The sequence below is a fragment of the Elephas maximus genome, chromosome 25 (assembly GCF_024166365.1).
Source record: "Elephas maximus indicus isolate mEleMax1 chromosome 25, mEleMax1 primary haplotype, whole genome shotgun sequence".
NCBI classification, from domain to species: domain Eukaryota; kingdom Metazoa; phylum Chordata; class Mammalia; order Proboscidea; family Elephantidae; genus Elephas; species Elephas maximus.
In genome coordinates, this window is record NC_064843.1 from 43,684,816 (window position 1) to 43,828,498 (window position 143,683).

General features: G+C 43.9%; 4 protein-coding genes across 6 annotated transcripts; 2 read left to right on the forward strand and 2 right to left on the reverse strand.

Moving 5' to 3' along the window:
- Positions 1–12,780: 12,780 nt before the first annotated feature.
- On the reverse strand, positions 12,781–27,114 carry TMEM230 (transmembrane protein 230). Of its 3 annotated transcripts, none has more exons than XM_049868824.1 (4): positions 26,972–27,114; positions 24,566–24,686; positions 22,828–22,950; positions 12,781–14,566 (listed from the first exon to the last, which is right to left on the reverse strand). In XM_049868824.1, exons 2-4 carry the CDS (start codon positions 24,662–24,664, stop codon positions 14,426–14,428), a joined length of 363 nt encoding a protein of 120 aa, XP_049724781.1. In that variant the 5' UTR covers positions 24,665–24,686; positions 26,972–27,114; the 3' UTR covers positions 12,781–14,425. The 3 variants fall into 3 exon arrangements, with proteins under 3 accessions (XP_049724781.1, XP_049724780.1, XP_049724782.1); XM_049868823.1 differs by lacking the exon at positions 26,972–27,114 and adding an exon at positions 24,099–24,177 and having other exon boundaries at positions 24,566–24,645; XM_049868825.1 differs by lacking the exon at positions 26,972–27,114 and having other exon boundaries at positions 24,566–26,965.
- Positions 27,115–28,623: 1,509 nt separating this feature from the next.
- Positions 28,624–34,250, reverse strand: PCNA (proliferating cell nuclear antigen). The gene is made up of 6 exons (XM_049868821.1): positions 33,865–34,250; positions 32,458–32,555; positions 32,281–32,348; positions 31,328–31,522; positions 29,118–29,241; positions 28,624–29,030 (listed from the first exon to the last, which is right to left on the reverse strand). The coding sequence occupies exons 1-6, from the start codon at positions 34,083–34,085 to the stop codon at positions 28,951–28,953; spliced, it is 786 nt and encodes a 261-aa protein (XP_049724778.1). The 5' UTR covers positions 34,086–34,250; the 3' UTR covers positions 28,624–28,950.
- Positions 34,251–46,221: 11,971 nt separating this feature from the next.
- CDS2 (CDP-diacylglycerol synthase 2) lies at positions 46,222–118,639 on the forward strand. The gene is made up of 13 exons (XM_049868815.1): positions 46,222–46,456; positions 97,199–97,335; positions 98,623–98,719; positions 99,900–99,997; positions 102,239–102,378; positions 104,878–104,936; positions 106,229–106,311; positions 108,581–108,668; positions 109,192–109,260; positions 110,179–110,331; positions 111,798–111,917; positions 112,370–112,473; positions 112,732–118,639. The coding sequence occupies exons 1-13, from the start codon at positions 46,400–46,402 to the stop codon at positions 112,859–112,861; spliced, it is 1,335 nt and encodes a 444-aa protein (XP_049724772.1). The 5' UTR covers positions 46,222–46,399; the 3' UTR covers positions 112,862–118,639.
- On the forward strand, positions 66,379–75,877 carry LOC126067180 (ATP synthase subunit ATP5MJ, mitochondrial-like). Its single transcript, XM_049868826.1, has one exon. The coding sequence runs from the start codon at positions 68,707–68,709 to the stop codon at positions 68,887–68,889; it is 183 nt and encodes a 60-aa protein (XP_049724783.1). The 5' UTR covers positions 66,379–68,706; the 3' UTR covers positions 68,890–75,877.
- Positions 118,640–143,683: the final 25,044 nt, after the last annotated feature.

Here is a 143,683-nt window from a genome sequence, read left to right on the forward strand (position 1 = left end):
ATTTTATTTTTTTGTTATTTTTGAGAACATAAACAGCAAAAATATACATTGATTCAAGTCTCTACATGTACAATTTGGTGACGTTGGTTACATCCTTCGAGCGGTGCAACCATTCTCACCCTCCTTCTCTGAGTTGTTCCTCCCCTATTAACATAAACTTACTGCCCCCTAAAAAAAAAAAAAAAAAGGTTCCTATTAAATCTTTCAAGTTGCTGTTGTCACTTTGATCCCTATAGGTAGCTCTTAAACAAGCTTAATGCTCAAGGCAGACATTCTTTACTAGTTAAGCTAAACTATTGTTTGGTTTTAAGAAGACTTTAGGGGATATTTTTGGTTTAGGGTTTAAAGATTATCTCAGGGCAATAGTTTCAGGGGTTCATCTAGCCTTCATGGCTCCAGAAATTCTGAAGTCAATGAAAACTTTAAATTCTGTTCTGTGCTTTTCCCCCTTTGATCAAGATTCTTCTATGAATATTTGATCAAAATGTTCAGCAGTGGCAGCCTGGCACCATCTAGTCCTTCTGGTCTCATGGCAAATTGGGCACTTGTTCATGGAGGCAATCAGCTGCAGGGGCTAACAAACCCAAGTTTGGCAGGTGAGATGGCAGACTTCTGGCTCATAGGCTGCAGAGTCTGACAAATCCCAAGATCAGCAGACAATAGGGTAGGTCACAGTCTCAAGTCCCAAGAGCCGGAGGCCTGATGATGATGAGCTGGATATAGGATCCAGAGCAAGCAAAAGCCAGAAGTTTGTGAGAACGTCCATAGGCTTTGGATGCAGGCTCACTCCCGAGGAAACTCCACTTACAACTGAATGGCTAATGACAACAGATCACATCGTGGAGGTGATTACATTCTATCACAAAATGGAGACTAATGACATCATTACATAACTGCCAAATTACATCTTTATGTAATTGCCAAACTACATCATTACATAACTGTCAAACTACTGAGAATCATGGTCCAACCAAGTTGAAACACAACCTTAACTGTCACACATGAGAAAACAGGACAATGAATAAGGAAGACCGAAGAAGAACCGATGCACTCTTATTATGGAGTTGGCAAGGAATACTGACTATACCTTGGACTGCTAGAAGAATGAACAAATGTGTCTTGGAGGAGGTACAGCCAGAATGCTGCTTAGAAGCAAGGATGGTGAGACTTTGTCTCACATACTCTGAACATGTTATCAGGAGGGACCAGTCCTTGGAGAAGGACATCATGCTTGGTAAAGTAGAGAGTCAGCAAAAAAGAGGAAGACCCTCAACGAGATGGACTGACACAGTAGCTGCAACAATGTGCTCAAACATAGCAACAATTGTGAGGAAGGTGCAGGACCAGGTAGTGTTTCATTCTGTTGTACGCAGGGTCCCTATGAGTTGGAACCCACTCAAGGGCACCTAACAACAACAATATCAAAGGTGGTAAGTGCTCGCACATTATTCTCCTTTAAAATTTTTTCTGGCTATTGTTAGTTCATTAGTTGTTGAGTCAGCTCCAGCTCATGATGACCCCATGTACAACAGAACAAAGTGTTGTCTGGTCCTGTGCCATCTTCACCATCTTTGGTATGTTTGAGTCCATTGTTGCAGCCACGGTGTATTTTAAGTGCTTTCCGAACTAGGGGGCTCATCTTCTAGGAATATATTAGACAATATTCTGTTGTGATCCATAGGGTTTTCATTGGCTAATTTTCAGATGTAGATTGCCAGGCCTTTCTTCCTGGCCTTAGCCTGGAAGCTCCTCTGAAACCTGCCCACCAAGGGCAACTCTGCTGGTATTTGAAATACCAGTGACATAGTTTCCAGCATCATAGCAACACACAAACCACCATAGTACAACAAACTGAGAGACAGGCGGTATTTGCTGGTTATTATCATACCTTTATGTTTTAGATAGATTTGAGAATCACTTTGTCAGGTCCCCACACCGCTCGTGAATTTGATTAGAATGGAATTATGTTTGTAGACAAATTTACATCTTGACAATATTGAGAGTTACTAGTTAATAAAGTCTTCTTTAAGTATCTCATTATGGTTTTATCATTGTCTTCAAATATATTCAGTAACTTCCTAATAATTTAATCCTCGGGTATTTTGTTTTATGGTTCTTATGAATAAGACTCTAATTTTGTTTTCAAAATGACATTCTAATATAGCAGAAGGGCTCTTGATTCTAATTTTCTTTGTAACCGTCTCCTCTGCTGAACTCTTACCAGTGCTAATAGCTTTTCATTAAATTCCCTCGGTATTTATAAGCTGCAATCAATTTATTCACGAATTGCGATCTGTTTCTCTCTCTGTCTTTTTACTGATTTTATACTGCTCATTTCTGTAGCAAGAGCGGAACTTACGGTGTTACCCAATGCAATTTGCATTTCCACTCTTTTCTGTGACCCCATGACCACGTCTCTTCAGCCCGGCTGCAGCCAGGGTGTCTATGTCTACTGGCTCAGGGAAGAGATGACACAGCAGAATGCAGGACAAGGAAGCCAAGTTCTTAGAATTTTCAGGGTATAAATGATGGATCCGGGATGGCAGATGAGAAGGCCACCCAGCCACGCTACCGAATGTGGTCCACGAGCTGTTTGTTACTGGTCTATGATGATAGAAGTACAGAAATTGAGAGCAGGCATTTAGACACTTTTATAGCAATTTGAAGGAGCCCTGGTGTCACAGTGGTTAAGCACCCAGCTGTTACCCACCAGCCCCTCCATGGGAGAAAGATGTGGCAGTCTGCTTTCATAAAGATTACAGCCGAGGAAACCCTATGGGATAGTTCTACTCTGTCCTATAGGTCGCTATGAGTTGGCATTGACTCGAGGGCAGTGGGCTTGGGGTTTGCACAGCAATTTGTTGTTGCCACAACATCCAAGGGCATGATCTGCAGACTCATCTCTTTGAACAAGTGTATAAAAAAAAGTATATAGGCCACAAATATTAATCCATGACAACTAGAAATAAAAAACAGGTCCTTCATCACAGATAGTGCTTCTTAAGAAACTAGAAGTCTGTGGATTCAGGGAGAGGAGAAAAGAAAGAGGGAAACAAATGAGTTAGAAACTGCTATGTGTTCCTGCCCCGTGCCCCCGCCCCCAGAAGCCCAAGCATTGCCATAGTGGTGGGTGGGTGCCATGATGGGAGAGCTGCCAGTAGGAGAACAAAAGATATCTGGAATCCGAAGGGACTCATGCCCTCTTTCTAAATAGAGCCTAGTAAGCAGCAAGAGTCTATGATTTCTTTGAGAAATGAAAAGGCTGTGTGCAGAGCTTAGCAGCTGGGCCTGAGACGGCCCACACAGTTCCCACGCGCCCCACCACAGGGCCGGGAGCAGCAGAATAATTTGACATGAGTCCAGAAGGAGCCCAAAGGCAGTGAAGAAACTTGGACTCCCCCACCAGTGGCACAAAGGCTTCCAGCCACTCTCACATGCCCAAACGGAGTGCAGAAAGAGCTGAGAAGGCAGACCTGGGGAAAAGTCAGAGCTGAGAACTAGGGACGACGTAGCAGCTGCCTGTATGGACTGACACCCAAGTTTCAGACAAGACTAAGTACACCCTCCTGCCCTCCCCCCAACTCCTCCCGTCATCCCTCAGACGATAAACCTGGCAGGAGGGGGAAACTCCAATCACAACCAAGATGAAATTTCTATCATTTAGCAGAATAGTGACTCATGACTCATTTTCAATTGGATTATAAAAAAAAGAAGCAGAAACAAATGGGGAGGTCTTATTTCTTGCAACTATCAGTCTATGGACTGAGACACATGGCTGCTTTTGCTATGTTTAACCAGAATGATGTTAGAGGGCACCTTTACCTTCTGATTTTAACTGGAATGCATCTGGTATTTGACTGTTGGGATGGTATTTGATATTGGGCTTTCATATTCTTTGTTTCATATTCGTTATGATGTTTTTGGAAGTAAATAGCCAGGCCTTTCTTCTGAGGTGCCTCTGGGTATACTCAAACTTGTAAACTTTCAGTTAGCTGTGGATCGTGTTAGCTATTTCCACCACCCAGGGACTTCAAATTGCTAATACTAATTCAATATTTTATTTCAATTCCTAAACCCACTTATAGGGTGGAAAGTACTTTTGCTGTCGTGGATAATCTAAAGGCTGATGCCATGTTTGAAACTGACTAGAGTTTTTGTTGTCTTATTAAATCAAAAATTGATGCTGAATTTTATTGAATGCGGTTTTGGCATCTATCAAGAGGGTCACATGATTTTTCTCCTTTAATTTATTAAGATATTGAAGTATACAGCAGAGTTCTGAACATCTGTTGTGGATTAAATGGTGTCTCCCCAGAGTTTGTGTTAGAATCCTAACCCCAATACCTGTGGGTGTAATTCTGTCTGGAAATAGGGCTCTCTTTATCGTATTAATTAGGTCAGACTCGAGTAGGGTGAGTCTTCAGTCTAATCACTTCTGAGTTAAAAAAAGAACAGATTAGACACAGAAATACGCACTCACATAAGACAGATATCACGTGAGGATTATCTATAAGCAAAGGAAACCCAACGATAGCTGCCAGACACGGGAAACAAGCAGAGACACTCAGAGAAGGCAATTGACACACTTGAGGCCCTGGCTGGGACGTTTAGCCTCCAGAATTGTGAGGGTAAAAAAAATTCTGTTCTGTTCTCCCGCATCTTCTCCCAAGGCCCCTTCTATTGCAGCCCGGAAGAAGTCAGATGGCTCTCAGGCCAGGTCGGAGGTGCTGCCTCTTGCCAAGCCCCGGTGCTGCTCTGTCTGCCTGGGAGGCCCACGTTGTGTTTCCGTGACTTGGGTGTGCTCAAGTTTTCACAATTATTTAAGCTATACATATTTATGTTTTGTGTTCTTCTCTATATATGTTATATTTCACTATGAACAGGGTTTAAAAGTCTCTCTCTCTCTCTCTCTCTCTCTCTGTGTGTATTCAAACCAAAACCAAAACTGTTGCTGTCAAGTCGATTCTGACTCATAGTGAACCTGTAGGACAGAGTAGAACTGCCCCATAGGGTTTCCAGGAGTGCCTGGTGGATTAGAACTGCTGACCTTTTGGTTAGCAGCTGTGGCACTTAACCACTACACCACCACAGTTTCCATGTGTGCCAATATATGTGTATATATATATACCCATTGCTGTGGAGTTGATTCCGACTCATAGCGGCCCTGTAGGACAGAGTAGAACTCTGCTATAGGGTTTCCAAGGAGTGGCTGGTAGATCTGAACTGCCAATCTTTTGGTTAGCAGCCAAGCTCTTTAACCACTGTGCCACCAGGTCTCCATATATGTGTGTGTGTATATATATATATATATAGTGTATTCAAAGTAAAATATAAAATACACACACATATATATATATTCAAAAACCAAACCAGTTGCCGTTGAGTCAATTCCAACTCATAGTGACCTTGTAGGACAGAGTAGAACTGCCCCATAGGGTTTGCAAGGAGCACCTGGTGGATTTGAACTGCCTCTTAGTTAGCGCCATGGCTCTTAACCACTATGCCACCAGGGTTTCCACAAACATATTAGATATATATAAAATATATATAAAGATTCTGAAAACCCGGTCCTCTGCTTTATTTCTAGAGAAGGGTATAAGGAGAAGAGAAAGTATTCACTTAAATTTGAGGGGCAGCTAAATTGGAAGCAATAGTAGCAATGATTTCAGGCTTCTAAGGTTCCTCTGTACCAAAAGGGAATGCTGTCTGTACATATTTTTATAGATGCATTTTTCCTCCAGAAAAATTCAATGGAAAACTGTTAATGGGAGGTCTTCAGTCTTTTACTTAATACAGTTGTGTATTAAAATAGTTATTTTTGAAAGCCTGGATAATGACACAGGTAGCAGGAAAACCCAGGACTGACCCCAGATGACCAGAGACACACCAACACCTGGGCTGTGTCCAGAGAGATTGCAACACATAACTGTCTCCTTCCTGGATAACAACCATGCCTTTGACCTGCTGCCTGCTACCCTCACTCCAGACTGTCAATTACTCACAGGGTTTTAACCTCAGGACCTAGTCTTTGACAGGTTTGGCTGTGCACACCCCAGGGGTTTTCTAAGGATCTCAGGAAGTGACAGAAAATTCCTGCAGCAAGTGGAATGACACCATTCACAAAGCCAAGTCCATCTGAATGTTAGTGGTAGGAACTCAGCAGAACTCCAGGCCATTGGAGGGCTTGGGGTGAGAAGGGAAATTCCCCTGGGAGGGCTTGGGGTGAGAAGCGAATTTGGGTAGCAGCGATGAGATCCTGGTGGAGTTCACAAAGGAGGGGAGGGAGGGATAAGAAAATGGGGTTGAAACACAAGAACTGCATAAGTCAGGAAGAACAAGGTCAGGGCTCAGATACTGGAACTATGACATATTTTTCTTCCCCTTCCTGGCACAGAAATCAAAAAGTGCTTGTGTGTTGCTTTGCTGTCACGTTGACAATGTCACCTGGGATCCTTTAGTCCCAGGGCCAGTACAGACCTTCCAGAGGACCTTGGAGAGCCTTCCAAGAGAGTGCATCTGTTCGGTGCCAAGTACACTGGGAAGAGCCTCCCACTGTGACCTTACTCCCTGATCACTAAAGATGAACCCTAAGAGCAGGGAAGAAAGCCGATAAGCAACATGATTTTACAATACAGAACTCAGGAACTAGTCAGGCCAGGTATCTCTAAGAGTGGCTGAAAGTCTGTTTAAGAATTAGACCTTATGTGTTTATGAAAATTCATCCAACCTAGTTGAAGGGAAAGACAGCACACAATACAGGGGAGGTCAGCACAATTGGACTAAACCAAAAGCAAAGAAGTTTCCTGAATAAACTGAATGCTTTGAAGGCCAGTGTAGCAGGGGCGGGGGTCTGGGGATCATGGTTTCAGGGAACATCTAAGTCAATTGGCATAATAAAATCTATTAGGAAAACATTCTGCAACCCACTTTGAAGAGTGGAGTCTGGGGTCTTAAAGGCTAGCAAGCAGCCATCTAAGATGCATCAATTGGTCTCAACCCACCTGGGTCAAGTCAAAGAAGAATGAAGAACACCAAGGACACAAGGTGATTACGAACCCAAGAGACAGAAAGGGCCACATGAGCCAGCGACTACATCATCCTGAGACCAGAAGAACTAGACGGTGCCTGGCTACAACCGATGACTGTCCTGACAGGGAACACAACAGAGAACCCCTGAGGGAGCAGGAGAGCAGTGGGATGCAGACCCCAAATTCTCATAAGACCAGACTTAATGGTCTGACTGAGACTGGAAGGACCCTGGTGGTCATGACCCCCAGACCTTCTGTTGCCCCAGGACAGGAACCATTCCCAAAGCCAATTCTTCAGACATGGATTGGACTGGACAATGGGTTGGAGAGGGATACTGATGAGGAGTGAGCTTCTTGGATCAGGTGGACACTTGAGACTATGTTGGCATCTCCTGCCTGGAGGGGAGATGAGAGAGTGGAAGGGATTAGAAGCTGGCGAAAAGGACATGAAGAGAGAGAGTGGAGGGAGACAGCAGGCTGTCTCATTAAAAAAAGTGAGCTTCTTGGATCAGGTGGACACTTGAGACTATGTTGGCATCTCCTGCCTGGAGGGGAGATGAGAGAGTGGAAGGGATTAGAAGCTGGCGAAAAGGACATGAAGAGAGAGAGTGGAGGGAGACAGCAGGCTGTCTCATTAAAAAAAGTGTATAGTAAGGTGTATATGGGTTTTTATGTGAGAGACTGACTTGATTTGTAAACTTTCACTTAAAGCACAACAAAAATCATTTTAAAAAATTCATCAAACCTTTGATTTATGCACTTCTCTGTATGTATATTATACTTTAATAAAAAAAAAAAAAATGTTAGACCCTACCTCTTCTCCCCAGCTCTGAGCAGCAGGGAAATAATCTTTCCCAGCCCTGGCAGAAGACTGGAAGTTTCTCCAGATCCCACCTCTCACTGGGTCTGTAGGTCTCTGGACAGAACGGAACTGAGGGTTTTTGACCTAAGTATGTTGCAGACTTCTGGGCGTGGGAATGGTGAACCACTCCTTTTCGATGCCTGGCCAAGGCTAGGTCCATAGTAGGTGCCCAAGAAATATTTCACAAATAAATTTAAAGGTAGGATTCAAGGTGAATTAAGGGGCAAATATAAATCCAAGTCTGGAGATTAGACCAAGGTTAGATTAAAGCTGTGACTGATAATATTTAAGAGATGAGGAGGACTTAATTATATCAAGATAGAGCGATTTTCAAAGCTCTGAGGTCTACTCTTTTAGTTAATGTTTAAATTGAGTTGTTTTAATAAAGAGATATTTTTGCCTCCAAAGTACTTTCAAGTTTCAGTGACTCAGGACTTCGTAAGTAAAGGCGGCCCACCCTGCCAAAACCCTCCATATTGACTTGACAAATTTTGTGCCTGCCTCCTTTGTTTTTCTAGATTGTAAAATCCTAATCTTTAAAAAAAAAAAAAAATCCTAATCTTTGCCACTTGAGAGGTTAACTACTTTTTACAGCCAATCCGGTCAGATAAGACCAGCCCCTTGCTGGGGGAGGGGAGATGGACACACCAGGGAATGCAACACAGTGGGAGTTCATCTTGAACTCATGCTCTGAAGGAGCAGGAGTCCTTGATCTTGGGCCAGCATCCTTCCCTGGATCTTTTGGTTGGGCTGTAATGTCACTTCCCCATTAAATGAGGAAATTATCTGGCATTTTCTGAATCCCTGTTGTTGTTGTTAGCTGCTATTGAGTAGGCGTTTGAACCCCATGAGCAACGGAGTGAAATGCCGCCTGGTCCTGTGCCATACTCATGATCGGCTGGATGGATTGGACCATTGTGATCCAGTTTTCACTGGCTGATTTTCAGAAGTAACTTAGTCTGGAAGCCTCCGCAGACAGATGGGTGGTGGCTGCACATGAGGTCCACTGGAGGGGAATCTAACCCAGGTCTCCTACCACTGCCCTCTCTGGCATCCCTAGGATGGGGAAACTTGGAGTTCCCAGCAAGTGCCCTCTCAGTAAGCTTCTAAGTCTTAAAATTTTCAGGGCATGGCCATAGGAACAGACAACCTGACTCACCCCCAGGCTCCTCAGGGTTGCTCCTCTCTTCCAATCCATTTCCTTGCCCCTGCATGATCCTGGGCATTACCCCCGCCTCCACCAGGTCACAACCCTCCTAGGCTGTGTCAGTAGGTCTGCTGCCATCTTATTTTAGGCTCAACTGTGATGGGACACTGGAAACGTGGGTGGTGGTCTCAGGGCAAACCCAGCAGGTTTATTAATCCTAGAAGAAACCCTCTTGAAGATTAGCATCTTGGCCAAGAAACTTTATCCCTCAGACTGGAATTTTCTAGTTGACTCTTCTCAAGTTAGAGAGAAAAGAGAGAATGGAAGCATCAGAGGCCCTCAGAGACATGGAGGAAGGCCAGAGCTCCCAGTGTTCAGGGTAGACTCCTGAGCCACCAGGCCTGCCTCCCACGGAACTCTGAGAAAACACACCCCGCCTCTCACTGGGTCATAAATTACACACTGTTCCTCTCCCCTGGCCTTCAGAGCACCAAACTGTGCTTCCAAGGACCTTCCCCATCTGTGGGCTTTCTGTTTTCTTTTTTTTTAAGATAATTTTATTTATCATTGTATTTTACATGAAGGTTTACAGAACTAGCTTCGAGTACACATTATTTTGTGACATTGGTTACCAACCCTACAGCATGTCAAGTCTCTCCTTCTTGACCTTGGGTTCCCAATTACCAGCTTTCCTGTCCCTTCCTACCTTCTTGTCCTTGCCCCTAGACTGGTGTGCCCATTTAGCCTTGTTTTACAGGCTTGTCTAATCTTTGACTGAAGGGTGAACCTCATGAATGACTTCATTACTGAGCTAAAAGTCTGTCCGGGGGTCACACTCTTGGGCTTTCTCCAGTCTCTGCCAAACTAGTAAGTCTTTTTTTTTTTTTTTTTGAGTTAGGATTTTGTTCTACATTTTTCTCAAGCTATGTTCAGGATGCTCTGTTGTGATCCCTGTCGAAGCAGTCAGTGGTGGTAGCCAGGCACCATCTAGTTGTGCTGGACTGTCTAGTGGAGGCCACGGTAGATGTGGTCCATCTCCTATTTTCTCAATGCTCACAACATGCATCTTCACAAAGACTTGCTGCCTGAGACCCTGGAGTTACGTGTTTTGGCCAGAAAATAATGGTGGAGCAAGGAGGGTATATACGTTCTGGGTGACCCCGGCCCCCCAGACACACCCATTGGTGTTGTCCTTTGGGCTCTATGAGGACATCCAGCCCCAAAGCACAGAAATGAGCCAGGAGCAGGTGTTGCAGACTAGCCTTCTCACTGAAGTGCCAACAACACCCCCAGGGGCCTTTTAAAATGCAAGTTCTGATTTAGCAGGTCTGGGATGGGCCCCAGATTCTGCATTTCTTAACAAGCTCCCAGGTGCTGCTGCTGCTCCTCCACAAACCACACCTTGAGTAACCTGAGGGGAAGGGCAGAGGGAGAAGCAAACCTGGGGACCGTGGGGAGAAAGCTGGAAAAGTCTGATGATGTCCCAGCTGCACCACCTCTTCAGGGACTTCTGGGCCAGTGGCCTCTCTGGCCCACCTGATGGCTACAAGGGAGTGCTTTGGTCCTTCCTTCACCCCTTCCCTTCCCGTCTGGTTTCAGAGAACTGGAGCACAGCCTCCCAGACCCAGCTGCTTAGAAGAATCGAATCGGGCCAGGGACAGGAGGCTGGCTCAGGATAGAGTCCCACCCATGAGGCAGCAGGTCCCTCAGGAGGGCGCCAGGGATAACAGATGGCTTCTCTCCCTGCCTCCCCTGCTTCACCCAGGAATCACTCCCTTAAGCCAATGGAGTGATCTTCACTTTCTCATACAACAGCCTCCATTCACTGGGTGCTATGTGCGCGCCTCTGTGCGAAACATTCTCCCCAATTGTATTTAATCTTATGAAGGATAAGGAAACTGAGGCTCCAAGAAGTAATTTGCCCAATATCTTGTAGCCAATAAGCCTGTGCCCTTCCCTTCTCACCCCTGGCACTAAATCTTGACTAACCACACACCTGTGAGGTCAATCCTGGCAGTGAGCAGAAGCCTTTAGGATGGAAGCCAGGAGAGAAGCCTCACGATAGGAATTTAGATGACATATCAAGGCAACTCAGGTGGCTTGATTTGTCACATGCCCTTTCAAAAAAGGTCACATCCCTCCACTTGGCTCCCTCACCACATACCAGTACCAGGTGCCCCCTGTGCCGGCTGGCAGGGATGATGGAAGACCCCAGAGAAGGAAGGGACTTGCAGGCAGCTGTCACCTGGGCTCACTGCCCCAAGCAGAGAGGATGCTAGGCGGAGGCGTGACTCACCAGGTAGCACCAACTCTGCTGAAGAGCAGCTGGCCTGCCAGGCAGCTGATAAAACACCACGTCTCACTGGGGGTGGAAAGGCACTCTGTTTTGTGGTTCTTCATTCAACAAATATCAAGTGGCCAAAAGCACTGTGGGAGACTTTGTGGGCTGGTGAGCCACTCTTGGCCCTTAATGAGGTACATTAAACACGCTGTGTAAAAAGCAACCAGGGTGGCAGGGCCTGTGGTGATCTGCAGACTCGTGCTCAGCTCAAGCTGGCCACTACCTTGATGCAGCTGGTTGTACCCTCTCAGTAACAAAGTCACAACTTCCCAAGAAAAACAAAAAATGAAGATCACATGATCCTTTTCATCTGTAAAAACAAAATGCGAGTCAACTTCTGTGACTAGTTTGCAACTTCTGCGCCTTACCGACCAAGCCACATCTTTTCCTGTGTAGCGCCAGGACCTAGAAGAAGCCCTGACATAAAGGAAATCGTCTGTATACATCTGGCCAGGGGAAGTGCATCCAAAGGAGGCCCACCAGAGTGGCAAGAGATCTGGAACCACCAACCCACAAACAGGTGAAGCACCTTGGGAGAATTTTTAGCTTTGGAAACTACTGAAGAAAATTCTTATAAAGCTATGGCACATGGTTTGGCTAACACTTAAGAAAAGGGGAGGGGACTGCTTTTAGGTAAAATATACATTTCATAATTGCCCATGCCCCCCCAACCCCATTATTTTTACTTGTCCAGATTCTAAAGACCTTTGGCTTTCACACCTGGCAAGGGAAATCCAAGCTTTGCCCGAATTTGAATCCCAAATACTCCCCTTCTATTAGCTAAGAATCTTACCTAACTCAGGATTTTTCCAAGGATTAAATGAAATAGAATAGGTAATGAAAACACCTGGCATGCTGTCTTGGCCAAGGGTTCAGAAACGCTCACCATTATTATGGAGGTTTAGATCTTTTCTATAGCACCAGAGGATACAATTATGGTCAACACATAAAGGTTACAGGGAGTAAATTTTAATAAAAGATGGTTTCATAACAATCCCAACTGGAATGAGCACTGAATGTTCAAACAGAACAGCAAGGGCCATTTCTCAGGAACACCTGAGAAGGAATTCCTGCTCTAGGTAGAAGTTAGCTGGAATCTGACTCCTGTGGCCTCTTCTCTTAGGATCCTGTGATTGTGTACACAAAATGGAAAACTATAATGCACCAATCACAGGGTCCTAAAAGAATATAAATTATACTGTACACTAAAAAGAATGTGGCTGATGCCCGTGAGTGGACACGGAAAGATGTACAAAATAGAGCTAAGTGGGGGAAAAAAAAAATGATATATATGTTAACGTGCTTAGAGCATTTCTGGAAGGGTACACTGTACAAGAAACTTAATTGGACAACATTGGGGAATGGGGCTGGAGATGTTTTCACATTATAGCCTTCTGGTCTATTTTTCTTACCAGCAGCGTCATGACCATATAAAAAGGACCAAATAATCTGGTTTGACCAAAACCTTCCAGTCTGAGCTTTGCAAACAATGCCCAAAATTAAGTTTTATACATCTCCTCACACCTTCACTGTCATGGCCCAAGGGCTTTAGAAGACTGGACTCCCATTACCCAATGTGCCCAAGCTTGGAAGCTACCTCAGGTCACCCTTTCCTTGTCCCTCATTTCTTGAGTGCTCTTCTTGTCTCCATGTACACTCACTCCCTTGGTGATCTCATCCAGTCCCATGGCTTTTAGGTACTGTCCAAACAGGGACTCCCAAGTTTCTGTCTCCAGCCCAGACTCCTTCCTGAACTCCAGATGCGTACATCGGAGCTGCTACTCGACAGCTCCACCTGGTTGTCAAATAGGCACCTTAAATTTAAGACGTCCAAAATTGGACTCATCTTCCCCCCGATACTTGCTCTCCCCACAGACCTCTAAGTCTCAGTTACTGGCACTGCCCAGTCTTCTACTTGTCCAGGCTGAAAACCCTGGAGTAAAGGAATGACTGAGATGCAGTCTGACCGACGGTGCCGGTTACCTAAGAGCCACAGGGGTCTTGAGTACTGGAATCAGAGATACCACAGCATCATTCTGAGCTTTTCTGAAACATGTTTAAAGTCAACTCATTTTAAGACTGGGCTTTGGATTCTGACATTTTAATTGTTTGGAATATGTCACTTTTGCAAGCTAGGAAACAGAATCGAACTAAACTGTTTAGTTCTCTAGTGATCCAGGCCATCTTTGGAGGTTCAGTAAAACGATGTAATACAAGGTGCTAATGACGAGACTGCACAAATCTAGATAATTACCACTTATTTACATTTTCCATTAGGGAACAGCCAAGAATCCAGTCCTTACAGGCATGATATAAGGAACCCCTTGATCTGCGAAGGGCAGAACAATCCCAGTTACATGCCGGCCAACCTTTCAGTGAACCAGATTAGAACTGACCAAAGACTGGTGAATGAAGAAAATTTTTACGTTTTGAAAACCTGCTCTGAGGTTTCAAAAAGTTCTGGGTGCCGTCATAGGCAAGTAAAAAAATATTACAGATGTGGTCACGCTGATACCTGATTTTTACCAATCACTGGGTTCCGCCAGAAGGCAAAGTCAGAGATTAAGTGTAGGGGATAAGATACTTAGATATCTATTTTCGAAATAAATTAGTTTAAAAAAAAAAAAAAAAGAATAAGAATTAGACATACTGCATTTTTCCATTTGCCACAAGAACAAATTAGCAACGAAGCCTGTTTAAAAGAGATGTTCAACTCTAAAAAGTGTGGTGGTGCAACACTTCCCACTACAGAGGAACTTCCTGTTTCCCCATGCAATCAGCATCACTATTCTTCTATGATACGGCCTCGTGGAAAAACTCATCACAAGTTTTCGCCAGGCCCAGGAGATGAAAAACAAAGCATGTCCTAATTAGCCACTTGTAAGCTCAGTTAACATCTTTGGGATAGACCCACAAAATCTGGCCACAGTTTTGTTAAACATCTGCAAACTACAGAATTCCTTGGCCCTTAGCTATAGCTCCTGCCCAGTGTCTTAAACAGGGGTCTGTCCCATCGATGACTCTTCTTCTCTGCCATGAGGTGGGTGCTAGTCATCAAAGTCTGGGATGTCATCATAGGAGTATCCCCGGTAGCCTTTGGACGCATAGTAGGCGATGCGCAGGTGGTAGAATCCTGGCAGAAACACCAGGATGCCAATGATCAAGACGGGAACAGCTCGGTCTGCCCCCTGGTGGCAAAAGGAGGCAAACACATTAGTTCCATTAAAAAAAAAAAAAAAAACAAACCCAGCTGCCAGTGTAGTGGACTGACTGAGGGTGACTCCATGTGCACCAGAGCAAAACTGTGCTCCCTAAGTTTTCAAGGGCTGATTTTTGGAAGCAGATCACCAGGCCTTTCTTCCAGTGTACCTCTGGATGGATCTGAATCTCCAACCTTTCGGTCGGGCACATTAACCCTCTGCATCATCCAGGGACTCCATACACGCTTTAAATTTTAAAACAAAGCCACAGGCCCAATCAGTTGATCAGTACCTTATGCTTTTCAAAGCATTTTTCTTTGGGCAGTACACTTCCAAGGGAGAAGGTTTACAGCTTTTCCCCCTCCTGATTATAACTGTAGAAACATAGCAAAGCACTAAAAATTGTAAGGAAGAAAAACCATCCATTCTAGTTAGCTTATTTCTTTCTGCTCCTTCCTCTTGAGTTTTTTATTTGTGAACGCACCAAATTCTGTATCCTTTTTTTTTTTTTTTTGCCTCTTAGTAAAACAAGCAACTGAGTGATATTATTAAAAGCTGTTCACATATTTCAACCATAACGAATGTTGTCAAAAATTTTACTTACCTACCCTTCCTCCCCACTGCTGGCACTTTAGTTGTTTCCTACTCTTTTCTTAGTGTGGATTCAAATAAACATTCACAGGTCAGGGGGAGGAACCATGTTCAGGCTCTTTATCAACAGGGCTTCAAATTTTGTGGGAGTTCTTTGAGGACAGGGACTTGGTTCATCCTTCTATCTTCAGCTGTGCCCAGCATGTAATAAATGTTCAAAAACACATGCTAAATAGATTCAGCGTCATAAAATTGTTCTGTCTGCTTCGTTTTTCCTTAGGTGCAGTTTTAAATGTCTGCACAGTTTATTTTATCCCCCCACTGTTTTTAAGCTTAGGAAGACTTCCCTCATCTAAAGATCTAAGCCCAGTATAAAAATCTCCTTTTAACAGGGATAATAGACTGATCAGGTTATTGACACAGTTTTGAATGCCTCACCCACCAACAGAAATAAACAGTATTTGCCTGACACAGTTCCTGTGAAAAGTAAATGAAGTAAAATCCAAACAAGTCGCCCCACCTGGCACAAAAGGACTCAGTAAATGTAACGTTAAGGCGGATGGTAGAGAATATGCAGATCCCGCTCTCTATTCATTTTAGCTCAGGCCAAAGATAGGACAATCTGAGCATTAAAAAGAATGAAGACGGCAGCCGTCACAATTGAGTATTTGGTACCATTTCTGTTAACTTATTTTACATTTTCTGTTTTTCTGCTTCTTTTAACTTGTGTAGTGACTTTGGCTGTACATCCCTAATGACATATATCCTAAGGATAAAAAGAATTACAAAGAAAGCTTATACTTTGAAGTTATTTGCGTAATATAGTATGAGGCAAGTAATTACTCAGTATTATTAGTAGAGATATACGCATACAAAATTAAAGAAATTAAGTTCAAACCCTATAACCCTGAACTTGTACTACAAATAGCAACATGAGATCATTTTTCCCATTTTCTAAAAGATAATCTATTTCCTGATTCTGTCACTGAAAAGGCCCAGGAATAATTAATTACAACCCAATAGCAATGAGCACCATCAATGCCCAGACTGTGATCTTTAATTCTCACTAAAGAAACCAGGGCTCCAAGAGACAGAAAGGGCCACATGAACCAGCGACTACATCAGCCTGAGACCAGAAGAACTAGATGGTACCTGGCTACAACCAGTGACTGCCCTGACAGGGAACACAACAGAGAACCCCTGAGGGAGCAGGAGAGCAGCGGGACGCAGATCCCAAATTCTCGTAAAAAGACCAGACTTAATGGTCTGACTGAAACTAGAAGGACCCTGGTGGCCATGGCCCCCAGACCTTCTGTTGCCCCAGGACAGGAACAATTCCCAAAGCCAACTCTTCAGATAGGGATTAGACTGGACAATGGGTTGGAGAGGGATGCTGGTAAGGAGTGAGCTTCTTAGATCAGGTGGACACTTGAGACTATGTTGGCATCTCACGCCTGGAGGGGAGATGAGAGGGTAGAGGGGGTTAGAAGCTAGCGAAATGGACATGAAAAGAGAGAGTTGAGGGAGGGAACGGGTTGTCTCATTAGGGGGAGAGCAACTGGGAGTATGCAGCAAGGTGTATATAAGTTTTTGTGTGAGAGACTGACTTGATTTGTAAACTTTCACTTAAAGCACAATAAAAATTAAAAAAGAGTAAGAAAAGAAACCAGGGCTTCTTGAAGAACTGGCTGTTTACAGGTAGGGGGCAGGAAATGCATCAGATGGGCCTGGAATAACTCCCTGCACAAGAAAACAAGGAATCTATTAAAGGCTACTAAGATCAGGTGTAAAAGACGCTGGAGTAATTTGGTGGGGCTCCTACTGACCAGATATGGGATAATTTATATGTGAAAAAGAATAAAGACTGCCAACAGCCTGCAACACAAATATGTACATATGATGTGTTCACAGTACCAACAATTCTTTGGTCACCTCTGGAGGTTGCTAGGTGTAGTTTTATAAAAATTGATAAAAGAGAAATAAACAAGCATCTTTCCTACCTACACTATATATATTATTTCAGGGCAATCAAACGGCAGATTTGAAAAATTTCTTCTTTGTAGAATTTCAGCTAATAAACACAGAGAGGAATGATAGAACTGAATTCATTAGGGAAAAGGTGATGGGGAAGCTTATAATATGCACGTGTATTAAGCTGGTGACATGTGGACCCAGCGATCGATCTTAGTATTACTAAAAACTAGGACATTCATTACACGTGCCTCCTAGTGTGATGGGACCCTGAGTAGTGCAAACAGTTAATGAGCTCAGCTGCGAAACCGAAAGGCTGGAGCTTCAAGTCCACCTGAGGTGCCTTAGAAGAAAGGCCTGGCAATCTACTTTGGATCAGTCAGTCACTGAAAACCCTAGGGAACATAGCTCTACTCTAATGCGCAAGGGGTCACCATGAGTCAACAGACTTGAAGGCAACTGGTTTAATGTGACAGGACAGCAATGGTTCTCAGAACGTGGCCCTTGGACCATCAGCATTGCCTGGGAACTTGTTAGAAATGCAAATCATCAAGCCCCCCCCCCGCCCCCGGCAGATCTACTGAATGGGACTCTCTGGGGGTGGGGGCAAGTCAACTTGTGGCTTAACAAGTCCCAAAGGTGATGCTAATTAGCACTGAAGTTTGAGAACCAACGTGCTATAACAAATATATAGCACCTCTTATGAAATATTCTACCTAAAATGAAACGGAACTAAATGTGAATGTAAACAAGCCCCTAAATCTAACAAACTATTTGTAAGAAATATGAGGAATAGAGGAACAATAAAGTAAATGATATGAAGAAGACAGTGGCTCTAGGGTTACACAGAAACTAGCAGAGACACATACTGAAGACCCATGCCAGAATTTGCCAGAAGCCAGCATAACCCTGATACCAAAACTAGGTAAAGACATCACAAAAAAAGAAAATTACAGACGAATATCCTTCATGAACACAGACACAAAAATCCGCAACAAAATTATAGCCAGTAGAATTCAACAACACATCAAAAAAATAATTCACTGTGACCAAGTGGGATGGTATGCAGGGATGGTTCAACATTAGAAAAATAATTAATGTAATCCATCGTATAAATAAAAGAACCACATGACCTTATCAATGGATGCAGAAAAGACACATGACAAAGTCCAACGCCCATTCATGATAAAAGCTCTCAGCAAAATAAGAATAGAAGGGAAACTCCTCAACATAAGAAAGGGCATTTATACAAAGCCAACAGCCAACATCACTCTAAATGGAAAGAGCCTATTTCCTATTTTTCTGTTTCTTTTAACTTTTGTAGTGACTTTGGCTGTACATCCCTAATGACATACCCTAAGGATAAAAAGAATTACAAAGAAAGCTTATACTTAGCCATAATGCTGCCATTACATTTTGAGAACAGGAACCAGAAAAGAATGCCCTTTATCACATTGTGCTGGAGGTCCTAGCCAGAGCAATTAGGCTAGATAAAGAAACAAAAGGCATCGAAATTGGTAAAGAAGAAGCAAAAGTATCTATATTTGCAGCTAATATGATCTTATACAGAGAAAACCCCAAAGAATCCATGAGAAAACTACTGGAACTAATAGAAGAGATCAGCAGAGTATCAGGATACAAGGTAAACACACAAAAATCAGTTGCATTCCTCTACACGAACAAAGAGAACTTCCAAGAGGAAATCACTGAATCAATACCATTTACAGTAGCCCCCAAGAAGATAAAATACGTAGGAATAAATCTAACCAGAGATGTAAAAGACCCATACAAAGAAAACTACAAGACACTGCTGCAAGAAACAAAGAGACCCACATAAGTGGAAAAACACACCTTGCTCGTGGATGGGAAGACTCAGCATTGTGAAAATGTCAGTTCTACACAAAGTGATCTACACGTACAATGCAATTCTGATCCAAATTCCACACGCGTTTTTTAATGAGATGGAGAAACAAATCACCAACTTCACATGGAAAGGGAAGAGGCCCTGGATAAGTAAAGCATTAGTGAAGAAGAACAACAAAGTGGGTCGCCTCACACTACCGGATTTTAGAACCTATTATACTGCCATGGTGGTCAAAACCGCCCGGTACTGGTACAACAGATACATAGACCAATGGAACAGAATTGAGAATCGAGACGTAAATTCATCCACCTATGACCAGCTGATATTTGACAGAGACCCAAGGTCTGTTCATTAAGGAAAAGACGGTCTCTTTAACAAATGGTGCTGGCATAACTGGATATCCATTTGCAAAAAAAAAAAAAACAAAGACGACACATACCTCACACCATGCACAAAAAGTAACTCAAAATGGATCAAAGACCTAAATAGAAAATCTAAAACGATAAAGATCATGGGAGAGAAAAATAGGGACAACACTAGGAGCCCTAATACATGGCATAAACAGGATACAAAACACTATTAACAACACACAAATACCAGAAGAGAAACTAGGTAACTGGGAGCACCTAAAACACAAACACTTATGCTCGTCCAAAGACCTCACCAAAGGAGTAAAAAGACAACCTACAGACTGGGAAAAAAATTTTGGCCAGACAAATCCAATCAGGGTCTAATTTCTAAAATCTACAAGATACCGCAAAAGCTCAACAATGAAAACACAAATAACCTATTTAGAAAAATGGGCAAAGGACATGAACAGGCACTTCACCAGAGAAGACATTCAGGTGGCTAACAGATACATGGGGAAATGCTCACAATCATTAGCCATTAAAAAACCCAGTACCCAGTGCCGTCGAGTCGATTCTGACTCATTAGCCATTAGAGAAATGCAAATCAAAACTACAATGAGATACCAACTCACACCACCAAGGCTGGCATTAATCCAAAAAACACAAAATAATAAATGTTTGGAGAGACTAGAACACTTATACACTGCTGGTGGGAATGTAAAATGGTACAACCACTTCAGAAGTTGATTTGGCGCTTCCTTATAAAGCTAGAAATAGAAGTACCATTCAATTCAGCAATTCCACTCCTTGGAATATATCCTAGAGAAATAAGAGCCTTTACATGAACAGATATATGCACACCCATGTTCACTGCAGCACTGTTCACGATAGGAAAACGACGGAAACAAACTAGGTGCCCATCAGCGGACAATGGATAAACAAATTGTGGTATATTCACACAATGGAATACTACGCAACCATAAAAAATGATGAATCCATGAAGCATCTTATAACATGGATGTATCTGGAATGCATTATACTGAGTGAAATTATTCAGTCACAAAAGGACAAATATTGTATGAGACCACTATTTTAAGAACTCAAGAAAAGGTTTAAACACAGAAGAAAACATTCTTTGATGGTTACAAGGGTGGGGAGGGAAGGAGAGGGGTATTTATTAACCAGATAAAACCAAACCCAGTGCCCTAGAGTCGATTCTGACTCACAGCGACCCTACAGGACAGAGTAGAACTGCCCCATAGTTTCCAAGGAGTGCCTGGCGAATTCGAACTGCCGACCCTTTGGTTAGCAGCTGTAGCACTTAACCACTATGCCACCAGGGTTTCCATTAACTAGACAGTAGACAAGAAATTATCTTAGGTGAACGGAAGGACAACACATACTACAGGGGAAGTCAGAGCAACTGGACCAAACCAAAAGCTAAAGTTTCCTGAATAAAATGAAACACTTTAAGGGACAGAGTAGCAGGGGCACGGGTCTGGGGACCATGGTTTCAGGGGACATCTAGGTCAACTGGCATAACGAAGTTTATCAAGAAAACGTTCTGCATCTCACTTTGGTGAGTGGTGCCTGGGATCTTAAAAGCCGGTAAACAGCCATCTAAGATGGATCAATTGGTTCCAACCCACCTGGAACAAAGGAGAATGAAGAACACCAAAGACAAAAGGAAAATATTAGCCCAAGAGACAGAAAGCACCACAATAAACCAGAGACTGCATCAGCCTGAGACCGGAAGAACTAGATGGTGCCCAGCTACCACCAATGACCGCCCTGACAAAGAACACAACAGAGATTCCTGGATGGAGGAGAATAGTGGGGTGCAGAACTCAAATTCCAGTAAAAGACCAGACTTAACGGACTGAGACTGGAGGGACTCCGGAAGACATGGACTCCGGACTCTCTGTTAGCCCAAAACTAAAACCATTCCCAAAGCCAACTCTTCAGACAAAGATTAGACTGGACTATAAAACTTAAAAGGATACTCGTGAATAGTGTGTTTCTTAGTTCAAATAGACACATGAGACTAAATGGGCAGCTCCTGTCCCAGGGTGAGATGAGAAGGCAGAAAGGGACAGGAGATCGTTGAATGGACACAGGAAATCTGGGGTGGAAAGGAGAAGTGTGCGGTCACATTACAGGGACAGCAGCTAGGGTCACATAATGATGTGTGTATATATCTTTGTATGAGAAACTAACTTGAACTGTAAACTTTCACTTAAAGCACATACACAAAAGTTAAAAAAAAAATTTTATCAGAAAAATGGATATATTTGGTATTTGCTCTAATTTACAGAAAAAAGTAGGGGAGACAGACAAAACAAGATTGGCAAAAAGTTGATAACTGCCGATGCTGGGTGGTGGATCCATGGGGGCTCACTATGGCACTTGCTCTATTTTTGGCATGTTTGAAATTTCTGCCACAGAAAGTGAAAGAGAGATCCAGTAGCGATTTTAATTTCTTAAACACCTCCATCCTTATTTATAGTCTTTTATAAACCACATAAGGTGAACTGGTATTTGTTTCATGTATATTTCACCTCCACTTTCTATTTTTATATCATTAATAGACTCCTTACTACACTCTGGGGGTTAACATACTGCATGCTGCAAGTGAACTTAGCTGAACACGCAGTCCTGAAGTTACCTGTTCAAATTTAGCTTGCACCAGGGAAGCCTCGGGTGGCGGTATCATAGTTTTCACCAGCTAAGAATCTACAGCAAATAGAAACCCTTCTTAAAAGCCACACATAGCCACTTTATCTATGAACTACTCTCAATTCCAATGGTAACACCCAGTTTCAGATTTAGCTGTGATCCTTCTGGAGTCACGTGACTATCATCCTCTGGCCTGGTCTATGTTGAAGAACCAATGTGAATTATGGTCAAAATCAGCTCAGAGCCACTTAGACTCCGTGCATATAGACAGCCCAAAGAACCACCAAACATCACATTATGCTTCTAAGGTCTATTGATGTTGAACAGGAACTCCAACTAATCCCAAAGAAGGGTCTGATTCCTGAACCAAAAGTCCTGGCCTCGGTCAGTGGCCTCAGACTTTTTACCAGGCTTACTGCTTCTCCCCTAACACTGACCAGGATGTCTGTGACATCACAAAGCTACAATGACAACATGCTACTCCAGCTATAGCCCTTTCCCAGTCGGGAGTCCTGGACGCAAGGCTCAGCTCTGCTGTTCCAAACTATGACAGTGGGCAAGCTGCCTAACATCTCAAGAGGCTGAGTTTGCCCACCTGCTACCACCTACCACAGAGGAACTCCAGAAGAAGTCTGTTGTTGCTCTAAAGGAAGAAACACGTTTTGCTATCAGAGAACAAAATCTAACAGAGAGTCCTCTCTTCTTTCTGCTGAAATCTGCTGTACCAGTTTTGGAAATAAAAACAATAGAGCCCGACTCACATTTGAAGACTTCCCAGGACAAGCCCACAAACTTACCCCTTTGCTGATGTAGCCCGCCAGCAGGAGGGAGCCTATGATAATGAGAAAGGCGCCAATCAAAAACAGCACAGTGGCAAGTGCAATGGCCTTATAAGGGATCTTAGGAGGGCTTTTCTTAAACTGGAAAAGAAACAGGGGAACAAAAAAAAAAAAAAAATGATGTTATAAAAATACTAGGGCTCAGGCACTTAGAGCAGGGAGGATACTAAGAGCCAAACTAGATGCTTCATGTCTTGAAGCATGTCCTACCACCCAGTTGCAGCTCTGAGAGAGAAAGGAAAGGGACAGACAGGAGGTGAAGCTCCAGTTATTGCTCTGGCAGTCACTCAAAGGAGTCCCAGTGGAATGGCATCCTTTTTGGTTCTAATCTCATTCCATACACCATTCATTGTACCATAAGAAACTATTTTCTTACAAACACAGAATCCACTTTATGGTCACTCATTCATTATTGTTGCTGTTAGGTGTCGTGGAATCAACTTTCAATTCATAGCAAACCATGTGACAGAGTAGAGCTGCCCTGGAGGATTTTCTTGGCAGTTATCTTTCAGGGGGAAGCCCTGGTGGCATAGTGGTTAAGCGCTACAGCTGCTAACCGGGAGGTAAGCAGTTCAAATCCGCCAGACGCTCCTTGGAAACTCTATGGGGCAGTTCTACTCTGTCCTATAGAGTCGCTATGAGTCGGAATCAACTCGAAGGCAGTGAGTTTTTTGGTTTTAATCTTTCAGGGAGCACACAGTCAGGTCTTTCTTGCACAGTGCCTCCCACGAGCCTGGCACTGTATTAATCTATGGATTAAAGAGTGAGCACCATGCTGTGGAGAAGGAAAGTGATTTCTGGCGCTCAAAGTTAACTCTGCAAATAGTCCAGGGTTTTAGAAACATACAGATTCAACTTTTTCTAAAGTATTAGTTACCTGCCCCAAAGAACAAGTTATCTTATGGGCAAGATCTAGAAACAAACTTTAAGGTTTTCGCTCCTGGTTGTACCTGATCCAACTGGTTTGAAGTCTCCCAGATCTACTTTTAAAAAAATCTCTTCTTTTAGTGCAGGTTCAGAGTACAAAAAATAATTAACCCATTTCTGTTAAAAGGATAAGTTCCTGCTACTTCCTACTTGGCCTTATGTCCACCTAGGATATTCTATTCTAAGAGGAAGTGGACAAAAGGAGATGCTACACTATTTCCTATTTCATAAACAATGATCAGGATAGAATACAAGTTTAATAAATATTCTCTGCTTTACTTACTGTTTGCCACAAAAGATACCTTTAATAAACTGGATCTCATGACATCAGGGAAGAAGGAAGTTGCCCACCATCTGCTGCCTTCAGTAGCTAGTTTCTCCCTTAAAAAACGAACTGGCTTTGACTGAAGTGTACAAAAACTGGTAACAGTCTTTAAAAAAATCTACTTAACAAATACAATCTGATCATTTTCCAAATAAACTAAAAAAAAAAAAAAAAACCTTGCAATTAATGAGCTTTGACAGACTATAATTCTATGAGAGATAACTAGAAAGTCTTAGAAATGGACAATGTTTACATTGGTTTGAAACTACCCTGCCAAGATGTTTCCTTCTGCAGGCTATGGCTGAAAGGGTCTTAGGTGAGTTTCCTTCCTGTCACTCCCTATAACCCCCAGGGACAGCTAGCAAAACCTCCACATGGAAGACCTTCTTACCAACTCGGTAGAAACATAGCCAGCTAGTCTTGCCAGCTCCCTTCTGCATTTACCTGAAGATCAATGTAGCCATCATCTGTGCTAGCAAGCCTTGAGTATTTCACTTTACTACTGGGGATCCCAGTAGCCAGATTGGTACGAGACGACATCATAACACGCTGACACGGCTACAGCCTGAAAACAAAGAAAATCTTACTGTCGAAGGTGGGAATGAGTTCAGTACTCTCCGATGCTGCATACTGGAGTTCTGGGTAGGAATGTCATACTTACAACTGGCAATTTAGGCTCCACTGCTTAGAACCAGAGGTCTCTTCGTCAAAGTGAAAAAGACATTCACATATATATCTTGCAAAAACATTCCCTGCTTCCTAATTTTTCCAAAGTCACAAAGAGAATAGGTGGAAGAACGGTGACTCAAATCCAGGGGCCGTGTGACACCACAGTCCACACTTCCTACCACTCTGCTACAGTACTGGTTGCCCCCTCCCCCTGCTAAAGGTAGAAAGCAAAAGTAGCCCATGCTCATGAGATTCTTGTTTGCCAGGGAGGAAGGAGAGAAGGTGGGGATCATTTTGCCTCCTTTCCCTGATGGATATCATTTTTTTTAATGCAAATGATCTGGAAAGCTTCCTGTTGTAAATGTGGAAAAGCTACTATACCAATCGGTATCAATACTATACCAAGTCCTTCTGATACACCTGCCTCTCCACCCCTCCCCAAGCAATGAAACTAGTGGTTTCATTTCCCAGCTTACATCCGTACCTGCATAAGGAAATGGAATAAAAGTCTGATTTGTTGTTCAAAATAAAGCAGACTTTAGTGATGAAACCATGGCTACTTTGTCACTCTTTAGGAGGTAACAGATATGATGAAAGACAATGACATTTAAATTAAAAATAGATGTAACTTGTATACTTTTGCTTCCTCCATAAGCAAAGTTATGCAAACAAAACAAGTCAATCTATTTTGAACACAAAGCTATTTGAATTCTAAATGTAAAACGTATCTTTTAGAAAAAGAAAATTAAGTACAGATAGTCCCCAATTTACCACATATTCTAGTTAGCACAAAGAACATTTACCACCGTCTTCTTTTTTTTTTTTTCTGTACACCTTGTATAGGGTCGCGTGAGTCGAAATCGACTCAACGGCAACGGGTTTTTGGTTTTGTTAGTAATGTAACTACATACAATGGCACAGCATATAACTGGCTGACGTCAACGTATCGATAAGTTTATATGTACTGTTTTCAAACCCCAAAGACAAAAATATAGGTCAGATTTATAAAGATACTGATAAGACAATACTAGTAATAACTAAAAAAAAAAAAAGTTATTCGACTTACATCAGTATTTCAATAACACCAAACCAAACCCATTGCCGTCAAGTCGATTCCAACTCATAGCAACCCTACAGGACAGAGCAGAACTGCCCCATAGCGTTTCCAAGGAGTGCCTGGTGGATTCCAACTGCAGACGTTTTGGTTAAGAGGCGTAGCACTTAACCACTATGCAACCAAGGTTTCCGTAAACGCAACATAAAGAAGAAAAAACTATGTTAAGACTGGGTTTTCTGTAATCATAATGGCAGTTAGTACTCATCTAGTGATAGGTGCCCGGGCACTGTTATATGTACTTAATTGGCAACATTAAAGCGCTTTCAACCAACCTAAAATAACTGGCATTAGGAGGGAATCGGTGCTAAATGCTCACGTCCTTTTCTGGTTATTAAATAAAGAAACCGAGTATTGAAAAAATACTAATAATGCTAATTTATATGCTTTTCTAGGAGGGCTGGATGAAACTGCGTCAAATACTAGGTTCTTGAAAGTGTCGCCATCCCGATTACACAATCAACTGACTTCCACAAAACTTGAAAAGTTCAAACTCCCAATAAGTGGGGTTTTTTGAGAACATTTAATCACATCTGATCTGTATAATTTTTTTTTAATTTCGCAATCTCCATTAATTATTCATACACCTGCATCAAAACAAAACAAAAAAAGTGGAGGGGGTAGAGGAAGGCGAATGCTTAGGAGTAAAACTCCTAAAAGAGGAAAAAGAGAAAAACGTAAATACAGTATTCTCAAAGTACCAGTCCAAGTTCCCAAAAGGCTTTTTATCAACTTCATCGCAACTCCCAAATTCCCTCAGCATCCAAAGGTTCAAGATTTTTAAAACGTAACGCGCTTTTAACGCGCTTAGCAGTGCCTGACACTATGCGCCTCTACAAACACTACTTTCCTGCCCGTCTCCAGACCTTGCCAGGAAGAGAAATGAGAATTCATGCGAATTCAGACATTAACAAAACCGGTTCCCGGAAAAAATCCAACCGTGTCCCGGGCGGCAGAACGCCCCACACGGAAGCCCCGGGGCTGGATCCTGCGGGGAGCGCAGACCCGGCCGTGACGGAGCCCGGGGAGGACGCTCCTGTTCCCGGCCCGCGGCACGCACGCCTTACCGGAGCGCCGCGCCAGGCCGGCCGCGCGCGGAGAACTTGTCCACGGTTGGCTGCTGCTCCGCCCGAGACCGCATGGCACGCGCGCCCTAACTGCCACCCTTCTCCCCCGCCCCGGCCCGGACCAGGGCGGCGCCGGAAGTGGCGTGTCGGAGGGCGGCGCTCCGGAAGTGATGTCACCTGGGCGACGTTCTCGCACCCTGCTGCCGGGCGCACATCCGGGTTCAGACCGCAGCCTAGTGCGGAAGGTCTGCGGGGGTCTTTAGGCCTCTCGGTCCGAGCGCCGCCCCTTCAGGTTTCAGGAGGCACAGCGGCTTCGGTGCGCCATCGGCTACCTCTGCTGGGGCAGGCGGGTGCCTTGGGTCCCCGCCCACCTGCGTCATAGTCAGCCTAGGGCAAGCCAGCTACGTGGTTCCTTCCCCGACCCATCAGAGCCGAGAAAGGGACCACAGGGGTGCCCTCGGGAGACGGAGGCCAAGGCCCAGGAGCGTCCGAACCAACGACGGGATCTACCAGGTTCGGGATCCCAGGCCCACACAAATAGCCCCAGGGTTATCCGCTTCAGTAGTCCCGCCGTCTTGTGCTTATTTCCTACGCTAGTCGTCAGGCCTTGCCCAGGTAAGGGGCCCGCCCTCAAGAAATATTACGCCACACGTTAAACTCGAGGACTTAATCTTTTAGGAATTGTTTTTTAAAAGTCAGATTTATTAAGATTTAACTTACATATAATAAAGCACAGTTGGATGTTTTAATAAATGCGTGCAGTCCTGGAACAATCAGCACAATCTAGATATATTTCCATTACTCCCAAGAAGTTCCTTCAGGCCCGTTTGCAGCCGATCCACCCCACACCAGGCACACAGTAATGAATAATGAGCAAAATTTTAGTTACCTACGTGATAGTGAGTTTTAACAACATCCAGTGACAACTCAGTGCAAGTACAACAAACCATTATTAAACCCACCAAACACAAAATTCACTTGAAAAAAGGTCAATGATAAAGGACTTTTTAATACACGGCATGCCAGTGTGTGACCTTGCAGCACAGCAACTGAAAATGTTTTACTGGTCTTTCTTCACAATTGCTGAGCCTTCCCACTTTCTTGATTGGGCCAGTCATGGAATTTAAGTCATCTTCACCCCTCAAGGGACTGAGTCCCAAGCAAGTATACTCATTCAAACACTAAAATTATCTCGTCATAAAAAGGTTGGGGTTTGGTCCCTATCACAGATGTACCAAAACTTCCAGGACTCGTGTGAAAGGTTCCCTAGGCTGAATGAAGAAACACTGCCCCATAACACAGCTAGTCTTAAAAGTCACACAACTTTGGGTACATCAAGTTTCTAAACTATTAATTTTTGCCAACTAAAATGATAAAATATGTAGGATTTGTTCTATTGTCCCCCAGTCATTACTTGAGCTCAAGTTAGAATATCAGAACAAGTTTGGCATATGAATCCCCCAAAATATCTAGTTACCAGAGATTTATATCCTACTATATTTGGAAGACTTTTGATTGCTATCTCCATAATATATTTGTATTAGACTGCTCTAGATAGAAAACATAAACCCATTTACATGGCAGGGTAGCTTTAGCTGAACATTCCCTGGGATACCTGCAACCATGGTGGTCCAAATGAAGGCACTGTCTAGTGACACTTGAAACTCAGATAACTTTATTTAAATTGAAAACACATTCTTAAAACTGTATTTAGACTTAAGACCCTTTTGTTATAAAAAGCATTAAGAGTATTTCTAGGTAAGGCAGAAGTATTTCTAGGTTAACAAGTGCAGAGTTGACTTTGGACTTTATTCTTTAAACAAATTTGAAAGAGTGGAGAAAAAATAGGTTATTTACAGAAAACAGTATCTACATTATGTACTCAGAGGTACACGTTTGGTGACAGAAAGACTTAAGTACATGCTGGTGTCTCAAAAGCAGTTCTCAAACAACTTTATTTTCTTGGATTTTAAGTGTGCCTAAGATGCTTCTTCATCCTCGATCTTGGGAGCCAAATAGTACTTTAAGTGTCCCATATCAGCAATTTTATACTCTACAACTGAAAGAAGACAGGAATATAGTTAATTATTGAGGAGTATCACAAACACTACCTAAAAAACAAGATGTGACAGCTTTATTATCTTACCAAGGGGCACATCTGAAGACATACTGAGTGTTACGGTAGAAGAGAGTGGAGTGGCTTTTGTAAAGAAGTTCAGGTACCTAAGTGCAAAAGTTAGCTGAACTGGCTCATTCATCTCTATGGTAACCTAAGAGAGAAAAAATTCACCATCTTGAAATACATCAAAAAAGTTGCAACTCTTTAGTTCATAATATACTTTATGAACGCTTACTGGTCACTTTTGAAGGATGCTATGAAACTAATTTTGAAGATTGACTTAATGGATATAAACAACCATCATTGTGGCTGTTAACGTCTCAAAAAGACATTTGGGCATCACCTGCCCCCTAGAGGTATATACCACCACAAATAATGTTCGTGCTCCCCTCCCCCCAAAACAAAGAAGACATCCTGAATGTCATCAAGTCTTTAGACTTGTAACTACCAGTTTATGAGAAATATGGGGGTAGGGGGACATATTAACTGATGCACAAGGATGCTATCGGCAAAATCCAGACTCTGGGAAGCTCTGTGACGGATGACCTGTTTCTACAACAAATAAATCACAGCAGAGGAAATAGAGAAAATGAAGAGGTAACCAATGGATTGAAAGAAATTCAAGGGGCCTATCAACTAACTGGAAATCCTGGTGGTTAAGAGCTATGGCTGCTAACCAAAAGATCAGCAGTTTGAATCCACCTGGTGCTCTTTGGAAACTCTATGGGGCAGTTCTACTCTGTCTTATAGGGTGCTATGAGTTGGAATCAGTTTTGAGGGCTTGGCTTCTGTTTTTTTATCAACTAATTGCAGTGTACAGACTTTATGAAAATCTTGATTCAGACTTTTTTTAAAGTAACCAGGGAAATCTGAACACTGAAAAATTCCTTAAGTCTAATAATTTTCTTAGATGTGGTAAATTTTAATGTTTTTACTCTAGATACATACTAAAACATTTATGGATGAAATGTTTGAGAATTGGTTTTTAAAAAAAAAAAATTGAGGTTGCCAGGGAAGCGGAAACCTAACTTAGGGAAGATAAATCAAGATTGGCCATCAGTTGAGAAGTGACGGCCAATTGGGGACCATCCTTATATTGTTTTCTCAATTTTTTTTATGTGTATAAAGTTAAATAACAAAAATAAAAAAGTATAAGAATCCAGAAAGTCTTCATTTATTTGCCACATGGCTACAATCCAAATATCCCTTACTCAGGGGAACCAAGAAGCAATTTTATTAATTGTACATGTAAAAATGTGTCAGCTTTCAAATCTATTAAGCTTAAAAAAAAAAAAAAGATTAGCCCCTGCCTTTTCTATTAGATTTATCAGTCAAATTATTTTTTAAAATCGTCATTTAAACTGAATCTTTTCTTTGTTTAGAAGGTTGACTACTCATGCAAGGGAGAAGAAAATAATATCCAATATTTACTGTAAATTTATAATATGGTAGACACTAATCCTCCTAATTCTATTATAAAGTTAGGACTTTTAATTAGTCCCAGTTTACGAAGAGTTAACTGAAGCTAGAAGGCCAGCAAGTGAAGTTTAACTGAGGGCTCTTTAGGCACTCTTTTAAATTTAAATAAAAAAAATGTTTGGGGCATTAACATGATAGTATTATAACATTTGGTACAATTCACTCCAGTTGTATGGAATCTACTTTCTAGTCTTAGTGAAGAGATGCCCTCCTGTTTAACCTACTGCCTTTTTTTTTTTTTGGTTTAGTCACTTAAACTTGTTTAGCTTGCTTCCCTACCTTTAAAATGGGATGACAGTTGTACCTACCATATCAAGTTAACATAAAGATTACAAGAGCTCAACAACAGTGACAAAGTTTTAGCCCTAACCAGATCTTTCTGTTAAGGTGCTGTCCTAGGCTCAACTATTTGGTAAAAGCAGAGTAAATACCACCCCCAGCTCTACTGAAAGCTGTAAGTCAGATACCTAGCTTCCCACTCCTATTTTTGGAATGAACATATGTAGGTTTGATTAACAAACCCACTGTTCTGTGGTTTGTTAAGAGCACTGAATTTGCATACCTGTTTTCACAGATTTAATTATAAATTGGATGGCACTTAAAAATCACTTGTGGCCTTCAACAGTATCTTTCAAGTCTCACAGTTAGTTACTTGGAAATGCAATTTTGTCTGCTTTTCCTTAATTTCAGCAACTAACCTAATATTAAGCAGTATTACAATTTTCTTCAAAATATATTTTTTATTAAAAACTACTTACAGCCTCTTCCTCCTTATCGACATTACTTGTTTGTGACAATTTAATGTTTCCATTCCCAAGTTCTCCACTTGCAGAAAATTTCACTCCATCTTTTGCACAGGAAATGACAACAGCATCTCCAATATGACTTAGATCTCGGCATATACGTGCAAATTCACCAGAAGGCATCTTTACTACACAGCTATACTCCTGTTCCTATAAAACAAACAAATTTAAAGGTTAATTGCTCAAAATTAAAAACTTGGCACTTTCACTTAAGAGGCAACATCTAAACAAATTTTCTCTAAAATATCACTGTGTAATTCCATAATATACTCCAACCACTCAAAAAAATAAATGCAGATGTAAACCAAATATGCTATCAGAATATTTGTATTAAGAAACATCAGAGCATAAACCTTTAACAGTAAATGCACTATCCACGGACAAGAGCCTCCTGCTAGCTAATCATCCATCCGGGCTAAATCAAGAGGACGTTAGGGTATGGCATAGAAACCATACCTAATTCCTTCTGCAAGAAAATAAGAGAATATGGTACTAAGCATTTTAAACACCAAAACTCCTTTTTTCTCTCCTCAGATGTTGATAAACCCTAACCAATTTCTGTTCACACAACTTTAAAATCCACTCTTAATAAAAACCAAGCATTAGAGAATTTAAAACAACAGAGATGCACGCAGATTAATTTGAACATGCATGCTTGGCAGCAATGATTTCTGCTAAAGATTTTAGACTACTGTGGTTTAATAAAATGATATGTCAGTCCAGATACTAAGCCCACTTTGGAATATGCACAGCAGAAATATTTCTAGAAAAAGTTCTGTGGATAAGTAGACTTTGACTATGTAAGTTGATTACAACTAATGTTGATTACAACTAATGTTGATTACACTAACGCTTGTGTAATTAGCATGTGTATGGTCTACTCAACAATCAGAAACTTGGATACTCACTGGAATTCCAAGTTGTTCAACGTCTAAATCCATTAGCTTCATTTCATAGTCTGAAACTTTTTCTTGGTCTACCAAAAAACAAAAACCAACAAACATTGTTGAAAAGCATCCAAGCTTGTAAGTATAACACTGCCTTTTAATTTTCTCTGGCATAATTCAGTAAAGAGTATGACTTACTTGGCGCTTCAAATACGAGTGCCAAGGTATCCGCATTATCTTCAGCCCTTAGTGTAATGATATCTTCATTGCCAGCACATTTTAGTATTTTGGACATGCTAGAAAACAAGACACAGGGTTTAAAACCAATACCATCTTCTCAAAAGGGTAAGATTTCTAATGTAATTAAAATAAATAAGGAATTACCATTTTCACCCGTTAGGTTGTCTGATGAATTGGGAGAACAAACAAACTAGTGGAGAATATGTAAACTGGTCCAGCCATTTTGGAGTGCAATCTGGCAGTATCTAAACATAACTGAATTAAAACCGCACACACCCTATGACCAGCAATTCCATTTCTTCGTATACGTAAATAAGCAGTATTTTCTAATTGCAAACCCCTTTAATTAGTGCTGAAGTTAGTGGGCCATAACGATCAGGAAAAATTATCTAATAAACCTGTTAGATGTACGCACCGCATGTAGTATGGTAAATATTTCTCACAAGCTTTTATTTTAAAAATGTGAATATACGTTAAGTACTAGATACCCAAACAAGAGATCCATTGCCATGGAGTCGATTCTGACGTACAGCGACCCCACAAGGGAGTGGAACTGTCCCGACAGGGTTTCCAAAGCTGTAATCTTTACGGAAGCAGACTGCCGTATCTTTCTCCCTCAGAGCGGCTGGTGGGTTCCAACCACCGACTTTGGTTGGCAGCCGAGCGCTTAACCACTGCACCACCAGGACTCTAAGTACTATAACCCACCCACTGGCATCGAGTGATGCCGACTCAGCGAAGCCATAGGGTTTTCAAGGCTATAAATCTCTACAGAAGCAGACCTTTCAGTTAGCAGTCAATCACTTTAACCACTGCGCCACCGGGGCTCCTTCCAAGTACTACAGCAGCATAAAATGTCTTCCGGTGGGTAGCGTTCAATGAAGTTGAAAGCAACTGCCCTGGAGAAATTTTTCCACAAACCCAGCATCTTAAGATGCTTACTACGGCCTTATTAAACAATAAAGGACCAGGAATCATCGGGGTAACAGAGAGATACATTCTCAGTAGGGCGCGCTACAGGGTGGTTAAAAGTCGACCACGACCAACGTTTCCTAGCCAAGACGGCCAGCATTTAACGAGCAGGGAGCTCGGGAACAGCCTTTTCCCGGCATCGCAGAGAAGCCGGTCATTTTCCCGCCACCACCCAGCTTTGTGACTTTGGCGCGGAAACACCCGGTTCCCGCGGCCCTCCGCGCGGGCTTTCCCGAACCGCGCGCCCCGCCGCGCCCCGCCCCCCGGCGCCGCCGGCCAATGAGAGGGCGAGGACGACCCACGCCAGCCAGTCAGGGCCCGGCTCAGAGACTCCCGCCAAGGGTCCGGGGAGGAGGGGGCGAAGGCCCGGCTCCTCACCACCCCTCGGCTCACCTGGTGAGATTCACGCCCATGGCCAAGTTGCGGTCACAGCGGTAGGTGTCGAAGCCCTCGGAGCGCAGGGTGAGCTGCACCAAGGAGACGTGGGACGAGTCCATACTCTGCAGGTTCACTCCGCTCGAGCTGATGTCCCAGCAGGCCTCGTTGATGAGGTCCTTGAGCGCCTCCAGCACCTTCTTCAGGATGGAGCCCTGGACCAAGCGCGCCTCGAACATGGTGGCGGAGTCACAGCGACACGGCTACAGGCGGGTGGATGTAGGACGATCAGAGCGACCTCCGGAAGCTTGAAACCTAGGAGGACCACAACCAACCCGCCGGCGCTGCAACCGTTTAATACCGCCGAGTCAGAGAGCGCGCACTCTCCGCCCCTGCGCCCCGCGCCGAGACGTCACCACGCTGCCCCGCCCACCGTCAGGTGGAGCGACTCCAGGGCCAATCGTTTCCCTGCTCCCTGAGAGGCCCGCCCACCTGGGCGTTTATTGGAGGTGCAGGCCAGGGGGCGGGGACAGCATCCCGCGCCTCGGCAGGGGGCGGGGCGACGTGTTTCCCCTTGGTTTTTCGGTGATTCTGACCCTAGGCGCGGGTTGAGTTGGGGCGTCAGGGGCTCCCAGGCCTGGGCTGGGGGTCGTGAAGCCCCAGATTTGTGGTCACTAGAGAGTCGCCGTGTCTCCTCAGCTTCCCGCTTCAGGGTGGAAAGTTACCAGCCAAGAAAGTGAAAGCGAAACCCAAATCTCGCCTACAAGGAAGGAAGAGCTGACTTGTAGTCGGAAGAGTGTATCAAAAAAAAAACACCTAAACCTATTGCCGTCAAGACAGTTCTGACTCATAGCGACTCTATAGGACCGAGTAGAACTGCCTCAAGGTTTAGAGGGAGCGGCTAGTGGATTCGAGCTACCAACCTTTTGGTTAGCAGCCGAGCTTTTAACCACTGCGCCACCTTATAGAAGTGACGTGCTCCTAAGGGTCAAGCGATATAAGTGTACAACCTTACGTTTAAAAAAAAAAGTTATTTCAGTTCCCCGGCACATCTCTTAAACCACCTTTCCACGCATAGCAAGGGCAAATAAATTCTCAATTATGTACTAGACTTTTTTTTCTTGTGTATTTTCCTCCTGGTTTGTTCTTTGTTGTTTTGCTTATGGCCTTTCTCTTAAGTTGCTTTTAAGTTTTATCCTGGTATATAGCGTTCTTCAGTTTTTCTACCACGTATCTAGGGGTGGATTTCGATTTATTTATCTTGTTGAGGATATTTTGTGCTTCCAGAGTCAGAAGATTCGTCGCGGTCATCAAGTCTAAAATCTTCTCATCCATAATGGCTTTAAACATTGCCTTTCCCTACTCTGTTCTCTTCGTCTGGCATTTCTATTAGACATATCTATTTTACTGAATTTAAGATACCCTCAGTTATTTTTTTCAGTTGTTAGATGTACTGTTATTTTATGCAGTACAAGAAAGGAAAAGAAATGCTGTCAAACTATCATACAAGCTTTATCACTTAGAAGTTCTACTTTCTAATTATTGAAAGAGCTTTTAGACTTTCAAAAACATTTTATTCATATTATCAACTTTGTGCATACATAACAAAGAAACTATAAGCAAAATAAATTAGTTAGGGCATGGATAACTTCTTTCCACTGTCAGAATTTTCCCATTTAGTTGTTGATACAATAAGTCCCAGAATTAAGAATGTCAATTTATAGACTAGTAGTTAAGAACAGACTGCCATAAAGCCTATTGTATTAAAAATTTGAGTTATATACAATGGTTCATAATAATGAACACATGTACTACTTTGTGATGCTCAGGAAAACATTGCTGGGCTGAGCCGATGGGGGCTGGAGGAAGGAGAAAGAGCACGTTGCCTACACTGTTGAGCGTGTAACTTGATATTATGGCTTAAATTTTCTTCTTAATTTACCCTTGTTACCATGCTTCCAAAGTGTAAAACCAATACAAGTGCTGGGGATGCATCAAAGAAAAGGTAAACCATCACAACTGAAAATGAAGTGGAAATAATAAAGCGATTGGAAAGAGCTGAAATGCCATTGGTCGCTGGAAAAGCGTTAGGCTACAGTCGGTCAACGATGGGAACAATTTTAAAGGCTAAAGTGAGACTGATGGAGCACGCGAAAGGCTCTGTCTTCCCCAATGAAAGCTACAATTACAACAAATTACTGTTGATAATTTGGTGAGATGATCAAAATGAGCGTAATATGCCTATTAGCCTTATTTTAGTGCCTAAAAAGGCTCAAAGGTTTTTTTAATGATTTGAAAGCTGCACGAGCAGCATGTGAAGGTGATTGTGATGAAGAACTCCTGGTGAGTAGGGTTTGATTCTAGAGTCCCATGAGTCAGAATTGACTTGACACAATGGGTTTGGTTTGGTTCCATTATTTCAAACTGAGGGCAAATTTACATAACATTAAGGTGCAAGGTGAAGCAGTGTGTGCCGATGTAAGTACTGTGAGTGATTTTCCTGAAACATTTGAAAAAATTATTGAGGAGGGAAGTTATTTGCCAGACCAAATATTTAATGTAGACAAGACTGGCTTGTTTTGGAAAAAAATGCCTGAAAGGACCTAATTTCAAAAGAGGGACAAAATGTACCACAGCAGCAGATGTTAACCTCTGAGGAAGAAGACCAGGACCTAAAAACTCCAAAACCGGAAAAGTTTTTCACAAAAGAGTTAGCTGAAGCCTTTCATCTCATCGAAGCAGGGATGGCAAGGTCAGAGGAGCAAGATCCTAATACAGAGAGGTTCACCAAAGTTTACCATACAGTTACCTAGGGCCTCAACTGCCACAAGGCCATTTATGACGAGAAAAAGAAAAGCTATATACAAACCACCCTTGATGTCTACTTCAAGAAGTTGTCTCTAGTAGTAAACCTCCACCCTCCAGGTGCAGAGTGAAACCCTGACTCTCCAGCACCAGGCCCGTCCTTTCCAACACCAGGCCTACCCTCTTCAACAGTAGCCATTTCTCCATCATCTTTTCCTGCATCATCCAATTATTAACGTTATCATAATGTTACCTTGTGAATGCCCCTTCCGGTATGCAAGACATTGATGGAATGAGAGTATTAACCTTTTATCATGATCTTTTTTCTATCTAAACTCTTGTAAGAACTGTTTGTTCTTATTTTTTTACAGTACCGTATACCTGTACACATACACACACACAGATTCTCTCTTCACTGTAGTACCGTATGTAGTTACTTCTATTATTACTGTATTACTATCAGAATTATAATGTTTAAGATGTTTTAGTGTATTTGGAACTGTTTCTTAAGTATTTTATATACATAAAACAAAACAAACCCATTGCCTTTGAGTCAATTCTGACTCATAGTAACCCTATAGGACAGAGTAGAACTACCTCAGGGCTTCCAAGGAGCGCCTGGCAGATCTAAACTGCCAACCTTCTGGTTAGCAGTCGTAACACTTAACCACTACGCCACCAGGGTTTTCTTTATACACATAAAAAAAAACATAGAAAGGTAAAATATATACTGTTTACTATGACAAAAATTTGACTAACTGATGCTAAACAAGAATGGTATGTACCTGTTCTAACTTACCTACAAATTTGACTTAAAGACAGATGTAGGAACGGATCTTGTTCATAATCCAGAAACTGTCTGTACTGTTGTTTTTCCGTTTAATATATTCTGTATGGTCAAGGGTGGTGATGATGAAGCATTTTTCAAAAGACTGCCCCTCAATAGACATAGGCACACCTATGTCGATTACTGCGTTATACACAATAGTAAAAGATGGAAACAACCTAAGTGCCCATCAACGGATGAATGGATAAACAAATTGTGGTAAATACATACAATGGAATACTATGCAACAATAAAGAATAATGAGGAGTCCACAAAACATAACATGCCTGAACCTGGAGGACACTATGCTGAGTGAAATAAGTCAATCACAAAATGACAAATATCGGATGGTCCCACTATTATGAAAAGTCAAGAATAGATATACACACAGAAAGCAACATTTTTTGACGGTTACCAGGGGCAGGAGGGGGGAAGGAGAGGGAATCACTTTCTAGATATTAGACACTTGTTATTTTTGGCGATGGGAGAGACAATACCCAATATGCATGAAGTCTGCACAGCTTGACCAGTATAAATGAAAACACTAAGAAGTATACAAGAAAAAGAGATAATTTCAGTAAATGCTATAATATACAATTTTGCAATAACAGTAATAACAACCAAAATATGTGTGGTTTCATAGGTAGATATGTATGTATATATGTGTATAGGAAGACATGAGAGTAAGTACAAGCATGTTCATGTATAGGTGTATCTGTAGGTATATGTATATACATGTTTGTGTGCTGCGTATGTATCCATATATATTATAAAACACATAGGGGGCACAGTTATAGAGACCTACTAGAAATAACCAAATACATCGCAGGATTGGGTTACTGGATTAAAAGGCTTAGGACCATAGTCCTGTGGGACAACTTAGTCAACTGGCATAACATGGTTCATAAAGGAGGTAATGTTCTACACTTAGTTTGGTGAGTAACATCAGGGGCCTTAAGAGCTTATTAGTGATAATCTATTGGTCTCTACTCATCTGGAGCAAAACAGAATTAAGGGAAACTAGAGACTCAAAGAAGAAACTTGGCCATAGGACTAGTAGCCCACACGAACCACAGCCTCTTCTAATCTGAAACCAGAAGAACTAGGTGGTGCCTGGCTAACACTACCAACTGTTCTGATCAGGGACACAACATAAGGTCCCAGACAGGATGGGAAAAAATGTAGAACCAAATTCAAATTGCTAAAAAAGAACAGACCTACTGGACCTGTAGAGACTAGAGGAACCCTCAAGACTATTCCCCTAAGATACCCTTTGAGCTTGGCACTGAAGCTACTCCTGGAGGTCACTTTTCAGCCAAATAATAGAATGGCTATAAAATAAACAGTACCACCCATGAGTAATGTGCTCCCTTAAACTATGGACTGTATGAGACCAAATGGTCAACATTTACCCAAAAGCAAAGATGACAAGGCAAGGAGGGGGAGGGAAGCTAAATCAGTAGAAGCAAAATGAACAGAACAGAAACAGTGGGAATGTTGACACATTTTGAAAATTGTAACCAATGTCATGGAACAATTTGCATAAAAATTGTTAAATGGGAACCTAATTTGCTGTATAAACTTTCACCTAAAACACACACACACACACACACAGAGTGTGCATCTATTGTCTGTGGAGTCCCTGAGTGGTGCAAACCATTAACTCATTTAGCTGCTAACTGACAGGGGGGAGGTTTGAGTTCACCCAGAGGAGTCTCTCAAGAAAGGCCTGGCAATCTACTTGTGAAAAATCCACCACTAAAAACTCTATGGAACACAGTTCTACTCTGACGTGCCTGGAGTCGCCACGAGTTGGAATCAACTTGAGGGCAACAGGAGTTTCTTCTAAGTCTCTGCCACCCATTTGTAAGTTTTGATGCAGGCATTTTGTTGCTTGGCATGTAAGAAACTGTCTTTTTGCATAAATCTCAAGATCAAAACGTGACATAGGTTCATCTACTTGTATTTTCCTTTCTTAGGTCCCTTAAATTGTTGCTTTGCAAAATGTGGAATGCATTCATTCCTACAACGAGGAACAGTTGGCTCACTGATAACAACTGTATGCTTTGCTACTCTGTTTCAATGCTTTCTGCTTACCTAATTGCATTTTGTTTTAAGGCTGAATCAGAATGTAAGCCCCAACCATGTGGTGCCCACAATGCACAGGAATCAGTTGAACTGAGGACACAGGAATGACTATGGCCTGTGGTCAGAGGAGGCTTTCCAAGGAGGTAGCATTTAATGCCAAGAAGACAGCTGTTTGGAGAGTGGAAGGAAGAGCCTTCTAGGCTGAGAGAATAATAGCATGTTTTAAAAGAACAGCATGCTAGGTGTTCAGGTAGGAAGGAGTTTGTTGTGGAACTCAGAGATTGCTGTGTCAGGTGAACACTGAACAATAGAGAGAGTGCTGCACGCTGAGGTTGCAAAAAAAGACAGGGGTACTATCCTATAGGACTTTGTAAGCCCTCTACAAAGATGGGCCACCACCTGTCAGTTAGTTTGTCGCACTGTGTGTTGTACAGTTTATCAGTCTGTTGTACTGTGGTGGCTTTTGTGTTGCTATGATGCTGAAAGCTAGGTCACTGGTATTTCAGTTGCCAGCACTTGGCACCCATGGTGGACAGGTTTTAGCGGAGCTTCCAGAGTAAGACAGACTAGGAAGAAAGGCCTGGTGACCTACTTCCAAATATTAGCCAATGAAAACCTTATGGATCACAACGGAATATTGTCTGATATACTGCCCGAAGATGAGTGCCCCAGGTTGGAAGGCACTCAAAATCCAATGGCTGCTACAATGGATTTGAGCACACCAACAACAGTGAAGATGGTGCAGGAATCCACAACTTGAACAACACATTGTTCTGTTTTACACAGGATCGTCGTTGAGTCAGTGCTAACTCAATGGCATTGAGTCAGCGCTAACTCAATGGCAACTAAAAACAACAGCAATAACAGCAAAAACCAAACTCATTGGCATCAAGTCAATTCTGACTCATAGCCATCCTGTAGAGTAGAGCTGCCCCACAGGGTTCCCAAGGCTGTAATCTTTACCGAAGCAGACTGCCACACCTTCCTCCCAAGGAGCGGCTGGGGGGTTTGAACCGCAGACCTTCTGGTTAGCAGTTGAGTGCTTAATCACTGCACTACCAGGGCTCCAAAACAACAGGTCCTCTATCAGTGCAAGGGAAAGTTATCAAAAAGGGCTTTGACATGATCAATTTGTATTTTAAGAGGCTCAATTTAAGATCTAATAAAGGTGCCATTCCAATCAATGGGAGAAAGAATAAATTGAGCAACTTTTGATCAAACAATTGGTTAAAACTTTAGAAAAGTATAAAGCTATAGATTCTTACTAACTATTCATCAAAATTAATTCCAGATTGATTAAAAGGTTAAAATTCAAGTAAATGTAAACTTAATAAGAAATGGAAAAAAAAATTGGTAAATAGTTAATGAGATCTTTCTGTGGGCTTCTAAGAATAAAGACAAAGGAAAAAACTCTAAAAGACAACAAATGACTGACAAAGTTTTTAGGCACGCTTTAAACGAAAAAACGAAACCCGTTGCTGCCAAGTCCATTCCGACACACAGCGACCCCATAGTTGCCTAAAAGCGCTGTATTAGTGCATTTTAGGTTTCCAGTGACAGAGACCCCATCTCAAAGTGACTTAAGAGAAAAGGAGAATTTGCTCAACAAGTGAAAAGCCAGAGAAGTATCTGGCATCCAATGTCCCAGGCCCAGTCATAGTAAATATGTGGAAAAATGGCTAGCCACACTAATGACAGCACTGGGCCACACTAATATGCAAAAAAATGTAAATGAAAAGAAGATAGAATTTTAACCTACAAAATTGGTAACAATTGTGTTAACACCCAGTGTTAGGAAGGGATTCAAGGAAACGGGCAAGTTCATCCATCGCAGGTGTGGATACAAATTGGTCTATTTTTTCTTGTGGAAATTTGGAAATGTGTATCAAAAGCCTTAGAATTTTATTTATTCTTTGACTTAGAAGTTCAGTCTTTAGGGCCTTTTCCTAAGGAAATGGTCAGAGGTGCTTACTAGGATAAGTGTGTTTATGAACATTTCCTACAGAATTATTAATAATTCCTCTCAAGTTGGAAATAACCTTAAAGCCTAAGAATATGGTCTTTGGTAGGTAAATGATGGTAAATCCATAAGACAAAATACTATACAACTTTTAAAATACCATCCTCAAAGAATATTTAAAGATAAAGAGAAAAGTCAGGCTATGAAATAGTATAAATAGTATTTGAATTTTCAAAGATTGGTATATCTAGGTATATGTGCACAGAGCATAGAATGAGAAGGGAAGAATGTGAAATGTTAACAGTAATTATTTGTGGCTGACGGTCATTATACTTTTTTACAATTTCCACTCTTTCTTCAACAAGCATGGTTTGTTTGGAAAATGTTAACAAATGTTGGGAGAAAAAAGCTATAAACTATACTGTTTCCAGCAAATACAAGGTGAGAATGTGCAATATATCTGAGTGATTCTCAACCCTAGCTGCACATTAGACTCATCTGGGCACATTAGACTCATCTGGGGTGCTTAGGGGGGAAAAAAAGCCTATTTCCCCAAGGCCCCGTCTCCAGTGATTCTTATTTAGTTGATCTTGGGACTTTTTTAGAAGCTTCCCAGGTAATTCTAATGAATGACTAGGATTAAGAAGCTCTGTTCCAACAATGTATGATCAATAGATGAATATTTGTGCTCAAAGCCACCTGTTTCCCCATGTAGACTATTGGTTTGAAAAACTAAGACCTACGGTTTTTGTCAGAGAGGAGACTGACATACAGCTTAGATGGAACGTCTAGTCTAATAGGTTTGTAAGTTTGTGGGAGTGCAGGATTCTTTTTTTGAGGCTTTAAGAAGTTTAACACTTCTGCATAGCCTCTTCTTGAATCCATTTTGCACATCATCTCATTAAATTGAAGAGTTTTAGCTACCTGAGAACACTTGCCAAACTAAGAGCCAGAAAGGGAATGTGAAAAACAAGATAAAGAACAGAAAAGGCCTATTTCATTTATTGATAGAAGTGCTGGTAGCACAGTGGTTAAGTGCTCGGCTGCTAACCAAGAGGTTGGCAGTTTGAACCCACCAGCAGCTCCACAGGAGAAAGATGTGGCAGTCTGCTTCTCTAAGGATTACAGCCTTGAAACCCTGTGGGGCAGTTCTACTTTGCCCCATAGAGACGCTATGAGTTGGAATCAACGCAGTGGCAAAAGATTTAGTTTTTGGTCAGTTTATTGATAATCCTTTGGTAAGAGAAGCGGAAACCACTCATTCAGGAAACTAAAGAATGTTTATGTCATTTGTACCATTTCAGTTTTCAAACTTGGAGATGAGGGGAGGTGTTTTTATTTATTATAAAATGATGATAGCTATTTTTTTATAGCAATAGCTGCCACTTACACTCAGCTCACAATCAATCAGCCTGCACGTTCCATGCTTGTTGTTAGGTGCCCATGTTTAAGCCCGTTGTTGCAGCCACTGTGTCAATCCATTTCCTCAAAGGTCTCCCTTTTTTTTCTCTGACCCTCTGCTTTACCAAGCGTGATACCCTTCTCCAGGGACTGTTCTCTCCTGATAACATGTCCGAAGTATGTGAAACGAAGTCTTGCCATCCTTGCTTCTAAGAAGCATTCTGGCTGTACTTCTTCCATGCTAGTTACCTCTATTAATCAACATTCTAAAAACAAATAAACTCGTTGCTGTCCAGTCAATTCTGACTCATAGCAGCCGTATAGGGCAGAGTAGAACTGCCCCACAGGGTTTCCAAGGAGCAGCTGGCAGATTTGAATTGTTGACCTTTTGGTTAGCAGCCAAGCTCTTAACCACCGGGGGTCTATTAATCAACACAGCATCTAAAAATAGTGGAACTAATCATGGAGTGCAATGAAAAGAAACCACTGCATACCATATATGCCCCAAGCCTGGAAGAAATGGCCTCAGAAGAAAGAGCTAATACAAGGAACGGAAAAGAAAATCTGGGTTAGAGGAGATAATGCAAGGTAATGTAAAGGAATCAAATTCTTTTTTCGTAGTGAGACTGGTCTATGTAGTGTCTAGAGTTATACATTAGTAAGTAGAACTATAAGCAAATTACTTAGCATTATGGTGGCAATCACCATTACAAAACTCAAATCTTTAAAGCCTTTATCTCAAGGGAATGGAACCCAGCAGGGCTGGGTGTGAAGATTTTTTACTTTGAATTTCTTTCTACAATTGAGGGATAGGCGCTAAAGCTGGCTGGCTTAAAGGCCTCTTAACATGACTTCCAGACACGTCTGAGTACCTGATCCTTGTTCTCCACAACACTGACTTCAGGAATGTACTTGACTTGAGCCTGGTTAGACTGAGAAGGCTGAACGTGATGGATGAGAAATTTGTTTAGGCCAAATTGTAATGGATTCTCTATCCTATCAATGATATTAAAAACAAAACAGTTGCTGTGAAGTTAATCCTGACTCATGGCAACCCCACGTGTTGCAGAGTACAGCTGTGCTCCATACGGTTTTCAAGGCTGGGACTTTGTGTAAGCGGATTGCTAGGTCTTTCTTCTGAGATGAGTCTGGATAGGTACGAAGCACTGACAGTTGGCAGTTGAGCGCTTAACTGTTTGTGCCACCCAAAGCCAAAACCATAGCAATTCCAACTCATAGCAACCCCATGAGGTTTCCAAGGCTGTAAATCCCTACTGAAGTAGACTGCCACATCTTTCTCCTGTGGAGCCCCTCATGGTTTCAAACTGCCGACCTTTCGATTAGCAGTTGATTGGTTTAACCCCCGTGCCACTAGAGCTCCTTGTGCCACTCAAGGACCCCTGCAATCATGCTGTACAGGCTATAATTCTGACCCAGGTGCATTGGTTCTCCAGCCTCCTTTACATCAGGCTGGGTTTGAAACAGCTGAGCTTCGGAAAGGACTGATGTGATGCTCTCATTCAGATGTGACATTTCAAAATTTGTGTCCCCACAGGTGAGGGTGTGGATACTAACACCTCCACGAGTCTCAGAGGATGACCTTGCTCTGTGTCGACATCCTTTGAGGCCCTTACATAATAAACCTGGCTCAATTTACCTAAGAGATGTCCCGTCTTTAGATCGAGAGGCAACCACTGACAGTGGTCAACCTGGTCCCACTAACTTCAACAGAGTAAAAATCTTAAAATTACCACTAGCATGTTATTTACTTTTATAAATAAAATACCAAAAGTCAAAATAAAACAAAAATCAAAGCCTTTTCTAAATAAATTATGCCCTGAAGGGAGTGGGCTCTTTTTCCAAAAAACAAGTATTTGTGCAATGCTGTTATTAAATAGGAAACAAAACATACCCTGAGTTCAGTGCTCCTCCGAACTTATTTTACTGTCACTTCGAAGCAGTTACAGGAACACAGAAATATACTGATATAAAATCAGGAGAATAGGATGCCCATCTCAGAATCCTCACTACTTCTCCGAGTACACATAGCTCAGGCCAATACGAACTCCATATACTTGCAAGTTTCCCACCTTGTTAAGATTATGATATGCTTTTTTTTTTTTTTTTTTTAAGGGCAGAGACCCCATTTTACACCTGTTTTAGATCTTTTGTTACAAGGCAGCGAATGAACTGAAAGCAAAGCTGGAGCAACACAGGCGTAACAGTGAATTCTGGGAGACGGTACAGTACAGTGGTTTCAGTGTGTGGGCTTCGGTAAACAACAGATGGATGTCGTAATTCTTCTCAGGTACCTTCTAGACCTTGGCTAAATCATTTAACTTTAGGAAAATTTAAATAAACCATTCAAGTACTTAAGATGTGTTAGGTACATAGAGGACTTGGCAGTGAACAAAGTAGACAGCATTCCTGTCCAAAAGCCTTCGATCCAGAAGACAGACAAGAAATTTGATATACCGTGGAAGTTTGTCATTAAAATAAAAATAGCATAAAGCACAATAAAAATTAAAAAATAAAATAAAAATGGTATCCATTTCCATGCGTTGTGTGGATTAAATGAGATAAACCACGTAAAGCCTTCGCTCAGCTCAGTGCCTAGCACATAATTAGCCTCCCTCCTCTTGGAAACCCTGGTGGCGTCGTGGTTAAGGTTGGCAGTTCAAATCCACCAGGCGCTCCTTGGAAACTCTATGGGGCAGTTCTACTCTGTTCTATGAGGTCGCTAGGAGTCGGAATCGACTCGACAGCAGTGGGTTTGGCCTCTTCCGAAAGCTCAGCCCACCTGGCCCCTCCACCCAGGGCCTACCAAGCGCCTGCCTGGGTATGTGTGATGAAAGAGCCCCGGCCAGGAAGGCCGTGCCGGGCTACCGGCCAACACGAAGCCCAGGGCAGCAAGCACCCGCCGGGCTGGAGCCCCTGGGAAGCCCCCGCTTGCTCTCGGTAACCCATTACTGCTAGGACCCAAGGCGCCAACGCCGGCCAGCCCCCGTCAGGCCTGATCTGCCATTGACAAATCTCCCTCGGAAACTCAGGCTTTTCCCCGCCCTCTCACGCTGTTGCCCAATGAGCGCCTCGCGGCTTCGCCCCGCCCCGCCGCCCCGCCTCCCCGTCGGATTCGCGCCATTGGAATCTCCGGGGTCGTGATGGCGGCGGTGCGCTTGCGCGCTCGCTGCAGGGCCCTCCTCCCCGGGGGAGGAGCAAGCGGGCGGGGGCTCCGGGAGACCGCACGCACTCGGCCGGGTCGAAGGCAGGCGGTGGCGGCGGCGCTGGGCGTGGCCGGGCTCCAGGGCGGGTGGCGGGGCGGCAGCGGGCCTGCGAGCCGCTGAGGAGTTGCGCACCGCTGGGGCTGGGCGAGGCGGGGCCGGCCGAGCGGAGTTCGCGCGCGCCCGCGCACAGCTGCCCGCTCCGGGGGCTGCGCTGCTCGGCCGCGAGAACGTCGCGCCCGGGTCTCCAGCATGACGGAGCTGAGGCAGAGGGCGGCCCGCGAGCCGGACGCACCGCTCGAGGACAAGGTAGAGGCGGTGTCCCGGTGGGCGCGGCTCGGGGCCGCGGCGCCCCCCAGAGGCGCGCGGGGGGCACGCGCAGAGGGGTCGTCACACTCACCCCGGAGCCTTTGTGGCGGCCGACAGCGGCCCTGGGCCTGGGCAGCACCGAGGGTCCTCGGGGGTGGGACCCCGCGGAGCGCGCGTCGGGCACAGCAGATCGCGGAGCTCGGATCCCAGACTCGGCTTGGGGTCCTTTTGCGGAGTGGTATTACCCGGGCGCAGGAAGGAGAGCGCGGGGCTGCGCATGGCCGCTGGCCGGGCGACTATTGGGGGTTCCCTTCCCCACTTCCCCGAAGCCTTCCTGGATGTGAAGATGTCGCGATCCGGCAAAGCTTTCTCTAGGAGGCAGCTCCTCTGAGCGCAACTTAGACTCTTCACTGTCTTTTAAAATTTGTTATTTTTTTTTGGGGGGGGGTGTCAAGACAAAGCCATAGGGTTTACCTCCTAGGAGATTTAAATCCCTTCTTGAAAGTTAAACTCATTAGCAGAAAAGTCTCTTGACTCACGCAGTGAACCAGCTCTTTAGCCAGTAGATTTTGGAAGGTGCGTTCCGAAATGATGGGCTTGTTGCCTGCTCCAAGCCTGGGCATTGGTGGGGCAGAGGAAGAGGGTAAAAAGGAGGCCATCTTGGCAGGGACACAGCTGGTTGGGGGCGAAGAGGAGAGTAAGCTCCTTTGGTTGAAATCAAAGGTTTGTTTAGAGGAGTTCAGGAATCTGGAGCATGGTTGTGTTTGGAGGACGTTGAGTGACAGGGTTGGGACTTCGTGGTTAGTTTTAGTGCTTTTCGAGTAAGCGGTGGTCAGGAGCAGTGTATCTGGAAAAATCATCTGACAGTGATGTGTAGAATGGATTGGAGGGGGTCTGGACCAGAATGAGAGATACAGTTTAACTCAGGGATTGCCAAAAGGTGACCTACACATGTTTTATTTGGCCCACGTTGCTGTAAACATTAGAAGATTTCCTCTACCCATCTGAATCTCTTGCTTATCTTGGGTAATGGGAAAATCAGCCATCACTCCCCACTTGATTGATGATTGCCTGGAGCCTTGCACCAGGCCCGCAGCACCTGCTATGGAGCCTGTAGTTTTCGATTACTAGAGGAAAGAGGCATTAGCCCTTAGGAGGGAGGAAAGCACAAGACAGGCTGTCTGTCAGTGGAACAGTTATGCTCAGAGGAATGTTGACAGGAGTAGGGAAATGTGTGGGTGCACTGGCAGGGGCTTGTTTGAGGTTAAAGATAACGGGGTTGTAACAATTTAGTTGTTGCTGTTAACAGTGGGCCATCTAAGGAGACCTGCGCATATTGATTCTTAGAATTATAGAGGATTTTGGACCGGGGATGAGGATTTAGGAGTCACCTGCAGACACTAGATTGGTCTGTGTAGCTCAGTTTAAGATTTTGGGTGAGAGATCATACTTAATGTTAACGGAACTTTGTGGGCCTAAACCCATTGCTGTCGATAGCAACACTATAGGACAGAGAACTGCCCCATAGGGTTTCCAAGGAACGGCTGGTGGATTCGAACTGCCAAGCTTTTGGTTAGCAGCTGAATGCTTAACCACAGTGCCACCAGGGCTTCTTGTGGGCCTAAAACAAAAAAAAACCAAACCCAGTGCCGTTGAGTTGATTCCGACTCATAGCGACCCTATAGGACAGAGTAGAATCGCCCCCTAGAGTTTCCAAGGAGCGCCTGGTGGATTCAAACTGCCGACCCGTTGGCTAGCAGCCGTAGCACTTAACCGCTAGGCCACCAGGGTTTCCCTCTTGTGGGCCTAGAGGGTGTGAAACCTCCCCCCGCAAAAAAAAAAATCCAGACCTGTTGCTGTGCTGTCCATTCTGACTCATGGCAACCCCATGTGTTAAAGAGCAGAACTGTTCCATAGGGTTTCCTTGGCTGAAGTCTTTAAGGAAGCAGATGTAGTTAAACACAGACTGTGCCACCCAGGGACATAAAAACTACACTTACTAATGGTTAAAAAAGAAAACCATGGGGGGTACTCCTTGGATCCTTCTACAGATATAAACTGCCAGTTAATTATTAAATACTTTATCACCCTATGTTTTAGGTACAGAAGATTTGAGGAGCTCTGCTTGTTACAACTGCACTTACCCCACTTACACAATGCAGAATGCCTGGGGCCGTGAGGTTCATTAGTTCAATGTGGTTTCCTGAAACACAGCAGCTACTGCGTTTTATTAAAACCCTAATGTAGTCCATTAGCCCAAAACAAGGCAGTCACCCTGCCTACCCATCACTCAGCATTTCTAAATTATCATGGATAAATTTTAATAAGGACACATTTTAAGAACTGTGAAGTGGAGTATTCACCTTTGACATGTATAGAGAAGACTTTTTCAAAATCCTGATTTATTCTGTTTTGTAGTTTGGAGAAAAACTTACTTCCATGATTCTGGCTTGTAGTAGGATCCAAAGAAATTAGCAATAATAAAACAAGGCTGTCTTCTCAGGGAAGTGAATTGTGGAATGGGACTGACTTTTTTATTTCAGAGCGAAGGAATTCAGAGGACAATTTCAGGTCAGTTCTTTAAAAGAACTGGAACAAATTAGAAAGATTCATTAAAATGTTACAGTTGCTTAACTGCCGTGGCTAACTTGTCTGGTAAATAAAGCAGACAATTATTAGTTTCAAAATAATCCACAGAATGTTTATTATAAAAGTCCAAGTATTTTATTATATTTAGCATCTTAGAATGGAATTTTCAAAGCCAATTGCTAATAAAGGAAATGTTGTCCTCTGGGAACAGTGCTTATAATTTTAGAGTCCCAAAGCAGCATAGTTGCCAAACTAAGAAATTTGAAATTTCAGCATTGGGAATGGTTCCGCCCAACCATGATTTTTCTGATGGAGATTAGGAAGGAAAAGGCTGAGACCGGGGCCTAGAGGTTGGCATCTTAAACCCTACTGTTGGGTTTCTCTTTCAGGAGACTTTGTTTTGGAGGTGAGAGTGAAGGTTCCAGGGTTTTCTGCTTTCCTTAGGTGCCGAAGTGCTATTTAAATTAGAGCGTTACATGTTTCAGACATCCTTTCTAGATAGAAGAAACAGAATAAAGAGGAAGCAGTGACATCTTTTAGAAAGGTGAGTTTACATTTTAACTGAAGAGTGGTTAAGAACAGGGGCTTTAAAAGTCAGCTAGATCCATCTTTAACCTGGGCCTTGCCACTTAATGACCTCTTTGAGCAAATCGCTTAGTACTTGTATAAGCCTCAGTTTGCCCATCCATAAAATGATGGAGAGAAAACAGCATCTGCTTCGTAGAATATTTGTGTGAATTCAATGAGTATGTTTATTATGGGCTTTGCACATTGTAATGATTCAAATGTAAGATTCTGGCATTACAGATTAAAATGTATTTTTATGTGAAAAAAATTTTGATGTTCACCTTTCACTCTTTTTTTTTAAATCAGAAAAATATTGTGTTTTTGTGAAAGTTTACCTAGCAAATTAGGTTCTCATTTAACAATTTCTATACATACTGTTTGGTGCCATTGGGTATGTTTTCCATAATATATTAGCTTTCTCATTATTTCCATTCTGGTTGTTCTGTTTCCCTTAATCTAGCTTCAGTGTCCCCTCTTACCTTCTCATCTTTGGTCTAGGGGAAATGTTTACTGTTTGGTGTCATATGGATGATTAGAGGAGCACAGTACTCACAGGTGATTTTATTTATGAGTCCATTTGTCCTTTGGCTGAAAGGTGACCTCTGGGAGTGGTTTGAGTTCCAAGTTCAAAGAGTATTTTGGGACAATAGTCTCGGAGTTTCTCTAGCCTCTGCCAGTCCAGTAAGTCTGGCCTTTTTTAGGAACTTGAGTTTTTTTTTTTTTTTAATTGTACTTTAGATGAAGGTTTACAGAGGAAACTAGTTTCTCATTTAACAGTTAATACATATATTGTTTTGTGACATTGGTTCCCAACCTCATGACATGTCAACACTCTCCCTTTCTTGACCTTGGGTCCCCCCATTGTCAGCTTTCCTGCCCCCTCCTGCCTTCTCATCTTTGCCCCTGAACTGGTGTGCCTGTTTAGTCTTGCTTTGTTTTATGGGCCTGTCTTATCTTTGGCTGAAGGGTGAAACTGAGGAGTGACTTCATTACTGAACCAAAATGGTGTCCAGGGGCCATACTCTCGGGGTTTCTCCAGCTTCTGTCAGACCAGTAAGTCTGGTCATTTGTGTGTGTGTGTGTGTGTATGTCAGTTAGAATTTTGTTCTGCATTTTTCTCTGTCTCTGTCTGGAACCCTCTATTGTGATCCCTGTCAGAGCAGTTGGTGGTAGTAGCCAGGCACCATCTAGTTGTGCTGGACTCAGTCTGGTGGAGGCTGTGGTAGTTGTGGTCCATTAGTCCTTTGGACTAATCTTTCCATTGTGTCTTTGGTTTTCTTCATTCTCCTTTGCTCCCGACAGGGTGAGACCAGTAGAGTATATTATATGGTCGCTCCCAAGTTTTTACAATCCCAGATGCCACTCACCAAAGTAGAATGTAGAACATTTTCTTTATAAACTGTGTTAAGTCTATTGAGCTAGACATTTCCTGATACTGTGGTTCCCAGAGCCCTCAGCTCAGTAATTTGGTCCCTCAGGGAGTTTGGATTAGGAATTTGAGTTTTGTTCTACATTTTTCTCCCATTCCATCCAGGCCCATCTGTTGAGTCCCTGGTCGGAATGGTTGGTAGTAGTACCTGGGCACCATCTAGTTCTTTTGGTCTCAAGGTAGGTAAGGCTGTGACTCATATGAGCTATTAGTTCTGTGGGCTAGTTTCTTCTCTGAGTCTTTGGTTTCTCTCATTCTCTTTTGCTCTGGAGGAGTGGAGATCAATAGTTATATCTTAGGTGGTTGCTCACAAGCTTTTAAGACCCTAGATGCTGCTCACCAACCTAGGATGTAGTACATTATCTTTATGACGTATGTTATGCTGGTTGACCGAATTGCCCCATGGGACTATGGTCCCAAGATTTCAAATCCAGTAATCCAGGCCTGTGAGGTGTTTGCTTATGTCTAGGAAGTATCTGTAATTGTGCTCCCTGTGTGGTTTATTGGAAACCCTGGTGGCGTAGTGGTTAAGTGCTATAGCTGCTAACCAAAGGGTTGGCAGTTCAAATCCACCAGGTGCTCCTTGGAAACTCTATGGGGCAGTTCTACTCTGTCTTATAGGGTCGCTATGAGTTGGAATCGACTCGACGGCTCTCGGTTTGGTTTGGTATTTATGGGATTTATTACGTATATAAATATATACAGAGCACGCATAAACATGTATATACATGTGCCTGTAGATACACCGGAAACCCTGGTGTCCTAGTGGTTGAGTGCTATGGCTGCTAACCAAAGGGTCGGCAGTTCTAATCCGCTAGATGCTCCTTGGAAACTCTATGGGGCGGTTCTGTTCTGTCCTATAGGGTTGCTATGAGTCGGAGTCGACTTGATGGCACTGGGTTTGGGTATAGATACACCTGTACATGCACACCCATATACTCATATGTGCCTTCCCATGTACATATATGCATACATACCTACCTGTGTAACCCCACAGATATTCATGTCACATGCTTTGTACGTGTTATCAGTAGGGACCAGTCCCTGGAGAAGGACATCATGCTTGGTAAAGTAGAGGGTTAGTGAAAAAGAGGAAGTCTCTCAACAAGATGGATTGACATGGTGGCAGCAACAGTGGGCCCAACAGTGGGCCCAAACATAGCAATGATTATGAAGATGGTGCCGGACCAGGTAGGGTTTTGTTCTGTCGTACATAGGGTCACTATGAGTCGGCACTGACTCGACAGCACTTAACAACAGCAACAGTTGTCGTGGTAAAATTGTACAGCATTTACAAAATTGTCCCTCATTCTTGCGTACTTTTTAGCGTCTTAATTTACATTGGACGGTTTGTGCGGGCTTCACCCATATTGCGTATTGCCTTTCCCATCACCGAAAATAGCAAGTGTCTACTGTGTTTTTTTTTTGTGTGTGTGTAGAAAGTGATTCCCCCTACCACCTCCTCCCATCCCTGGTAACCATCAAAGGACATTGCTGTGTGTATGTGTATTATTGACTTTTTATAAAAGTGAGACTGTACAATATTTGTCCTTTTGTGATTGACTTATTTCACTCAGTGTAATGTTCTCCAGATTTTTCTGTGTAATAGATGTTTTACAGACTCCTTATTATCCTTTACAGTTGCGTAGTATTCCATTGTACGTATGTACCACAGCCTGTTTATCCATTCATCCGTTGATGGGCACTTAGGTTGTTTCCATCTTTTTGCTGTTGTGAATAATGCTACAGTGAAGGTAGGTGTGCATGTGTGTATTCATGTTACTGCTCTTATATCTGCAGGATACATACCTAGGAGTGGGATTGCTGGATCATATGGCATTTCTATTTCTAGCTTTTTGAGGAAACGCCATACTGTTTCCATAGTGGTTGTACCATCTTACAGTCCCACCAGCAACGTATAAGAGTTTTAAAGCCCCCACAACCTCGCCAGCCTTTGTCGTTTTGTTTTTTTTTTAATCATTGCCGCTTTTGCAGGTGTGAGATGGTATGTCATTGTAGTTTCGATTTGCATCTCTCTAATGGCTAATGATGGAGAGCATCTTTTCATGTATGTATTTGGAAGACTGAGTGTCCTCTTTGATGAAGTGCCTATTTATGTCCTTTGCCCATTTTTTGATTTGATTGCTTGTCTTTTTGTGTTGAGTAGTTGAAGTTTTCTGTATATTTTAGAGATTAGGCCCTTATCAGATAATGTCCTTGCCAAAGATTTTGTCCCAGTTGTTAAGTTCTGTTTTTGCTTTCTTGGTAATGTCTTGCGATAAGCATACATATTTAATTTTTAGGAGGTCCCAGTTATTAATTTATCTTCTGTTGCTTGTGCATTTTTAGTTTTGTTTGAAAGACTATGCGGAAAATTAGGTCGCCCAGTTTTGATCCTGTGTTGTCTTCCAGGAATTTTATAGTTTTAGCTTTTAACATTTAGGTCTTTGATCCATTCTGAGTTAGTTTCGTGCATAGTGTGAGGTATGGGTCCTGTTTCATTTTTCTGCATGTGGGTATGCAGTTTTGCCAGCACCATTTGTTAAAGAGACTTGTTTCTTCCCTCGTTGAATGGACTCTGATCCTTTGTCGAAGATCAGCTGCCCATAGATGGATGGATTTACTTCTGGGTTCTCAATTGCATTCCATTGGTCTGTGTGTCTGTCATTGAACCAGTACCAGGTTATTTTGATTACCGTAGCTTTATAGTAAGTTTTGAGATCGGGATGGTCTTCTCCTTCAATATTGCTTTAGATATTTGGGGCTTCCTTCCTTTCCATATAAAACTGGGGGTTAGTTTTTCTATTTCATTAAAGACTGTTGTTGCGATTTGGTAGTATCGACGTTTTCACAGTGTTAGGACTTCCAGTCCATGAGCATGGAATGTTTTTTCATTTTTGTAGATCTCTTAGTTTCTTGCAGTAGTGTTTTATAGTTGTCCTTATATAAATCTTTTATGTTCCTGTTTAGGTTTATTCCTAGGTTTTTTTTCCTTTCGAGGGCTATTGTAAATGGTATTGATTTCTTGATTTCCTTTTCAGAATCCTCCTTGTTAGTGTAGAGAAACCCAACTGATTTTCGTGTGTTGATCTTGTACCGCGCCACTTTGCTGAATCCTTCTATTAGTTCCAGTAACTTTCTGGTGGAGTCTCTGGGATTTTCTATGAATAGGAAGGATGATGTCACCTGCGAATAAGGATAGTTTTATTTCTTTCCAGTTTGGATGCCTCTTATTCCCCTTTCTTGCCTTATTGCTCTGGCTAGGACTTCTAGTACGATATTGAGTAATAGTGGTGATAAAGGACATCCTTGTCTTGTTCCCATTCTTAAGGAGGATGCTCTCAGTCTCTCCACTGAGAATAATGTTGCCTGTTGGTTATATATATACATATACCCTTACTTATGTTGAGGAGTTTCCCTTCTCTTTCTAGTTGGCTGAGAGTTTTTATTAGGAAGCGGTTCTGAATTTTATCCAGTGCCTTGTCTGTGTCAATTGAAGTGATAATGTGTTTTTTTTTTCCCTTCGTTTCATTTATGTGGTGAATTACAGTGATTGATTTTCTGAACCATCCTTGCATCCTGGGAATAAATCTCACTTGATCGTGTTGTATTATTTTTTTGACATGCTGTTGAATTCTGTTTGCTGGAATTTTGTTGAGAATTTTTGCATTTATATTCATGAGGGATATTGGTCTGTAATTTTCTTCTTTAGCAGTGTCTTTGCTCAACTTTGGTATCAAGATTATGCTGGCTTCATAGAATGAATTAGGGGTGTTCCTTCCTTTTCTATGTTCTGGAATAGTTTGAGTAGAATTGATGTCATCTCTTCCCCCTGAATGTTTGGTAGATCTCTCCTGTGAAGCCATCTGGGCATGGGCTTTTTTTTTTTTTTTTTTTTAAAAACAGTTCAATTTCTTCTTTGGTTATTGTTCTGTTCAAATTTTCTACCTGTATTTGTATTAGTTTAGGTAGGTAGTGTGCTTTCTAGAAATTTGTCCATTTCTTCTAGGTTTTCAAATTTGCAGGGTACAATTTTTCATAATACTGTAATTATGATCCTTTTTATCTCAGTTGGTTTTGTTGTAATGTCACCCATCTCATCTTATTTTGATTATTTGCATCTTATTTTTTTCCTTTGTCAATTTGGCCAGTGGTTTGTCAGTTTTTTTTTTTTTAATTGTGCTTTAGGTGAAAGCTTATATAGCAAATTAGTTTCCATTTGATAGTTTGTATATAAAGTGTTTCATGACCTTAGTTTCGTTCCCCACTATGTGTCTGCACTCTTGCTATTCTCCATTTTCTTTTGTCCTGGTTTTCTACCCTATCCTGCCTTCTCATCTTTGCTTTTGGGTAGATAATGCTGTTTTGATCTTGTGTAATTGATTGTTCCAAGGAGTACGACCGTCTTGGGTATTATTGTTTATCTTATGTACTTGTGTATTTTTTTAGCTGAGAGGTTGTCTCCGGGAATGGGTTCATTTCCAGGTCAGAAGGATGTCTTAGGGCCATAGTCTTGGGGGTTCCTACTGTCTCTGTCAGACCAGCAAGTTTGGTCTTTTTTGAGAATTTGCTTTTTTTTTTTTTTTCCTACAATTTTCTCCCACTCTGTCCAGGACCCTCTAGTGTGGTCTTAGTCAGAGCAGTTGGTAGTGGTAGCCGGGCACCATCTAGTACTTCTGGTCTCAGGGTTGTGTAGGCTGTGGTTCATGTGGTCCATTAGTCCTTTGGACTAATTGCTCCTTTGAGCCTTTGATCTCCTTCACTCTCTCTTGCTCTGGATGGAAAGAGACCAATAGTTGTATCATGGATGGCTGCTTGCAAACTTTTAAGACCCCAGATGCTACCAAAGTAGGATACAGAGCGTTGTCTTTATGTACTATGTTGTGCCAATTGACATAGATGTCACCTGAGTCTGTGGTCTTTTGTCTTCTAGCCTGGGAACTTCATCCCGCAAGGTATTTGATTATGTCTAAGAGTTTCCCTGACTATACCCCTTGTGTGCTTTATATGAGCTGCACCTACAGTCCTGTATGTAGAAATATCCACCACCAAATGTATATTTGCCAGTGAGCGTATTCCCTTATATCCTTACGTACCTGTTGGTGTATCTAGCTATTTGTCTATTCATAAATTATTGTTTAATATTATTGCTGCAGGATTGTCTGTGTTATAGTAAAAAATAGTTACCTTAAAATTACTCTTTATTCTTACATTCCTTTCAGCATCCTCTCTTGCCTATATAATGTATTGCCTTTCCTCTCACTAGTATTAACTTGTGTGTGTTCTGTCTAATTGGTGATTCTTCCTCCCTCCCCCAGTAACCATCAAAGAATCTTTTTTCTTTTCCTGTGTGTAAACCGTATTTATTTTTTATTGTGCTTTAAGGGAAAGTTTACAAATCAAGTCAGTCTCTCATACGAAAACTTAAACACACCTTGCTATGTACTCGTAGCTGCCCTCCTCCTAATGAGACAGCACACTCCTCTCCAGCCTGTATTGCCTGTGTCCATTCAACCAGTTCCTATCCTCCTCTGCATTCTTATCCCACCTCCAAACAGGAGTTGCCTACATAGTCTCATGTGTCTACTTGAGCCAAGAAGCTCACTCCTCACCAGTATCATTTTCTGTCTTATAGTCCAGTCCAATCCCTGTCTGAAGGGTTGGCTTTGGAAATGGTTCCAGTCTTGGGCTAACAAAGGGTCCAGGGACCATGACCTCCGGAGTCCCTCTAGTCTCAGTCAGAATATTAAGCCTGGTCTTTTTATGAGAATTTGAGGTCTGCATCCCACTGTTCTCCAGCTCCATTAGGGGTTCTCTGCCTGTGTATAAACCTTTTGTTGTTACTTTATAGTAGTGGTCTCATACAATATTTGTCCTTTTGTGACTGACTTATTTCAGTCAGCATAGTATCCTCCAAAATCATGTTGTGAGGTGTTCTAGGATTTGTCATTATTTTTTATCGTTGTGTAGTATCCCATTGTGTGTATTTACCACAGTTTGTTAATCTGTTCATCTGTTGATGGGCATTTAGGTTGTTTCCATCTCTCTTAGTTATCTAGTGCTGCTGTAACAGAAATACCACGAGTGGATGGCTTCAGCAAACAGAAGTTTATTTTCTTACAGTAGTAGGCTGGAAGTCTGAATTCAGGGTGCCAGCTCCAGGAAAAGGTTCTCTCTCTCTGTCGGCTCTGGAGGAAGGTCCTTGTCATCAATTTTCCTCTGGTTTAGGAGTTTCTTGGCACAGAAACCTGGGGTCTAAAGGATGTGGTGTGCTCCTGGTGCTGCTTTCTTGGTTGTATGAGGTCCCCTTGTCTCTCTGCTCCCTTCTCTCTTTTACATCTCAAAAGAGATTAGTTTAAGACACAGTCTAATTTTATAGATTGAGTCCTGCCTTCTTAACATAACTACCACTAATCCCATCTCACTAACATCATAGACATAGGATTTACAACACATGGGAAAATCACATCATATGACAAAATGATGGACAGCCACACAATACTGGGAATCACACCCTAGCCAAATTGATACACATATTTTTGGGGTACACAATTCAATCCATGACACCATCTTTTTGCTATTGTGAGTAACACTACAATGAGCATGGGCGTGCGTATGTCTATTGGTATTATGGGTCTTACTTCTTTAGGGTATATACCAAGGAGTGGAATTGTTGGATCATATGATATTTCTATTTCTAGCTTTTTGAGGAAGCACCATACCGTTTTCCAAAGTGGTTGTACCAACAGTATAAGAGTTCCAGTCTCCCCACAACCTTATCAACATTTGTTGTTTTCTGGTTAGTGCCAGTAATGTCAGGGTGAGATGGTATCTCACTGTAGTTTTGATTTGCCTGTCTCTAGTAGCTAATGATTGCGAGCATTTTTTCAAATGTATGTTAGCTACCTGAATATCTTTGGTGAAGCGTCTGTTCGTATCCGTTGCCTGTTACTTAGTTGGATTGTTTCTTTTTATTGTGGAGGTGTTGAAGTTTTATATAAATTTTAGAGATAGTCCCTTGTCGGATATTGTCATAGCCAATTTTTTTTTTGTAGCCAATTTTTTTCCCCCAGTCTGCAGTTTCTCTTTTGACTCTTTCGGAGAAGTCTTTTGTTGAGCATAAGTTTTTAATTTTTAGGAGGCCCATTTATCTAGTTCATCTTGTGCTGCGTGTGCATTTTTAGTCGTGTTTCGTATACTATGTCGTATATTAGGGCCCCCAGCATTGTCCCTGTTTTTTCCTCCATGATCTTGATAGTGTTAGGTTTTATATTTAGGTCTGTGATCCAGTTTGAGTTAGTATTCGTTTACGGTGTGAGGTAAGGGTCCTGTTTTTTTTTTTTTTACAGGTGGACATCCAGTTTTGCCCGCACGGCTTATTAAAGAGACTGTCTCTTCCCCCATTTAATGGTCTTTGGCCCTTTGTTGATCCAGCCCACAAAAACCCAGTGCTGTCAGCTAACCATAAAAAAGCCCACAAAAACAAACCTGGTGCCTTCGAGTTGATTCTGACTCAGCAACTCTATAGGGCAGAGTAGAACTGACCCATAGAGTTTCCAAGGAGTGCTTGGTTGATTTGAACTGCCAACCTTTTGGTTAGCAAACGTAGCTCTTAACCACAACACCACCAGGGTTTCCAGTTGACCATAGGTGGATGGATTTATGTCTGGGTTCTCAATTCTGTTTCATTGGTCTGTGTGTCTGTTGTACTAGTACCAGGCTGTTGTGACTACTGTGGCTGTATAGTGTGTCCTGGGAGCAGATGTTGTGAGGCTGCATGGGGATGGCCTGGGGTAGGCATAAGCCTCTGGTTGCACGTCTGACAGTGCAGGAGTGTGTACTGCGGATCATGGGTGTGGGGGTGGAAGGGCTCACCCCTGGTCACTGGGTGGGTGGGGGGAGGAGGGAATGTGCTTCCCTAGTCTCTGCTGTGGTGCTGTTGCACTCCCTGCAGAGTGCAGCCAACGATCAGGACCTGACCCTGACCAAATGCGAGGAGTGGGGGGCTGTATAGAGTCTCGTTGAGTGGGGGATCTATAGCCACCACTCCAAGGATCCTCCACTCTGCCTGCGCCACCCACCCAAATGATCAGGGACTGCTGCTGGTGAGTAATTCTGTCCCTGTTTTCTGGCTCCCTCCCTGCTTTTGGTCCCTGGGATCCCTAGGGCTCTTGCCTGCCTTCCTGCACTTTTCCTCCTCAGATCCGGTGCATGTTCTCACCTTGCTTTGCTCCGGTTTGTTTACAGAGTATCTCTGTCTCCTGTTGGGGATTCCAGAGGGAAAGTTGCCTTCCTGTGGTCCTTGCCTGAGAAAGCTGCTTGCTTTCTTTCAAGATGGCCGCGCTGAGCTGAGTCAGCTGGGTGCTTACAGTCGCTAAGTCTCCTTGTTTACAGTTTTCATTCAGTTTCTCCATTCTTCGGTGTTCAGTCTAGTCCTTCATCTTTCCGTTTGCTGTTCTGGGTACCCAAATTGTCAACTGTATCTGTTTTACTTGGTTTCTCAGTTCTTTGCTGCAGGGGGATGGCAAGATATGTGTGATTAAGCTGCCATTTTGGGCTGTCATAATTTAAAGAGTTACCTTTTAAATATCTTTTAAAGAGTTATTTAATCTCATTGGAGCTTAAACCCGTTGCCACCTAGTGGATTCTGACTCATAGTGACTCTATAGGACAGAGTAGAACTGCCCCATAGTGTTTTCAGGGAACGCCTGGTAGATTCGAACTGCTGACCTTTTGGTTAGCAGCTGTAGCTCTTAACGACTACACCACCAGGGTTTCCCACTGGAGCTTAGAGGTGGCTATTTGATAGAAGAGGATACCCAGAGAGTTTAAGTTATTTGCTGAAGGTCACACAACTGGTTAGTTGCAGAATGGTTAATAGTATGAAGGCCTTCTAATTTCTGTGTTTTGCTCATTATGTTACACAATGCTGTGTTCAAGGGTACGGAATTAAAGACTTTAATAACTTTACATTGATTAATTTCAGTAGAAAAAATGACCAAATATCACTCTTAGTTGTCTAGGGCTGCTGTAACAGAAATATCATAAGTGAGTGGCTTGCTTTAACAAACAGACATTTATTTTCTCACACTTTAAGAGACTAGAAGTCTGAATTCAGGGTGCTGGCTCTGGGGAAGGCTTTCTGTCTCGTTCAGCTCTGACTATGGTTTACTTAGTTTGAAGCCCATTTCTGAGAGAGTGGCTGCTCGACATCCTTGAAAGGAACTCTCAGCTTGGTGCTGGGAGACCAGAAGTCTCCTTCCTTCCAACAGCATTTCAGGCTGCTCTGAATAAATGCCTTCCAGCTGGTGATTCTGAGTATTGGAACCGTTTGTTCTGGCAATAATCATTTGGTATTCAGCACTCCTTCTCCTTAGAACACTCAGTGAGTGAGTCCGTGGTCTGCTGTGTACAGGCCCCGCAGCTCAGAGGGAGTTCCAGGTGTCTGTGCTCAACAGGAGAACGTTAAGGATTTTATGATACCAATTTTGGCATCAAATAATCCATTCTTTCTTCACTGATTTGAAGAAACAGAGTTTTGAATACATCTGGCAAATTCCTAAAATGAATCCTGCAACTGATTTTACAGTGTAAATAATCACTTTAAACTGTTGGAAACAATTAGAACATCAACATATCAGATTTTCCAACTCTTCAGTCTTTATTCCACATAGGTGGAGTATATTAAATTTGTTACCATTCCAGTAGGCTTGCCAGATATGTACAGATCCGTCCTGTAACTCCTACTCACACACAGCTTGTTTACCTACCCCCAGTGCTGGTACAGCCTCCCAGGCCTTGCTGACTGGCTGCCAGCCACTGTTGGGGGAGAGAAAGCACAGCCGTTGGTGCATAATACCGCTGTGGTTTGGAAAAGAGAGGTGCACACACACTGACCCTTGGCTATTAGTTTTGCTGGGGTCTCGTTGAAAGAAATCGTGTTCCTGGCATTGGGCAGAGTACTTTGCCTTCCAAGTCTTGTCACATGGTGGTTACTTGGTTGAAGCAGTAGCAAGTGTCCGTTTCCCTACCCCACCCCACATCTGCGAAGGCAGACCTGATTCCCATTAGCCAGCTCTCCGTGTCAGTCACTGATCTTTGTTCTCATGTTGTTTGTCCCAACAGTAGGGATGGCATAGGGCCTGCCAAGTTGAATAACCTTTTAAAGAAAGTTAAACTCTTCTGGGTTATTTGACTGGGCAGCACAGTGGCTCAAAATGTGAAAGAACTAAGAGGTCAGGAAGAACTTCCCTTCCCTCCTACCCAGCTCTCCCAGGGGCAGCCCCCCAGGCCAGGCTGTGGTACACATGCCAGCCTGTTGCCCAGTGGAAGAACCTGGCCCATTCTTCCAAAAACCAGCCATCCTTTTGATTTGCTGTCCATCCACAGCAGGTCATTGCTATTAGAATCACTGTGGGGCCAACCTGGGACTTCTCTGTGAAGACTGCAGAGTTTCAAAAAGAGCCCTCGCAACCGGGGATTTGCTGGCAACACTTTCTGCTCTTGGGTCTCTGGCGGTGAGAGGGTTTTTCTTGTCGACACCAGACCCCTCAGTGAGTGACTTGTTCAGAGCCACATCCTCACAGGACATTCCCAGGGCATGCCCCTCAGTCAGCCAAACTTACTTTGTCTCACATCTGACTCCTCACTGTCTGCACTGACCTTCCTCCTCCACTAGTAGAGTCACGGATCTCTGTTACCCCGACTTGAAATTCAGCAGTCCTGTGTCTCTCCTCCCGCCTCCTCACTCAGTCCAGGCAACAGGTTGTAACCAGTGTTACCGGGATCCCTTACGTGTTGTTCTTGCGGGTCTCAGACTTTACCAGTTCAGGACTGATGCCTGCACTGTTGTTGTTGCCAGTTGCCATCGAGTTGGCTCCAACTCCTGGCGACCCCATGCACAAGGGCATAAAACGCTGCCCGATTCCCCACTACCCCGTGATCATTAGTAGGCTGGAGTCCACTGTTGTGGCCACTCTGTATTCTGAGCACCTTCCAACCTCGGGGGTTCGCCTTCCAGCACTGTACTGGACAGTGTTCTCTTGTGATCCATGGGGTTCTCATTGGCCGGTTTGCAGAAGTAGATCGACAAGCCTTTCTTCCTTGTCTGTCTGCATCGGAAACTCTGCTGAAGCCTGCCCACTGTGGGGGACCCTGCTGGTCGTTGAAATACTCAGGGCAGAGCTTCCAGCATCACAACAGCATGCAAGCTGCCCAGTACAGCAGCCTGACAGAGGGAGCAGTGGAACACTATTGTAAGTCATTCTCACTGAGCTCCCTCCTGCGGGGGCCCTCAGCCGCTTCTACTCCATCTGTCCTTTGTATCTTCCAGCAGTTCTGGTTTATTTGCTGTGAAATCATCTTATGAATTATAGAAAAAACTTGATCAATTCCAGCCCCTTTTTCAGATCTCTTAAACGGGGTCCTTTACAGCATTCTCTCTTACCCAGCCCCTCCCCCTGCTTGGTGCCCCTGTGCCCTCATTCTCGGCTCTTGCTATTTCCAGCCCCTGAAGTGTGCTCTTTCTCTGTCATCCCTCCCTCCTCTCTACCTATATGAGTCTTCTTCTCCTAAAATCCCTTTCAGAGTTTGCCCAGCTGGAAGTGACCCAGGCGTGTATTTGTTGTAGGAATCACAGAAATGTGTACGTGTTAAGAATGAAATTCACCTTCAGTCTCATCATCCAGATAAACAGCCACTGTGTAAGTATCGATGTGTCTGTCCTATGCGTGGTGCTACCTGTGGCTGTCTGTAGTAGCAACCATGCAGAGTCTGATAGTTGGCCTTTTTATGCTGTCAGAAGCATTTGCCTGTGCCAGTAAAGTTCTTCGTGGACATTAGTTCAGACTTTTCAAAATTATGTAAATAACAGATGAAAATATCAGGTACTCACTGTAGAAGCGCCAAAAAGAAATCACCTTAATCCTGCCCCTCAGGTAATCCCTGCTAACGTTTGGATGTGTATCCTTTTTACACATACCACGCATCCCTGCAGTGTGCAGACTACTGTTTATAATCTGTGGTTTTTTGCCTTACGGATATGTCCTAAACAGTTCTCAGATCTTTAAACATTCTAACCCAGTGTCATTTTTCATGGTCGTGTGTTCCTTCCTTGCATGGCTATACTTGAGCTTGTTGAACTAATCAGGCATTTCCACTGTTGTAACTTTTTGCTGTTGTAAGCAATGCTGCAGGAAATACCTGGTAAAAAAACTTTTCCTGCATGCCTGTGATATCCTTAAATAAGCTCCTAGTGTAGAACTGCTGATTTAGGAAGGGGGGTGTGCATTGTTCAGATTTTCGATACAGATACTATCTTTCCTTCCCACAGTAAGTTTGTAGCTACCATAACTGTATGAGAGTGTCTGTCCTTGGGGCTCCTTCCCCCTCAAAGTAATACTGAATATTCGAGTTTCTTGATCTAGGAGAGGCATTATAGCCTAGTGGTTACGAGCACAGACTCTGGAATTGGGCTGGCTGGTTCACCGCTCATTCGCCTCGTTTTCCTCATCTGAACATTGGGACTGATAATAGTGTCCACCTCCGAGGGTTGTTCTGACGGCATTTATCATGTCTTTTCTAAAGGAACTGTGTTTTAGAGTAACCAAATAGTTGGGGGAAGTTTCTCTTTATAGAAATAAATGGTGACGGGGTGATAGAATATTAATATTTTATAACCCCCAATGAATTAATAAAACAAGGCTATAATCGTCAATGCTGCTAACGTAACAGAGACAACCAGATATTGTGTATCTCCTGATGGACGTGTACAACCCTACCTGTGACAGAGTAGCTCTGTCAAACCACAGCCAAGCCTGACAAAGACTTCAGTCTAAGTACCAGTTTACAGGAAATCCAAAGGACAGAGGAACACACTGAAAAAGATGAAAAGATCACAGGGCAAATTGAGGCGGCGGGGAGGGAGAGAGAAAGGGGGAGAGAGAGAGGCAGAGGGAGAGAGGTGGAGGGGAAAGCCTATCAATTAAAAGACTTAAAGCACCTTAATGCTTTCTAGGCCTTATTTGGATGCTAATTCAATCAAATTGCTATAAAGAGAAAAAAATGGAAATTACTGGGTAAATTTGAGTACAGTGTATTTAATATAAAGGGGTTGTGAATTTTTCAGGTGTGTGATAATGTGTAAAACCAAATCCAAACCATTGCTTTCCAGTTGACTCCAACTCACAGTGACCTTATAGGACTGAGTAGAATCTTTACAGGAGCAGACTGTCACATCTTTCTTCCACAGAGCACCTGATGGGCTCAAACTGCCAACCTTTCAGTTACCAGCTGAGTGCTTAACCATTGTGCCACCAGCGCTTCCTGATAATGGTAGAGGAGTATTTAAAAGTCCCTATACAAAACCCGGAAACCCTGGTGGTTAAGAGCCACTGCTGTTAACCAAAAAGTCAGCAGTTCAGATCCACCAGGCACCCTTGAAAACCCTGTGGGGCAGTTGTACTTTGTCCTATAGGTTTGTTATGAGTCAGAATTGACTCGATGGAAACAGTTTTTTTTTTTTTTAAATACAAGACCTACCAGCCACTCTAGTCTTGGAAACCCCATATGACATTTCTGTTATATTGTATAGGGTTGCTATGAGTTGCAATTGACTTGATGGCAGTGGGTTTGGTTTTTGTTTTTTTGGTTTATAGAAAAAGCAAGGGAAAAAGTTGATAAATTGAGTTATATTAAAATTAAGAACTGCTGTTACCAAACTGCTATTAAGAGAGTGGAACGGAGGGCCACAGACAGCAAGAAGATATTTACAAATTATATATATACATATATATATATATGATATGTATAAAAAGATAATATATGAATCATATCTAGAATCTATAAAGAATTTATACAAAATATACAAAAAAAGACAACTCAGTAGAAAAATGGGCACTTCAGATCATCAATAAACATATGAGAAGGTGCCTGCCATCATTAGTCGTCAGGGAAATGCAAATTAAAATCCACAAGAAGATACCATCATTCATCCACCAGAGTGGCTAAAATTAAAAAACTGAAAATACTAAAGGTTGGCAAGGATGTGGAGAAACGAAACTTTCATATACTGCTTGTAGGAGTATAAATTGGTACAATCACTGTGGAAAACTCTTGACAGTATTTACTGAAGCTAAATATATACAAAACCTTGTCATCTGGTAGTTCCATTCCTGGGTAATTACCCAATAGAATTCTGTATATATGTTTATGAAAAGATATGTTCTAGAGTGTTCAGAGTAGTGTTCTTTGTAGTAGCCCCAAACTATAAACGACCCAAGTGTTTATCAACAGTAGAATAGATAAAAGTGTGTAATATTCCTACATTGGAATTCTATACAGCAGTAAAAAGGAATGAATTATTGCCACATGCAGTAATCTTTGATGAATCTCACAAACATACATTGTACAAAAGAAGTCAGGCAGGAGAGTACATACGCGTGATTCCATTTATATGAAGTTCAAGAGCTGGAAAAACGAACCTATGGTGTTATAAGTTGGGACAATTGTTTACTTTGAAAATGGGGTGGGAATTGGGGGGCTTCTGGAGTACTGGTAATGTTCTTTATTTGGGAACTGGTTATTTGTGAAGATGCATGGTGGCTGAAAACTTAAGATATGTGCACTTTTGTGTGTGTGTATATATTATACCTCAGTAAAAAGTTTATTAAAACAAAGGGTCCATGTCTTTTAGAGATACATTCTGAAATATTTATAGATGAAATAGTATGATGTCTGGGATTTGCTTCAATTAACTGGGGTGGTGGAAGTGGGTGGAGTATAAGGGAAATGTGACTGAGTTAAAAAAAAAATTTTTGTTGTTGTTGGGAATATACACAGCAAAACACACACCAATTCAGCACTTTCTATATGTACAATTCAGTGACAGTGATTACATTTTTCGAGTTGTGCAACAGTTCTCACCCTCCTTTTCTGAGTTGTTCCTCACCCATTAACATAAACTCATTGCCCCGTAAGGTTTCTGTCTAATCTCTCACGTTGCTGTTGTCAATTTGACCTCATGTAGATAAATCTTAAAAGAGCTCAGTGCTAAGGCAGGTGCATTTTACTAAACCCAACCCACTGCCATCGAGTCGATTCCGACGCATAGTGACCCTATAGGACAGAGGAGAGCTGCACCAGAGTTTCCAAGGAGTGCCTGGCAGATTCGAACTGCTGACCTCTTGGTTAGCAGCCGTAGCCCTTAACCACTATGCTACCAGGGTTTCCTTTTTACTAATTAAGCTAAACTATTGTTTGGTTTTGAAGAAAACTTCAGGAGTTTTTTTTTTTTTTTTTTTTAAACAAACCAAAGTTTATTAGTGGTCACCAGGGGCGGGAGGGAGGTGGGAAGGAGGACCAACCGCAATGGAAAAATCGCATTGATCAAGGGTAGGGCTGCACAGCCAACCGCTGCGATTGATGTCAACAAGTTGTACACCTGCAAAAAGCCAAATTGGCAAAAGTTGCATGACAGACACACTCACAACAACAACCAAAAAAGAAAAAAAAAGGGAGCTGCTGAGACTGCCCATGCACAACCATAAACCTCATGAGACTTGGTTGCCTAGACTGGAGGTCCAGGGCCATTGCCTCATAACACAGCCCAGTCAGCTGGCCTAACAAGTCTGATGCCTCTGCTCTACCTCCTAGTTCGTTGCATAGTGCCTGGGATCCTAAAAAGTCTGCAAGTGGCCATCCAAGGGATGACCAAAACAAAACAAAAAAACCCTATTGCTGTGGAGTGGATTCTGATTCACAGCGACCCTGTAGGACAGAGTAGAACTGCCTCATAGAATTTCCAAGGCCGTAATCTTTATGGAAGCAGGCTGCCACATCTTCCTCCCATGGAGTGGCTGGTGAGTTCAAAATGCTGACGTTTTGGTTAGCAGTGGAGCGCTTAACTGTGCCATCAGGGCTCCTTTGAGGCATGACAGTTCGTGTCTGTTTTCTTCATGAGGGGACACTGGGTTAGTTGCATTGAAGCTTTCTTCAACATCAGGAAGCCCAGCATAGATATTAAAATACTTTAAATACATCACTTTTAACCTTTTCATTAACTTTCATTACCTTTTTTGTCTCTACGTTAGTTAAATGAATCTTTGTTGTTCCTGCAAGGCTTTCACTTTTAAAAATGCTTGAAGCAGCCTCTGTTTTTCCTCCACAGTCGGGATCAGAGCAACAAGCTGCTCTGGAGTCAGATCCCTAAACTGCTCTGCTAGCACGTCCATCCTGCCAGTGCTGCTTATGGGAGAAAAGGGCAACAGACAGAATCCTCACACCTGTCTTTGCTGCCCCAGGCAAACTGCTGGAGGATGTTTTTGATTTAAGGTTTAAAAATTATCTTAGGGCAACAGTTATAGTGGTCATCCAACCTCCATGGCTCTGGAAAGTCTAGAGTCCCTGAGAATCTGAAGTTCTGCTCTACATTTTCCCTCTTTTGATTAGGGTTCTTCTATAGAATCTTTGATCAAAACGTTCAGTAATGGTAGCTGGGCACCGTCTTCAGGTATCACGGCCAAGGAGGCAGTGTTCGTGGAGGCCACTAGCCACACATTCCATTTGACTATGAGTTAATCATTATTGAAGCTAGGTTACTGGGCACATAAGGGTTAATTATACTAATTGTTCTACTTTTGCGTATTTTTCATAACAAAAAGCTAAAACAATTCCCCCCGCACCCCCAGAGGTCTAATTTGCCTATTTATTTCATCCTCAGGAGAGACAGCACAGCCCTATCTAGTCAGTCACTGCACTGGCTCACAGTCCAGCATCGAATGGTGGGTTCCAGCAGTCTCATCGGTCTGGTGGCTGTGAACTAAAGGGAGGTTACTTGTCATCCCTCTCAGAGATGGAGGCAGTATAATCAAAGTAACCTTTCCCATTCAGACAAAGGAATGATAGGAAAGACACAGCAGGATTTTGACCCTTCTCTCTCCTTTGTGGGAATTTGAGACCTCCTGTGGCCTTTGATGGAGCTGTGCCCTGATAGGTTTCACTTTAGGCTGGGCGGGTGGGGAACATAATGAGAGTGCCATTCTAGGGGCCAGTATTTACATTGGAAGCTTAAATTAACTCAGAGGGTCTATTTGTTTTATTTAAATATACACCTTCTAGTGTGTTTAGTGTGTAGACTGGTGTATGGCCAGGCTGACTGTGGATGGGCCCAGGAGTGGAGTGCAGACCTTTAGTTTCCCTTGTAATCCCTAGATCTTGCTCTCACCCACCATCCCATATGTCAAGTCTCAGCCCATAACTTCTCCAGGGTCTCAGAGAGCAGAGGGCTCCCACTTCCCCTAGAGTTGGGTATATTTCTTCTGTTTTGTTTCATTCATTTTAGTTCTTCAATCCACTTTGTCCTCCAGGAATTCGTTGAAATCTGAGATGCATTGATGATCCCTGTCCCTGCCTTTTCTAAGACCATGGTTTTGTCCCTTATTGTACATGTTGACATTCATTTCAGTGGGATGTTGGAGTCAAAGACATGGGCTCCTCCTGCTTTTTTCAATGGGAGGTTTTGAGTTTTGAGAGACTGAGCTGGTATTACAACACAGAAGCAATAGTTGCAACACTTGTGCTTTGCCTGTCTGTGGTGAAGGAATAAAAATAGTACCTCTTGGTTGGCTGTGGGCCCTCGGTCTGACAGAGCTGTTCGTCCTGTGTTGAGATGCTTCAAAGCTTTATTAAAAATGTTTGGATCACCACGAAGCCCTGCTACACCCAAGTTTACCAGGAGATTTGGGTTGGAGTGGGTTTGATGGGTTTCATCGTTTATAAGGTCAAGAGTACTGATAAAAGAAGCAAAATTTTGAAAACCTTGAGTCCTGTACCTGTCCACGGTCACCACTGAAAACTTCCGAGTCCTGTACCTGTCCACGGTCACCATTAAGTAGCTTCACTTGGAGTGCCCATTAGATGAGACATCAGTTTGGCTCTAAATTTAGGCAAGCAATGTTAGGGACAGGGAACATGGCTGTCCACTCGCACTGTTTACTTGGTGGCATGAATAAATGTGCGTGAGATTGGGGGAAGAATGGTTCTTTTTGATTAGTTGATGACGGTAAAAATGGCACCGACTAAAAATGGCATGGTGGCAGCGTCAGACCTCCTCTCACTTCACGAGGGGGAGAGAGAATCGCCATCAGCATCAGCCCAAGGCTGATTTCCTGTGAAGTGGAGGTCAGACATACCTCATCTCCAACCTTTTTACCAGTTCTGACACTGGCTGTCCCTCCCACTGCACTCTCTACTTCTCTGCTGGGTTCCATAGTTCCTTGAAATGGCCACACACAACTCACAGACCATACTTAAAATTATCAGTTTATTAGGGAGGTAACAGGTTACAATTCAGGATCAGGAATGACTCAGGATACAATTCTTTGGTCAGGACAACTTCTTGGATGTGCCCACAGGCAGGCCTGTCCCTGGCCCTCAGCCTCTTGGCCCTTTGGGCTTTTTGGGCCTCTTGGGCCAGCCCGACCTCTGCCCTACTCATGTGTTAGTTACAAAGCTCTTTACCGATAAGTGCTCAGAGGCATCCCACTCTACCAGTAAGCCTTAGCTCAAAGGTGCTCAGCTCTTTAGCTCCATGGGCCAGCTAGCCTAGCTCTGCCAAGTGCTTGGAGGCCCCCCACTTCACCAGGAAGCCTACTGCCCTAAGGCAGTCAGCTTTCTCGCTCCATGGAAGCCCACTCTGCCATTTTCTGCTGGTCACCTGGTTCTCCTGCCTATGCTGCTTCTCTTTCTTGGCCACTGCTTCTACCCAGCCCTCACTGTCTCTGATGTTACAGCTCTTTCTCTGTCTCGGGGGTCTAGAAGGTTCTCAGCACTGGGATTCTGGGTCCAAAGGATGTGCTTTACTCCTGGCTCTTCTTTTTTGGTAGTGAGTCCCCTCCCCTCCCACCCCTAGTTTTTGGGATGGCTTGTTTTAAGCCTAACTGGATGGCAAAACTGATGGATTCCCACATTAGGGTTCCATACACTTTATTTGCGTGGTCCCACCCCCACAAGGGTGCCAGGCACCATATTTACATTCTTAACAAGCTATCTAAATCCCTCTAGTGGGCCATAAGCACGTCATTTGCGTAGTTCCTCCCAGCCATTTGGTGGGAATTGCAAGATCATGGCAAGAAAGACCATATAAAAGCAATTTCTTGTACCACGGTTACACTGACTGATTCTAGGCCCCTGCTCTTGGCATTCAGAAGGATAGGGGCTGATGAGTGACCCTGCGTTTGATTGGAGATGGGCGATCGGGGAGAGAGTAATCAAGGTAGAAGACCAGTAAAAGATCCAAGAGAGTGTTGTGTGCTACGATAATATGTAACAGGCAAGTTTTGAGAAGGAAGAAGTCAGTGTCAAATGCTGTGGAGATGTCAGGTAGGATAAGTAGTAGACTTGGTTTACGCTATCTACATGTACCAGTGTTTTCCCCAGTGGTCCAATAATTATTATGGAAGAGATTATGTTCTCAGGTGATGGGACCTACATTTTTTTGAACAGTGAGCCTTTATACATATGTTTGCCGTTTTATGGACTTCTCTGAGCTTTTATTTTTTAGCCTCTATTTATGAAAAAAAAAACTAGCACTATGTGTTTATAACTTGTTTCTTTAAACATTACAGCAAAATGTCAGGTTTCTATACCAGAGTAATTTCTGCCCTGCTTCAGCTGCAAGTGACTGAAAACCAAAAATAATAGTGACTTAAACAAGATAGCAGTACATTTCTGTCTCATGTAAAAGAAGTCTGGAGATTGGCATTTCAGAGGCTTCACAGTGTTAAGGATTCAAGTTCTTTCTATCTTGCTGTTCACCATCCTGAAAATGTGGCTTCCATTTCTGGTCCAGGATGGCTGCTGAAATTCCAGCCATTACATCCGGATTTCAGTCAGCAGGAAGGAAGAAAGGAAAAAAGAAGAGGTCTGCTTCCTGTCTTTAAGGACACGTTCCTAGAAAACATACTATTTCTGCTTACATCCCATTGGCCAAAATTCAGTTACTTATCCTTGCCTAGCTGCAAGAGAAGCTGGGAAATGTCTTTTCTGGTTGGCCATGTGCCTGGCTGAGCATTGGGGTTCCTTATTACACTGGAGGAAAAGGAGAATAGATGCTGGGGGACAAGCAGCAGTCTCTGAGAATTTCCAAAGACCTGAAGATACCATGGAAACAATTGACAGGACAGCTAAAAAACAATAAGGAAACGCTGGAGAAGAGAAGGGTGAGAGTAGCCAAGGTCACTCATGGTTGCCAGGGTCTTCGCTAGTGATGGAAGCAACTGGTTCCTTGACAGCGAGACAGAAAGAAAAGGGGAACTGTTTTGCAAGTTTGGGGATGGGAAAGGGGGCCGGGTGCAGGCACAGGCAGCTGTCTGGCTCCTGCATGGTGGAGCCCCGAGAGTACAGGCCTGAGGGTCTTTTAATATATGGTACATTGTACTTTCACAGATGTTTGGTAAACAAAGGAATAGCTATGTAGAAAACCATCCCAGTAGCTCCCAAGTATGTCCAGCCCCACTTTTCTAAAAGTAGAGGAAAAACCAGGTTCCTCAGCTTCAGGTCCCTCATCATCTGATTTGTTTATCTTGATCTCTCTCTCTTTTGGTCTTTGACAGAGTAGTAATTGTTATCTAAGATGGTAATTTTGAATTCTTATGAAATGGTGTGGAAATGCCCTGTTGAAGATAGCCAGAAATGGTGCTGCTTTTAACAAGATTACTTTGAATACAAGTTATCATTGCACATGCATATTGCCCCAGAAATGTATGTTTCCTAAACATTGAAAAAGTAACTTGCTAAAGGCGCACAGGTAACTGGCAGGGCCTGGACTGAAACCCAGGCATCCTGCAGCCTGTACAACCTAAGGAGGTTAGGCTTTTCTCTCTCCATGTGACAGTTCTTTCTCGGGAAATGAACCAGTTATTAATAAATACAGTTTGGTAACCATCGCTGTTGAGTTGATTCCAACTCATAGCAACCCAATAGGGCAGAGTAGAACTGCGCCACAGGGTTTCCAAGGAGCGCCTGGTGGATTCGAACTGCCGACCTTTTGGTTAACACCTGAACTCAGCCACTGCGCCACCAGGGCTCCTCATAGTTTGGAAGGCTCTTCAAAATAAGGGGTTTTTGGTGGAAAAATGTTGAAATGCAGGTCTAGACCAGCCCCATTTTGTTATACATGGAAACTGAGGCCCAAGGAGACTGGCTCGCTGACAGTTTTGATTGCGCCTGGTCCTTTTTTTCCATGGACTGAACTCCAAAGACATAGATCATGTGTTTTCTCCATTTCCTCTGACTGTTGGTTTATAGTGTCCCCATCCTGCTTCAAGTATGAGGATAGCTCATAGATGTCCAGGGAACCCCCTTCCCTGCTGATCTTTTTACTACTTTGAATAGAATCTTCTCTTCCTGTCTGGTCTGTGCCATGCTTGGGCTGACATCTCTCCCTGCCTATATTTAGGAGAGCAAGAACCATGTGAGCTTTGTTTTCTCACAGGGATGTCAGCCAAGTGCTGAGATTTTTCTAGAATCGTTGCCACTTCTACCTCTTATCTTTCCACCGAATTCACTGTACAGAGAATTTTCAATTTGCACCTGGTGGTCCCTTAGAAATTTCCCACTTGCGTAGCTATTTTGAGATCTTCTGACCAAGAATCATTTCTTGCAGTAATAGCAGCCTCTCCTAGGGACTTTTCATCAGACAAGTGTCAGTGTCATAGTGTTGTTCAGGAGGGTCCTGCGTGAGGCCAGGGAGCAGTAGTTAGACACAGCTTGTTTCCTGGACGTCTAGGAAGAGTTATCTCGATTAATGGATTTGGGGTTCTAACACAAGACCCGTACGTTTCTTATTGGTCTTAAAATATCCAAAACACTAATACGAGTCAGTGTTTGAGAATTGAAGAAACAAAGACTTTATGTCCGAGGGATCAAAAAAAAAAGGATTGAAAACCATGGTTATTTAAGCATCCTTCAGGGCCCAGGATGTCCAGCCTTCATTTGATCACTAATCCCTCTTTAGCTTTGATAAGGTGTGTGGTTGTGGAAGACACCCTGGCCTTGTACATCTCATGTTCCCTCATACATTCATTTGTGTGTGATTTTAGGGCTCACTCATCCTGAGGTTTTCAGGATTGGAGGAAGACTCATTGACAACCTGTGATATGCAGATGACCCAGTCTTGCTGAAAGTGAAGAGGACTTGAAGCACTTATTGATGAAGATCAAAGACTACAGCCTTCAGTAGGAATTAAACCTTAACATAAAACAAAAATCCTCACAACTGGACCAATAAACAACGTCATGATAAGGGAAAAAAATATTGAAGTTGTCAAGGATTTCATTTTACTTGGATCCATGGTCAATGACCACAGATGTAGCAGTTGAGAAATCAAATGATGTACTGCATTGGACAAATCTGCTGCAAAAGACCTCTTTAAAATCTTAGAAAGCAAAGATGTTAGTTTGAGGACTAAGGTTTCACTGACCCAAGCCATGGTATTTTCAGTTGCCTCATATGCATGCAAAAACTGGACAATGAATAAGGAAGACTGAAGAAGAATTGATGTCTTTGAATTATGGTGTTGGGGAAGAATATTGAATATACCATGAACTGCCAGAAGAACGAACAAATTTGTCTTGGAAGAAGTACAGCTAGAATGCTCCCTAGAAGCATGGCAGAATCCTCTATTGTACATATAGGTTGTTTCCAGTTTCTTGTAATAAACAAAGCTGTGATGAACATCCGCATATGAATTATGTGTTTCTCTGGATATTCACTTAGGGTAGTTTTCTGGACATAGAACGATTAGATCTGAGGAGGTGAATCATTTATAAGCTCTTAATATATGTTTTGAAGGAGCCCTGGTGGCACAATGGTTAAATGCTCAGCTGCTAACCGAAACGTTGAAGATACGAACCCACCATCCGTGGGAGAAAAGACCTGGTGACCTGTTCCCACAAAGATTTCAGCTAGGAATTCCTGTGGGACACTTTTACTCTGTTCTGTAGGGTCAGAATGAGTCAGAACTGGCTTGACAGCATACAACAACAAGACGTATTTTCAAATTGACTTTCATAAGGTGGTGGCACTAGTTTACATTTCCACCAGTACTGTATGAGCGTGTTGGTTTTTTCCAACTCGGGTCAACAGTGAATATTATTTTTTCCTCTATTCTTCAGTCTGATTTGAGACAAATGGTTTCTCATGCAGTGTTATTTTAATGTCATTGACTGTTCGTGGGGTTAAGTGCACAGGTCGTTTGTATTTGGTAATTTGTTTCTGTCTTTTGCTGATTTTTCTATTGGCATGTTCATGTTCTTCTTCCTGATTTATGAGTTTTTTACAGCCGAAGAAGTTGACCTTTTTGCCATATGCTGCAAATCTTTCTCAGTTTGTCATTTTTAGTGTTTTTCCTTTTGAGGAAGTTGTAAGTTATTTTGTAGTTAAACCTATCAGTCTTCTGTGGCTTCTGTTTTTGATGTCATGTTTACAGCTTAGTTCCTCTGAGCCCCTCCTCCCCATTGTATATTTTCTTGTAGTAGTTTTATGGTTTGCTTTTGACATTGAAGTCTTTAATCCATCTGTATATAGTTTAATGAATGGTGTGAGGCAGACATCTAAACTGAGGTATTGTTCTTAATGGATTTTTTTTTAGTGATCATGCATTTTTCAGTCATGCCACTATGTTAGCCGAGCAGGGAGCTGGGGGCAGGTTATGGCTTTGTGTTGGTGGGATGCTTGTCAGGGGTGTGACGTTATTACAGGTCCTAACAATGTAGTGACCAGCTGGCCACTTGTATACACATGTAGAAGAAGCAGGATCACTGGAATATCAGAAGTGTTAGCTGCTACTTTATAGCGATGAGTAAACAGGCCTGAAGTTCAGTAACTTGATGGAGTTAGAATTTGAACCCAGGTGGTTTCATGGATCCTAATCTTAGTTCTGTGCTCTTTCCCTTGGACCTGCCTCTCTGTCCTCCTAGTCTTCCGTCATTATTCCTCCATGGTTAGCTCAAAGAGTCCCTAAAACTGGAGGACCTGCATTCTTCTCAGGGCTAGCCAGCAGTGCCCTGGGGGGTGGAGGAGCCCTTGCTTCTCTCTGCACCCAGTCTTGGACAGAAGAGCAGTGACAGTGGCCACTGAGTCCCTTGGGCCTTCAGGCTGGAGGAAGCAAAGGCAGTCTGGGAACCGGCCTGAAGGCTGTAAGCAGGCAGTGGGCAGCACCAGTGCAAGGTCCGTGTGGCTCTGAACCCTCATCCCCTCATCAGCCCCAGCCTCTTCTGTGGAACCCACTTGACTCCCGCACCCCATTTCTTCAGCTCCCGCTCTTCTCCAGGCTTCTGTGGCATTTAGCTGTCTAAACCCTCATTAGGTGCTGTCTCCTGTTTTCTCAGTAGATGAAGTCTTCGGAGTCAGGCTCCTTATCTTGGATTTCTGTGGCTCCCACAATATTCAGAAAAAACGTGTTGATTCATCGTGGGGGTCCTGGCTAGGTAGCAAAACTGACTGTCCAAGGGGGAACACACAGGCCCAGCTATCCTGCAGAGTTGGTCATAAACTCTTGGTTGCTAGTCAAGCTTGGCTGTTCCCTGGCACATAAGGTTGTCAGGGGATTTAGTGGTGGTAAATCAGCCGTAAAGATTAGCAGCTGGGCAGGCAGCGAGAGGTGGGTCTTTGGTTTCATGAGAAATTTGGTGGTACTTGGCAATTACAGTTGTGGAACAAAAAGAAGACATTGACCTGTCAATGTTTATTTTAGTATGGAAATAACTACATTAGCACTCACAGTGCTCTAAGTATCAATCCCAGTATTTTATTAAAAGAGTTTAGAATTTATGAAACTAAAAAGATGGTAAAACTTAAATGATTCAAGTGCACAAAGATTGAACACACTTAAAGATCAAGTAAAAACCTAAATTCATAAGATGAATTTCAGTGCTAAACAGAAATTAACTGTTCCTTATGTAGGCTAGTAGATAAAATAAATAAAATTTAGATTTTATTTAAAATAAAATTTAGTATGTTAACTACATTTACTAAATTCAAAATTAAAATTTGCTCAAATTTAAAATGCAGTGATCTTTTTTTTTTTTTTCAATTGTGGTGAAAATATATACAACAAAACATTTGTCAATTCAACAGTTTCTACCTGTACTGTTCAGTGACATTGGTTACAGTCATGCAGTTAAAGTGTGCCGTCCCTGGTGACATTGATCCAGGCATACTTTTGTGCAAAATTTCCCATGTGCTGAAAAATTAACTCCATGAGTTAGGGAATAAGACCACTGATCTCCTTCTCTTTGCCTCTTCATCTTTCACCTCCAAATAATTGCACACCTGTTTTTTTCATAACTTTGAAGAAATATTTTTTAAATAATATTTCATTTTTGATGAAAATATATACAGCAAAAACACTCCCATTCAACAATTTCTACACACAGTGTTCAGTGACATTGGTTAGATTCTTCACATTGTGTCAGCATTCTTATTATTTCTGTTCTAGTTTTTTACTCCCCTTGACTTAGTCTCACTGCCGCCAAACTTCTCACCTATGCTTTATAGTAACTGTTTTCCATTTGGCCTCATATAGATAATTTTTTAAAAGAGCACAGAGTACTCAAGGTGACATTCTTTACTTTTTTTTTTTTTTTTTTAATATTGTGTTTATGGTGAAGATTTTCACAGCAGTTTAGGCTCTCATTCAACAATTTCTGTACAGATTGTTCAGTGACATTGGTTACAGTCTTCACAATGTGTGAACATTCTCATTATTTCTGTTCTGGTTGTTCCATTTCCATTAATCTAGTTTCCCTGTCCCCTTACATCCTCATCTTTGTTTTAAAGTAATTACTGACCGACCGTTTGGTCTCCCATAGGTATTTTTTTTTAAAGGAGTACAGTACTTATGGGTGATATTCTTTATTTTGTGAGCCACGAGGAAGTCTTTTTGATTCTTTTTTGGGGAGAGGGCAGAAACTGCAGCCTTTTTATTGATACCATGCGCTGTGGCTCTTGTTAAAGAGGGCATTTCCTGTTTGTCTTGGTGTTCTGTAGTTGCATCATTAGTTTAGAAAGTCTTCGAAGTGGAGTATGAGTTAGTCTTCAAGCAGAAGGTTTGCTTTATTGGTTGATTTTCTTCCCCTTGTTGAGGATTATGGAGGGATGAAAGAAGCTTCTAAATTAGCATATTTTGGTGTGATGCAGAATTTTAATACAGCATCGCAAAAGTCTCAAAACGTAAATGGAGTAACAGGAAAACATGCCATGTAGAGTGTGTTTACACCGTGTAGGTGCTAGGTTTTTCAGCTCATAGTTCTAGTTTGTCATCTACAAAAGGGCAACAATGCTGTGTCTCATCTCCCCACTTCCCCTCCATTCTCTTATAAAATCAGCATTTGTATGGTGTTTTAGTTTATAGTATTTGCATTGCCTCAGGCAGGGCCTTTCAGCTTTTAATGATCTTGATACTCAGGAATAAATACGTTTTTACGCTGTGACCGAATGCAAGCTTGCATGTGTATATTGCTCTAAAACACAGGTTTCATGAGATAGTGCTTACTCTTACTACCTGTGATACATGCAGAAGGTTTCTGTTTTCACTTTATTCAGTTTACTTTTTATTCAAGTCTAATGTATTTGCAGAAATGTGCACATATCCTTGTTATACAGTGGGATGACTTTTTTCAAAGTGAGCACGCCCCTGTAACCAGCACCCAGGTCAAGAAATGGAGTGTCACCAGGTCCCAGAAAGGCTCCCTCGAGCTCTCTTCAGTCACTGACCTCTCTCAAGGGTAGCCACTAGCCTGATGTCTGCCACCATAATTTATTTTTTGCTAGTGTGACCCATTGAATTGATTTCAAGACCCGGTAGGTCTCTACCCAGGGTTTGGAAAACATGGCCTCATCTTATTTTATCTTCCCAGTAGCCATTGAGATAGGAATTGTTTCTCTTTTACAGATGAAAAAGCTGAGACCCAGAAGGTGACATGAGTTCTCCCAAGACCACACGGCTAGTACCGGTCCCCCTTCTGAGCATTTGAGGTACACTTCTCCCTGAGATAAGGAGTGACTTGCTTCTTTGGAAAGTCAGCTATAGCCTTTTTGTTTTTATATCTACTTTATCACTTCCTCTTTTGTTTACAGGATTGAGATTCATTATTAATTAGCTTTAGTGAATTCCCGACATTGCCATTCTTAAATACCGAAAATCCTTTTTGTTTGTATGCTTTTATGAATATGAGTTGTATATATCTGCCCATGGTTAAGAGCCCAGTTGCTAATCAAAAGATTGGTGCTTTGAACCCACCCAGTCACTCTGGGAGAAAGACCTGGCGATCTGCTTCCGTAAAGATTACGGCCAAGAAAACCCGAAGTTCTACTTTGTCACAGAGGTCACTGTGAGTCAGAACCAACTTGACAGCACCCAACAACAGCAACAACATACCTGCTCGTTGCTTTGGAGACTTTGGGCTTTGAGGGCTTCATGGCGTTCATCCTCTGGCTTCCCCCTAATAGAATGAGTGGAAACTCTGCAGGGGTGTAGATGGCCCGCAGGTGTGATGAACGACTTGGGTGGGGCGTGCACAGCTCCCTTCCCCTACTGTGTGGATAACTGAAGTGTTAGAGTGTATTCTATTTATCAGACTTAACCCTCAGCCGAGACCAAGTTGGGCAGAGGCAATAGCTGGCCTGTTCACAGTAGTGAAGATTAGGTGGGAGTCACAGTTGCATTTGTGCCTGCTCGGGTCATCTCTCTGTGTTTGCTGGGAGCAGCAACCAACTTGGCGAGGTGCTCAGCTCTGGAAGCCCAAGCTGCAAAAGGCAGACATTTCCTTTTTTGCAAGAATGCTGGAGGAGAGGAGTCAGCAGCTGCTTGAGATTTCCTTCTCATTCTACTACCCACCCCTGTTCTCCTGGATGTTTAATGGTTCATCCTATGACATTCTTCTTTTTAGAGTTTCAGATTCCTTCCACTTACCAGTCAGCAAATCATGTAAACATGGTCAGTGAGATGGGGACATTTTGAGCAAAATGGTTAGCTATGTGATGTCACTTGTTAGTTGCCGTTGAGTTGGCTCCAGCTTGTGGCGATCCCATGTATAACAGGATTAAATGTACTCCTGCCATTTTAACCTACAAACTCAAAAGTGGGTGACTTCTTAGTTATTCCTTAACCTGTCTTCTTCCCTCCCTCCTTCCCTCTCTTCCATTTACTGAGAAGTAAGATACAATTACTGAGGGCCTCTTATGTGCCAGGCAGTGTCGTAGGCTGTAGAGACATAGCAGTGAATAAACAATGTCCCTTCCACCATGGAGTTCATGTTCCACTGGGGAAGACAGACAGACGAATGTGCAGTAATTTCAGGTGGTAATGATGTTATGGGAGCCCTGATGGCGCAGTGGTGAAGAGCTCGGCAGCTGTCCAAAAGGTTGGCCGTTTGAATCCACCAGCTGCTCCTTGGAAACCCTGTGGGGCAGTTCTGCTGTGTCATATAGGGTCGCTGTGAGTTGGAATCAACTTGATGGCAACAGGTTTTTTATTTTTTATTATTAAATAATGTCATGAAGAATAAAGCAGGGTGTTTCTTAATATGAGGATAGCATTTTTGAAGTGTTAGTATTGGAAGGTGCCTTCCAGTATATAGTCCAGTTAGCTCCATGCAGAGATGTGTTCTGACTCTGCCTGGAACGTTTTCCATTATTCAGGGGAAACTAGTAGAAATGTACAGGACCTATACGTTCTGTAAGGCAGAGTTGAACCAAGGATGCTAAAAGGTTTCACTCTCTCTGCTTATTCATTCATTAACCCTGGCAACACATTAGCTGCTGGCAGGAAATACAGCTCATTACCACCTTGATATTATGGGTGTCCCTAGGGGCTTTTTTCTGAATCCATTTTTACTGTTTGGAAGGGTTGAAATTGCAGCGGTGCTTTTAGTCATTAGTTGCATTTGCATAACAATAGATCCAGGATCACCATGAGTCAGAGCCCACTGGTAGGGTTGCCTCCCCTGAACAGATGCTGGCAAACCGGTATACTAGCTTTGTAGGAAAAAAAAAAAAAATAAAAAAAAATTTTTTTTTTTTTAAAGGTTGATAAATCTGATTAATTTTGAAAAATACTCATTGAGCTTTTACCAGATTCCAGGCCTTGAGCTGTCAAGGTAAACAAAGATGAGTTGGGCAGTCCCTACTTTAGATGAGCTTGCAATCTAAATTAGGTTATGGGAAATGCCCTCTTAACATGAATGTAAACCCTAATAAATGGTATGAGGAAGTAGATGTAACATGCTGTGGGAACTTTATCAGGAGAGGGATAAAGTTGGTGAGAAGGATGGGAATCAGGAAATACTTTTCTGGAAGAGTCTTAGTGGCTTATTAGGTGGGACTTGAAGGATGAGCAGAGAGAAGAAGGGGCTGGGAGCAAATGGAAGAGGAGTGAGGGGTGGGATGTAATCAGGAACAAAGAGAAGTTGCATTTGGCTAGAGCAGGTGGTGTGTGCATGTGAGGGATAGATTGGCATGAATTGTGGAGGACCCTGGATGGGAGGCAGTTTGTTTTTAATCCACTAGGAAAAGAAGAGTGGAGGAATGGTATAATTAGCACTTTGTGTTCTGAAGATTAATCTGGTAGTATGTGGAGAATAAGCTACAGAAGGGAGGAGTTAGGGGAGAAACCAATTAGGAGACCAGTGTAGTAGGGAAAGGTTGAAACAGACTCCAGCAAGGCTACCAACACTGAGAATGGAAAGAAGAGTTTGGTAAGGAAAGACCTTGTAGTGACAGGCTCCGCCCAGTGTGAGAACTGATGAGGTGGATTTGGGGACAGTGATGAAGATCAGTGTTTTTCATGGAGTACAGTTCTACCTCAGATACATTGGGGTCTTAAAGAAAAGCAGGAGGAAGAGTTAGTTTGAGTGGGAAAGAAGGTGATTGGTACCTTTTTGGACCTATTGAGTTTGAGGTCCTCGTTGGACATTGATGTGTCTTGCTGGCAGGTTGAAATGTAGGTCAGGTGGCTGGGGGAGAGAACATGACTAGTGTGTGGAAGATACGACCATACAAGAGGTTGGATGGCATTGGATCAGCTCACTGAGGGTCCAGTGTTGCAATACAACCTTGGCAAGTACTGACATTTAGGAAATGTGAGGAGGAAGAACAGAGAAAAAATATGAATGGAGAGAAAGAAAACTAAGATTGTTTTGGTTTTAAATGCAGGAAGTCACTCAAACTTGCTTAAAATGAAAAAGCGAGTTCATTGACTCATGCAACTTAAAAGACCAAGGGAATTCCTGGGTTTGGAACTGGTTTAATTCAGGGGCTCAGATGTCACCAAGCCTTGGCCTCTCTCCATCTCTTGGCGCTCTTTCACGTTGGCTTCGTTTCTAGGCTTCAAATGGTAGCAAGCAGGTGAAAGTCCAGATGTCTGCCAGCAGGTAAAAGGCCACTAGAAGATCATTTCTCCTTCTGGTGGCTGCAGAAGTACAGAGAATCTCCCTGATTGGGTCCTGTGACAAGGGAGCTCTACTAACCAGGTCTAAATTATGTGCTAATACCTGGAGTAGGGGAGGGGTGGTGATCCAAAGGCAAAAGTAGGGACTGTTATCACAAAAGGGGAAACGAAACTGGGTAGAAAAAGCTCTGTAACATTCTTTTTTTTTAAATTGTGCTTTAAGTAAGAGTTTACAATTCAAGTCAGTTTCTCATACAAAAACTTATACACACATTGTTATGTGACCCTGATTGGCCTCCCTACAATGTGACAGCACACCCCTTCTTTCTACTCTGTATTTCTGGTGTTCACTCAGCCAGCTCCTGTCCCCTCTGCTTTTTCATCTCGCCTCCAGGCAGGAGCTGCCCACATAGTCTCATGTGTCTACTTGAGCTAAGCAGCACACTCCTCACCAGTATTGTTTTACGTCTTATAGTCCAGTCTAATCTTTGTCTGAAGAGTTAGCTTCAAGAATGGTTTTAGTTTTGGTTAACAGAGAGTCCAGGGGCCATGACCTCTGAGGTCCCTCTAGTCTCAGTCAGACCATTAAGCCTGGTCTTTTTACTAGAATCTGAGGTCTGCATCCCACTTTTCTCCTGTTCCATCAGGGATTCTCTGTTGTGTTCCCTGTCAGGCCAGTCATTGGTGGTAGCTGGGCACCATCTAGTTCTTCTGGTCTCGGGCTGATGGAGCCTCTGGTTTATGTGGCCTTTTCTTTCTCTTGGGCGCTCCAACATTCTTGATAAATTCATTCGAAGCGAGATCATGTTAAGTTTTTACAATTCAATAATTTAAAAGTATAACTATTGTTTTTTTCTCTTTGCTTTTTTTGTATGATGTTCATGTAGGCATGTATAAGAAATCTTCCTTTGTGAAACGCATAAACAGCAGAAAACTACTTCAGTGGTCTGATTTACAGACTGTTGGTAAGCTGCCAGAGGAAAAGTGATGCTAATGCACATGGTTTCTAGTTTTAGTTTCTTTTTTAATACATCTCAGTAATCTTTTATGGATGTGACATCTTTCATCTCTCTGAGGATAATGCCTTTTTTCTTAACTTTTTTTCTCCCTGCATAAACTATTTTCTCCAAGCAGTATTTTGCTTTTATCTGTCTGCTTTTGTCTCTTCTATGTTAGGGGGTATTCTGAGAGATCTGGTACTCCTTGGTTGTCTGCTCAGGATTAGAAGTCAAAGACTGAAAAGTCCTTCCCTCTTGGGTGATATAGGCTAGACCGCTTTAGGGAGCACCAGCTAGCTTTCAGTCTTTCCTCTGGGGCTTGTCAGATTCCCTTGAGAAGAGCCTTCCAGTTTTCTGCCTAGGGGACTCAGACACAGCCTCCAGGGTTCTGGGTGTTGTGTGGGAGAAGAGGGCTAGGGTCTTGGCATTCTTTATGGATTGAATTGTATCCCCCCAAAATGCATGTCAACATGACTAGGCCATGATTCCAAGTACTGTGTGGTTGTCCACCATTTTGTGATCTGATGTGATTATCCTATGTGTTGTAAATCCTAACTTATGATGCTAATGAGGCAGGATTAGAGACAGTTATGTTAATGAGGCAGGACTCAATCTACAGGGTCAGTTATGTTTTGAGTCAGTCTCTTTTGAGAAATGAAAGAGAGAATCGAGCAGAGAGGAGAGAGACCTCATTACCACCAAGCAAGAAGAGCCAGGAGCATGTGCACCCTTTGGGCCTGGGGTCCCTGCGCTGAGAAACTCCTGGACCAGGGGAAGATTGATGACAAGGGCGTTTCCCCAGAGCTGACAGAGAGAGAAAGGCTTCCCCTGGAGCTGGCACCCTGAATTTAGACTTCTAGCCTCCTAAACTGTCAGAATAAACTTGTGTTTTTGAAAGCCATCCACTTGTGGTATTTCTGTTACAGCAGCACTGGGTAACTAAGACAGCATTCACATGCATAAACCCACTTAATCTCTGTTTTCAATATGGAAGCTTTGCCTTCAGCTCTGCTTGGTGTCTTCCAATACAGAGACCTTTCCAGAGAATGAACCTGTGGTCCGTTTTTTGTTCTGTTGAGGTAAAGTTTAGCATAGAATTCACCGTGTCAGCCATTTTTAAAGTGTACAGCTCAGTGCCTTTCAGTGCATTCTCAGTGTTGTGCAGCTGTCACCACTGTCTAATTCTAGACCATGTCAGTACGCAAGGAAGAAACACCTACCCGTGAAGCAGTCACTCGCCATTCCTCCTACCCAGTCTGCTTTCTGTCTCTCTAGGTTTCCTATTTGGACATTTCATGTAAATGGAAACGTAAAATATGTTGTCCTTTGTGTCTGGCTTCTTTCACTTAGCATGTTGTCAAAGTTCATCCATGTTGTAGCGCGTGTCAGTTCGTTATTCCTTTCTTATGACCCGATCACATTCCATTGTAGGGCTATGCCACGTTCCATTGTAGGGATATGCCACGTTCCATTGTAGGGATATGCCACGTTCCATTGTAGGGATATGCCACGTTCCATTGTAGGGATATGCCACGTTCCATTGTAGGGATATGCCACGTTCCATTGTAGGGATATGCCACGTTCCATTGTAGGGATATGCCACGTTCCATTGTAGGGATATGCCACATTTCGTTTACCCATTCATTAGTTGGTGGATGTTTGGGCTGTTTCTGTTTTTTGGCTAATGTGAATAATGCTACTGTGTACACAGGTGTGCAGGTTTTCGGGTGAACATATATTTTTTTTTTAATTCTCTTGAGTATATACCTAGGAATGGAAAACTTTCTTTACAGGGGTGAAAAGAAAAGGGAATATATACCAGCCACTCTGACCAGGACCGCAATAGTAGGTCATGGACAGAGTGGGAGAGAAATGTAGAACAAAATCCAAACTCATAAATAAGACCAGACTTACTGGTCTGACAGAAACTGGTGGAACCCCCGGGACTATAGCCCTTAGACACGCTTCAAACTTGGAACTGAAATCACTCCTGGAGATCATATTATAGCTGTACAATAGACAGGCCTATGAAATGGACAATAATAACACCACTGAGGAATGTATACCTCAGAACAGTCAACTATACAAGACCGAAAGGGCAGCATTTGCCCCAAAGCAAAGTTCAGAAGGCCCATGGGGGCAGGAAACCTAGGGAAATGGACATGGGAATCCAAGGAGAGTGCTGACACATGCAGGGGTTTGCAACCAGTGTCACAAAACAAGCTGTGTATAAATTGTCAAATGGGAAACTAAGTTGCTCTGAAACTTTTCACCTTAACAAAACAAAACAAAACAAAATCAAGGGGCCTGACTGCTTATCAAACAGTTTTCACTCAATCCTTTATTTTACTGCCAGTTCCAGAGTCTTTGGAAAATTCAAATTTGGTCCTCAATTTCCCCATCCTTGGCTTACGGTTCAGCTTTCTCTGATCAATTTCCATTTAACCATCTATTTTCCAGCTTCCTAAAAAAAAATTGTTGCTATTCTTGTTCTCCCCATCTTTTATTTTTATTATGCTTTAAGTGAAAGTGTACAAATCGAGTCTTTCATACAAAACCTTATATACACCTTGCTATATACTCCTAGTTGCTCTCCCCTTAATGAGACAGCACACTCCTTCTCTCCACTCTGTATTTGTGTCCGTTCAGCCAGCCTCTGGCCCCCTTGGCCTTCACATCTTGCTTCCAGACAGGAGCTGCACACATAGTCTCACGTGTCTACTTGATCCAGGAAGCCCACTCCTCACTAGTATTGTTCTCCCCATCTTTGAGGGTTTATGAATTTAACATTACTAAAGAAAACCCCCATTTCCAAACAGGGTCATATTTATAGGTATAAAACCCAAACACATTGCCATCAAGTCAATTCCGACTCATAGTGACCTTACAGGACAGAGTAGAACCGCCCCATAGGGTTTCCAAGGAGTAACTAGTGGATTTGAACTGCCAGTTTTTTGGTTAGCAGCCAAGCCCTTAACCACTGTGTCACCAGGGCTCCTTGTGTCTTGATGGTGGGTGATAAATTTGAACTTAAATAAGATCTTTTACTAGTAAAATTCATTATATATTAACAAAATATTGCTTTTATTTGCTTTATATGTTGGGGTTACATGGAGATAGCAGTTGATGTCAGGGTTCCACTGTCAAACTAGGAAGCAGAAGATGGTTTGTGGCTTGCGTCCTGGACACTGTTCAGAAGGCCTTCGACAAACTATTTGCCCTTTGGGAGCCTTGATTTTTACTTCTGCAGCATGGGCACAATGTTGTCTATGCTGGCAGATGTGTTTCATCCAGGGTGCCGTGAGTCTCAGGTGCTGAGGAAGTGTGTAGGTGTTTCTGCTTCTCCCTGCTTGTCTTAGAGCTGCCTATGAGCAGTGAGGTTGGAGGCCTCCCTTTTCCAAAGCATGTGCCAAGTGGTTCTAGTCCCCACTTCACACATGTGGAGGAACAAGAGCTCTGGGGCACTTGAACTTTTTTCTCCCCAGCTGTTGGTTGAGGTAGGTGCAACTGCTATACTTGCTGCGCTGTCCACTGTGGTAGCCACTAGCCATCTGTGGCAATTTAGTTTAAATTTAATTAAAAGTAAATAAAATAAAAATTCAGTTCCTTAGTCTCCTTAGCCACATTTTCATTGTTCAGTAGCTACATGTAGCTACTGCTGTTGTTGGATGCTGTTGATTTCAGCTCAAAACAACCCCCCATGTGACAGAGCAGAACTTCCCCAAAAGGTTTTCTAGGCTGTACTTTTTATGGGAATGAATTGGCAGGCCTTTGTCCTGCAGATCCACTGAGTGGGTTCAAACTGCTAATCTTTCAGTGAGCAGCCGGGCGCTTAACCGTTTCACCATCAGGGCTCCTTGTAGCTAGTGACTCCCATATGGCACAGTGCAGACATAGAACATTTCCGCTTTTGCAGAAAGTTCAACACTGACAAAGCCTAGAGGTGGAATGGGCCTGGGTGATCTAAGCCCAGCGGTGTCATCAAGGATCCTGTCTAAGAGGCAATAGATAGGTAACTGACACATATGTCAACTGTTTTCTTGCTTTATGTAGCTAAAACCTAGTATAGACATAGTTTTATATTCTGCTTTTTTTGTGTAGCTACATGGTGTTTATAGTTATCTTGTTTATAGCTGCAAAGCAAGTTGATTTACCGTAATTTGCCTAATACTTTTCCCTGGTTAGGGATAGAAAGCATGTTTCCATTTCTTTAGCACCATGGTGAGGTTTGTTCTTTCCCCAAATGTCTCAGACTCAGCCTCTCTGGTTTCTTCCTGTTTCTGTTATGGTGGTATTCTGTCTGCGTCTCCTTACTGTTTAAACCTCTATTGAACATGTTTGGCCCCTGGGTAAGGCCTGACCAGCGCTAGAGCAGTACTATTCTTGTGTTAATACAGTTTAAGGTTACACTTGCCTTTTTTGTCATTTGAACTGTGAACTCTGTGTATCTTGTCAACTAAAATCCTTAAGTCTTTGTGTGAATATGTTACTACTAAGCTATAGCTGCCTTAAGTTGTGCTTCTGCACTGGCACTTAAAACCTTGTGTTAATTGCTGTCTCATGTTTGTAGAGTTGGCCCATCTTTCTAGCACACTGACATTTTTAAGTGTTTTTTTTTTTTCTTATTTCTGGTGTATTTACCTTTCTAAGTTTTGTGTCACTTGCATGTTTTGTCATTGTTTCATGTAAGCCATTGATGAGCAAGGTTAATAGAAAGCAAAGCAGGAACTGGGTGTAAAATGTGATTACAAATATGTTATCGCCTTGCCCTGAGAGAGGGGAAACTACACATTGGGAAAAAGGCTAGAATGAAATGTACAGAATGTTAATTATTTTGGGTAATCGAATAGTGGGATGCATATCCAAGTTTTCTTTAAGGACAAGTATTACTTAAAGAAAAATGTTTACCAAGACCAGATGAGGGTGGAGTCCGGCCATTCCCCTAGCGCCCTCCTTCAAGGTTGATATTGATAATAAATTTTAGGTAATGGCAAGCACTATAAAGAAACGAAAACATTTTAAGGGGATAATGATAGAAGTGGCGTTGGGCCATTATTTTAAATAGAGTGTTCAGAAAAGCCTTGAGGAGGGGCCATTTGGCCAGAGATGGAGTGATGCGACTAATTGAGCCAAGAGAAGATTTGGGAGTAAGTGCAGAGGCCAAGTCAGGAGTGAGCTCAGTGTGTTGAGAGACAGCAGGAAACCATCATGGCTGAAGTTCTGTCGTCTCTGGAGGTCACTAGTGTGTAGGGAAGAGGAGGGAAAAATAGGCTGCAATCTGATAATTCATCCTTAGCCAGCGAGAGGTCGTTAAAGGGTTTTAAATGGGGGCGATTCGTGTACCGGTATACATGTCAGAAGATCACTGGCTATTTGTGAGGAGAGCAAGTGGAGTGGAGAGGAGTGGAGGTGGGCTCCTGTAGACGAGAGGTGATGGTGGCTGGATGAGCCTAGTGATAACGTGATAGAAAGGACAGATGTCTGAGACATGTCTTGGCTGAAGACCCAACAGGATTTGGATTGATTGTTTTTCAGTTGGAAGTAATAATAATAGTTCATTCAACTCTTTGGCTTAACCCTTTAAAGGATGAATTATTATTTTTTTGGAATTTTTTTTGTGATGCCAGGTTATTTTTTTAACTAATGGAATGGATGCTGAATCATTGTTGGTAGTTTTTTATTATTTGAAAAAACAGGATGTCAATTGCAAGCAGGCCATATCAATCCCATGTTTCATGAAAGTACATCACACACACATGGTACATATCAGTCCGGTACATATCAGTCCCATGGCCCAAGAAGTGTATCACAAACTATTTTCAGGGAGGCAAGCACTTCATAAAAGATGCCATCAGGGAGGCGAGCACTTTATGAAAGATGTCATTGGGGAGGTGACTAATGCAAGCAGGCTATATTGGTCCCATGTTCGTGAAACATCACACACGTGGTACATATCAGTACCATGGCCTAGGAAGTGCATCACAAACTTTTCACCCCAAAAATAACTCATTTACTTGACTATTTCTGAATGCTGGTAACTGTACCTTCCCAGTAACACAAAGGGAATAGTAAACATACTTGCAAGCCTTATCTTGCTGTACAGAAGCCAAAAGTCATAAAAGTTTAATACAGTCACTCCTCCAGAAAGCATCCCCTCATACAAATGGCTCTCAACACTCAAAAGTGGCACCGACCAACTTCCTTGTTTTTTAGGCGGTTGCACCAGTATCCGCCATGATGCCAGAATGTACTAAAGTGGCTCAAATACCTGCCAGTGAACCTCCAGGGGCAGAAAATGTACGTGGAACAGATACATGCCATCGTCTGTTACAGGTCAAACCAGGCTCTGTTGTCACTCCTCTCTGCCTTCCAGGTGTCGGTAGAGTTACAGGCCAGTACAAGCACCTGGAGCTACCCTGCCCCATCCGTTCCCTCTTTCTCTCAGCCTGATGAGGGGAGAGAGCAGGTTGTTGTCCCTACAGCCATCTAACAAGATTCTAGTGCTCTAATGTGATTGTACCATTTAGGTCAAGTGCCAGCTCCAACGCAGTCAAGGTGCCTGCTGGCTTAGGCTGGGTTTAAATACCTCTTCCAGACGGAGCCAGTCACTATGGCAAAGGGAATGGAATTAAAATAACCTGTATAGGCTGTTAACACACCATGAAAGAGAAGTGGAATGGATTTTGGGAGGGAGCCAACTGCAGAATCCAGTACCCGGAGGAAGATGGGGTGAGAAAAATTAAGTGTGATTCCAGGTTTCTGTCTTATGTGACATACAGAGATAGAGATTGTGGTCCTATTAGCTAGGCAAGACTTCAAGATCAACAGTTTTGGGGACAATGTCAGAAGTTCTCTTAGTATACATTCAAGATGCCTTTTTTGAAGACCTTCTGGTGGAGATGTCACTAAGTAGTTGGATATATGGGTCTGGTGCTAGGGGAGACACTGGAGGAGAGGTTGGGGTTGGAGGTATAAATGTTGGGACTTTGGTGTGGAATTGGTGATTAAAGCGAAGGGACTGACTGGGTGATAATACAGTTGTCTGATGATAATGCTTAGGGAGAGAGTGTATTGGTCCAGAATTGAACCCAGAGCCAGTTCAACATTTAAAGGTTAGGTAGAAGGAAAATAGAGTGCACAGGAGTCTGAGAGAGAGCAGACAGGTAGAACGAGAACCTCAAAAGTGTGGTACCCTGGAAGCTGAGAGAAGAATGTTTCAAGTAGGAAACAGTTAACTAGGTCTGATATTGCCAAGAGATGTGGTAAGATGGTGACCATCCCATTTGTCATCATTATGGAGGTGTAATTTACTAAATGTATTTGAAATTTTAGATTGAGTTTAGGTCCCAGGACCTGGGACATCACACTGAAGCCACATTGACTTTTCTCTCCTGAAATACTGGCATCTGAAAGTCACTTGCTACTCAGCTGACCACACACTGCTGCCCAGTCGCTTCTCACTCATAGGGTTTCCTGGGCTGTAAAGGAGACTGCCACATCTTTCTCCAGCCAGGCATTTCTTTATCTGTTGGAGAGAAAGACTTTGATAAACTCCAAGGACAAGAATTGAAAACTGTTCCTTTTCATTCTGTGGCAGCTACATTCTTTGCTCTCCTGAGGGCACTTGATTTGAAAGAAATTCTTTTTTTTTTTAAAACTTTTTATTAAAGGAACTTTCAAACACAAAGTAGAATAATTTAACATTATTGTAGCTATTGTAAGGAAAGGTATGGTAAACACTTGCTGTTCACCTTTATCAGTTCTCAAAAATTGATTTGGTTGCCTAGCAGCCTCCAAAGGTGGCCCCTGTGGTTTTTTACAGTTATCATTGTGAACTTACAGGTTTTCATATATTTGTGTTTAAGTTAGTTTTAGTATATTTTTTACTGCTCAAATTGCCCCATATTTGGTCATTAAAGCCAAGCCAAACCAGTCGCTGTCAAGTCGATTCCAACTCACGGGCACCCCATGTGTGTCAGAGTAGGAACTGTGCTCCGTACAGTTTTCAGTGGCTGGCTGTGAACTTTAGGAAGTAGATTGCCAAGTCTTTCTTCTGAGTGACCTCCGTGTGGACTCGAACCACCAACCTTTTGGTTACCAGCCAAGTACTTAACCATTCTCTCCACCCAGGAACTGCGTTTCTTAGCTGGCTTTCTCATTTTTTTGTATTTCATCTTTTCCTAGGGAGTTTCTGTGATTTATCAACAAAGGAAAACTATTTCGAGTTGTTTCCGTAAGTTTCTTCTGCAGCTAATATGACAATTTTGTGATTGAGAACACTGCTAATTTCATTTTTTTCAAGGGAAGAATGTTAAATTCCATTTGATTGGCTGTTGTTTCCATGACTATCAGTTACAAACCAGGCATACCAAAAAGGTGTCAATATAATATTCCAAATGCAGGGTAGGAGAGGCTGGGGCATGAAACACTGGGGACATAGGCTCTTGTGTCCACTTAACCTTGTCTAGTGATCTTGGTAGTAAGCACTGCTGTGAGATAGGTGATGCTGGGGCAGGTAATGGATGGTGATTTATGATTTACAGGCTCATCAGATGTGGAGCTCCACAGCAGAGGTCTAGGGAGCACATCTGAGCCCAGTTTCGAGATTGCAGATAAGCTTTTCTTTTCCATCTCCTTAGATCTTTTGGCAATATTTGGCATACTCTCTTCCTTGAAAGAGCCTTATTCTAATAAAGGGGAAACTAAACACATTCACTTCTTCCCTTGGTAAGGCTGAAGACTCATTTTCCCTTAAATGCTAAGCAGAGATGCCTCACTAGGGAACTGATGATAAGACTTGCTGTACTCCAGCAGGGCTTCTGATTTTCGGTGGCTTTTTCCTAACCCTGGAAAAACATGTGATGTCATCAGAACAGAACTGTGGGAGGAGCCTTCCCAGGGCCTGGGATGATTTTTCCTCCTCTGTAGTCTGAGTCCTGAGTTAAATAGTGGCTTGCGATGATGGTTGATACTCCCTGCAACTGTTTCAGATTATAGTTGTACGCTTTGTTCTTTTAGCAAACGGATGCTTTTACTTCATAGGGAGGCTTTGATGCGGAAGGTGGGAGAGAGTGTTGGGAGAAAGAAAGATGCCTGTTTATACCTTGTCAAATTCTTCGCTTAACGTGTAAGGTCTGCAGTTGTGTGGAGGTCGTACCCAGTACAGTGGTATCTGTTTGAAATAGAAATCTAGCCTGGCATTCCTAAAAGCTGAGCTTCAGGCAGGCTTCCTCTTTCTTTTCTGGTTTTTCTCAGCCATACCTCTGCCACGAAGCCTGTACTTTTTTGAATCCCTTTGTATTAATTAGGACACGTGTGGCCCCAAGTGGCAAGAAACCCAGAATAGCCGCAGTGGCTTACCAAGATAGAAACTTTTTTCTCTTTCATGTAGTAAGCAGATCTATACTCCTTTTCTGTTGCTGCTTGGTCGTCCTCTGTAGATAATTTGGAGCTCATGGTCTACTTCTTTTATCTTGTTGTTTGGTCATTCTTAATAGATGGCTTTCACCTCATGGTCTGAGGTGGTTGCTGGAGCTCCAACTAGCCTGTCCATATTTGAGGAATCATAAAGGAAGAATGGTAGAATTGCATGTACCACTTCTGTTAACGTCTCATTGACCAGAATTAGAAAATACAGTCTTTATTCTAATCTCAGCTAAAAATCAGAGCCTTATAATTACAGTGTCTAAGAAAGGAGTATGGATATTGGAACAATTGGCCACAACCCTATAATGCCTCATATAGTGCTAGTAAGAGCGCAAAAAATGTTGAGTTGCTGAACTAAGCTTTGCATAGACAGCTGTGATCTGGATCTGTTAATCTAAGTAAAGCCTGGTTTCTTTCTGGATGGCTGGCTGTGGCTGCTTACGCAGATACAGTGAGACTTATTTACTGTCTTTTCTACACTGTAGGTAGGTGCCGTGCCGGGTGCTGGGGATACAGTGGTGAGGAAGTCAACATGGCTCCTGTCCTCACAGATTATGGACTAGAGGGGAGCAGTGCTGGAGAAGGATGAGCACCACTGGGACATACAGGCAGTTGAGGAAGTCTTGGAGAGACAGGTATCTCTTTGCAGGGAGCTGAAGGATAAATTAGAATTAGCCAGAGGAGAGGCGGATTTCAGGGAAGAGACTTCTAGGCATGAACAGCGTGAGCAAAATCCTAAAGGTGAGAAAGTACATCCTGTTTAGTGTGGTTACGAGAAACAAGGCTGGAAGCTTAGATAAGACCCACATCCCAAAGGGGCTTGTTAGCCATTTTAGTGTCCCCGTGGACATTGGGGAGCCATGGCAGGGGTTCAGGATGGGAAGTGACACGATCAGATTTTCTTTCTGGGGAAGTTCCTGTTGATGTACTGGGGATGGACTCAAAGCTGGAAGCAAAGTAGCCAGGTCGGCTATGGTGGTTACCCAGAGAATGGATGATGTTGGCCGGAATCGAGGGAGTTACAGAGATGACGGGAACGAGTGGATGGTGCTGAAAGCTGTTTTGGAGGTAGCATTAAAAGACTGGGTGATGGCTAGGCCTAGGGGTTGAGGGAGGAGTAACCAGGGGTGATGGCCCTGTTTCTCACTTGCTCAGACAATTGAACTTGTCAAATGGGGTTAGCATTAGAAAGAGCTAGACATGCTTTTATTTTCTTTTTAATTCCAAACGCTATATATATATAATATCGTTGTTAGGTGCCGTTAAGTTAGCACCTAACAACAACGTACCTCATGTATAACAGAAGAAGACATTGCCAGGACTTGCACCATTTTCACAATCATTGCTGTGTTTGAACCCATTGTTGCAGCCACTGTGTCAGTCCATAATATATGTGTGTATTTATTTATCTGATGAAATGATGAAAACCTACTTGTCTTTTTCAGTGAGAGGAACACGGGAGTCCCTGGCGCTCTTATTAAAGATAAACCTGTCTCCGGTAGCTTCACTCTAGGGGACGAGTCTGTAAGTGGAGGAGTTGATTGTCCTGGCAGCTTCCACGGGGCTTGATTGAGAAGATGGTGGGCACGGTATTTAGTAGAAAGGCCAGGCTTTCCTCCAGAAGAAGGCTTGTAATTTGCATATAAAACAGTGCAGAAAATAATTTGTATAAATTACACAGCCACTCAGTAAGTGAAACTTAAAGAATTTCAATGTAATGTCTAAATTTCTAGTGCCAGTGGCAAGGACAGAGTTTTCGGAGATGTAACCAGCCATTGCATTGATCACTACCTTTTAAAAGTTTTCCTTTAAGACAGGAACCATCCCCGAAGACAAATCATCAGGCATGAAAAGGACTGGTCAGAGGGGGGGAGAGAGATGCTGATGAAGAGTGAGCTAATTAAATCAGGTGGACACTGGAGAGTGTGTTGGCAACTCTTGACTGGAGGGGGGATGCGAAGATAGAGAGAGAGGGAAGATGGCAAAATTGGCATGAAACGAGAGACTGAAAGGGCTGACTCAATAGGGGGAGAGCAAGTGGGAGAAGGGAGTAAGATGTATGTAAACCTACATGTGACAGACTGATTGGAATGGTAAATGTTCACTTGAAGCTTAATAAAAATTAATTAAAAAAAAAAAAGTTTTCCTTTAAGAAGAAAGACTAGTGGGATGGCACCACTTACTTCCATTCCCAAGTTTTTACCCCCTCTTAGGCAAACACAAACAGATTATTAGTATATTTTCTTTAGCAGGGTACAAACCTGAGTTGGCATCTGATTAAAAAATAGGGTGTAGGGTGGGGTAGCTCCCATATTCCTGGAACCCAGGCTTCCCAGGTGGGTTGGCACACTGCCATGGGCTCTGTCCAGCTCTGGCTCCAGCCATACTTTTTTTGGTTAAGCTCTGACCATCACCACTTGTGGGTGTCACCACGGAGTCTTGAGAAATTTTGAAGTAGAAGGGTGGGCCCCTGGGACCAACTGATGACTGAAAGGGAGTCTCAGAAGGTTGTTGCCCAGTACGCTTTTTAAAGCCAAGGAAATCCTGAGAATTAAGAGGAAGCGGAGAGCATAGGGTAGGAGCCAAACAACAGAGTTTTCCAAGTGGAGAATAAGGGTGAAAATTAGTTCTACAAATGCTAGAACCCTTTCTGGGAAAAGCCAAATCTTGACCACAAGGACCCCCGTCTGCCTGCGGCTGCCTCTGCCCCTCCCTTGCTGTCCTTTCCTGCTTCTGCTGAGGGAAGGCTCTGCCCTCTCCTGCTTCTGCTGAGGGAAGTCCCCCCTGAAAGCAGCACTGTTGTTTCCTGTTCTTACCAGCACCACAACCCCATGGGAAATGGCTGTGGGAGGATAAGTGTTGCTTTAGGTAGACTCTGAGAGGGCCTGCTCTGCTCAGCTTCTGTTGTGGAAGGAAGAGGGTCACTGAAATTTGGGGTGTGGCTGCAGCAGGGAAATGTTTCTCCAGCACCTGTTATTATGCAGTCACTTTACAGTTTTCTTAGCTGTTCATTGATGTGGCAGTTGATCACCCCAGTTACCTCCAAGACCGGCAGTTCTTTCCCCCTGTGAAGACCAGGGAATGGAGCTGGGACCAGGGCACTGCTTTCCTTGGCTGGCTGCTGCCGCCTTCTGCAGAAAGCTTTCCTTGACACCTGCCTTGCCTGCCATCCCCCAACGAGCAAACCAGTGAACATGCTTGGTGCCTCCAGGGCTTGGTCCAGCATATACCTCTTTTCTTCTGGGCGAGAACTTGGGCTCCAAGTCCTGGCCTCCTTCTGAGTCCATTATGAAGCTGCTGCTGGCACTCAGCTTCCCTTACCTAACCAACCGTAAGAAGCCATTCCTCCCGTGAGGTGGGGAGGAGCCAGAAAACTCCAGCCTGTTTCCTTGGCCTGGTCTTTTGAGACATCTACCCCTGGGGGGCTGGGTACCAGAGAGCTGGCTGACTTGTCAGCCCTCTCGGGGCTATGCCCTTTCCCTTCTCACAGGGATTTGCCCTGTCAGCCTCGTTTGGCCCTGTTTTAGCTTGTGGGAGAGTGGTCGTCTGTGTAGGTTGTCTCCTGTTCAGAGAGTGCCTCCAGGTACAGGGCTCCATGTACGGGGCTCTAAGGTGCGTATTCAGTGGGCCTGGGGTGAAGCCTAGGGACCCTGAAGTTACTTGAGATAAAACCTCCAAAGTTCATCTCTTCCAGGCTTGTTTCCTCAGGATTTTTGCTTTCTTTCTTAGTTGTTCATCATCCCAGCTGATCTGTTGTCTTGGTAATAACAACTCACAATGTCTTTATAACAATTCTTCACCTCCTTTTACTACTTTCTGCCTCAGTGTACCTCCCTTCACTTCACCTCCTTCCTAGCAAGGAGGAAGAGAAGCCCGATATGATGGTATTTGCAGGGCACAGTACCAGCAAATGGTTCATAAAAGGGTCTGGAAGGTCCACAGAACCTCCCGGTAAAGAGCTGGAGCTCCTTGCCCCCTGCCTGCAGGAACTCTCCCCCGCTCAGTACCGGCGTTTGCCCTGCCTGGGGGAGTCTGCAGCCTCTGAGAATCTCCTTGACCACAGGAAGGATCAGTTAAAAATAACCTTATTGTACGCACTTGTGTGCCTGCATGCCTTCTCACCTGCTTCTGCTCCAGCCCAGTCCCCGTGGCTCCTACATCCTCCCGCAGAGCATCTGGGGGCAGCCTGGTGGGGGTCCAGATGCTTGCATTTGAAGCACCACAGTTTAGGGGTCGGAGCTAGATAGATAGTCACGCAGCATCATTACCTCATCTTTTTAAAAATAATATTCTATTATGTTTTTGGTGTAGGTTTACACAGTGCTTTAGGTTTCCATTCAACAATTTCTATACAAATTTGAATGGAAAATTGTTGGGTGACATTGATGATGTTCTCTTTCCGTTAATCTAGTTTCTCTGCCCCCTTACATTCTTATCTTTGTTTTAAGTTAATTGTTGACCATTTGGTCTCATATAGGTGATTTTTTTTTTTTTAAAGGAGCATAGTATTCATGGGTGATATTCTTTATCTTTTGAGCCAGTCTGTTATTTAGCTAAAAGATGACCTCAAGGGCTAGTTTCAAGGTTTCAGGAGTATCTCAGGACAGTTGTCTCAGGGAGTCCTCTAATCTCAACCCCATTGCCTCATCTTGCTGATGGTTGTGATGGGGTGTGGGTGTAAAGTTAACAGAAAATGCAAACGTGTTCTTAATGCCTTGGTCTTAATTCCATCTACCTGGGGAGGAGTGATCCTTGAGGCGTTGCCTGTTTCAGAACCTTTGGGTTGGTGGACTAGGACGCAGCCAGGGGTGATATTAAGTGTTGGTGGAGAGGGGTTTTCACGAGATGGATGGGCCTTCCTGGTTGCCCACAGCCAAATCCATGTAGGAAGTAAACCTGGGGGCACCTGCACCAAGGCCAGAGTCAGGAATGCGGGCCCGGTGAAATCCAGGCACAGTCTCCTTCAGTCTTTGGATACAAAGAGCACAATTCTCTGTCCTCTGGACCTATCCCTTCCCCACACCCATGTAAGACAAGGGGATTGTTAATGCGGGAGACTGTCCCTCCATGCAGGTAAACACCTCTGTTCCAGGAGATGCAGCCACCTTGGCACATGTCAGAGCAGTGTTAGGATTGGTGCTGCTCCAATCTGTTCCTGTGGCCTGACTTTGCTGGGGTCCTCAGGCCTTTTGTGGTCTTTCCCCACAGATCTCTCATGACAGGCATACACTCCTCAATATTCTACTCAGCATTTCTGAACTTCCCTTTTCTGTGTGTCTGCCATGTAGGAGTTGGAGTCTGAAGCAAAGGTTGATGGAGAGACTGCGTCGGACAGTGAGAGTCGAGTGGAACCTGCTCCCCTGCCAACCTCTGCAGATGATACCCCGGAGGTCCTCAACAGGGCCCTTTCCAACTTGTCTTCAAGGTAGCCTAGCTTAATGACGCAGTTGCTTTTTGGGGCCTCACATCACATCCTAGTGCCGTGGAGGCCCCAAAGCCCTCATAGAGCTACTTCTGTTGAAGTGTGTAGGAAAGGCTGGCCCACTTGCCTTGACCTTGGTCTCCCCTGCCTCTGCCCAGGGCCTACTTTTTGTGGAGCACTGGGGCAGAATTGAGTGTGATCCAGTGCTCAACATGACAATGAGTGCAGGGGGCGACCAGGAGGAGAGGAGCCACCCAGCCTGGAGGGATCTAGCCCTTGAAGGATGCTCTAGGTCTGGGGGTACAATCCAAAAAGGAGGAAAAGCATGGACAAGGGTGGGGGTGGGGGGTAGTGGCTGACACAGCACGTCCTCGGAGTTTGTAACTAACGAGTAGGCTTCTTGTCACTGTGGAGCCCACAATTCTGGTTCCAAGTTTAATTTCCCCTCTCCTACACTTATCCATTGTGAACAATTCCTTAAATTCTCCAGGAAGAAATTGAAAAAATCTCAACTTCAGTGAATCTAGGATTAAAACTTTTGACCCTTCAGAATCTCATCCTTCAAACACCAGCTATGTGGGTAGATTAAAAACACCAATAATAAGACCCAAAACATTATCTAAAAGTGTTAATATGTGTGCTGCCCAGTTATCCCATTGGAAGGCTGTATTGTGCAGTGGTTAAGGGCATGGATTCTGGAACCAGACCCCTGGATTCAAATTCCAGCTGTAGGACCTGTCTGCCTCGATTTCCTCATCCGTAAAAGCTAGTTATTCTAAGGATTGAATGAATTGGTGTGTGTAAAGTCCTTCTTAAAAGTTGCTGACACAAATTTGGGCTAGCTGTTTTTTATTATTATATAATTTAATATCATCACCCCAACAATGCAGGAGCAGTGCAATGTAGGATTCTGCTGCAGAGAAAATATTCATAGTGTTTTCTTCAGATAGAGATGGCAGTAGAAGCCATGCAAATGGATACAGAAGCAGAGGGCACCCGTTCGCCATGAGTGCTTTGCCTGATCCCTTCATTAAGATGGAAGCTGGATGTATTTTTCTACAGGCCTCAGGGCATCTGCTGAGTTTGGTTGTGGGTGAGGTGATGGCATTAGTGGCCCCGCTCCTGCCAGCATATGGCTAGTCCCTCTGTCAAGGCAAAGGAGGTGCTTCTGGAAAGAATTGAACTTCAGGGCTCTCTAATTCCAGGAAGAGCCACCCCTCTAGGGCTTGTGCTTTGTTTCTTTCTGCACTCCTAACTGGTGTTTTCTCCTTTCCCTACTCTCTAACCTAGATGGAAGAACTGGTGGGTAAGAGGCATCCTGACTTTGGCCATGATTGCATTTTTCTTCATCATCATTTACCTGGGACCAATGGTTTTAATGATGATTGTAAGTGCCATTTGCATGCTACTTTAGTTTTACTTCCATGTTTTCCTGCAGGACTGGTTTTAAATGCCAGGTGTCGTATTCTGCAATCAATGGGGAGTCTAGGCTTCTTAAAACATTTCTGCCTTAGAACATATGAGGCTTCTCATCTCTCAGCAGCAGCCCAGTGTTATTACTCTAACTGTTTGATTAAACTGTGACCCCAGGTTATGTCGTTAGGTGACTCTTGGTTTTGTTTCTTATTTTCCTGGGTCCTCACAAATGGGCTTAGGGTTTTCATTAAGAAATCCCAGTCCACAATGCTTCTCCCTCAGCCTTCCCACCATCATGGGCAGGGTCAGATGACTAACAGCTGAGTGCTGAGCAAAGCAGTTGGATTTTTTCCTAGAATTTATATTCAAAGTCAAAAGGGAAAGGGATTGGTTGAGTTCTAGGAGATTATAGAATAAAAAGTTGATTAAAATAACAGGGCATGTATTTATTGTGGGAAATTGGCTCTACTCCTGTGACATAAAGGGCTGCCTTGCCATGTGGGATAGCATGACAGAGAGAGGAAGAGGAGAGCAGAATCATTGCAGGACTGAAAGTTTTCTTAAAGAAAATGATTTTTGTTGAAGGCCCATGTCTTAGTTTTCTAGTGCTGTCCTAACAAAATACCACAAATAGGTGGCTTTAAGGAACAGAAGTTTATTTTCTCATAGTTCTGGAGGCTGGAAGCCCAAATTAGGGTATTGGCTGTGTCGATTGCTTCTGAAGGGTTTGAGAGAGGAATTACTGTGTGGCTCTGTCCTAGTTTGTGATAACCAAGAGTCACCCTAGTTTGTGATAACTGAGAGAGAGCCATAGAAGTCCTTGGTGTTCCTTTGCATCCGCCTCCATTGTCACATAGCCTCTCCCTTCCCCCTACGTGACTCTCTTTGTGTCTCTTCATCCCTTTTATAAGACACCACTCAGAAAGGATTAGGACTAAGACCCACCGTACTGCAGTATGACTTAACTGATAATGTCTTTAAAGAAAGATCTTATACCTGCAAACAAGGTCACATTCACGGATTACCAGGGATCCTGACTTCAACATATCTTTTTGGGTGATGTAATTCAATCCATAACAGCCCATGACCTGTTGGTTTTGTTTCCAAAGATTATAAGGATCTAATTTTTCTAATTTTTCTGTGTCCCACAGGTGATGTGTGTTCAGATTAAGTGTTTCCATGAGATAATCACTATTGGCTACAATGTCTACCACTCCTATGACCTACCCTGGTTCAGGACCCTCAGCTGGTAAGCTCGCTAGCCCCACAGGGATCCGTAGCAGATTTGGTTAAGTGCTTTGTGGTAGCTATTTACAGTGATGGTGGGTAGGAGGCAGGAGTGATGGCTACAGACTTGCACAGAACCTTTAAGCCTGGGGTGTTTCATGGGCCAGATTGTGCGGCTAAGCTTTGAGGAGTCTTTAGTAGTTACCAGAGCCTTGGTGGCGCAGTGGTTAAAGAGCTTGGCTGCTAACCAAAATGTTGGCAGTTCAAATTCACCACCTGCTCCTTGGAAACCCTGTGGGCAATTCTGCTCTGCCCTGTAGGTCACTATGAGTCAGAATCAACTCGACGGCAACTGGTTTGGTTTTTTGGTTTTAGTAGTTACCAGGTAGGTGTCTGGAATCTTCCAGAAGAAACTAAGACCAGCTACCTCTATGGGCACGTTTACCTTGGTATTTGGGCCCCTCAGGTGCTTCATCATGGCCCCCTTTTCTAGACCAATGTATTTCCCATGCTGTAGCATCCCAGCATTTCACCAGTGTTGTCTGCAAGTTGGACGGTTTTGGTGCTACCATTTCTGGAACTTGGTTTCCTCACCTCTAAAGCAGGTGGTTGAGACTTTGTAGTTTTCAAACTGTGGTTTTGGAGCCCTAGTGCCTAGGAGGTGCCTTGGGAGCCAGAGGGCAGGAGCAAGACTGAGCATACAGGATCTGGCCTCCTCCAGAGAAACTTTCTCTGCCTTTCCTAGGAAAGGGCTCTGCTACCCTAAAGCAAAAACAACGGAAAAACCTGTAGAGCAGATGGTATCTGAGACCCTTCCTGATCTGAAGTTCCCTGCTTTACCAGCTATACTATGCTAAGGAGCCCTGGTGGTGCAGTGGTTATGCACTTGGCTGCTAACTGCAAGATTGGTAATTCGAACCCACCCAGCTGCTTTGGAGGGGAAAAGACCTGGCAATCTGCTCCCATAAAGATTACAGCCTAGGAAACCCTGTGGGGCAGTTCTACTCTGTCATATAGCGTTACTGTGAGTTGCAGTCTATTCAGTGGCACACAACAACAGATTGGTGACATTTGACCAGAACATTGCATGATGCTGAGAAGTCTTGTGCAAATACAAGCCCTTCTCATCGCATTATGCTGGAACACAGGGTTTGATTTCTGTGGTTTAGCCAGGCTAGAGAGTAGTGTTTTGGCCCCAACAGTTTGGTCCCGGCCAAGGGAGCCGATGTGTGCAGACTAGGCTGGGTATTCCCCTCCCAGGGGTGCTTTCCCACCATTCAACAGGGCGGGCTGCCTCCCAGCCTCCAGATGGACCCGTGATGGCCATCTGGGTTAAGATGTGGCTGTTTTGTGGCTGGAAAGCAGTGTCTGGAATTTTGTTAACACACTCAGGAGGTCTGACCTCTGGCCTGTGGTCACTTACCAAAGGAAGTTTTTGGGTGTGTGGAACAGAAAATAAATCTAAGATGGGGAGTTCCTGAACTTCAACAACTTTAAAAAAACAATGGTAAAGGGAAACTCTCCACCCTTTCCCAATCTCAGAATCCTTGACCAGTGCTCGCAGTGGTGGCTGCGTGGCTATTAAAGTCCCAGGGAGGTATAAGAGCTATGGCTTCTCCCTCCGAGGAGCTCCAGTTGAGGAGAGCGGATATAGAAAAGTGAAAGTTAACATTAGAGATGGTTGACCATCGGAGCCAGGCTTGCGGGGAGGGGTGGTACTCTGAGATGATGGGCCGTAGTTCATTGTCTAGTGAAATGAGCAACTACTGCTCGCTCTGGAAATGCAGGGGAGACAGATATGTGAAGTTTTACAAAGAAAACGGTCTGAGCAATGAGTGAACAGTGGGTAAGTGGAGGGGATGTTCCAAGCAGGGAAAAGGCAGGAGCAAAGCAGGCAGCTGGGAACGGCAGCGTAAACTGTTTTGACAAGAGTGGAGGCATCTTCTTGGGAAGAGTGGAAATAAGTCCAGGGAAAAAGGATGGGGGCACATTTTGGAGGGTCTTACGGTTTGAGTGTTCTTAGGGTTAGGTTTGGAAGCTCCGCAGAAGGCGTAAAAAGAGTCCCAAGTTTGTGGTAAGTGAAGAGAGCTGCCACAATTGTTTCCAGAGAAACCTCTCACCAGCAGTGTTACCAGAGAACAAGTTCTGCTTGTTCTTTGTGACTCACGTGGAGGTCTTGTGGCAGGGAGGAGTGCGGCGGGGAGGACCGCAGAGAGGCAGCGCGGGTTCCCTGTGCAGTGCAGTGACCTGTCTCTGTCTACAGGTACTTCCTACTGTGTGTAAATTATTTCTTCTATGGTGAAACAGTAACGGATTACTTCTTCACTCTGGTCCAGAGAGAGGAGCCTTTGCGGATTCTCAGCAAATACCACCGATTCATTTCCTTTACTCTGTATCTAACAGGTACACAGTAAGTGGGTCGTGGGTTCTTGTGTCTGTATGGTTTTCCTATGGGTGTTGAGTGGGAGTTAGGGAGTCTCTTGGTTCATGGGATGTTTGGATGACATTAACTTGGACTGTGCAGGGGAGCGAGCTGACGGCACAGTCGGGTGTTTGCTATGGCAGCTCTTTTCTGATAAGAGAAATGGAGACCGAGGAGGGTTTGTGGCTTGGAGAAGGGGGCTACAGTGTTGTGCCACCTGTCCTGTGTTCTGGCCTCTTCTGGAAGGCAGCATACCATGGTCTGTCCTGACTGCTGTTATCGGAGTCTGTGGTGTGACCAAAACAAAAATCCAGGAGCTTGCATGTAAAACCAAGTGACCATTTACTTCAGAGTAGTATCTTAGGAGACCGCCTCTATGGACCTTGCAGCGTGGTGGAAATTTTCCTGGGTTTCCATTTAAAAAGAGTCCGTGACCTTAGGGGGCCAAGGACTTCATCTTTCTGAGTCTGAGTTAGCTCTTCTGTAATCTGGAGCTAAAACTGCAGGGTTACTGTGAGGATTAAATCAGATATATTAAAACTTGGTAAACATTAACTGCTATTTAACATAAACTCAGTTAAGACTGTACACATATTCTAATAAGGTTTGTTCATTTCTGAGTTGCCTTCAAAGCTAGTTTATGAGGCACACAAGAAATTGGTTATCATTAATTTTAGTCTGATCTTACTTTTGATCAAGGTGGTAGCAATACTTTGGCTCTGTGAAAGGTACCTGGCCATTCACATATAAAATCCACCGCCGGGGGGTCTGCTGTCATCGAGGATATTCAGAAGAACACCCTCAGATCCTGAAAGCAGCCCCTACCATGGGGAGCTCAGGGCAGTGGAACAGCCACACACTTGCTGGGATAAGTCAGAGGCGTCTGGGCAGACCTGCTTTCAAGGCCTCAGCACACTTGTGCGTAAAAATCCCTTTTTGTTGCTGGAAAAAGGGGGTAGGCTGCAGACGCTCTGCCACCATCTGGGTCAGAGTGAGAGAAACGCTGGGCTGGTCTGGGCCCTGTTCCAGGAGGACCTTGCTCTACCCCCATTCTTTAGGACCGAAAAAACAAAACTAAATCCATTGCTGCTGAGTCGATTTTGGCTCATAGTGACCCCACAGGACAGAGTAAAACTGCCCTACAGGGTTGCCTAGGCTGTAATCTTTATGGAAACAGACTGCCCCATCTTTTTTCCATAGGGCAGGTGATAGGTTCGAACTGCTGACCTTTCAGTTAGCAGCAAGCGCTTAACCACTGCGCCACCAGGGTTCCTTTCTTTAGACAGAGGCTGGCAAATTTTTTTTTTAAAAGTCCAGTTAGTAATTATTTTAGGCTTTGGGGGCACATGGTCTCTATCCCAACTACTGGATTCTGCCATTATGGCTGAAAGCAGCTGTAGACAATATGTAAGTGAATTGGAATGGCTGTGTTCCAGTAAAACTGTATTTAGAAAAACAAGCAATTGGCTTGGCTGCTGTTTGCTGCAGGGCTTTGAACCGGTTCGGAATGGTTCAGTAATTGCCAACCAGTAGGTGCGTTTATAGGAACCAAATCTGTTGCCAGTTGAATTTTGACCCTAGTAGGAAATGGCGCAGTTTTACCCTGTCATATAGGGTCGCTATGAGTCGGAATCGACTTGACGGCAGTGGGTTTAGGAAATAGACGGAGCCCTGGTGGCGTAGTGGTTAAGTGCTATGGCTGCTAACCAAAGGGTCGGCAGTTCGAATCCGCCAGGCGCTCCTTGGAAACTCTATGGGGCAGTTCTACTCTGTCCTGTAGGGTCCCTATGGGTCAGAATCTACTTGACAGCAATGGGTTTGGTTTACTTTTTGGTCAGGGAACAGACAGCAATGCCCTGCTCAAAGATGGCAGCAGAACCACGCCACTTTGAACGTGTGTCACTCTCCAGAGTTCCGCCAATAATCCAGTCTTCTATATCAGGCTCTGTGAAACTTTCGGGATCTGTGCAGGAGACTGGATTACTGGCAGGACTGTGGAGAGCCACACACATTCAAAGTGGTGCAGTCGGCTGCCATCCTTGAGTGAGGCACCACTGTTTTTGTTTTCCTACTCAGGTCAAAATCCTACAGGCAACAGATGTGGTTGCTGTGCTGCCCTCATTTATGCTGGCAACTGCTGAACTGTTCTGAACTGGTTCAAAGCCCTGGTTTGCTGACCCCTGTTCTAGGAACAAAACATGCCTACTAGACAAACAGTGTCCTAAATTGAGTGCGGTCTACAAGATTTAAAATACTGCCTTCAACATGTTGATTGTCTTGAAGGAGTCATTTTCTCCTCCTGACTGCTTCTCCGGATAACTAGCTTGTTCTTCCCCCAGGGCTTTGGAATTGTGCACTGGCTAACTGCTGCTAAGAATTAGCCAAGGGACCCTTAGCACAGTTGAAAGAAATGACCAGGGCAAAGATGAACACAGGATGTGATTCATTCTGTCCTTTCTCTTTCTCCCTCCTCACACTAGGCTTCTGCATGTTTGTGCTGAGTCTGGTCAAGAAGCACTATCGACTGCAGTTCTACATGGTAAGGAGGGGTGTGTGTGCGTGCCAGGATTCTTGGTTTCTGTGAAGTTCTGTCCAGAAACTCAGCAGGCCGTCCATTCTTTCTGTGATAAAACCGGAACTCTGGCACTCAGTCAGTTCTGTATGCATCTAGAACCTGGGGCATGAACCTGTTTAGTTTGGCAGCTTGCTGTCCCCCTAGGCCCAATCTCTGTTAGTTATACCCTAAGTAACCTCTCTACTAGGGCCCTGACAGTGAGCTCCAGGTGAGGCTCAGGTGAAGCTTCACAAATATCCTGCCTCGTACATTGCTTGTGTATCAGTCAGGGTTCTCCAGCGGAACAGCCAGTAGGAGGTATGTATGTGTGTGTGTGTGTGTGTGCGCGTGTGTGCGTGCGTGCGCGCACGCGGGCATATATTGCTAGTTTTTTTCGGAGTTGCCTTCAACTCGTGGGGGTGGTGGAGTATATGTATGTATATATGTGTGTGTGTGTATATATATTCCAACCGGTAGTCTGGAAACTGAGGCAAAATTTCTGTTATAGTCTTGAGATGGAATTTCTTCTTCTTTGGGAAACCTCAGTTTCTGCTCTTAAGATCTTCAACTAATTGGAGGAGGCCCATCCACATTGTTGAGGATAATCTCTCTTAAAGTCATCTGATTGTAAACGTTAATCGTATCTACAAAATACCTTCTCAGCAACATCTAGATTAGTGTTTGACCAGACAACTGGGCATCATGGCCTAGCCAAATTGACGCATGAAATTAACCATCACAACTTGGTGCTGATGATTCTCTCCCTCAATTTGAGAATGTCTGCTCTCTGAGTGCCTCAAAAAACTTGTTGCCATTGAGTCGATTCGGACTCACAGCGACCCTGTAGGACAGAGTAGAACTGCCCCATGGTGTTTCAGAGGAGCAGCTGGTGGCTTCAAACTGTGAGCCTTTTTGGTTAGCAGCCAAACTCTTTAACCACCACACTACCAGAGCCCCTCAGTGCCCCAAGTACTCAATAAATACTTGTTAAGAAAACAGAAAGTACTCAGGCTTTCAGAGCACAGGAAGATCACTTAGGAATATGCTCTGCTGTCCTTGGCTGAGTGTGGGGGTACTTGAGATGGGGAGTGTAGCTGGGGGACAAAGTGTTAACTCTCAGAGACCAAATCTGGTCCCTTTTTACTTCCAAAAAGACTGGCTTAGAAGCAGGTATTTTGTCTGCCAGTTTCTTTGCAATTTTCTATTTGGTGTTGACTGTTCTTTGGAGTTATCATCAGGGTAAATTGTAGGTAGAGCTTACTGTGTGTCTTCTGCAGTTTGGCTGGACCCACGTAACCTTGCTGATTGTTGTGACCCAGTCGCACCTCGTTATTCACAACCTGTTTGAAGGAATGATCTGGTGAGTGAGGGCGGTGGGGACTCTTCTTTATTCAGCAGCTGTTTCTCCTGTGCAGAGGGGGCTGCCTTAGCCTCCCAGCTTGGGGTTCTCATACCTGAGCTGCATCAGAGCCCCCTGCAGGGCTGGTTACAACTCAGATTGCGGCACTCTACGTCTAAATTTCTGCTTCAGGAAGTCTGGTGCGGGGCCTGAGAATTGGCATTTCTAACATGTCTTCATGTGCTGCTGTTACTGCTCTTCAGGGCCCACACTTGGAGAACCACTGGGGTAGGCTGCTGGGAACAGGGACATTTAAAGAATCAAAAACAGTGCAATTGTATGGCAACAGATTTGAAAACCTAGAGGAAGTTTGTGTGATATCCTGGAAAAATGTAAATGACTAAATTTTAAGGAGAAAACTTGAATAGATCAGAAACTATACAAGAGTTTGAAAAATTGATTAAGAATCCACACCTGGGAGAGGAACCAGGATCAAGTGGGCCAACAGCTGAGTCTTATCTAACCCTTGATACCAAAACCGGCAAGCATAGGGAGGGGAGAACAAGCATGATAAACTGATTTCTCTTATGTTTATAGGTAAACCATTCTAAATTAAATATTAGCAAATTGAATGTGGCAATTTGTCAAAAGAATAGCATATTCTACTGAGTAGACTATTCCAGAAATCAAGGGCAGATTCAACAGGAAATCTGTGAGCATTGATAGAAATCAGCAGGGTGACTCAGGAAGCTGGAAAATCTTTTATGTAAAGAAAAGGTGAGGGCATATCCTGGTGTCTGTGGGAGAGGCACTTGAAACGGGGAGGCACTTGACTGTTGTGTTTAAGATCCTAGATTGTGCCTCTTCCCCATCTTAGAATGGGGTTATTATGATACCAGCCTTGTAAGGAATACGTTAGTAAATAGATGTAAAGTGCCTAGAACAAAGACTAGCTCCTATGGATGTCAGCTTTAGGCATTATTATATTTAAAACAATTATAATAGCTTGGGGAGACATGTAAATCTTTCCCTTGCTCTCAGAGTTTTTGTTAGGTATTTCTTAAGAGCGGTGTGTGCTGAGTCTTTACGGCCAAACATGTCACTTGACGGTGGATAATATTAAAAACTCTATAGTTATTGTATCTATATGGGGTCAAATTGAGTACAGCAACTGGAAAGATTAGATAGGACACTTAGGGAGCAGTGAGGAATAATTTGGAAAAGGGAAGTGAGACTGGTCGCACAACTTGAAGAATGTAATCAGTGCTCCTGAATTGAACACGTAAAAGTTGTTGAACTGGTGTGTGTTGTGCTCTGTATAGTCTCAGTAAACAAACAAAACAACTCTAGTTATTACTGGTTTTCAGAATCTAACTAGAAGACGTAATAATAGCCAAGGAAATGTGTTAGAAGCTTTGACAAAGTAAAATAATGTTACAGGGGGCTGGGAGGCGAGTGGAGTAAGGAGAGTACAGATGCCCTGAACCCCTCCCTTAAACAGGAAGTCAGAAAATCCTGCCTGAGGTAGAGGGGCCAGGAAACCGAGATTAACATAGATTACGTTAAGCTCTAATGCTGTTGTTAGGTGCTGTTGAACTGGTACTGACTCATAAAGACCTTACGTATAACAGAAAGAGCTTAAAAAAAGAAAGGGACTGTCAGAGTGCAGAGAGAGGAGAGAAAGAGATGTGCAACCGTGGAAATGCCCTGTTTCCGCCCCCTTGCAGCGAGGATGACCAGATCAGCAGGGGAGCAGAGATGGAAATCCAGCTGTGTTGTGGTGGTGTTCTCAGTGCGGTCCTTGGGAAAAGTAGGACTCAAAGGAGCTAGTGATAAACAAACAAAAAAACGAAATAAATCATGAAATAATTGGGAAATGTTATTAGGTAGAACTGTAGAGGTAACTACGGGAAGAAAAATCAGAAATGCGTAAAAGTGGTTATTTTTGAGAATGGAGATGGGGTGGAGAAAAGAAGGAAAACTTATTTTTTTTCCTTTACTGTTTGAATTTGTAATATCATTTCCCTATATCACTTTATAATGAAAAAGAGCAAATGACACTGTATAGACGTCAGCTCCATTTCTTAGTAGTCATTCGGTAATACATGTCAGGTCCTAGGTGCTGGGTTTGGCTTATTTGGTATTTTATTTCTTTTTCAGTTATTCCTGAATGGGTTACAGGTACTTAATGGGTTATTTTGATAGTGAGACCCACATATAGCATTGTTTCGTGGACTTGCAAGGTACGAGGTCTTGATACAGTTGATCTCAACTTTGCTTTATTTCCTAGGTTCATCGTCCCCATTTCCTGTGTCATCTGTAATGACATCATGGCCTATATGTTTGGCTTTTTCTTTGGTCGAACCCCGCTCATCAAGGTAAGTGGATTACCCTAATACGAAATATCCTGGTGAGGGGAGGGTGGAGCTTTCAGTGCCAGCAGATCAGCCTGAGAGGCAGAGAAGAGATCTAGCTGGTGTGTATTGTGGCCATGTCGTTATGTTTTCCTGGGGAAGGCTGGCCCACAAGAGCTGATCATAAATTAATTTTAAGAGAAAACATTGACAACCGCTCAGGAGAAAAAAAAAAAGCTAATAAGGAAAATATTTTTATCAGACTATATAGGCACACTTTTGAGGCTTTGATATGGATTTAAGTGTTGTCGTTTAATTAATGTACTGCTTTTTAATGTATTTAAAATATCCGAATGACCGATTGAAACATAAAGGAAACTGGGGGGGATTAGAGAGGGAACAAGGAAACCAAGGCTGGGGAAATTTAGAAGATGAGGGGGTTAAGAGAATGGGGTTTTTTATAATAGAGAGGTGTTTGTAAGTAATTATAGTTTCCAAAGCCTGAGTTATCAAACCCCTTTGCTAAGAACTTGCTTTCTGTCCACAGCTCTCCCCGAAGAAGACCTGGGAAGGCTTCATTGGGGGCTTCTTTGCCACTGTGGTGTTTGGACTCCTGGTAGGTGGTGGCGCCCGGTAGGGTGGGGGAGCGGACGGAGGCCTCACACCCACCATCCAAGGTCTATCCAGGGCTAGAGAGTGTGTTTCCCAAGCTTAGGAAGTCTGTCCTGCTGAATCGGTGACCTTGTGCTGAAGAGGGGCCAAGCATGGTACACCATCACCACCAGGGACAGTGCTGGCTGTCCTTCCCCAGCCACCTTTCATATAAGGGCCTGGTGGTGGAGAAGCAGTGGCCGTGCACACCTTGCCCTCCCTCATGCCTCAGTGGGGCATGGTGACACCCAGCTGGCAGCATCTTGTCCAGACGTGTGATATTTCAGGGGCAGAGAAGGAGTAAGGGGTGATGTGCCACACAAACCCAGGTTCCCCCATGTGTGCCCTGCCTGGAGGTGGGTGATCTTGCAGCCCTCCTGGGAACATGGTGCCCTGCTTCTGATCCCCAGGCCAGTCTCTCCATTCTCAGAGCTGTCTAGCTTAGTGCCGACCTCCCTACCTTTATAACTCTTCAGCCTCTTTCCTCCTGGCTGTCTGCCCCCGACTGTCCCGCTCCACCCTCCATTTATCATTAGGTTACGAGATCTTGAGGGATACGGACTGTAGCTCCACTCCCCCAAAATGGTGAAGCTGCTTTTGGTGCTTTGCCTAAATTCCTTCAGGTCTTTCCTGAATTATTTTAGGACCTGGGGGTTTGGGCAAGTATGTGTGTATTTATCACCTGTGGGACCTCAGTGGGCTGTGAATGTCGATTTTTATTTATTTTTAAATGGAGGTAAAATATACACATAGTGAAACATGGGCCTCTGATTTAGCACACAGCTGGCAGTTAGGTGGTTGGCACTGTGAGGAACATCTCAAATGCCGTGTCTGGTGGCCAGGCTGGATGGCTAGAACTTGCTCATCTTTCCTTCATCCTCAGTTGTCCTATGTGATGTCTGGGTACCGATACTTCGTCTGCCCTGTGGAGTACAACAACGACACCAACAGCTTCACCGTGGACTGTCAGCCCTCAGACCTGTTTCGCCTGCAGGAGTACAACATTCCCGGGGTGATCCAGTCGGTCATTGGCTGGGTATGTGGATGGGATGGATGAATGGCCTCAGGTCCTCCTCGATTGGATAGTGACTACAGAGCGAGAGGCCCCCTCCCATAAACAAAAACAAAAACACCCCAAAGCCTTGAGACCTAGGATGAAGGATAGTTGCTCAGGCCAGTTCAGGGTGAGGGCAGCAAGAGACCCTTCCTTCCACCTCATATCGTTCAGACCAGTGGTTCTCATTGTGTGCTTTATTTGTGGGTACTCAAGGGACCCTGAGATCCTTTCTAGGGGTCTGCAGAGACAGTATTTTCATACTAATCCTGTAACATTATTTGTCTTTTTCCCTTTGTTGGCATTTGCCATGGTGGTGCAAAAGCTGTGGTGGGTAGTGCTGTTGGGCCCCAGAGTACGAATCAAGGCTGCAACACCAGATTGTGCTAGAAGTCACTGGATTCTTCACGCCTCACGCTTGCAGGAAAAAAAGCCCTTTTCACTGAAGAATGTCTTTGATGAAATAGTAAAGTTAATTTTATTGAAGTGTTGACCTTGAGTACACATCTTTTTAATATTCTGTGTAACAAAATGGAAAGCATACATAAGGCGAAATGGCAAGTATGCTGCCTCCAAGCACAAGGCTTGCCTAAAGGAAAGGCACGAGGGTGGTGGTTTGAATTGTGAGCTGAACTGGCTCTTTTTTTCTAGAAACATAATTTTTACTTGAAAAGAAGTGACAAACTATAGCTGTTCAGACCCGGGTATTTGCCAGACATTTTCTTGAAAGTGAACAGAGTGAGCCTGTCACTTTAAGGGAACAACTGACAGTCATTGTTATCAGGTATAAATTTGGCTTTCAAGTGAAAATTAGAATTTTAAAAACTTGGATCTGCTGCTGTGAGCTTGACAGCTCCCTAATACTTAGACTTTCCTACTGAGGTTTGCGAGGATGAGATGATTTTTGGGGGTATTATGTAGTCAAATGTGTCTGCATTTGGGAGACTTACATAACTCTGAACTAGCATAGTGTTATCCAGCCGCGCGTGAGTGAGAGATCCGTTCCCAGTGCTTAACAGTCCACAGGAGGCGCATGGAGCAGGGCACGAAAAGTTCATCGGTAGGGTTTCAGGTTCCACCCTGCAGCTAACTTTCGGCAACTACCACTTGTCAAGTTCTGGTGTAATGTCAAAGAAGGAGATCCACAATTATCTGAACAGACTATCAAAATACCCTTGCGTTTTCAATGACGTAGTCTGTTAGTCTGTGTGAGGCTGGCTTTTCTTTAACCAAAGCAGCATTTTACACAGCAGATTGAATGCAGAACACCTTAATGTCTTCAGTTAAGCCAGACATTAGGGATGCAAAAATGAAAAAGAAACAAAAATCCAGTCTTCTCACTATTGTGTGTGTGTGTGTGTGAAATTTTAGTTTCGTAAGTGATGGATGCTAAAAGGAATACGGCTGGGCTTGTGGCCATCTAACTTTTGTACATTGTGTTCTCTCAGAAAACGGTCTGGATGTACCCCTTCCAGAGTCACAGCGTTGCCCTGTCCACCTTTGCCTCGCTCATCGGCCCCTTTGGAGGGTTCTTTGCAAGTGGATTCAAACGAGCCTTTAAAATCAAAGTAGGAAAACCCTCCTGTCGGTGTTTCTCCTTGTCTCCCAGCCAGGCTCCTCCCGTCTCACTCTCTCCCCCATCTTCGCCCATCTTCTGCCTTTTTCCACTGGCTCTACCCTGTCAACCACCACTCTCTTCAAGATACCAGGCTATTAGTGTGTGTTCTTCTTGGTCCATACATTGAATTTCGGTAGATTAAATAAAAATGTGTTGTCTCCAAGAAAATTCAGTAGTTGGATTTCCAGTTATTTGTTAGCGTAGCTTTCTTTAAAAGAACATTTGGTAATTTAACAAGATTGTGTCCTATGATAGCCTCAGCATTTGAGTCGATATTTAATTCTCCCTTTTTGTTGACCTCAGCTACTCAGGACACAAACAGGACATGGGGTGGGACTGTTAGGCTGGGGTTTGGTCACTGGCTGAGTCCAGGCTCATCGACCCTTCGCTCACCTCTAACAGGACTTTGCCAATACCATTCCCGGCCACGGAGGCATCATGGATCGTTTTGACTGCCAGTATCTGATGGCCACCTTTGTCAACGTCTACATCGCCAGTTTTATCAGGTACAGTGCTTTCCCACCTGGACCGAGTGAGCGGAGTTGTAAGTATGGTGAAATTGAAGAGTGTCAGCTACCTCCAGACTCGCGGGAAAAGCCTCCCAAGTGTGAATGTAGTTTTCAGTGTGACTCCTATGGATTCCCTTTAGCCCCACTGCCCTCCGTTAGTCCAGATAATCCCGTGGTCGGAGCAGCCACTCCTTAATCGGGCCCTAGAAAGAGCCAGGCCCCAGCTCAGTGCTGCTCCTTCCCCTCCTGTTCCAGGGGCCCTAACCCGAGCAAGCTGATCCAGCAGTTCCTGACCCTGCGGCCTGAGCAGCAGCTCCACATCTTTAACACGCTCAAGTCTCACCTGACTGACAAGGGGATGCTGACAGCCGCCGCGGATGAGTAGGGGCCGCCGTGCTGAGAGAGCAGGACTGAGCAAGGGGCGGTCTCAGGCAAGCCCAGCTGATGTGTGACTTAGACAAGGACAAGGCTTCAACTCACTTTTTTTTTCCCTTTTTTTGGTAGAATTTTTTTTTGTTGTTAAAAATATCTGTATATAGAGTCTGTGTGTTTATGATTGGGATTGTGAGCGAACTACAGCTTCGAGTCAGAAAGAAGTCACAGCGTAAACCCACTTGGGGTTTTTAAACAAAATATTTAACAATCTGGAAGACAGTGTTGCCCAGCATGTGAGCATCTACTTGGTGGTCCTAGCCCCCCGTCGATTGCAGCATTTCTGGGCTTGATCAGAGAGCAGTGAGCATCTGCGTCTGACAGGCAGGGCAGAGGCGCGGCTCGGGTGTCTTTGCTGTGCTGGCAAGCTTTCACCTGAGTGCTCCCTGGTAACCTCTGCCTTGGAGCTCTGAGAAGAGGGTTGCCTTCTGCTGGGCCGAAGGGACACAGGCTTATTCACCACACAAGCATTCTATCTACACAGAATCCTGCCGAGCCTAAGCTCTGCTTTACGATGCAGTTTCCCCTTACTTCATCACAGGCTGAAAGAAGCTTTCAGTTTTTAATTTTTTAAGAAAGCACGAAAAATTATAATCATCTGGAAAATACCACACTGTCATATTTCAGATGTCTGCAGTAGAATGTACTGTAACTGAGCCCTTTCCTGCAGGTTTTAGGCTCGAGTGTCTTCTATGGGCAGTCCGGCTAGCTGTCTTTTCAGGGACGTGGCTGTACACGTGTGTGCTGTAGACCTGCTGCTGCTGAATCATCCTTCCTGGGGCTTTCTCATTAGTCAGGGAGCAGAGGGAATGAGCTTCTAGTTATTCATGCGTCCTTTGCCCTACCACCCACGTAGCTGCTGTGTTGTGTATAGACTACTTCTGAGGTGAGTGCCCGCGCGCGTGTTTTACAAATCCCTTATTTCTCAGTGATTTCAGTCATGCCATGACTTCACTGAAAACTATGGAAAACCTAACCCGATTAGAGGTTTGACTGTACTCAAGATTAAATGCGTACTTTTAATATAACGTGACCAGTTTAAGTGTAGTTTGTATCTTACTGGGGGACCTCTTTTTTTTTTTTTTTTAAACTGTGATTTATTTTTTTCCTTCCTAAATACGGGAGTATGATTGACTTTGGGAAGACACGTTCTTTGTCAAGACAACAAGCAATGGAGTGTAGTTGAGGGAACTTGGGGCCCAGATACGTTAATGCCATGCCACGGTTGTTTTCATTGCCTGTTGAGGGTGTAATGATTTGTGTCAGCACCTTGCCTATTGGCTGTGTTATTTTCTTAAATCAGCCTTCTGGCTCCCTGCAAGCTCAGAGCCCAGGTCGCTGAAGTGCACCAGTGATGTTGAGCTCACAGCTCGCTGTGTGAACACCCACATGCATGCAGGATTGAAGCAGCTCCTTTCTCTCAACTTTTACTTCTATTTCAGCTGAGTGGCTTTTCTTTTTCAGGCCCATGGTCCCCTTAAAAACAAAACATGCTTTCAGGAGGGGTTTCAGTCCTAGCTCTGTGGCCCTGGGCAGGACACATTCCTCCCTGGGTCCTTCTTTTCTGAGCTGTCTGGGACCTTCCGCTTTTCCGTGATGCTGGCTGAGCAGGTTCTTGTTGCTGGAGGCGGCTTTGGGTATTGAACCTGTCCTGGACATGGAAGAGACAAGTGGTTTTAGGCCTTTCCTCTAAATACTTGTCTTTAAGGTGAGTCAGTCCTGCAGCAACAAATCCTAAATAGAAAAGGTGATTAGTAACAAAGCCGGAGTTTTCTAACTGGAGAAAGATCCCCAAACTGGATACAGAAGTAAGCCTCATTTGTCCTGTGTTGCTCCATGGGGACATTTGGTGGGGTCTTTGGGTTGAGAGCAGGGAGCATCAGGATGAGCCCAGCAGCCGAGACCTACTCTTGAGTGGGACTGCTTTGGGACCAGGGAGCCTGGCAGTAGCAGGTCGGGGAATCCCAGAGCCTGTGGGTGGGTGGGATCCTGCAAAACTGAAGCTAGAGACTCATCAGAGCTGCCAGCAGGAAGGCCAGCAGGAAGGCCAGTGGGTTAGCTTAGGTTTAATTTCTGCTGGTTTTCCCATGTGCTTTCTGGTGAAATATGAGAAATTTCCTAGTCTGGTAGCCAGGAGAACACTGCCCCCTTGTGTCTGTATAGCACAGTGTTGTTCTTTCTCCATTTACTTTAAATACATCCCTCTACAAGACTGAGAGACTATTTTAACAGACACCCGTGTCAGATCTTACTGGGTGGTATAATTTGCTTCAGATCCTTTTTTCCTCCCTAAATAAAATGGAACGGTTGAAGCTCTCTGTGTGTTCTCCCTTGCCGTGAACTCATTGTTTATCACTTCATGCGTGGTTTTATGTTTCTGCTAGTTTATGTATTTATAGATATTGTGTAGTCCTGGTTTAGAGACTTTGTTTGTTTTCCAACTTGTGTCCTGTACATTCTCACCACAGCCTCCTGAGCACCTCAGGCGTGCGTCGTCAGCTCTGTACCGTGAGGAATCTGGGCCAGTGGAGGGGGCAGAGGGAGCAGGCTTCCCAGCTCACGTGGCCGAGTCAGAACTCTGTCTGTTTTGGGCTCTGCCCACCAGGACGAGGACTAGGTTGTCTCCCAGCTCCACTGACCTTTGAGGAAGCAGTGTAAGTGAGCCTGAAAGTTTGCAGCATTCTTTCCCTCAAACTCAGGAGGCCTGACCTTACTTCACTCGTACGAGCTAAGAGCTTGAATTGTCTTTAGTGACGACAGCTGTGGGGGCTCCGAGCCCTCTCTGTGCGTGTGTGTGCCTCCCCTCAGCCTCTCCCAGCATCTGAAGGTGCGGATTTCTGTTTTATTCCTGAAATTGAAACCCTCTCAGGCAGCATGGGGCTTATTTATGCTTACTAATTTTTGTGTGTTTTATATTCTGAGTATTTTAGTAGCTACAGTGTGACTGTATTTAAAATATATTTACTCTTACCCAACCAAACCCACTGCTGTTGAGTTGATTCCGACTCCCAGGGACCCTGTAGAACAGAGTAGAACTGCCCTACAGGGTTTCCAAGGCTGTAATCTTTATGGAAGCTGACTGCCACATCGTTCTCCCTCGGAGCCGCTGGTGGGTTCAAACCACTGACCCTTGGTTTAGCAGCTGAGTGCTTAGCCACTGCGCCACCAGAGCTGCATTTACTGTTAGCGATGTACACTTCTGTAATGTGTGTTTGAAACTAATAATGTAAGGTGAGATGTAGCTTCACTTTACACAGGGAAACTTTGTAACCCTTTTTATGGTATTTATTTTTTCCCACTGGGCTTTTTTCCTATGACTTTAACCTAATTTATGTAAGAAAATTCCAGAAGTATATCCTAAGGGAGACCAAACAGCCCTGTGATTTGAATCTAACCTTGTTGCCGAGTTGGCTGGAGCCTGATTCTGATGGACCCTGGAATTCAGACCTTCAGAATGTCAGTGAGCTCGGGCGTGCTCAGGACCCCCTGCACTGTTGACAGAGGTCGGTGGGCGGCGGGGTGGGGGGGCGTGGTGCGGACAACGGACAGACGGACACGAATGACTCAGGGCAGAGGGTGCCACTGCTGAGAACATAGCGTGATGTGTGTGTCCAGCAGTGGCACTTTCCCTATGTAGCCAGCCCATGGTGGGCTCCCAAAATGCAGTCCCTCATTGCCCAAAACTCTTCCTGTCGTAGTAATGCCTAGACACCTCACCTCCTGAGTTCCAGCTGCAGGAATGGAGAGGAGAGCCCAAGGGGAAGATGTCCAGGTGACTGTCAGGGACACATCACAGGACACACTGTGGCAGACTCTCACTGTGCTTTCTGGCACATGGTATACAGCAGCTGAAACACAAACTGTCAGGTCCCCAAAGAACCTCATTATTTTGTCCTTTTCTTGGTTAAGACAAGCTTCCTTTTCCTCTTATCACCCTTCATACAGTTGCCCAGCTTGCAGTTTTTAAAAAGACCAAAAGCTCCCACTTCCTGACTCTGTTTCCCTGTTGGGTGGGTGCTGGGATTTGGACCCAGGGGTGATGAAGGAGCCTTACTTAAGAGCTCTTCTAGGCCCACTCCTCTTGGTCCCGGCCTCTCCTCACCTGCATTCCGCATAGAAACGGGCTCCGTTCTCAGTGAGGATCGCAGTTCCTGCTGCTGACCGTGCATGGTTTCCATTGAAAATGTCCTCATCATTTCCCCTCCCCTCAGCCAGTCAGGTAGACTCACTCAGACTCTTGGGGTTGGAGGCTGTTTGGGGGCTGCCTGCTTATTGAGTAAAGCTTTCACCTACTTGGATGGGGACCATGTTTTCTTAGGCAAAGAGATTTCACTGTGAGGCTATATGAGAGGTGTAGTTTGGACACTGAAGTGTTGGGGTTTTTTTAGGGCATGTAGATGATTTATGCAAATAGAGAGGCAGAAAATGTGAAGTCAAGGGCTTTTTGGCCAGCAATTTTCAAGTCTGTTGGATATTTTAAGACCCTGTCCCCTCTTCCACCAAATGCCTATCTGCTGAGGCTCCCCTATTTGTGAGTCAGTGCGATGCTAGCAATGTGTTTGTTAACAATTGCCATACTAGTAATAGTGCTTTGTATGTGCCAGGCACAGTGCGAAGAGCTAGTAGATACGTTACCCCTTTTAATCCAGAAAGCAGTCTTTGATTAAGTATTATTATCCCATTTTTTGGGCGAGAAACTGAAACATCTTGATTGAGGCCAAGAACGATGGTTAAGAAGATGGGCTTTGGGTCTAAATAGCCCTGGGTCTGAGTCCTGCCTTGGCGCTCACTAGCCATATGACCCCAGTGGGTTACTTGGTGGCTCTAAGCCTCTAACTCTGACTCAGATGGCTGTGATAATAGTGCCTTCTTTGTGGGATTGCTGTGAGGATTTAATGAGATAACGCATGTAAACGTTTAACCTAGTGCCTGGCACATAGTAAGTGCTCAATAAGTGGTAGTTATTTTTGTTGGATTCAGCTGGTAGTTAGAACCTGGACTGGTGGAATGGCAGGGCCTGAGCTCTCCTTCACCACACTGCCACCTGCCACGGCCTAGAAAGTGACCATACTGTCCTGAGGGAAGCCATCCAACCATCTACAGGGTCTCTGTGCTTTGTACTGCATTTAGAAGGTGAGCCTGATGAAAGGCCAGAAGGATATTCAGAGAACCTTTCCTCTTCCCGGTGGGAATGGTTTGTGTGAGAATCTTGCCCACTTCCTCCTGCCCCTGGTCTAGACCACCCGTGGGGAAGGAGACCCTCCCCTGTTGCCCGAGTGGTACCTCCACTTCCAGGACATTGAGGGCCTGTTGGTGACCCTCTCTGGACCCTACCTCCCCCTTGGCCAATGGCTGTACTCTGTGTGCACAGCTCAGGGCCTGCAGCACTTCCTGTGTGGGCAGACATTTCAGGGGCCAAGAAGAGTATGGGACATGGAACATGGACGCCTTCTCTGCAGCAGATACAGTACAAGCCCAGAGCCTAAACTCTGCCTGTACCTTCACAGCGGGATGGGCTGCGGCCTCGTACTTCATTCTTTCTTAAAGGCGCTAACTGGGTAGAAGCAGGTGACAACTGAGGACAGATATGTGGGGCATTCTGCTGGATTCTCGATTAGCAAAGGGTCAAATGCGGAGGGTTCATGAGTGAATGGAGGGCAGGGACTGGATAGAGTGAATAATGTTTTTATAATTTACTAGTTTTCTGAGTGGAGAACAAGGAGAGTTGGCGGGCAGGTGTGTGGGTGGGTGGGTGGGTGGTGGAGGAGTCTTCACTTTGAAGGAATGGTGTTGATTCACAGGACCCGTGAAATTCTCAAGTCAGTGGAAAAATAATAGCTTAGAACTACTGGCTTGGCTGTGGATTATTTCATGGGTTTTAGCGGGGAACGGTGACCAGACCCCAAAAGTTCATTGCTAGTATTTAAATAATGGTCTCTACTTCTCAGTTAGTAAGTGAAGTCATGATTATGGCTTGACTCAGGGAAGGATGGCCATGGAGATGTTTAATAAGCAGCCGCTGTGACAGGCTGGTCCTGCCTGGGCTTGCCCAGGAGAGTCTCTCGCCCCTGGCACTTCTCACCAGGCCTGGTGCTTGAGCCCTCCATGTTCCATCTAATGGACCTAGGCAACTCTCTATCCATAGAGAAAAAGGCTCCAAACTGGAGGCTCGGGTCCCTGGGCATCAGGCTGAGAATGCCTTGTCCAGTGGTCTCCTGGGGGACCTATCTCTTTGTAGCCCCAAAGAACTTTCCCTGTAAACAGCTCCCAGAGGCTGTAGCTGCCTGGTGATTCTGTCCCGAGGTAAATTGTGCTTGCTGATGCCACCCACATGGCTTTGTCTTTGGCTGCAGGAGTCGAGTTCATGTACTGGCTTTGCTGAAGGAATACCAGAATACAAGTGGGGTTAAGAGGATTTTTAGCAGGTAGAAGGTGAATACTTGTTCTCTTAAGGGCTTCTCTTGTATGCTGTTTCCGGGTGGTAGGGGGGGTTAGTATTAGTGGCGGGTTACTCAGTAAGCAAGGTAAGCACAGGCTTACTTATGCTTACTTACTGGCCTGTAGTGACCAATTTCACCTTGGTTTCCTGTGCTTACCTTACTTACTGGGTAATCTGTCCCTATCAGGGATTGTAAATTTGAAAAGCGGTTTTGCTCTTGTATGAAGGTGCTGTGGGTTTGGGAGAGAGACAAATGCCAGCCATAACTAGAAGCAGAATCTTTGATGTGGTAAAAAAATGTGAAACTGTTCAGTACAGATGAGCTGGTAAGCAAGGTAAGCACTGTGCTTCCCTTGCCTATTGGCTAATCCGCCCCTGGCTGTTATAGTCTGTTGCTTTACGTCACACTGGGTGGGCATCTGCAGGCTGATTACGTAGGGAAGAGCTGAGAGCCTTCTGGAATTGATGCTGATACCAAGCTTTAATTTTTATCGATGTTTAATACCTTACGAAATGAAAGGGGAAGACCAGAGTGCTAGGTGGGAGCAGCTCAGCAGGCCCTTCTGCAGAAGCGTCTTGGGAACCCAGGTGCTTTTGAGTGAGTCGGGGACAGCTGGAGACTTCCTTCTTAATTCTGCCCCTCTGAGGATCTCTTTAACCTGAAAGTTTCCCAAAACGTAGAGATGGCCTCCCCTCCCCTTCTGGGGAGAAGTTAGTGTTTTGAGTGCCAAGCAGTCTTGTGTACGCATCCCTGCCAAGGTCTGTGCTGCCAGAGGTCGGCCCTGTGTTGACCCTGCCCTGGCCCCTCTGTGATGGGGCAGATTCCCCCTCTCCATGAGTCAGCTTCTCTGCACCCTTTTTGTGTGGATGGACAATGTGGAATTTTGTTATCTTGCCCTGATAGGCTGGGTGTTAACGTTGTTTTCCTGCTGCCCTCAGACATGGGTGACCTTGAGGCAGCTCCTGGGTGTGTGGAGGTCCCTAGGGCCTCCCCGGATAGGTGTGTCCCTGTGTGCTGCTTCTGTACTCTTACCAGCTTAGTGCCCACTAATCAATGTTTCTGCCACGCCTGACCTTCCTCTGTGCCCTGTTTGATCCGTGTTGGACAATACATGTAGATTCTTTGTAAATGCAATGTCAGAACATGATATGCTGTATGTTGGAAAATACTTACCTTATTTATATACCTGAATGTTGCTACCATACAAATAAACATATATGAAATTCTAGAGTGTGTGTGGTTTTTGATGGGAAAGAATGCCTTTTGAAGGCCGAGGTGCAGAAGGGATGTGGCAACTTGGCAGGGGACGTGGGGGAGGAAGTCATTCTGTGGAACCAGTGTTCATTCTCAGCATGGTCATCATGTGGACCGCTCTCTGCCCCTGGGGACACCTTCACCCCTAGACCTTCACAGCACCCTGGCCTGGCTTTCCTCCTGCCTCTTTGGTTGCTCCTGCTCAGCTGCCTTTCTGGGCGTCTCACCTGTTTGTCCCTTAGATGATGGCATTCTCTCTGAGCACCCCCGCCCCCACCGCTTCTCTCCCCGGGGTGTTCTTATCTGTTCTCAGGGCTTGGATCACCGTTACTTGGATGACTCTTGAGTCTGTGTCCGCAGCCCAGGTAGGCTGTACGTTCAGCTGCCTGCCAGGCCTCTCTGCGTGGACATCTATGGCTGCTTCACACTTGACATGATAAAATCCAAACCCATGCCCTTTCCCTAAGCCTGCACCTAACCCAGTGTTCTTTAACTCCCCACCTGTTTGCTATGCAAGTCGGTACCTAGGAGTGACCTGATCAGTAACCAAGGCCTGCCTTCTAAACACCCTTAATGTTCATCCTCACTGTCAGCCCCTGGCCGAGGCCCATGCTCCTACCAGAATTTCTGTGGCACCCCTAGGCTGTCCCGTTGAGCTGGCCACCTCTTCTAGTGCATTTCTCACACTGCGGCTGGGTCAGCTTTCTGTGCTTGAGACCTCCACCGCCTTCCAGGGGCCTTAGGCGAAGTTCAGACTTCTTAATGATGTTATAAGGCCCTCTGTGAGCTGGCCAGCATCAGCCCCCACCGTCGGGGCCCTCCCCTCTCACAGCCACACTTGATATCTTCCTCATCCCAGGTATGCTCTCCTTTCCTGGCCTCAGCACGTGCTGTTTCCTCTGCCTGATTTCTTGCTTTTCCCTAGCTGCACCTCAGCCTGGCAAACTCTGACGTACCTTACAGGGCTCCTGTCAACAGCACTTTCTCAGGGAGGCCTCGTATGCCCCTTGCTCTGTGCTTCCTGCCCAGGACTCTGCGCTTGTGAGATCATGGGCCCTGGCGGGAGGGTGGAGGCTGTACTGTCTGAACTCCTGAGGGCCAACAGGCCAGCCTCACCTGGGCTAATGCTCCAGACCTGTGGGACCTCCAGATTATTTGCGTTTTGGACAGGGCCTCTGCCTGTCTTGCCTGCAGGGACCCTAGTGGTGGAACTTTCTGGAATGAATTGTTCCCAACACTTGAGGTGCAAACATGGTTACATTTATTTATTTTCCTAAGTCCAATAAAATATGACTCTGAGCTGCAGGTTTCCAAGGTTGATGAGAATCCCAACATTAGTCATTTTCCCCAGCTGGCCTGCCTCCTTCTTGCTGTACCCGGAGGTAAGGAGTGGTGGGAGGTCTCTAATCACAGCCCATCTGCTCAATATTCTCCTTGTCCAGGCCCGTGTGGTTCATTAGTAGGGGCTAGCTCTCCTGGCCAACCCATTTACTCTGAGGAGGCCCCAAGGTCAGTGGACCTGGGCCTAGCTGCTTGTACCTGGTGTCCTTCCACCTCAGCACCTCTGGCTACAGGCCTTGATCTCTATTCATCTAGTAAACATTGTGGAGCACCTGGTGCATGCTAGGCCCTGTCTAACAAAGTCTGTCCTTGTGGAGCGAATTTTAGGCAAGGGAGACCAGGGCTTCAAACCGGTTTGTTCCGGTTCTAACCCCTGCTGAGAATTTGCATTTGTACCCCAGGTATACTGAATGAGAATCTACATTTTAACAGGGTCCCCAGGTGATTCTTATGTATAATACATTCGGAGAACTACTGCTCTACTAGTGGTTCTCAGTACTGGTCGCTAACCAGCAGCATCAGCATTGCCTGGGAACTTGTTAGAGAAGCACGTTCTCGGCAGGGGTTTGAACCGGACTGAACTGGTCGGAAGCCCTGAGGGAGACAAACCAGTGAAAAATCTAGTTTGTTAGATGAAGAAAATTATAGCCCATCTGGTGGGGAGAGGTTGCAATATTAAGTAGGGTGATTAGGGAAGGCCTTGCTGCAAATGAGCGCACAGCTGGAGGATGTCAGTGTCTGGGGGGAGGGTGTTCCAAGCAGACGCACAGCGGGCACAGAGGCCCTGAGTTGAGGGCACACCTGTGTCCTCCAGTAACAGCAAGGAGGCCACTGTGGATGAAGCAGGGTGAAGAGAGTGGGGAGAGTGGCAGGAAATGAGGTCCCAGAGATAATAGGGGATTGAGATAATAGGGCCAAGACCATTGACCTTTACTCTGCGCAAAACGAGAGGCTTTTGGAGTTTGGAGCAGGGCTTCAAACTGGTTTGTTCTGGTTTAACCTCTGCTGAGAAGTTGCATTTCTAACAAGCTGCCAGGTGATGGTCATGCTGCTGGTTAGGCACCAGTTCTAAGAACCACTAGTAGAGCAGTTGTCCTCAAAATTCATTACATGTAAGAATCACCTGGGGGTCTTGCAAAAATGTGGATTCTGATTCAGTATATCTGGGGTGGAAATGCAAATTCTCAGGGTTTTGAATTGGAATAAACCAGAAGTGACTTAATCTGATGTTTATTTTCAGAGGATCACTCTGCTGCTATGTTAAGAATAAGCTGCAGAAAATGGGCAAAGGGTATGAACAGGAATGACGTTCAGGCAACTAACAGACACGTGAGGAAATGCTCCCTGTCACTAGCCATTAGAGAAATGCAGATCAAAGCTACAATGAGATATCATCTCACCCTGACATTGCTGGCACGAATCAAAACAGGAAATAACAACGTTGGAGAGGCTGCGGGGAGATTGGAACTCTTACACACTGCTGGTGGGAATGCAAAGTGGTACAACCATTTTGGAAAACAATATGGAGCTTCCTTAAAAAGCTAGACATAGAAATACCATATGGTCCAGCTATCCGTCCTAGGAATATATCCTAGAGAAATAAGAGCCTTGACACGAATAGACATATGCACACTCATGTTCATTGCAGCATTATTCACAACAGCAAAAAGAGAAAAAACCTAAGCGCCCATCAATAGATGAATGGATAAAAAAGCTATGGTACATATGCACAATGGAATACTACACAACAATAAAGAACAATGGTAAATTGTGAAACATCTCACAACATGGATGAATCTGGAGGGCATTATGCTGAGTAAAATAAGCCGATCACAAAAGGACAAATATTGTATGAGACCCCTATTATAAAACCTTATGAGAAGGTTTACACACACAAAAAAAATTTTTGATGGTCATGAAGGAGGGAAGGGAAAAATACGAAAAAAAAAATTTTTTTTTTTTTAAGTATTTTAGATAGTAGATAAGTGGTAATTTTGGTGAAGGGAAAGGCAACACATAATACAGGGGAAGTCAGTATAACTTGACCAAGGCAAAGCCATAGAAGCTTCCTAGACATATCCAGACACCTTGAGGGACCAAGCTACTGGGGCCAAGGGTTGAGGAACATGATGTTGGAGGACATCGAGCTCAGTTGGCATAGCATAGTGTATAAAGAAAATGTTCTACATCTTACTTTGGTGGGCAGCGTCTGGGGTCTTAAAAGCTTATGAGCGGCCATCTAAGATACTTCACTGGTCCCACCCCATTTGGAGCAACAGAGAATGAAGAAAACCAAAGACACAAGGGAAAGATTAGTCCAAAGGACTAATGGACCACAACTACCTTAGCCTCCACTAGACTGAGTCCAGCACTACTAGATGGTACCTGGTCACTACCACTGACTGCTCTGCCAGGGGTCGCAATAGGGTGTCCTGGACAGAGCTGGAGAAAAATATACAACAAAATTCATATTCACAAAAACAAAAACCAGGCTTGCTGGTCTGACAGAGACTAGAGAAACCCCGAGAGTATGGCCCTGAAACACCCTTTTAACTCAGTACTGCAGTCATTCCTGAGGTTCACACTTAAGCCAAAGATTGGACAGGTCTGCGGGGTCAACGATAACACGTAAGGAACGCACTTCCCAGTTCAATCAAGGCTAATGGGCTCACCAGCCCAAAAGCAAAGAGGAGAGGACAGGAAGGGATAGGAAAACTGGATGAATGGAAATGGAACCTGGGGGTGGGAGAAGGGGAGAGTGTTGACACATCACGGGGTTGGCAACCAATGTCACAAAACAATTTTTGTATTAACTGTTTAATGAGAAACTGCTCTGTAAACTTTCACATAAAGCACGATAAAAAAATTAAAAAACAAAATCGGTTGCAGAGGGGCAAGGGCAGAAGCGGGGACCAGTGAGGAGGGACAGTGACAGTCCAGGCAAGAGATGATGGTGGCTCTCAGCCCAGGATGATGCAGTGAGAAGTGGTAGTAGGTCCATTAGACAGATACAGAGTGTGAGCGAGGGAGAGGGCTGTGGATGTTACTCTACACAATGAGCCACGAGACTGGATGAGGTCATTAGTGGAGAAGAGGTGAGGCCCAAAGACGAGCCCCCACTGTTTTCGACTTGGGGGGTCCACTTTGGTTCAGGGCCTGTCATGGTAAATTCTGATCTTGAATTGACAGAGGCAGTTGGAGCTGTTATTCTCAGAGCAGGGTGGACTCTCTGATCTTGTCCACCTGGTCTTGATTTCTCTTCAATTCAAAGAGCCTTAGAGGTGTGCATCCTAAAGCAGTGATTCTCAAACATGGCTGTACACTGGAATCACCTGAGGAACTTAAAAAAAAAAAAAAAAAAAAACCCCAGTGTTCCAGCAGCATCTCAGACCAGTTAAATCCAATCTCTGAGGCTGGGACCCAGGCTTCAGTATTTTAAAGAAATTCCCCAGGCGATTTCATTGTACAGCCAAGGTTGAGTCCAGTGCTCTAAGCTCCACCTGGTGATTCCTGCCTTCTCAGGTGCCCCCCACAGCTCTGCCAGGACATCCCCAGGAGTGGTCTCAGGTGACCCTCTGGCGTAATCATTGGGAAGCCCTTCCTCACGTTGAACTGAATGACGTGTGTCTCCCGTCACTTCCACCCAGTCCTTATTCTGCGTTCTGGCATCTCAGTCTGATTCTTGCTTTGTATGCCTAGGGTGCTTCTCAGGTGCCCCACCCCTCCCCTCACCACACAGTCTTTGCTTTCCAAGTTCTCATCTCATTCTTCTCCTTAAAATGAATGACTTCCAGCCCTTTCGCTATGCTGACCAGTGTCTAGACATACACAAGCCTATCCTTTCTGGGGGCCCCCGTCATTGCCTGTAGCTGGGAAAGTGTGTGCACATTGGAGGGTGTGCTCATGGGGGCCTATGGGAACTGCAGGCCCCTGATAACCATCTTGGCCTCACCAGCCACTGCCCAAGAGGTAGGTTCTTCCCCCTGGTAGTCTCAAGGGTCCCTTCGCTCCCTGCCTATGCAGTCAGCCTCACCTCCCCTCCATGGCTATTGTTATTAAAAGAAGCAAGGGAGGGAGCCCCGTGGATAATAAAGCCGCAGCTTCACGGGGACATCATGGTTACCAGAGAACCCAGAAACGGAAAGCATGATTGGTGGCTTCCTGAAGGTGCATTGTTTAAATTTTTATTTGGAAAAAATTTCACAAGTTGTAAGCATAGTTGTAATTTCAAAAGTTGTGTGAGTTGTGTAATTTCCTACATCCTCACGTGAATTCCTTGGATATTAACATTTTACCACATTTATTTCTCTCTCTGTCTCTGCTGGCAGTTGGAATCCTCCAGGTGCTCCCTGGAAACTCTATCTGGCAATTCTACTCTGTCGTATAGTGTCACTCTGAATTGGAACCGACTTGACGGCAGTGGGTTTGGTTTTTTTTGGTTTGTCTCTGCTCTGTCTACACACACACACACACACACACTTGTTCCGAATCATTTGAAAGTTGTAGATATAGTGGCCCTTTACCTTTAAATAGCATTGATATCATACTGTTATTAACTTTGGAGCCCTGGTGGTGCAGTGGTTAAGCGCTCAGCTGCCAATGGAAAGGTTGGTGGTTTGAACCCACCAGCCACTCCGCAGGAGAAAGATGTGGCAGTCTACTTCTGTAAAGATTTACAGCCTTGGGGAGACCCTAGGGAGCAGTTTTACCCTGTCCTTATAACCAACAAGTTTGGTTAACAACTTTATTCAAATTTCACCAGTAGTTCCTTTATAGAAATGTCCTTTATAGAAATATATGTTGTTGTTGTTATTAGGTATTTTCCGAGTGGGTTCTGACTCAGTGACCCTATGTACAACAGAGTGAAACTGTATGTGTGTGTGTACGTATGTATATATATATATATATTTGGTACAATTTGAGGGCATGTGCGTCTGCAATGGCTTAGTGGACAGAGAAATCCCCTTCCTGCCTCCCCCACACCCTCACCCCACTCCTCATCTCATGGAAACGCTCAGCATAGCCGCTGCTCTAGAGGCCTGGGTAAAATGCGATGCCAGCACAGAGAGGCAGTGTGGCCATGGGCCCAGCAGAGGGCACTAGTGGGCCATGGGTGAGGCACAGGGCTTTGGGATGAGACACATTTGGGTTGGGATCCTGGTCCAGCATTTCTAGCTTTGGGAATTCGAATAAAACATTCAACCGCTCAGCTTCCTCGTCTATAAAATGCAGAGAATTAAGAAAATATGCAAAGCACTTACCAGCACCTGGCATATAGAAATCATTCAACAGAAACTTTAACTTGTAACATTACCACCTTGGACTGGGAAGTGAATTTCTGAGGGATGCAGGGGAAGGAGCTAGCAGCAATATTCCAGTGGAGGCAGGTTCAGGGCTGGAAGTTGAGGCCAGAGGCAGAGAGAGGGGAGGGAGTTCTTGTATGGCTGGGGGGGGCGATGGGGGGGCCGAAGTTACAATTGTGGCTGAGATCACCTACTCTGGGTACCCCAGAGGCTAGTCAAACTAAAATTCACAATGCAATGTTGGCTGAGCATTTCATAGCATTGTCCAGACTCCCACCTGGTGCTGAAATCAGTCCCCCTCTATAGCCAGCCTTAACCAAACCATGGAGGAGGAAGGCTTCGCGTTATTCCTCTTCTGTTTTTATTGGGACAGTGCCTGCATTTGAATTCTGGCTTTACTGCTTACTGGCTGTGTGACCTTCTGGCTTTGGGCAAGTTATTTAACCTTTCTGTGTTTCGGTTTTGTTATCTGTAAAATGGGCATAAGAATAGTATCCATCCCATGAAATGGTTATGAGGATTAAATTAGTTAATACTTGTACTTAGACTAGCTTTTGGCACATAGTGTTATTGTTAGCTGCTATCAAGTCGGCCCCCAAAGTCATGGCAACCTCACACACAATGGAAGGAACAGATGCCTGGTCTTGTACCATCCCCACAATTGGTTTCAGTTCAGATCCTTGTGATCCGTAGGGTTTTCATTGGCGAATTTTTGGAAGTAGAGTGCCAAACTTTTACTCTGAAAACTGCAAAACATTGTTGAAATAAAGAAGACCTAAATAAATGGAAAGACATCTCATGTTCATGGATCAAAAGACTTAATTTTGTTAAGATGACAACACTCCCCAAATTGATCTACAGATTCAATACAATCTCTATCAAAATCACAGATGCCTTTTGTTGCAGCAATTGACACGCTGATCCTAAAAATTCATATGGAAATGTCAGGGATGCAGAATAGAAACAATCTTGAAAAAGAAGAACAAAGTGGGAGGACTCACATCCCAATTTCATAACTTACTACAAAGCTAAGATAATCAAGAGAGTGTGGTACTAGCATAACGATGGACATAAAGATCAATGGAATAGAATTGAGAGTCTAGAAATAGTCCAGATAACCTCACATTTATGGTGAATTGATTTTTAACAATGGTGTCAAAACGATTCAATGGAGAAAGAATAGTCTTCTCAACAAAAGGTGCTGAGACAACCAGATATCCATATGGAAAAGAATGAAGTTGGATTCCTTCCTGATATCACACACAAAAATTAACTCTAAGTGGATCATAGACCTAAATGTCAAAGCTAAAATTTTAAAACTCCTTGAAGAAAGCATAGGTATAGGTCTTCATTACTTTGGACTAGGCAAAGTCTTCTTATATATATATAAAAATATATATATATATGACACCAAAAACACAAGCAACAAAAGAAAAATGAACTAAATTGTACTTCACTGAAATGAAAAATTTTGTGGTCTTCAAAGGACACCATCAAAGTGAAAAGACAGTCCACAGAATGGAAGAAATATTACAAATCATATATCTGATAAGGGACTTGTATCCATAATATATAAAGAGCTATTACAACTCAACAATAAAAAGACAAATAAACCAGTTAAGAAAATGGGCAAACGATCTGAACTGATGTTTCTCCAAAGAAGATATATGAATGGCCAATAAGCACATGAAAAGGTGTTGGACATCATAAAAAAAAAAAAAAAGTCATTAGAGAACTACAAATTAACACCACAGTGAGATACTACCTCACACCCAGTGTTGTTGTTGTTAGCTGCTGGGAAGTCAATCCTGATGCATGGCGACGCCATGTGTGCAAAGTAGAACTGCTCCCTAGGGTTTTCAAGGCTGTGACTTTTCAGAAGCAGATCACCAAGCCTGTCTTCCCTACCTCCTGGGTTCAAATTGCCAGACTTTAGGCTAGTAGTCAAGTGTTTAACCGTTTGCACGCACTGGGATGGCTGTAATCAAAAAGACAGAAATAACGAACGTGGTGGTTTGTGGAGAAACTGGAACTCTCGTACATTGCTGACGGGAGTGTAAAATGGTGCAGGTGCTTTGGAAAACGGTTTGGCAGTTCCTCAGAATGTTAAATGTAATATTATCCTACCAAAAATTATCATATGACCCAGCAATGTCACTCTTAGATATTTATTCAAGAGAAATAAAAACTGATGTCCACACAAAAACTTGTAGAGAAATGTTCATAGCAGCATTATTCATAATAGCCAAAAAAGAAAAACAAAAACAATCCCAACGTCCATCAACTGATGAGCAGATAAATGAATGTTGTCTATCCATGCAATGGAATATTATTTGTCAGTAAACAGGAATGAACAACACGAACGAACCCGGAAAATACACCAAGTGAAAGAAGTCTGTCACCAAAGACTACATGTTGCATGATTCCACTTACATGAAGTGTCCAAACCAAAAGCAACACCAAAACCAAACCCACTGCCATCGAGTCGATTCCGACTCACAGCGACCCTAGAGGAGAGAGTAGAACTGCCCCATAGAGTTTTCAAGAAGCGCCTAGTGGATTCAAACTGCCAACCTCTTGGTTAGCAGCCGTAGCACTTAACCACTATGCCACCAGAGTTTCCAGAACAGGCAAATCTATAGAGACAAAAAGCAGACTAGTAGTTGCCTAAGCCCGGGGAGCTTGGGGAAGTGAGAGGGTGGCTGCAAATGGGTACAGGGTTTCTTCTGGAGCGATGAAAGTGTTCTAAAATTAGATAGTGGTGGTCATTGCACAACTCTGCGAGCATACGATAGAAACGATTGAATGGGTGAACTTTAAATAGATGAATTTTATGAGATGTAGGTTCTCTCTCAAAAAAGCTGTTAAAAAAGAGTGAGTTATCCCTGTAGACAAAGGAACTAAGTCCTGGTCGGGACTTCTGAGAGACTGTGGAAAGTAGCATTGTCTCATAAAACTCGCTGTGATGGTGGGGATGCTCAGTGTCTGTGTTTTCCAATATGGTAGCTACTAGCATATGTGGTTGGTAATGCACTTAAAGCGGGACTAGTGGGATTGAAGAAATAAAGTTTTTATTTTATTTAATTGTAGTTAATTAAAATTAAATAGCCCTGCCTTACCCAGTGAGCAAGGAAGTGGGATATTTACTGGCTCTGGTTCATTATTGGTTGAAGGCTGCCTCTTGGGTCAGTTCCTCAGCAATTCTGACCTGCCGTGTGTGTAAGCCAGAGAAAGGTCTTGGAGTAAGAAGCTGCTAGTGGCCAGTATGGAGTTCCTGGGTATGCAAATGGTTAATGTGCTTGGCTGCTAACTGAAAAGTTACAGGGTCCAGCCTACCCAGAGGTGCCTTGGAAAAAAGGCCTGGTAATCTACCTCTGAAAAACCAGCTGCTGATGTCTGGGGTCTTAAAAGCTTGTGAGTGGCCATCTAAGATGCATCAATTGGTCCCAGCCCACCTGGAGCAAAGGAGAATGAAGGACAACAAAGACACAAGGAAAATATTAGCCCAAGAGACAAAAGGGCCACATAAACAGGAGACTTCATCAGCCTGAGACCAGAAGAATTAGATGGTGCCCAGCTACCACCAATGACTGCCCTGACAGGAAACGCGACAGAGAATCCCTGATGGAGCAGGAAGGAAGTGTGGTGCAGGACTCAAATTCATGTAAAAAGACCAGACTTAATGGTCTGAGTGAGACTGGAAGAACCCCAGAAGACATGGCCCCTGGAATCTCTGTTAACCCAGAACTAAAACCATTCCCAAAGCCAATGCTTCAGACAAAGATTAGACTGAACTATAAAACATAGAATAATACTGGCGAAAAGAGGTGTGCTTCTTAGTTCAGGTAGACTAAATGGGCAGCTCCTGTCCAGAGACAGGATGAGAAGGCAGAAAGGAATAGGAGCTGGTTGGATGGACATGGGAAATCCAGGGTGGAAAGGGGGTGTGTGTCATCACATTATTGGGATTGCAACTAGGGTCACATAACAATATGTGTATAAATTTTTGTATGAGAAATTAACTTGAGCTGTAAACTTTCACCTAAAGTGCGCATGCGCGCACACACACACAAGCCACCGAAAACCCCATGAAGAGGAGTTCTACTCTGATGCACGTGGAGTCGCCGTGACTCAAAGTCGACTCCATAAGACCTGAACTTTTTTTTTATATGGGAGGGCTGCTGAGAGCATCTGCCCCTGTTTTCTTATATGGCTGCCACTAGCCACCTGTGGCTATTGAGCACTTGAACTGTGGTTAGTCTGAGCTGTGAGCATAAAACACATCATAGATTTTAAAGACTTTGTATGCAAATAAAAAGAACATCAAAGATCTCAATAATTTTTAATATTGATTACATGTTGAAATAATAATAGTTTGGGTATAACATGTTAAAATCTTCAGATTAATTTCATCTGTTTCTTTCTACTTTTTTAATGTGGTTACTAGAACATTTAAAATGACATCTGTAGCCTGCATTTGTGGCTTGCCTGACATTTCTGTTGGTCAGCGTGTATTCCACCCTTACAGCAGCACTAGAAAGTTAGGCCTCAGTCAGTTAAAATCCCAGGATCTCCCAGCTGGTAAGAAGTGGAATCAAGATTTCAGCTGAGGCATGTCTGAGTCTGGCACTCATGTTCTGAACTGCTGTATGTACAAGGGACCAGGGGAGCATTCTGCCCCCATGTTCACTCGAAGACGCCTGGCCCAGGGCCTGCAGGCTCTGAGAACTCCGAACCACATTTGGCAGCTGTGTGGCCTTGGGGGGTGGTTGAAGAAGTGGAGGGGTGGGGCAGTCCATGAGCCGCCTGTCTGGCTGGTTAAGTTGTATGGACAGTAGGACATGGCACTGTTGAAGCACGTGTAGCCTGGGCACTGGCATCTCTGTCTGTAGGGTAGTCTTCTCTACCCAGATTAGAAAAGATGCCTGTGAAGCCCGAACGTGAGCTTATGTGATCCTGAGCACATTGGCCACAGGTAGGTTCAGTCGTTGGCCAACAGCCAGATTGGCCATGTTTCTTTCTGGTGCTTCTCACACCCACAACCCTTTGTCAGAGCCGTTTGTACAGTCCTTAGAGTCCTGAAATGTCTGTTTGTCTCCTTCTCATCAATAGTGACCTTCTAAATTCATTCCAGGCCACTGACCAGGTGCTTTCTCCACCCCTTTCCCACCAAGGCTTACCTATGATTAGGCCTTATACTTTATCACCCAATAAAGACACTTTTGGGAGTGATGCTGTTGTTAGCTGCCATCAATTCAGCCCGTGACTCATGGTGACCCCACGCACAACAGAATAAATCACTGCCTGTTTCCTGCACCATCCCCATGATCAGTTGTGGACCCCTCCATTGTGACAAATAGGGTTTTCATTGGCTGAGTTTTAGCAGTAGACTGCCAGGTCTTTCTTCCTAGTCCTTTGTAGTCTGCAAGCACCATTGAAACTTGTTCAGCATCATAGCAACATGCAAGCCTCCACTGACGGATGCGTGGTGGCTGCGCGTGTGGTGCATCGGCCAGGAACCGAACCTGAGTCTCCTGCATGGAACGTGAGAATTCTACGACTGACCACTACTGCTCCCTGTTTGGGAGTAATAGGGGGTTCTATTGCCAGCTGAAAGGCTGGTGGTTCACACTCACCCAGCAGCTCTGTGGGAGAAAAACCTGGCTATCTGATCCCGTGAAGATTACAGCCTAGGAAACCCTATGGAGCAGTTCTACTCTGTCAGATGGGATTACTAAGAGTCGACTTTGACTCAACAGCACCTAACATTACTATTTACACCACAACAGATACTGGGGAATTCCACAACCAGTATCATACTTCATACTTGTCATCCCAATAAGGACGCTTTGGGGAGCCATATTGTTAGCTGCCATTGAGTTGGTCCTCGGCTCATGGCAACTCCAGGCACAACCAAATGAAATGTTTCTTTACTGAGCTGTAAGCTTCCTCTGGGCAGGGATGGTGTTTCATTTTTATTTGTATCCCCAACACCCAGTGCCTCTCACACAGTGGGTGTCAGTCAGTCGAGTTGGTTATAATGTAAATGCTGTCGCTGTGCTATAGGAAAAACACACGGTGGCTGGGTACTAACCTCCTAGGGCTAGCCATATAACTTCTCTGAGCCTGTCCTGGACAAACAGGATCATCCGTCAATGATATACATGAAAAAAGACCAGACTTAATGGTCTGACTAAGACTGGGGGGCCCTGGAAGACATGGCCCCCGGACTCTCTGTTAGCCAGAACTGAAACCATTCCCGAAGCCAACTCTTCAGACAAAGATTAGACCGGGCTATAAGACATAAAATGATACTCATGAAGAGTGTGCTTCTTAGCTCGAGTAGATACCCAAGACTAAATGGGCAGCTCCTGTCAGGAGGTGAGACGGGAAGGCAAAAAGGGACAGGAGCTGGTTGAATGGACATGGCAAATCTGGAGTGGAAAGGAGGAGTGTGCTGACCATTACAGGGAGAACAACTAGGGTCACATAACAATGTATGTATAAATTTTTGTATGAGAAACTAACTTGAACTGTAAACGTTCACTTAAAGCACAATCAAAAAAAAATTATATACATACTTCTGCTGCAAACTGCTCTCAGCAGGCCATTAGAAAGGGGGGTGGGGATAAATGTGTTACAGTGTTAAGGGCTGATCCTAGGGACTGTGGAATAATTTAATATGACATTATATTCCGATATTTCCCCAAAGCCTTTTTTTGGCCTTTTCTACTGGTTGTCAGTAGATGTTTACAATATGCAGCCTCTGGTCAAAGAATTTTGAGCAGCTATTTTTTATGGGATAAGCAAGTGAACCAGTTTCTTTTACTACGGAACTTCTCAGAATTTTCCAAACAGGAAGTAGTATAGAGTGTTGCTCAAACATGTTTGGCCATAGAATCTCCTTCTTTTTTGGGAGATGAGGTTTGGCACAGGAAAAATCTTTCAGAACTAGTGTCTTGTGGAACCCACTTTGGGAACTGCCTTTTTAATCCAAAAGAATAAGTTTCTAGTCTGTATTTACAGCTGGTAGAAGAGGGGCTTAGAAGCAAAGTCTTCCCTGTATCTCCTCGATTCTATCCTCTTTTTCTTCTTGGTACATCAGGCCATGTACCAAGGAGTTGCTTGGGAGTGTGTCCTGGAATAAAGCCCTGATGTGAAGGGAGAGGGCAGGGAGAAAGGGGAGGATGGGAGTGAAAGGGAGCAGAAAAAGAATAGCTGGAGGAGAAAAGAGGAATTATAAACCCTACACTGGTGGGACCCAATAAATGCTACTGACAGATTGTTTTGTTTTTTCTTTTGAAATCATCAAGATTCTGGCATTTCTGTAACATGATGGAGAAGACATGCTGGCTTACCTCAGCAGGGAATAAATGTGCTCACCATGCCATGAAAATGACATCACGTGATGGGGTAAATTGCTCGTTACTTTAGCCAGAAGTAGGTTATATTACAGAGAATTAGGGATGTTTGCATTTTCACATCGTGGATTTCCCTCAAAGTACTTTCTAAGATTTCATAATTGATGTTCTTTCATAACACTGAGGCAAGCAATTGCTACTAAGTTCTACTGCATGAAAATTAGCCTTAAAAAGTATCTCCTCTTATTATTAGCCTGCTCTATTTTCCTTAAAGTTCTCGCTGATGGGCAGAAATGACATAACCCTTGTTTGGTGGTAGAGGCCAGGGATGCCATTGGGCTAAAGTCCCTCAAGGTGATTTTCAGTTTGGAGGTTCCATAGTCTGTCATGAGAAAAGGTAAGAGGCTGAGGGGCATAGCTAAGATAGGATGAGCTTAGAATTCAGTTTTTCAGGCCAGAATCTTCTAATTAAATAGTGCTAGTCAGTCAAGAGGCGAAATGGTCTATCTGGTCATTGAGACATTCGTGGCCCTCAAATTCTTTTCTAAAATTGATGGTTTATTAGTAAGCAATGTAAGACAATGGGAAGCACCATGAACTATGGTCAGATGATGTTAGTTCTAATCCTTATCCTTTCTGGGCTTTACTTCCAAAGTGAAATGTTTCATACATTTTATCAGTTAGGATTACATTTAGCTACTTATGAAAGAAAAGCTAAAATAACAGTGGCTTAAGCAAGACAGAATTTTATTTCTACCTTATGTAAAATAAAGTTCCAAAAGATTAGTCAAAGGACTAACGGACCACAACTACACAGCCTCCACCAGACTGAGTCTAGCACAACTAGATGGGGCCTGGCCACCACCATCGACTGTTCTGACAGAGATCACAATAGAAGGTTCCAGAGAGAGCTGAAGAAAAATGTAGAACAAAATTCTAACTTACACACACACACAAAAGACCAGACTTACTGGTCTGACAGAGACTGGAGGAACCCTGAGAATATGGCCCCTGGACACCCTTTAGCTCACTAATGAAGTCACTCCTGAGGGTTGCCCTTCAGCCAAAGATTAGACAGGCCCATAAAACAAAACAAGACTAAATGGGCACACCAGCCCGGGGGCAAGGACGAGAAGGCAGGAGGGGACAGGAAAGCCGATAATGGGAAAGCCAAGGTTGAGAATGGAGAGCGTTGACATGTTGTGGGATTGGCAACCAATGTCACAAAACAATATGTGTATTAATTGTTTATTGAGAAACTAACTTGCTCTGTAAACCTTTGTGTAAAGTACAATTAAAAAAAAATTCCAGGGTCGAGCTGGCGTGATGGTACAATGAAATTTTCAGGAGCCCAGGCTCCCTCCACCTTTCAGTTCTGCCAACCCTAGGGTGTGGCCTTTGTTTTTGTGTTCCCAGAGGGCTGCAGGAGCACCAATCATCACATCTACCTTCCAGCAGCAGGAGGAGGAAGGGAGGAGAAAAGGTATACTAAATCCCTTTTTATAATTCCTGGAAGTCCCATGGACCATTGGCCAGAATTTAGCCACATGGCCAAACCTAGAGCAAGGGTTGGGGATGGGGTATAGGAAAGTAGCCTTTCTTTGGCTAGCAATGTGCCAAAGTAAAAACTGAGCTCTGTTACTAAGGAAAAGAGGGAGAATGGCTATTGGGAGGCAGATAGTGCTTTCTTCCATGGTAATACTTCGCTGTGGAGAGACTGTCTTGTGAAAGCACAAATGGCACACACAGTAGGGGCTTGATAATGCTATGGACACATTTCCTCATTTAACTGACAGCATGAGATTTCAGTCTTCTTTAAATTGCCTTTCACCGGCAGAACAAATCATTGGTGTGTATGTGTGTGTGCCTGTGTGTCCACATGTGCACGTGTGTGCACATGTGTGCATACGTATGTGCGTGTGTGTATGCGTTTGCATGTGCGTGTATGAGAGAGACATTGTCTGACTCTCTAATTGTGTTCTTGAAGGCACGTGTATCTCATACTCTAGGCTTTGCCCTCCAGGTTCTATCCCTGAGAAGCCACAATGGGAATCAACTGGTGTTTCAGGGCTGTTGACTTGAGTCCTTACAGAAATCAACAGAACCAGTGAGCATGTAGTGACTTTTCTGCTGCAACATCTTCACTAAAGGCATCGTTGTTCATTAAAAAATAAAAGTTTAAGGTTCCTGGTCTTGTATATTAAATATGGCCATAACTGAAAGACTGAAATCATCCCCCAAGACAGGAGGCCCAAGGTGAGGTAGCCAAGAGTTTAGTTCAGTCCTTAAAAGAGGTAACTGTTGAACATCTTTCCTGTCTCTGTAGCTGCAGAGTGTCTATGAATATGTGTGGCTTACCAATAAGCTCTCTAGCCAGTGGGTCCAACCAACCAAACAGTTGCTATGGAGTTGACCCCTACTCCACGTGTGTCAGAGCAGAACCGTGCTCCATAGGGTTTTCAAGGCTAGCTTTTTGAAAGTCGATTTCCAGGCCTTTCTTCTGAGGTGCCTCTGGGTGGACTCAAACCTTCAGCATTTTGGTTAGCAGCCAAGTGCCCTAACTGTTTGCACCACCCAGGGACTTTGGTGGGTCCAAGGGGTGCTCAATTTGGAGATGAGAAATTAGGGAGAGGAACTGCCACAACCTTTCATTGAGCTGTGCATTTCTAACTTATTATGGATAGGGGGCCTTGAAAATAACCCAGCAGTTAGGAATTATCTCCCCTATTCTTCATGGATATCATTGCTAAGAATCTATGTGTGTCTGTGGGAGAAACGTGAGTTGTCTGGAAAATATGTAACAATGAAAAACGCATCCTTGCAACTTGTCCTGATGGGCGAACCTTGAAGGGACCTTGACCACACCCTCCCTGAACTGCCTGGCAGGACTCTGGTCATCTGTGCTCCCTCCTGCCAACCCTTCTCCAGCTTTGGAGTGACAAAGTCCCCGTGGAATGCCATGTAGATCCTCTAAGCTAGGGATGGACAGAGAAATGGGCGAGACCAAATCCTCTGGAATTCCCAGAAGGTGGGTGGAAATTCCCCAGCAGAGATTAGGAGGCGGCACTCTGACAGAAAGGTCAGGAAAGCAAGAGAAAGAACCAGGATTATGCAAGAAGGCCCCTCTGGAAAACATGTATTCTTGGAAATATTTTCCGATGTTTTTGGGAAAAGTGATAGGTATGTAGCTTTGTTCCCCTTTCTCGTTGTTAGCTGCTGCGGAGTTGACTCTGGTTCCTGGTGAGCCTATGTACAACTGAACAAAATGTTGTTCAGTTTTTCATCATCCTCACAATTGCCAGCATGTTCGAGTCCATTGTTTCAGCTATTGGGCCAAACCATCTCACCAACAGTTTCCTTTGCCCTCATGGGCCCTTTACTTCACCAAACATCATGTTGTCCTCTGGTGACTGATCCCTCCTCATGATGTGTCCAAAGCAAGCAAGTCAAATGGTGTCCTGTTGTGATCCATAAGGTTTTCACTGGCTGATTTTTGGAAGTAGATTGCCATGTCTTTCTTACTAATCTGTCTTAGTCTGGAAGCTCTGCTGAAACCTGTCCACCGTGGGTGACCCTGCTGGTATTTGAAATATCAGTGGTATAGCTTCCAGCATCACAGCAACAAACCAGCCACCACAGTGCAACAGACTGACAGAGGGTGGCTTCTCTCTCACAGGCATTGCTAAACATGTTCTTAAACATCTATGCAGGCAATCTTTGTAATTCCATTTTAGAGATTGAAATGGTAACAGTAAGGAGTTGGCCAGAGGTAACAAACTCTTCTAGCTAGTGCAAGCAGAAAGGGATTTATATAGGGAATTGAGTGCTTGCAAGGTCACTGGACAACTTAGAGGAGCAGACGCTAGGCTGGGTTCTGGGAATAATTTACAGGGCAATCGCAGAATCGGCCACCAAGAAAGCTGCCACCTCCTCCATGGTCAGCGAATTGCCACCCCTACTGCTGGCTCTGGGAACAGACATCCATGCTGAGGAGACCAGGGATTGTTGCCCAGCCTCTTAGCCCTCATGTAGTGGGGTCTGGGCAATGGGGCCTCAGTTTCCACTGCTGCACCATCATCAAGACCTCCATCATCATGTTTGTCTTCCAGTGAAAGCCAGATGGCATGAACCACAAACTGGGAAAGGTAGTCTTGAAATTGCATATAAGGAGACAAGGGTGGAAGCAGACATGGCCAGGTGAGAGGTACTGTAGTAATCCAGGTGGGGGTGCTGATGGTGGCTTGGACTGTGGTGGCCGTCCTGGAAAGGGAGAGGCACAGGGTCCCTTGGGATGAATTTTGAGGTAGAACTAGTGGAGCTTGCTGATGAATTGCATGTGGGGTGGTGAGGGAAAGAGGCATCAAGAATAAGTCTAGGTTTTAGCCTTGCCCAACAGGTGGATGGGGCGCCATTTTTCCCTTGTAACTGTCTCACTACTTAGTACAGAACAGAGATTGTTAGGAGTGGGAGTGAGAATCTAGCTGGGTGAAGTGGTGGACAATGATCTAGAGCAGATGCCCCTTGTCTCTCCTTCCCCCTCCCACTTTGGAGATTGGGGCTGCTCACAGCCCAGGAGTATTTACTCGCTTGGGGTTGATAACACTGGCCAGGGCCGATTGCTTTGCTGCTTTGTGTTTTTTTCCCTGTTATCTTTGTTTTGACAGCCTCTCTTTTGCTGGCATTTGGTGGGCGTGAGCATAATTAGGTTTGCAGCAGTAACAGTCGTTCTTACCCTGCCCACTGAGTGGGGTTTGAATGTCATTTGCATTTTTTAAGTTCCTCTGTGAAAATTGCTTCCTGTCTACACTGAAATCTAAAGAACTAGACTTGAACACTGAAAGGAAGAATCAATTTAAGAAATCCATTAAACAGCTGTTTTAGATGGGGTTTTTTTCCCAGGAGCTGACAGTGAGACAAGGATCTGAGTGCAAGCAGTTTACCTGGGAAGTGAGCACAGGACACACCAACAGCAGAGTGGAGAGGTGAGACAGAGAAGGAAGGAAGCCAGAAAAGTATGTGCTAATGAGCAGGTTGCTGCTAGGGTCAACTGGGGCTTAATCCCCCTGAGAGACTGGGGAGAGCAGGCCTCAGAGTTGTTCCTGCTGAGGCTGGGGATGTTTCTCCAACCTGCTTCTGTCATCGGCTGAGGAGAGCTTCTGGGGGGATAACCGCCCCCCCCAGCACATCCTACCCACTGTGCTGGTGGGCCAAGAACCTTCTGCAGTGAGTCACAGGTACTTGTCGTCACATGCAGGGGAATGGTGAGTGCCAAGGGGGTGGGGAGGGTACCGACCATGTCTGTACAATGGCTACTAGGGAAGACACAGGGGTCCTGGACCTGAGGCAATGAAGAGAGCACACAGACAGCAGCTCCCAAGCATGAAATTGTTGCCTGTGGCAGCTTCATGGTTTGAGATTCCCACAGCAACTTATAAACAATAGATAAAGAATTTCCACAATGGTTCTAGCTCCAAAATATTTCACAAATTCCTAATATTGCATTCAACAATTCTGTACTCTAAAATCAATAGTTAGTTTATGTGTCTTAGGGTTCACCGGAAAAACCGAACCAGTGGCATATATTTATATGTATATATACGTGTGTGTATATATACACATATACATATCAACACATGCATATACATATACATACCCATTGCCATGAAACACATTGCTGTTGAGTTGATTCTGACTCATAGCGACCCTATAGGACAGAGTAGAACTGCCCCGTATGGTTTCCAAAAGGGCACCTGGTGGATTCGAACTGCGACCTTCTGGTTAGCAGTTGTAGCTTTAACCACTATGCCATCGGGGTTTCCATACATATACATACACACACACACATGCATCTGAGAAGCTGGACTATATGAAGAAGAATGGGCATCAGGATTGGAGGAAGACTCATGAACAACCTGCGTTATGCAGATGACACAACCTTGCTTGTTGAAAGGGAAGAGGACTTGAAGCACTTGCTAATGAAAATCAAAGACCACACCCTTCATTATGGATTACACCTCAACATAAAGAAAACAAAAATCCTCACAACTGGACCAATGAGCAACATCATGATAAACGGAGAAAAGATTGAAGTTGTCAAGGATTTCATTTTACTTGGGTCCACAATCAACACCCGTGGAAGCAGCAGCCAAGAAATCGAAAGACACATTGCATTGGGCAAATCAGCTGCAAGAGATCTCTTTAAAGTGTTAAAAAAGCAAAGATGTTACCTTGAGGACTAAGTTGTGCCTGACCCAAGCCATGGTGTTTTTGATCGCCTCATGTGCACGTGAAAGCTGGGCAATGATAAGGAAGACCGAAGAATTGATGCCTTTGAATTGTGGTGCTGGAGAGGAATTTTGACTATACTGTGGACTGCCAAAAGAAAGAACAAATCTGTCTTGGAAGAAGTACAACCAGAAGCAAGGATGGTGAGACTTCATTTCACATACTTTGGACATGTTATCAGGAGGGATCAGTCCCTGGAGAAGGACATCATCCTTGGTAAAGCAGAGGGTGGGTGAAAAAGAAGACGACCCTCAATGAGATAGAGTGACACAGTGGCTGCAACAGTGGGCTCAAGCATAACAGCAGTTGTGAGGATGGCATAGGACCGGGCAGTGTTTTATTCTGTTGTACGTAGGGTCGTTATGAGTTGGAACTGACTCAATGGCACCTAAGAACAACACACATGCATATACATACACACACACACACATATGTATGTGTATATATATATAACCAAACCAAACCTGTTCCTGATGAGTTGGTTCTGACGCATAGTGACCCTATAGGACAGAGTAGAACTGCCCCACAGGGTTTTTGCCAACCTTTTGGTTATCAGCCAAGCTCTTAACCAATGTACCACCAGGGTTCCTGACCCCATACAATGATTCTTAAAAGAGCTTAATGCTCAAGCCAGACATTTGTTACCAGTTAAACTATTGTTTGGTTTTAAAAAGGGTTCAGGGGGTATTTTTGGTTTAAGGTTTCAAGATTATCTCAGGGCAATAGTTTCACGGGTTCATCCAGCCACCTTGGCTCTAGAAAGTCTGGAGTCTGCTAGAATTTTAAATTCTGCTCTGCATTCTCCACCTTTTGATCAGGGCTCTTCTATGGAATCTTTGATCAAAATGTTCAGTACATTTTGAACATTTAATCCTGAATAAAGCGATTTTGCTTTCTGTGGTTTCAGTTACCAGTGGTCAACCATGGTCTGAAAATGTTAAACGAGTAACATGATGAAATCTTGTGCCTTCTCGCTTCATCTCGTTTGGGGGCCACATTCACATAACTTTTATTACAGTATATTATTATAATTGTTCTATTTTATTATTAGTCATTGTTGTCAATCTCTTGCTGTACCTAATTTATAAATTAAACTTTATCACAGGTATGTATGTATAGGATAAAAACACAGGATTCTGTACTATTTACACTTTCAGGCATCTATGGGAGGTCTTGGAAGGTATTCTCCACAGATAAGGGGGGACTTCTGTAATGGTAGCCAGGCACCATCTAGTTCTAGTCTCATGGCAAAGGAGGCAGTTGTTCATACAGGAAAGTAGGCGTGCATCTCATATCTTCCTCCTATTCCTGACTCTCCTTCTGTTGCTCCAGATGAATGGAGACCAACTGTCATGCCTTGGATGGCCACTTGTAGGTTTTAAGACCCCAGACACTACAGAAGGAACTAGGAGGTAGAACAGAAATGCTAAACATGTTATTAGGCCATTTAACTGGGATGTCCCATATAACCACGACCCTAAACCTCCAAACCAAGACACCAAGTCCCATGAGGGTTTTTTTTTTTTAAGCAACCTCAGCAGACCAGCTACTCTTTTTTGGTTGTTGTTGTAAGTATAACTATTACAAAACTTTTGCCAATTCAACTTTTTACAGGTGTACAACTTATTGACACCAATTACAATAATTGGCTGTGCAACCCTACCCTTAATCAATGTGATTTTTCCATCACCGTTAACCCCATTTCCCCCTCCCTCCTGCCCCTGGTAACCACTAATAAACTTTGTTTCCTATGCATTTGCCTTTTCTTGTCTTTTAATATAAGTGAGGTCATACAATATTTGTTCTTTTGTGATCGACTTGTTTCACTCAGCATAATGTCTTCCAGCTCCATCCATATTGTAGCATGTATCAAGACTTCATGTCTCCTGCCTGCTGAATAGTATTTTATTGTATGTATGTACCACATTTTACTTATCCATTCGTCTGTTGGTGGGCACGTAAGTCATTTGCATCTTTCTGCTATTGTGACTATTGTGCTACAGTGAACATAGGTGTGCATGTGTCTGTTCATGTCACTTCTGTTAGATTCCTAGAGTATATACCTAAGAGTGGAATTGCTGGGTCCTATGGCAGCTCTACCACCAGACTTTTCCTCAATGATGGATCATTTTGCATTCCCACCAGCAATGGGTGAGGGTTCCAAGTTCGCCACATCTCCTCCAACACTTGTTATTTACCAATTTTTTTTTTTTTTTATCTTAGCCTTCTTAGTGGGAGTGAAATGGTATCTTATTATGGTTTTGAATTGCATTTCTCTGATGGCTAATGTTGTTGAGCATCTTTTCATGTGTTTGTTGGCCATTTGATTATCCTGTTTGGTGAAGTGTCTGGTCATGTCCTTTGCCCAGCTTTTGATTGCATTATTTCTCTTTTTGTTGTTAAGTTGTAGAAGCTTTCTATATATTTTAGATATTAGACCCTTATCAGTTATATTGTTCCCAAAGATTTTTTCCTAGTCTGTAAGTTATCTCTTTACTATTTTGATAAAGTCTTTTGATGAACATAGTATTTAATTTGATGAAGTTCCAGTTATCTACACCCACTCCTGACTTATCGACACGGTTATGCTCCAAAGACCAGGTGGTTATGCTAAAATTGGTGTTATGCAAAAATGAAGGGTGACCACATCAGATCACAAAATGGAAGATGAATACATCATTACATAACTGCCAAATTACATCATTACATAACTGCCAAACTACTGGGAATCATGGCTCAGCCAAGTTGACACATAACCTTAACCATCACAGCCTCATACCTCAGTATTCAT

Bases quoted from the DNA above. Each gene is read 5' to 3' on its own strand.
- TMEM230 (XM_049868823.1), bottom strand. From the start codon at position 24,588: ATGATGGCTACATTGATCTTCAG. The intron at 22,951-24,098 runs GTATCTTTTGTG...TTTCTTTTCCAG, and splicing joins TGAGATCCAGTTTATTAAAG to TTTAAGAAAAGCCCTCCTAA. The intron at 14,567-22,827 runs GTAAGTTTGTGG...TTTTGCCACCAG, and splicing joins CGGGCTACATCAGCAAAGGG to GGGGCAGACCGAGCTGTTCC.
- PCNA (XM_049868821.1), bottom strand. From the start codon at position 34,085: ATGTTCGAGGCGCGCTTGGTCCAGGGCTCCATCCTGAAGAAGGTGCTG. The intron at 32,556-33,864 runs GTGAGCCGAGGG...CTTGTTTTCTAG, and splicing joins ATGGGCGTGAATCTCACCAG to CATGTCCAAAATACTAAAAT. The intron at 29,031-29,117 runs GTAAGATAATAA...GTCTTCTTTCAG, and splicing joins GTCTTCAGATGTGCCCCTTG to TTGTAGAGTATAAAATTGCT.
- CDS2 (XM_049868815.1), top strand. From the start codon at position 46,400: ATGACGGAGCTGAGGCAGAGGGCGGCCCGCGAGCCGGACGCACCGCTC. The intron at 109,261-110,178 runs GTAGGTGGTGGC...CTTCATCCTCAG, and splicing joins CTGTGGTGTTTGGACTCCTG to TTGTCCTATGTGATGTCTGG. The intron at 111,918-112,369 runs GTAGGAAAACCC...CACCTCTAACAG, and splicing joins AACGAGCCTTTAAAATCAAA to GACTTTGCCAATACCATTCC.
- LOC126067180 (XM_049868826.1), top strand. From the start codon at position 68,707: ATGCTTCAAAGCTTTATTAAAAATGTTTGGATCACCACGAAGCCCTGC.